We start from the raw sequence: 121,896 nt of genomic DNA, 5'->3' as shown, positions 1-121,896 counted from the left end.
CCTAATTTGCCTCCTTATCAATGAGGGGGCCGGTGCTGTGGTACAGTTGATAAAGACGCCACCTGCAGTGCTGGCATCCTATATAGGTGCCGATTTGAATCCAGGTTGCTCCACTTCTGATCCAGCTCTCAGCTATGGCCTGGGAAAACAGTGGAAGATGGCCTAAGTGCTTGGGCCCCTGCACCTGCTTGGGAGACCCGCAAGAAGCTCCTGGCGTCAGATGGGCTCTGGTTATTGCAGCCGTTTGGAGAGTGAACCAGCAGATGAAAGATCTCTCTCTCTGCCTCTTCCTCTCTTTAACGGTGTTTCAAATAAATAAGTAAATCTTTAAAAAACAAAAACAAAAACAAAAACAAAACACCCGGAATGTGGACTCGCTGCTCTCTGAGGCAGTTTTCTGCTGAAGCGCCTATGCATGTAACTTCTTTTAGTGGAACTTCTACCAAGTCCTCTGCACACAGGGAATCAGGCCGGCCTCCTGTGTGTGTGCTGAGCCGCGCCTGGTTAGAGCAGATGGAGTATGTCTATCATGGCGGCGGCGTAACCAGTCTGGTCACTTCAGATGTCTCTCCAATTAACACTCATGGCGGCGGCCAACTGCTCTGGCAGCAGAATGTGCTGGGGAGAAGATGGCGGGAAGGCCCGGGCCTGCTGCCACGCCTATTATCTAAGCCTCCCTGGCAGCAGTGTGCGCAGGAGTGGGAGGGGCCAGCCAGACTTCACAGCGTGTGGGAGGCGGGAGGAGGGTGGTAAAAATGGGAGGTGAGATGCGTGTGGGGAGATTTCTTTAGCTGTGGAGTCCTAGAAAGTTAGAAATGGAAAAGGCTCATTCATTATGAGCCCTTACTATGTACTTGGAGTGCACTTCCTGCTTCCTCCTTCCCATTGTGTCTGGCGCAGCTTGGGACACCTCTTGCTTCCCGAGTGATCTTCCTGCTTCCTGTTTTCCCGCCTCCTGAACTGTGCCCTGAGAGGGAGCCAGAGTGAAACCTCTCAAACGTAAATGTGATTGTGCTGTTTCCCTGCCTTTCAGTGTTTCTCCGTTGCCTTCGTTGCCTTCGGGAAAACTGAAGGAAACGAAACCCCCGTAGCCCGACACTCACAGGCCCCCAGAGATCTGAGGTACCTGAGCTCTCACTTCCCCTTCCCGTCCCACAACCAGCGGTCAGCAGGGAATTACTTGAACCTCCTCCAGCTCGCTGAGTCGTCTCCTTCCCTCTCGTCGCCTGGCAGAGGTGTTCCCCCGTTAAAATTCAACTGCACTGTCACCTCTTCTGGGACACCCTTCAGGAGGCCCCCTAAGTCTACTAACGACTATCAGAGCATCCGCCTCCTGGTAAGGTGACTGCCCTTCCGAGTTGCTCTCCTGCAGGTCCCGGAGATTTCAGAGGGGGTGAGAATGTGCCCATTTGCTGCTTTAGATGTCTGCTCCGGAGGTGAACTGACTTGGACCCTAGATATCTGGTACCCTGGATATTGCCAGAGCTGATTTGCCCAATGTGGCTTTTGTTCGTTTCCTGTGACCTTGGGCAAGGACAGTCACATCACTAGAGATCGGGCAGTGAGTGGTAAGTGCTACTTGGATGAATGAAGAAACCACTGCATTTTCCCGAAGTGGATACATGCCTGGAAAGAGGAAATGACTCACCTGAGCCGGCATGGAGGAAAAGGGACTCTAGGGCATGCGTTGTTTGACTCCTAGTTTGGGGGCTCCTTCTGCCACACTCGCAGGTGATTGCAATAAATCTGTTAGTGTGGTGCTCTCTCCCAGATGGGGTGTGTGTGTACAAATGAGATCCTAAGTTCAACCTGGACCTGCCACATCCCGGTGTTCTACTGAATTCCTGGGCTCGTGGGCTGGGTACTGAGAAATGGACAGCACTGTCAGGGGTGGGCAGTGGTAGAGCAAAGCCATGAAAATACACCAGGTAGCACACTGGTCTGGCAGGGGAAGGAGGTGTGTAGCGTAAAAACCAGTGATGAGGACACGCACAGACTATTTCCCCAGGTGGATGTTATCCGCTGGTCTCCTTGGCCAGGCAATGGCCAGAAGTCTCCCAAAGGCTTCAGCTCTGGAGCACGTAGAAAATCCCTGCCTGTGTTGTTCTTGGGAGAGAAGCTTTGGCTTTGAGGAGTTTTTCCTGAAAAATCAAAACAACTCCTCCCCGAGTGGGCCCAGCTTCCAGGGGCAGCCCGGGAGCTGGGCAGGCTTCCCTGAACCTGGGTGTGAGTGTGAAGGTTCTGGAGTCTCGAGGGGCATCTGAAGGTCAAGCTGTAGGCAATCCAAACCTCTGAGCCTGATTTACAGCTCGGGGCCTCGGCTTCCCTCCCACGCAGCCCACAAACCCCCCTGGTTTCCTTCTGTGCAGGCCAGCAGTCCTTGGAGCTAGGGCAGGAGATCCCAGCTGCGGCTGCTTCTGGCCTGATGTATGGATCCTTCCCAGAGAGCACAGCAGAAGGGAACACACACAAGGGTTCTTGAAAAATGTGGGCTGAGGAGCACTGGTGGAGGCGAGGTCAGAGAGCACCTGGGCTGGCCCCGAGCAGGGACATCGGCCAGCCAGGCCCTCTGCTTGACTTCCTTCCTTCCTCCCTCTTCTGTCCTATTCTCTGCCTCTCCTCCACCTTTCCTTTTCACTGCCTGCCTTATGTGGCTTCCAAACAAAACCACCTATGCAAACCCCAAATATTCCAGGAGATTGTGGGCAGGGGTTTCTGATCTCGCTTTCTGAGCTTCACGCTTCCCTGACCCCCAGGGACCTGCAAGGCCCCTCCTTTTAACGGACCCCCGGGATTCCAGACAGCATTTTAGACACCTCTGCTGAGCTCCAGTGCCCTCAGTGCACACATGCATTGGCTTCGGCCCAGAGATGCGATGGGATTTCTGAAAAATCAAACGGGGAACCTGGAAAGAGTTGGGGCTCCTCTGAGATTCCCCTGGTTCTCTGCTGTGTAGGTAAAGGTACAGCCTCTCCCTAGGATCCACAGTGGGTAAATTTATTTGAAGTAAGGAAATGTCAGTTAGAATTCAATAATCCCTGGGTTAGTAGCTCCAGGAAATTGGCCTCAGGTCAGCCTAGCTGTGTGGCCCTAGCACTGTGACTTCTCTCTCTACTCCTGGAACCCTGGCCTTACCCTATTCCCCCATTGTCTAAGACCCTGTGTTATGTCCACTCTTCTTGCCAATATCCTTGATTTTCTTATGTCATCCACCTAGCAGGGCCTGCTCTTCCCCTGAGCCTGTGTGTGGGACCACGTACCTCCTCCTAGGTCCTCTGACCCCAGTCCCTACCTGCATCCCTCTGCCATTGCTCTCCACCATGCTGAGCATGTCTGCCTGCCACCCAGGCTCCTACCGGAGATTCCTGACTTCACAACTGGCCTGGAAGCCTTTTCCCATTGTCTCAACTTGTGTGCCCAAGGCTGAGCCTCTGGTATTCTTTAGGCGCAGCTGGGAGGAGATGATTATGTTTAAAAGTTCTAGCTGCCCTAAACCCCACTTCTACAACCAAATACCACTGCCTGTGAGCTCCTGGATTTCATGTTAGAAAAATTTGACAGGAGAGCTCAGAAGCAGATACCCGTGAGTTGATTGCCAGGGATTCCCACATCATTTCCAAGGGCACTGCATGAACCACACATTCTCTGTGAATCAACTCTGCCCCAGTTTGTGCCCAGAATCCCCCGAGGCACCTTGGACTCTGAGGTCTAAAATTTTGTGGCTGTTTCTTTTTCTTGCCCAACTTCATAGCCTTTACTCTGCTGAGGGGCAGATCCAGCCCTTTTATAGCCTCAGGAAGCCCTTCCATGGTCTGTACTTGTCTGCTCGGGCTGTGTCCTGCTGCCTCTTTGCAATACTTGTACTGTAGACATCTTTGGGAAGCCCACATCATGTGTTGGAGTGCCTGGATTCAAGTCACAGCTCAGTTTTCCATTCCAGATTGCTGCTAATGCAAACCTTGGGAAACAGTAGTGGAGACTTGGATTGAGTTCAGTACCCCTGGCTTCAGTCTGGCCCAGCCCATCCCTGGCCTAGCGGTCACACAGAGTGAGCCTGCAGATGGAAGATCTCACTCATTCGCTCTCCTTCCCTCACCCACCAGAATACTGATCCCAGGCCACTGCCAGAGACCGGAGAAGTCAACTTGGTTCCCCCCTGACAAAGGCTAGCACGAGTATCACAGGGCTGTTTGACTTCAACTCAGTGCTGTGAACACTCCCAAGAACAGTTGGCCCTCCAGGCTTACTTTCTGAATCTGACTCTGCAGGTTAGGGCTGGGGAGAAAGCACAGGTTTCCCAGAGTCAGCATGACTGTTCCCTGGGGCTTGGGGAAGGGCCTGGAGAACAGTGCACGTGCCTGTCTCAGTTTGCTTTTATAGATTACATCTAAATGATGCGTTCTATTCTAGAGCAATGTGCTGGATTGGAACAACTAGGGCAGGAGGCATGAAGCCAGACTTCTTTCCCCAAAGCTGCTGAGTTAGCTGCTTTAGGACTCCAAGTTCCAGACCAGAGAGAACAACCAATTTCTCCTTTTTCCAACTCAATGTATGTTAATAAGTTTTTCAAAACATACACAGCCTAAATATTTCCCACAACATTTTTTTTTAAGATTTATTTTATTTAATTGAAAGGCAGAGTTAGAGTCTTCCATCCATTGGTTCACTCCCCAAATGGCTGTAATGGCCAGGGCTGAGCTACGCCAAAGCCAGGAGCTAGGAGCTTCCTCCAGGTCTCCAGTGTGGGTACAGGGGCCAAGTATTGGGCCATTTTCTGTTGCTTTCCTGGGCGCATTAGCAGGGAGCTGGATCAGAAGTGGAACAGCCAGGATTTGAAAAGGTACCAATATGGGATGCTGGCATAGTAGGCAGTGGCTTTACCTGCTGTGCCACAATGCTGGCCTCAGTATTTCCTAAAACTGTTTTTCACCTAAAGGCTCATCTAATTTTCAAACTCCACCAGGTTGGCAAGGCAGGATCTTGTCCTCCTCTTAAAGGGTAGCAATCTGTGACCCAGAGAAATTCAGGGACCCAGAGCCAAGTAGCAGCAGAGGCAGGCCCATGGTGTACACCTATTCCCTTCCACCTAGGATTCTTTGTCTCTCTTTCACTTCAAACTTCAGCACTGATTTCCAGCTTCTGCTTAAGTTGCATCATTTCCAGTCAGACACATTCAGCATCAGCATTCAGCATCAGTGACTAGGCTGGTCAGAAGTTACACCCGGAGGCAGTGTCTCTCTCCCTCAGAGCAGCTGAGCTGCCCAGGGCCTGGGAGGCTGGAGACACAGTTGGACAGGAGCATGTGGGGCATAGTTTGTTCCCAGCACACTCTGGGAACAGGTTCAGGAGAGAATGGATAGGGAGAGGACCTAGGAAACAACACAGAAAGAAATAGTGTTGAGCAAGTGAAAGAGGAGTGGGATTCCCTGCCAGTACATGTCAGTTTGTTTTTTCTATTTTTGTTCTAGGCTACAGGAAGGAGAACGGAAGGGAGAGCTCTTACCAGAGGCTTTTGGGTCGTTGCTTGTGCAACTCGTACCACAAGTTATAAAGAATATGAACAGACTGATTGGTAAGACCTATTTAATGTCTGAGTTTTCATTAAAGTGATACATCCACAGGGTTAGAACTGGTGCAGACATGCTTATCTTTGTGTTTTCCGTAGGATAATGTTCCAGTTTCAGGTAGGGAAGGCACCGTTTTCAGAGAGAAAGCCTGTGGCAACACTTTAAGTTGGATTATGTTGACTCCATCCTAAAGACAAATTCTCCAGAAGGCATGGAACAAAGGTGACAATTTCCAGATTCATGTCCTTCCTGTTACAACCATTACTGCTCTAGTTTTTATTGTGATTGTCTCTATGAGTCTAAATAGTGTGCTTATAAATGTAATCATTTCTTGTCTTACTTTACTCAACAGTAAGTATCTACTGAGCACCTGCTATGGGTGAAGCTCTGTTCTAGCCAATGGGGAGCTTATTTTATTAATCGGTGCCCTGCTAAGATAAGGATTTAGTTCACGTAAAACAGCACCTCCTTTGAGTACAGTTATACCCCTAATTTCAGTTTGGAAGACAAGACTTAAAGGAATAAGGTAGTTCACTGGGCAGGATGAAGGTGAAAGAGGAAGAGAGGATTAAAGGACTAGGACATTAGTTATTTCTTGAAAGTAGAGGACTTGGAAAAACATTGAAAGTAAGTTTCTGGCCTGTGCCGCGGCTCACTAGGCTAATCCTCCGCCTAGCGGCGCTGGCACACCGGGTTCTAATCCCGGTCGGGGTGCTGGATTCTGTCCCGGTTGCCCCTCTTCCAGGCCAGCTCTCTGCTGTGGCCAGGGAGTGCAGTGGAGGATGGCCCAAGTGCTTGGGCCCTGCACCCCATGGGAGACCAGGAAAAGTACCTGGCTCCTGCCATCGGATCAGCGCAGTGTGCCGGCTGCAGTGCGGCCATTGGAGGGTGAACCAATGGCAAAGGAAGACCTTTCTCTCTGTCTCTCTCTCTCACTGTCCACTCTGCCTGTCCAAAAAAAAAAAAAAAAAAAAAAAAGTAAGTTTCTGAAATGTCATTAGAAACCTAGACATTGGAACACTGTAAAGTGATGAGACTGAGGACTGCTGAGTGTGCTTGACTGGGTGTGGTTGGGTGGTAAAGGTAAAGATTTATACACAGGTCTCCTATAAGGAAGGACTCCTGGAAATTGGAAAGGAAGCTGCTCATCTGGAATGCATACTCTCGGGAAGTTATTTGACAGCTGCTATGGTTTGGAGGTGGTTTGTCCCCCAACAGTCCATTTGTGAAAGATTGGTCCTGAGTGTTAAAATGTTAAAAAAGGTGGTGGGACCTTTAAGAAGTAGGATCTGGAGGAAGAGCACTGGGGATGCTGCCCTCAGAAGGAATTAAGGCGGTTACCACTGGGCGCTCAGTGAGCTCTTGAGACAGGATTGTCATAAAGAGGAAGACTGGCCCCTCTCCCCACTCTGGCTTTCTATCTCACCATGTGATTTTATTCTCTTACACCTACTTCTAGCTGATGCCAGCTGCCTTGTGAAAAAGCCAAGGGGGTCCTCACCAGAACCTAGCGAATGCCAGTGCCTTGAGCCTCAAAAACTATGAGAGAAATATACCTCTTTTCTTTACAAATTACCCAGCCTCGAGTATTTTGTAACAGCAGTGGAAAATGGACAAAAAAACCTGACTGCCTGGGAGTAGACAACCAAGACAGAAAGGGACCTGGGTTTCAGACCCAAGTTTAGCACTTAATAATTTTGTCTTTTTACCTGTCTGCATTTCAGCTCTCTCATTGATACATTAGCAATGAGTCCAGCTTTTCTGTGTTAATATGAAGGTGAAATCATGTACTGATAATCCAACTGCAAATAGGCATACAGTGAATTATTAGGGAGCAAGTGCAAAGAATGCCTGAATGAGATTCTATAAATACAGTTTCATTGTGCATTATTAATTTTCCTTTCTAAAAATCAATGACTTCTGCCACTAATTTGGCATTGTAATAATTCTTATTCATACTCTGGATAATAGGAGGAATCACAATCATGCTGTCTGGTGGGAAGACAGCATGAAAGAGGTCTGGAAGACAGCATAAATAAATCTCCAGAAGCTTAAGGATGAATTTTGTCTTTGATACTCAGAGTTGGATGATTTGTTCTGTGCTGCACTTAGAAAAAGCTTACTGGATGGTGGGCTTTCATGCTAATGCATCATCACAAAATAATTTCCCTGTTTTGTGTAAGTAGCTCAATTCAAGTAAACCAAAATGTATTAAAAGCTTCCTCTTGCCAGGAACAGTGTTGATGAAAGACTGTTCATGGATGAATGTGACCTTCACTCTGCCAGTTAGCAACTCAATGGTAGAACAGGAGAAAACACAGTTGAATCAAGATGATCACAGGCCAGTTTTGACATAGATGTATGATTGTGCGCAATGGAAAATACAAAGAAGAAAATATTTGTTCTAAGTGGGGGTACCTAGGACATTCATGTCAGGAAGGTGTAGTTTAAACTGAATCTTAAAAACTTGTTAGGACTTTGACAGAATTAGAGGGTGAGGGGTTCGACCAAACAGCGGAGGACTGGGAGAGTTTTTGAAGAGCAGAGGTTTGAAGTTTGGTGGAAGTGAGTAATGTAGAAGTGATCTGGAGTCATACAAGGGTGGAGGACCCTGAAACCCAGCTGAGGTTTGATTTAGTTCTGTGGACAACAGTGCCTTTGGAGCTGCTAACATAGATCAGACCAGAGTCAGGCTTTTGGGATAAATGTACGTCATTCACAAACCAATGTAGACATGCTTTCCTTTCCTGCTCCACAATGGGATGGTTCTGGGGAGGAAGAGAAAGCAAAGTCTTCTGGGACAGATGTCACTGACTCCTCCAGAAATCACTCTTGACTTTGTTTTGTAAGTATCCAATCACTTGTTCCTTTCCCCAGTCACCCAATCAGTGAGATCCAATAAATCATTATGAATTCCAGCTTTAGTAATAAATATTCTTCAGTTTACATATGATATTCAAAAAATCACAAATAACCATGCTATATGTATGAATTTCTCGAAGGTAGTTTTGATGGGAAAATAGCATTCCATCAACTAGCTTGTCAGAAGCTGAATCTTTACAAATGACAGGAAAGTATTGTTGCAATATTTAAAAAAATAATTAGAATATATATTTTCTTGCAAGCCACTCCATATTAATAAGGGGAAGAAAGTCCATGTACCCACTCTGAGTATACAGATGAAAGTACCTCTTTATTGTGGGTAGCAGGGTAGCACAATGGGTAAGCTCAGTCCTTTGGTGTCAGACTGGGTTAAATTTGCCTTTTGTGAGGGTGGTGATAGTGTTTGGCTTAGCAGTTAAGTTGCCCCATGGAATGCCCATTCTCATATCAGAGTGACTGCTTCTGATTTAGCTTTCTGCAAATACACATCCTGGGAGGCAGCAGATAATAGCTCAGTTAGTCGGGTCCCTGCTACCCATGTAGGAGACCTAGATGGAGTTTTGGGTTACTGGCTTTATCCTGGTCCTGCCCTTGCTATTGCAGGCATCTGGGGAGTGAACCAGCAGATGGAAATGCATGCGCGTGCTCTCTCTCTTTCTCTCTCTCTTTGTTTCTACCTCTCTGCCTTTCAAATAAAATAAATTAACTTTTAAAAAATCCTGGTTTGTCCCTATGACTTATAAGTCTTCAGGTAAGCAGTCTCATTGAGCTTTAGCTAATCCACCTGTAATGTGGGGATGGAAACAATATTCTATCAGAGTTGTTACAAAGACTAAATGAGTCAAAATAAGAAAGCTGTTAGGGGCTGGTGCTGTGGCGCAGTGGGTTAAAGCCCTGGCCTGAAGCACCGGCATCCCATATTGGCGCTGGTTCAAGTCCCGGCTTCTCTACTTCCAATCCAGCTCTCTGCTATGGCCTGGGAAAGCAGTAGAAGGTGGCCTAAGTCCTTGGGCCCGTGCACCCACGTGGGAGACCTGGAAGAAGCTCCTGGCTTTAGATCAGCATAGCTCCGGCCATCGTGGCCATCTGGGGAGTGAACCAGCAGATGGAAGACCTCTCTCTCTGTCTCTAAAAGCTGTTTAACAATAGCTGCTATATTATAAATGCTTGCAAGCAAGGGAGGAACCTAAGTGTGTTTTGGGGCTTATATAGTTTCACCTAATTTAATATTGATAATTCTTTTTGTAGTTTGTTGTTATTAAGCAAATTATATTGATAAGGAAATTTTGTGTAGTTAGGTGACCTTGTTGGGGATCACCCAGTCAGGAAGTGGCCCCCTGAGACTGGCACCCAGGTTGATATGGCTCTAACCAAGTTCCCACCCAGCTTAATGAATTCCCTACATTAGGCATATTGCAAGCAAGACTGGTTGATCAAGTTTTTCTGATCAGTTTGGCTATGTCTTATTATGGATTGTGATGGGTGAGAATACATTTTCTATTTTATTTTCTCTAATATAAACAGTGTAGGCAGTTTTTACAGATTAGACAGACTCGTGCTCCATAGATGAGATGCATTGTCAGCTCCATTGCAGAACCAGAGACAGAGGTAAAGCAGCCCGCAGAGTTCTGAGGGAAAATGGAGCAGCAATTGAAGTTTAAAATCCACCTGTCACATTCAGTCAGTGAATGATTGCAATCTCTTACACGTGGAGAACTCACCTGTCACAAAATCCTTCCCCATATATACACATTAACTACTTCTCATAACATCTTGAGATTACTCAGGCAAGGACTAGCCCCTGGGCTTAACACCTGAAACTGAGGTCTAAGGAAATCAAGAGACCTGAGCAGGTTTTGAAATTGTGCATTTTCTCATCCAATGTTGCTGCCTCCTATGGTAAGAGAAGGAATATCAACATTAAAGAGAGTAAATCACTTTGGAATTGAGGTGAAAGTATTGAGGCCGGCGCCGTGGCTCACTAGGCTAATCCTCCACCTAGCGGCACCGGCATACCAGGTTCTAGTCCCGGTCGGGGCACCGGATTCTGTCCCGGTTGCCCCTCTTCCAGGCCAGCTCTCTGCTGTGGCCCGGGAGTGCAGTGGAGGATGGCCCAAGTGCTTGGGCCCTGCACCCCGTGGGAGACCAGAAGAAGCACCTGGCTCCTGCCATCGGATCAGCGCAGTGTGCCGGCCGTGGTGGCCATTGGAGGGTGAACCAACAGCAAAAGGAAGACCTTTCTCTCTGTCTCTCTCTCTCACTGTCCACTCTGCCTGTCAAAAAATAAAAAAAAAAGAAAATATTGAGCAGATGTCTGAGGTTGTGCAGGATGCTATGATGGTATTCTAAGGCTGTTGGCCTTGCAGTAATACTTTGGTTTCTATAGAAAGGCTCAAGCTAAATACTTTAGGGTATTAAAAAGAGCAAAAGATTCATCTTGATTGTTAGCCAGTAGAACAGGATCCACCTTCCTCCAGACATAGTTAAGTTCCCGAAGTGGATCAGAGTGTGAGTCAGGGAAAAAATCACATTGCTTTTGACATCAGACCACTTTTTTATCTGTGTGCTTCTTTGATTGATTCAAGTGGGAAGTAATTCTGGCAACTTCTGACCCCAGACTTTGAAAGCAGTTAATTTAAAAGATTCATTCTTGGTGTATCTGTAAAGGGCCAGTTCTACAACCATAAGTTTCCTGAAGGAAGCAGTTGGTTAAGTTCTCATCCTGCCTTTGTTTTTCCCTTTTTTAAAAAGATTATTTATTGGGGCTGGTGCTATGGTGCAGTGGATTAGAGCCCAGAGCCTGCAGTGCTGGCATCCTGTTTGGGTGTGGGTTTGAGTCCTGGCTGCTGCACTTCCTATCCAGCTCCTTGCTAATGTGCCTAGGAAAGCAGCAGAGGATGGCCCAAGTCCTTGGGCCTCTGAACCCATGTGGGAGACCCAGAAGCTGCTCCTGGCTTCAGATTAATCGGCTCAGCTCCGGCCAGTGTGACCATTTGGGGAGTGAACCAGCAGATGGAAGACCTCTCTGTCTGTCTCTACCTCTCTCTGTAACTCTATCAAATACATAAGTTTTTAAAAAAAGAGTTACAAAGAGAGGGAGAGACAGAAAGAAAAGTATTCCATCTGCTGGTTCACTCCCCAAATGGCCACACTGGCTGGAGCTGAGACAATCTGAAGCCAGGAGCCAGGAGCTTCCTCTGGATCCCCTATGTGGGTGCAGGGGCCCAAGCACTTGGGCCATCCTCCACTACCTTCCCAGATATAAGCAGAGAGCCAGATTGGAAGAAGAATAGTCGGGACATGAACTGGTGTCCACATGAGATGCTGGTGCCGCAGGCAGAGGCTTAGCCTATTAAGGCACAGTGCTGACTCCTATTTTTCCTTTTCAAAGACAACTCTGAGAGTATGTCTACAGCCCTGCAGCCTCATCCCTTCCCATTCCTAACTCTAGATGATTTGTCAGAAACAATGTTCTCTCCGTTGACTGTCATGGCTGGCTAATCCTGTGGCACCCTTCACCTAGGGGAGAATTTTCACACCAGTCTGATACTTGGGTGGGTTTTCTCATCACTTAAGTTTAGAATCATTTAGGGGTATAAATCTGTCAGTCAAAGCTAAAACTTTGTTTTAGTAGAATCTCGCTATATTGAATGGGATATTTCCCCCCAAATCTACCTTATTCTTAATGGAGACACAAGGTTCAAAGTGGCCAAAGAGTTCTTAGTTTTGACTTCTAGGAGTGTGGAGAGGGAGAAAGTTGAGGGAAGGTAAGCTCAGGATTCATGTGCTGCTTTGAAAGACACAGCAGAAGGAGAGAGAGTCAAGAAAACCCTTAAGGTTAGAGAGGTGGTTTTTCAGGATCTAAGAGGAGAACCTACATTTTTGACAATGATCCAATGACATGAATAACATGATTCTGCCAGCCAATGTCCAGAAAAGGAGGCCAGTATTGCGTCTTATTGGCCTAGAGGATTCTGGGACCATGATCTGTAGCTTAGGATGCATCACTGCACTAAAGCAAAAGGTGGGAGTGTGTCCTAGCATGTTCTCAGGACTCTGAAGTGGCTCACTAACTCCAGCTGCCCACTGGGTGCAAATACCACCTAAATCCACATCTTAGTACTGTATCCCGCTTTCTGCTGGAGAGTTCTCCCAAATGGCTCTTGAACACAGGTATCCATTCAAACTATCTTACTTTCATGCCCAAATCTCTCTCCTCTGGCTATGTTTGCAATATCTGCTTACCAGTCACCTCTTTCACCCACCCTCCCAGGTAGAACTGATGGTTGTTGCTGAATTCTCTGTATTTGCTTATTTTATACAATTCTATCCACCCATTCTACAGCCAAAACGTCTTTGATCTTTTCATTCCTACACAGTTTCCCCATCTGATCCTTCATTGCATTTTGCATGGACCACTTTAGCAGCCTCTCAGTAATGTCTCTCCCATCTCTCTTTCCACCCATTAACTCTTTACTGAGATTTTTGAGCCACTTTTCTGAGGCTCAGCTCTGGTGATTGTAATTCTCTTCTTCAAAAGCCATGGCTGGCTCCTCTGCTATTCCTTAGCATCTCACTCATGGCAAACACTGATGTGCTGCTCATCACCATTTCTATTCTTATCTGGTTTTCTCTTTGCTTCTGATTATATTAAGCTATCCCCCTGGAATTCTCTTCTCCTATATTCAAAATCTTTTTTCAAGGGACTGTTCAAGTCCTGCTTCTTTTGGCAAGAGTTATACATTTATTCAATAAACAACTTAGAAATATTTACTATGCACCCCTAGGTATAGGCACTATAGTAGGTATTGGTGAGCCAGCCATGAACAAGACAAATGTTGTCATTCAGAGTGTATTGGAGGAGTATACTTGAAACAAATATTAATTTGAGTGTCCAGCAGTGTGTGCTTATGTGATAACAAGATGAGATGGAGTTCTCTTTGTAACATGTATTACAAATGCCCCAAGACAATCTTCATTCCTTTTCTGTAGGTCTTTGTGGAGACCAAGGTACCTTTTACCAAACATCCAGCAGAGATTACAGGAACACACATTCAACTCCCTCCTCTTTTCCCCTAAATCCTTAGGCATAAACCATCCCCCCGGGATAGCAGACTCTCTGCCAGTTTTGAGTTGTTTGACCATGTTCTAGTCTGAGCTAATTTTGTAAGTCAAATTGCTTAAGAGTGAATATGAAATCTTTGACTGAAGCCCAAATGTATAAATACCCATCACATTTCCTTCCTCCCCAATTTTGCAATCATCCAAAAAAGCTGTTCATGTTGTCCAGCATAATTAGTTATTTATACATCCTCATGTGGTCCATTGTTCAGAATTAAATTGTCTGGTATACAGAATTTCTCTTGCAAGGCTTGTTTTGCCATTTTACTGCTTTTTGGAAGCTGTTTGTAAATATGTCCTTGTGGAACCTTTCAGGATCCATCTGAGCACATCCAGGATTATGGGGGGAAAAAGCCAGTCCATGTAAGCAAACATGCCCTCTGAGGTCTCACATCATCCCCTGCCTCCTAGCACAAGGGTTGCCAAACTGTTCGTTCTTCCCTTGGAGACCCAAGGGAAACAAAATGAAGACAAACACAGTCATGGAAAGGTAGAAGTGGAAATCATCTTAGAGACCTAGTCACTAGATTCTAGGGGCTCCATTTTGCTCAAGAGGAAGCTGGTCCTCAGAAAAGGGAAATGAAAGGGATTGGCCCACAGCCTCTTGTGGGCTAGTGCAGAGCCAGACCCAAACCTCTTCAGCTGATGCCATGCTTTTTCTCCCAACCCACTGACTGTCCTGGTACAGGACTGACCTCCAGTCATGGCTGGACTTCCTATATTTGTCCTTGAACATATGGTACCAGACAATTACACTCTAGACACTCGTATCTGTATTTTATATCTCTTTAGTCTCCTCCAAAATGGCTTGGCAATGAGCTGTTGTTGATGAGTGCTGCCCATCATGCACTGGTTCTTCATTCTTTTCTGTACTTCTTCTGTGGTCAGAGATCCCTGATGATCATCCAATTTTGTATAAAATGAGACTTGTTTCTCAGTGAGGGTCTGAAGTACTCTGCGTATTGAGAGATAGCTGTAAGTTGTCTATGTATGGTTTTTCTTGATGTATGTTCCATGTGCACATGAAAAGGATGAATATTTTGCATTGAGCAACTATAAATGTCAATTAGATCACATGGTTGATGATGCTTTTCTTTGTCCTTGTTGGTTTTCCATCCGTGAATTTTAGATTGTGGAATCTGTAATATCACCTTTGATTGTTCAGAGTCTTCAGGTTTTCTTTCCATGTGATAATAAAGATCCCGATTCTCATCTTAGAACAGGACTTTCTGACCAGCTGGGTTAAGGGTCAGTAGATGAGAATTTCTGGAATAGTTGATTGGTCAGATGGTGTGATTTGAAGAATCTTAAAGTTCTCCTCCCAACAACGCATATGGGCTGTCATATGGAAACCTACTACAAAGGTCGTATATGAATTCTCATTGGAATAAGACTTCTTGTTTTACTTTTGAAATATCACATCAGCTAGTCAACATCATAACAATTTTTTTCTTTTTTTTAAACTTTTATTTAATGAATATAAATTTCCAAAGTACAGCTTATGGATTACAATGGCTCCCCCTCCCATAATTTCCCTCCCACCCGCAACCCTCCCCTTTCTTGCTCCTTCTCCCCTTCCATTCACATCGAGATTCATTTTAATTTCTCTTATATACAGAAGATCAGTTTAGTATATATTAAGTAAAGATTTCAAAGGTTTGCACCCACATAGAAACACAAAGTGAAAAATACTGTTTGAGTACTAGTTATAGCATTAAATCATAATGTACAGCACATTAAGGGCCGAGATCCTACATGAGGAGTAAGTGCACAGTGACTCCTGTTGTTGACTTAACAATTTGACACTCTTGTTTATGGCATCAGTAATCTCCCTAGGCTCCAGTCATGAGTTGCCAAGGCTATGGAAGCCTTTTGAGTTCACCGACTCTTATCATATTTAGACAAGGTCATAGTCAAAGTAGAAGTTCTTTCCTCCCTTCAAAGAAAGGTACCTCCTTCTTTGATGACCCGTTCTTTCCACTGGGATCTCACTCACAGAGATCTTTCATTTAGGTCATTTTTTTTTTAATTGTCTTGGCTTTCCATGCCTAAAATACTCTCATGGGCTTTTCAGCCGGATCCGAATGCCCTAAGGGCTGATTCTGAGGCCAGAGTGCTGTTTAGGACATGTGCCATTCTGAGTCTGCTATGTATCCCACTTCCCATGTTGGATTGTTCTCTCCCTTTTTTGTTCTATCGGTTAGTATTTTCAGTCTTGTTTATGTGATCCCTTTGATTCTTAGTCCTATGATTATGATCAATTGTGAACAGAAATTGATCACTGGAACTAGTGAGATGGCATTGGTACATGCCACCTTGATGGGATTGAATTGGAATCCCCTGGTGTGTTTCTAACTCTGCCATTTGGGGCAAGTCAGCTTGAGCATGTCCCAAATTGTACATCCCTTGCCTCTCTTATTCCCACTCTTATATTTAACAGGGATCACTTTTCAGTTAAGTTTCAACACTTAAGAATAACTGTGTATTAATTACAGAATTAAACCAATAGTATTAAGTGGAACAGACAAAAAAAAATACTAAGAGGGATAACGTATTAAGTTTTTCATCAACAGTCAGGACAAGGGCTGATCAACTCACCGTTTCTCTTACTGTCCAATTCACTTTAACAGGTTTCCTTTTTGGTGCTCAGTTAGTTGTCGCCGATCAGGGAGAACATATGATATTTGTCCCTTTGGGACTGGCTTATTTCACTCAGCATAATGTTTTCCAGATTCCTGCATTTTGTTGCAAATGACCGGATTTCATTATTTTGACTGCTGTATAGTATTCTATAGAGTACATGTCCCATACTTTCTTTATCCAGTCTACTGTTGATGGGCATTTGGGTTGATTCCAGGTCTTAGCTATTGTGAATTGAGCTGCAATAAATATTAAGGTGCAGACCGTTTTTTTGTTTCCCAATTTAATTTCCTTTGGGTAAATTCCAAGCAGTGGGATGGCTGGGTTGAATGGTAGGGTTATATTCAGGTTTCTGAGGAATCTCCAGACTGACTTCCATGGTGGCTTTACCAGTTTGCATTCCCACCAACAGTGGGTTAGTGTCCCTTTTCCCCCACATCCTCACCAGCATCTGTTGTTGGTAGATTTCTGAATGTGAGCCATTCTCACTGGGGTAAAGTGAAACCTCATTGTGGTTTTGACTTGCATTTCCCTGATTGCTAGTGATTCTGAACATTTTTTCATGTGCCTGTTGGCCATTTGGATTTCCTCTTTTGAAAAATGTCTATTGAGGTCCTTTTCCCATTTCTTAAGTGGGTTGTTTGTTTTGTTGTTGTGGAGTTTCTTGATCTCTTTGTAGACTTTGGTTATTAATCCTTTATCTGTAGCATAGTTTGCAAATATTTTTTCCATTCTGTCGGATGCATCTTCACTCTCCTGACTGTTTCTTTTGCAGTACAGAAACTTCTCAATTTGATGCAATCCCAATAGTTAATTTTGGCTTTGACTGCCTGTGCCTCGGTTCTTTTCCAAGAAGTCTTTGCTTGTGTCAATGTCTTGTAGGATTTCTTTGATGTTCTCTAATAATTTGAATGCATTGGGTCATAGATTTAGATCATTAATCCATAAATCCTACCTGGTCTGGGTGGATGATCTTTCTGATGTGTTGTTGTATTCTATTGGCCAGAATTTTATTGAGGATTTTTGCGTCTATGTTCTTCAGGGATATTGGTCTATAATTTTCTTTCAATGCTGCATCTTTCTCTGGCTTAGGGATTAAGGTGATGCTGGCTTCATAGAAAGAATTTGGGAGGATTCCATCTTTTTCAATTGTTCTGAATAGTTTGAGAAGAAATGGAGTTAGTTCTTCCTAAATGTCTGGTAGAATTCAGCAGTGAATCCATCTGGCCCTGGGCTTTTCTTTGTTGGGAGGGCCTTTATTACTGTTTAAATTTCTTTCTTCGTTATGGGTCTATTTAGGTTTTCTATGTCTTCCTGGTTCAGTTTAGGTAGATCGCATGTGTCTAGGAATCTGTCCATTTCTGATAGATTTCCCTGTTTGCTGGCATACAAGTCCTTGTAGTAATTTCTGATGATTCTTTTTATTTCTGTGGTGTCTGTTGTTACATTTCCTTTTTCACCTCTGATTTTATTGATTTGGGCCTTTTCTTTTTTTAGTTAGTTGAGCCAATTGTGTGTCAATTTTATTCATTTTTTCAAAAAACCAGCTCTTCACTTGGCTGATTTTTTGTAATTTTTTTCAGATTCAATCCTGTTGATTTCTTCTCTGATTTTAATTATTTCTCTTCTCCTACTAGATTTGGGTCTGGTTTGCTGTAGGTTTTCTAGATCCTTGAGATGCACTGAAAGCTCATTTATTTGGTGCCTTTCCAATCTCTTGATGTAGGCACCTATTGCTATAAACTTTCCTCTCAAAACTGCTTTTGCCGTATCCCATAAGTTTTGATATGTTGTGTTGTTATCGTCATTTACTTCCAGAAAGTTTTTGATTTTTCTTTTGATTTCTTCTATGACCCAGTGAACACCAGGAGCATGTTGTTCAGTCTCCATTTGTTTGTGTATGCTCTAGGGATTCCTGAGTTGCTAATTTCCAGCAGCATTCCATTGTGGTCTGAGAAGCTGCATGGTATGATTCTAATTCTTTTAAATTAAATTTGCTGAGACTTGCTTTATGGCCTAGTATGTGGTCAATCCTAGAGAAGGTTCCATGCACTGCTGAGAAGAATGTAAAATCTTTAGCTGTAGGATATAAAGTTCTGTAGATATCTGTTAGATCCATTTGGGCAATAGTGTCTATTAAATCTGCTGTTTCTTTGTTGATCTTCTGTCTGGATGATCTATTTCTGAGAGTGGAGTGTTGAAGTCCCCCAGTACTATTGTATTGGAATCTAAGTCTCCCTTTAAGTCCCTTAGCATATCTTTTAAACAAACCGGTGCCCTGTAATTAGGCGTATATACATTTATAATAGTTACATCTTCCTGTTGAATTGAACCCTTAATCATTATATTGTGCCCCTCTTTGTCTCAACAGTTTTTGTGTTAAAGTTTATTTTGTCTGATATTAATATGGCTACACCTGCTTTTTTTTGGTTTCTGTTGGCATGGAATATCTTTTTCCAGCCTTTCACTTTCAGTCTGTATGCATCTATGTTGGAAAGATGTGTTTCTTGTAAGCAGCAAATAGATGGGTTTTGTTCCTTAATCCATTCAGCCAGTCTGTGCCTTTTAACTTTAGAGTTCAGTCCATTAACGTTCAATGTGACTATTGATAGGTAGTGACTTTGCCCTGCCATTTTCCCAAAGATATTTTCTAGTATATGCTTTGAGCTTCCTATGCTCTTTTACTGGTAGGTTTTCTTCCTTTACCTTCTTTCATATTGATGGACATGTTTCTGAGTGTAACACATCTTTTGCAGGGCTGGACGAGTGGCAACAAATTCTTTCAATTTCTGTTTGCTATGAAAGGTCTTTATTTCACCTTCATTCACAAATGAGAGCTTTGAACATCATTACATTTAAAACTCATTATCTTCCTATGTTACTCATAAAAGTCCTCAGATTATCTATAGTAACCACATATTAATAAAATTTATTGGATTTTAAATCTATTTACTACCTTATATTTTAAATTATTAAATATGTAACCATACAAAAAAGATATAACAGATGTCATGTACTCACCATCAGAATTAACAGATGCTAACATTTTGCCATATTTGCTTCAGATTTCTTTTTTTCTTAAAAGAAATTAAACATAACACACATAGTTAAAGCCTTCCATTTCTTCTTCCTCACTCCTTTCCCTCCCACCTTCTACAGAGGAAACTACCTTGAATTTGGTGGCTATTATCGCCATGAATTTATTTATTTATTTAAAGATTTACTTATTTATTTGAAAGGTAGAGTTACAGAGAGGCAGAGGCAGAGAGAAAGAGAGAGAGGTCTTCCATCCACTGGTTTACTCCCCAGGAGGCCGCAATGGCTGGAGATGCACCTGTCTGAAGCCAGGAGTCAGGAACTTCTTCCAGGTCTCCCATGCTGGTGCAGGGGCTTATGGACTTGTGCCATCTTCTACTGCTTTTTAGGCCAGAGCAGAGAGCTGGATCAAAAGTGGAGCAGCCAGGACACAAACTGGCATCATATGGGATGCCAGCACTGCAGGTGGTGGCTTTACCTGCTGCGCCACAGCACTGGCCTTGCCATGAATTTATTTTTAAAGATTTACTTACTTTACTTGAAGGGCAGAGTCACACACACACACACACACACACACACAGTTCTTCCATCTTCTGTTTCATTGTCCAAATGGTTGGCAAGAGCTAGGGTGGCCAGGTTGAAGTTAGGAGCCGGAAACTCCATCCCGGTCTCCACTTGAGTGTTAGGGGCCCAAATACTTGGGCCACCCTTTACTGCCTTCCAGGTGCATTAGAAGGGAGGGAGCTTTATATGAAGCTTATAGTAGCTGGGACTTGAACCAGGCACTCTGATGCAGGCATTCCAAGTGTATGTATCCACAAGCAATTTTTAATAGAAAACTTTTATTTAATAAATATGAATTTTGAAAGTACAACTTTTGGATTATTGTGGTTTTTCCTCCCATAACCACCCTCCCACCCGCAAACCATCCCATCTCCTACTCCCTCTCCCATCCCATTCTTCATTAAGATTCATTTTTAATTATCTTTATATACAGAAGATCAACTCTATACTAAGTAAAGATTTTAACAGTTTGCACCCACACATACACACAAAGTATAATGTACTGTTTGAAGACTATTTTTACCATTAATTCTCATAGTACAACACATTAAGGACAGAGGACTTACATAGGGAGCAAGTGCACAGTGACTCCTGTTGTTGATTTAACAATTGACACTCTTATTGATGATATCAGTAATCACCCTAGGATCTTGTCATGAGCTGCCAAGGCTATGGAAGCCTCTTGAGTTCACAAACTCTGGCCTTATTTAGACAAAGTGGAAGCTCTCTCCTCCCTTCAGAGAAAAGTACCTCCTTCTTGTATCCACAAGCAATTTATGGCCATGATTATTTCATGATACTCATTAGTTTTTATCATCAGAGGGGAAAAAAAGTTTCATCTGTCAGGTTCAGAAGCCCTAGGCCCATTGTAGTATCTATTCTGTCCTGCTATATTTTGCTTTAATTCTGGTTTTTATATATTTTTTTCTGTTGATCTAACTATGCTGCTTTATTTTCTCCTAGCTAAAGTCTGTGCTGTTTTTTTGGTTTTGTTTTGTTTTTTTTTTTTTTTTTTTTTTTTTTGGCCAGAAATAGTAGCTCAGGCCCTGCTTCTATGAGTTGGTCTATCAGAAGCTGTGTACTGCCAGTCGTAGGCATTGCCCACCCCAAATCCCTATACTCTCGTCCCTAGTTAGGACAGCCCATTAGGCTCCTGTATCTAGGTCTGTTATGGATGCAGCTGCTCTTGTCAAACCTGACTGTTGAGTTCAGCTTTCTGGTACCAGTAGGTAGGTTCAATTCCCATCCTACCTTACCTGCTTAGATCTTCCTTGTTTGAAACTCAACCTCTTGAGAGGACACAGCATAGGAAAAGCTGAGATTTGGAGGGTGGAGTTGGAGTGTGATAATGATGATTGGTTGTAGCTAACATTCTTCAGTGATGTGATCAAAATGATACATCAAATTAATACATTCAAATGTGTTTTTCAAAATGATAGCTGCTGTTTATGGAATACTTATTGAATGTTACATGCTGAGCTGGACACTTTATATACCATTTATTAAACCATATTTGATAGATGAGAAAGCTGTGGCATACAGAAGCAGAATGAAAAAAAAAAACCATGGGATTTAAAATATGACAGACCTGTGTTCAAATTCTGGCTCTACCACTTGTAACTTACACTGCCTTGATCAAGTTTCTTGACTTTCTTCAATCTAGCCCTAGGTAAGGGCTCAATGGTGGCTGTTATTGTACAGAGGCTCTGAGTTCTTTCCCAAGGCCGCTCAGCTAAGTATACAGTGAAACTGAGATTCAAATCCAAGCCTTCCCTTAAAGCGACCCTCTTTTCAGGGAAATATGAATTCTTCATTAAAGGAGATATGATGTATGGAAAGAACACTGAACTGGAGGCTAGAACTCTTGGGTCCTGCTCTCCATTACTGATGCGCTGGATGGTCTTGGATAAGAGATTTTGTCTTCAAAATTTACTGCTTTATAATATGGAGAGTCCTGGTATAGGACTGATCTCTAGACGTGTCTGGGCTTCCTATATTTGTCCTTGAACATATTGTACCAGACAACTATGTTGTAGACACTTATAGTTCTTTGGTCTCCTTCAAACCAGATAACCTTTAGGCCGGCGCCGTGGTTCAATAGGCTAATCCTCCGCCTTGCGGGTGCTGGCACACCGGGTTCTAGTCCCAGCCGGGGCGCCAGATTCTGTCCTGGTTGCCCCTCTTCCAGGCCAGCTCTCTGCTATGGCCCATGAGTGCAGTGGAGGATGGCCCAAGTCCTTGGGCCCTGCACCCCATGGGAGACCAGGAGAAGCACTTGGCTCCTGCCTTCGGATCAGTGCGGTGCTCCGGTCGCAGCGCGCTAGCCATGGCGGCCATTGGAGGGTGAACCAACGGCAAAAGGAAGACCTTTCTCTCTGTCTCTCTCTCTCTCACTGTCCACTGTGCCTGTCAAAAAAAAAAAAAGAAATAATCTCAAGGTCCACAAACTAGGGGTTCAAAAGACGGTGGTATGGCCATACAATGGAGCATAATAAAGCCATTAAGATGATGTCATAGACCAGACATTAACGTCTTCAGGGTGTAGTTAAATGAAAAAGTGAAAACAAAACAAGACACATAAATACTACAACTCCATTTTAAACTGTATGTTCAGTTCTATGTATGCAGGGTAAGAGCTATGCAAATAGTATTCCTGGTTGTCTCTGGAGTAGTGGCTGTCCATGATTGCAATCTTGCTCCTAGGGAGTGTTTCAAAAAATATGAAGACTTTTTAAAAATATTATTCTAAATGGTGGGAGGGTGGGGATTGTGGCTTACCATGGGTAGCAGCCAAGGACACTGCTAAACATCCTACCATGAGCAGGACTGGTCTTCATGACAAAGAGTTGTCTCCCTCAAAATGTCAGTAATGTCAAAAATCCCTACTCTGGGTGATGGGTTTATGCAAGACTTTAAAAGTTTTGTGGGTTTTTTTTTTTTTTTTTTGGATTGTTTGTTTTCTATTTCTACAATGAGCTCATGGATCTTGTCAGTGTTTTTTTTTTTGTTTTTTTTTTTTTTTTTTTTTAAGGTACACTGAGTTCTTCTGGAAATGATCAGAGCAAATGCTTCCTTGTGATAACTCACGTGAAAGTACTTAACAAGCCGGCGCCGCGGCTCACTAGGCTAATCCTCCGCCTTGCGGTGCCAGCACACCGGGTTCTAGTCCCCGTCGGGGTGCCGGATTCTGTCCCGGTTTCCCCTCTTCCAGGCCAGCTCTCTGCTATGGCCAGGGAGTGCAGTGGAGGATGGCCCAAATCCTTGGGCCCTGCACCTGCGTGGGAGACCAGGAGAAGCACCTGGCTCCTGCCTTCGGATCAGCGCAGTGCGCCGACTGCGGCAGCCATTGGAGGGTGAACCAACGGCAAAAGGAAGACCTTTCTCTCTGTCTCTCTCTCTCTCACTGTCTACTCTGCCTGTCAAAAATAAAAAAATAAAAAATAAAAAAAAATAAACAAACCAGATAACCTTTAGGTTCTGTTTGTTCCAGTCCAGCACTCTTCTGTTCAAGAAACATAGCACCAAATTGCTTCCCCAATGAAATAAAGCAAATGACACTGAATCTTTAAAGAAGGCCAGGATAAGACAGTGGGCAAAGCTTCTATCAGCTGTTTGTCCCAAATCCTCTGTAACTGAAACCAGTTGGCCTTTTTTTTTTTTTTTTCTTGCTTTCCAATTTGAGCTGGCAAGGATCCTCCTGGTCAGAGGACTTCAGAAGACAATAGAACTGGTTGCCTAAACCCATAGACTTCTTGAGCAAGTTTCTTTGCTTCTCTCTTCACTCACACGCTCTTGAGCCTTGGCAGCCTCGCTGTCTCATTCTCACTCTTTCTTTCCTTCATTCTTCTTCTCCTCCTCCTCCTTCTCCTCTTTTCTCTTCTTCCTTTTCCTCTCTCTGCAACTTCTTTGAGAAAAGCAGGACTGACATCAGAAGATGGGTAATCAAAAAACTTAAGTAATAGAGTGTCTAGGAGGGATTTTATTCCTTCTTCACAATTCATTTTTTTTCCTTTCTCCCCAGTTCTTATTTTATTTTCTAAAAATACATACATGAGGGATCACAAAAAAGTCCTGTGCTCCTGTTTAGTGAATTTTAGACTTCATCACACTGGTGCCACCTGCTTGCTGACACTGAAGGTAACAAAGTGCTTCTTGGAAGATCCTCTGACACCTCTGACTTGTGGGCCACGCTGGTGGTCCTTTTGGCCTTGCTGGTGGTCCTTTTGGCCTTGGGATCAATGGAACATTCGCTAGTTTATGTGGTCTGTGTTAAACCCATGCCATTTGCCAGTCACTGTGGTAAGCCCTAGAGCTACATAAGGAAGGAAAGTTTCCTCTTTCCATCTCTCAGGAAGCTCACAGGCCAATGTAAAGGAGGAATCATGAAAGTAAGTAACAATCGGGACTGGCGCCGTGGTGCACTAGGTTAATTCTGTGCCTCCAGTGCCAGCATCGCATATGGGCACTGGGTTCTAGTCCTGGTTGCTCCTCTTCCAGTCCAGCTCTCTGCTGTGGCCCAGGGGGGCAGTGGAGAATGGCCCAAGTGCTTGGGCCCCTGCATCCGCATGGGAGACCAGGAGGAGGCACCTGGCTCCTGGCTTTGGATTGGCATAGTTCCGGCCATTGCAACCATTTGGGGAGTGAACCAACGGAAGGAAGACCTTTCTCTCTCTCTCTCTCTCTCTAACTCTATCTGTCAAATAAATAAATAAGTAAAATAAAATAAAAGTAACAATTATGGGGTCTGAGAGGTGCTTTGAGCAAGCTATGCAACACCTTCACTTCAGCTCTGCCCTCAGAAACATTCCTCCACAGTCTCTGCATTTCTAAAACATGAGGTTCTTCAACTTGACCATGAATCATCATCTTGAGACCGTCTGGAGACTGTGCTCAGCTCATCTGCCTTCCAGTTCATCAGTGGGAACACATGGCCCTCCTGGGCATGGCCTGGCTTCTGGAGACAGCTGGCCTCTTTGCTTAGCTTCTCATTTGGCTTTTTCAGGCTACGTCTGTCTGTTTTCTGGTGGTAGTGGTGGGGTGATGGTGAGGAGGTGGGCTACATTCCCTGAATACTTCAAACTTCAAATTCTCTGAACACTCCTTTTCCAATGCTGTGTTTTGGGCCTTTGCTCTTGCTGACTTCTTTACTAGGAATTTCTCTTACCTCTATCTCCATATGTCCAAATCTTGCCAATCCTTCCAGGCTCTGTTCATGTTCCTTTCCCCTCCTTGCAGCCTTTCTTGACCTCTTTTTCCCACTTCAGGGTATCTGCTTGCCCTTCTAGAAAGGCAACTGATCAGAGTGCTCATTAACTTCTGTCTGTTGTTAGTTGTGTGTCTGTCCTAAGTCCTTACTTACTTATGCCCAACCTGAAGGCATGGGTGTTATTTACCTATGTATCAAAAAAGGCCTGGTGCAGTTAACACAAATATATGTTGAATCTGTGCCCCAGTAATAAAGTTAATAATAATGGACATGAACCATCTTATATAGCTCTACAAAAGGTGTTCATAAATTCTTTCCAATTCAACCCTTAGAACAGTGATATGTTAGAGGAGCTGTTATAAACCCATTTTACAGATGAGGAAATACTATTTATTGACTGAGTGTCAACTCTTTGCTAGGTATTGTGCTAGGAAGGTTCTATATATGACATTGTGCAGACCTCATATGGTTCTAATAAAACACTAGCCGTCTGTACTGACAGCACACAGTCTGTGCTAGGCACTATGTTTAGCCCCTTGATCTATTAACTGATTTAATTCACACAACAATTTAATTCACACAACAACTATATAGACACATATATTATATATGTCTATATGTCTATATATGTCACATATATATGTCTATAATATAGACATTCTTATTTTATATATGAAGAAATCCAGGCATATGAAGCTTTGAACACTCACTGAAGTCATGTAACTGGATTCAGATTCCAAATTAAGTAGCCCAGTTGTAGAAACAGCCATTCACACGCATGCATTCCCCTCCTTTCCTGACCTATCACAGCCAGCAGTGCTCAGAACTGCCTCTAGGAGGTGTAATTGTACCCACTGGACACATGACACAACAAAGGCCTAGAGAGATTCAGTACCTTATCAATATTGTACAACTGGTCAGTGTGGAATCTGGGAAAGTAGGTATAGATCTGCCTGTCATCTCTCCCACTCATCTGTGCCAGCAGAGAAACCTGGCAGTGGCTAGCCTAGGTAAATTCAGCTGTCTATAGTTGTCTGGAGGTTTGTGATTCTTGAACATTTCTGTGCATTTGCTGTGTTCAGTTTGTGGGACTGGACCCTGTGTACGCTGAGTAGGGTAGGGATTCATGAAGACTAACATACGGTCCTTGTCTCTAAGAGGTAAATGAAAAATCATCACGTCTCTTCCCTTTGCTTCCTTTGTCAGCACCTTCCTTGGTGCTGCCTCTTAATCTCCCATGATAAAGATCTGGAGGTGACAGGAATAGCCCAGGGAGACCCAGGCCAAGAGGTAAGGCCCAAGTGGTCAACCATGGTGAGAGGCTGACGTAGGTCCTGCTGGAGAGTGGGACCAGCCTAGTTATATGAAGACAGACGAAGTGATTGGGCTTCCCACTCTGGGCAAGTATGGGAGCCAGTCTTGGGAGAGGTGGCCTCTGACCTCTAGGCAGAGGAGGCCAGTCACGAGGGTGGCTTACACCCAGGTCACTTGTAGCCCTCCTCTGACTAAGAGGATTCCTGCTCCCCCTTGCAGATTAAAGCACATGTGCTCCACGCAGCCTGGGATGGCTTTGGCTCCTGACCTGGCCACTCATCAGCAGATGATTGTGAGCAAGTCACTTCCTCCCTGTTAGACTCCATTGCTACAGGGGCGCTGGAGAAATGAGCATAGGACTTTTCACTTTGCTTGTGCCGTCTGGATTCGGTCATCAAGTTCCTGAAAACACTTGGCAAACTGTGAGCACTAGGTGCGTGTGAGATGCTGACAGGAAGAAAAGTCTAAATTTGGCCCCCTCTATAGTTCCTCATAACAGAATTGTGCTGACATAGGACACAAAAGATTTGATGCTAACATAATTGCCAAGAAAAATGGGCACAGTTTCCATGCTGTGCAACTATTATCCCCATGATTGAGAATCAGCCGGCATGAGCAGGTTTTCCGGTGTGGGTAAGGGAGTAGGGAGGGGTAGGTGCTAAACCAGGAAAGGAGGGGAATGCTCATCTGTCATACAGATCCACGCCTAGAGTCACTGGCACTGAAGTGAGACTTGTTTCAGGTGACCCTTCGATAAGGCAAAGGAGAGGAGGTCTCTTGGGCTGGACTGTGCTGATTCACCTCCGTGCTCTGTGCCACACCCCAGTGCCACATCCCAGCCTCAGTTTCTCCACCTGTAAAACGAGATACCATTTGTCCGCCGGTTGAAAAGATCGAGGCTCTTCCCATCCATTAGATATGCATGAGATTTCTAAGGCCGGAGATGACTGGGGTAGGAAACAAGCTGTCGCCTCAGTCCTGGTCCCCGGACTGGAGGCCTCTTAACCCAGTTCTGGAATGCAGCACTGGGCGCTGGCGGGAGGGAGTGAGAGGATTCGTGTGCGTCAGTAAGTGTGCGTGCTTCTAAATGAATCACTTGGTATCTAGCAGGGCAGCACCTGCTCCTCAGTCTCCAACGGCAGCGCGAGCAACAAGATCATTCAAAAGCGGCCGCTTTCCATTCACGTCTATTATTAGAGCGCAGGCTGCAGCGGTGCTGGAGCTGCAGGCGGAGGCTGGGAGGTGGGGGTGGGAAGGGGGAGAGGGGGCGGACTCGGGGCGGGGCCGAAACTCCCTGGCCCCGCCCCCCGCCTCCCAGGGCGGGAGTCGCCTGCGTGCTCCTGTCCACCCCACACCCACCCTCTATCCCTGCTGTGTCTTGGGCTTGGCTCTGCTCACTGCAGGATTCCTGGACGACGGGCCCTCCGAACCCTCACTTGGGATGGCTCTGGTGCAGTCAGTAAGCACCTTTAGTGCTGTGCCTCCAGCAGGGCAGCTATATTTAGAGTGGCAACCCTCCCCGCCCCGCAGGCCCGGGCCCCGCCCTCTGCTCGCCCGCTCGCTCCGCCCCGCTCCAGCCGCCCCTCCCAGCCACCTCTCCCTCTTTGTCGCATTACATAGTAATCTGAGATGCATTGGATGAGCTCCAGGGAACAGAATGTACTTGGCAGAGACACGGGGCTTGATGTCTGCAAAATGTCGGAAACGCAGCCAAGAGCTGCTAACTGGGTCATTAACCTCCAAAAGCAAAGCGAAGACTGTAGGCCCGCTCTGCCTCCCTTCATCTCGCCAATAAAAGTGCCTCAGTGTGAGGGAAGAAAAAGCCCAAGGTTGGCGGCTTTGATTTCTAGGCACCAAAGGCAGGCCCATTCCTTCCTCCCGGCCGGGCCCCAGCCCCTCCGCGCCACCCCTGCGCCGCATCACGGTTTACAAGTGGCCTTTGAAGGCCCAGCAGCCCCACAGGGCCACACTGGCACCTCTGTAAAGACGTGACCTGACAGCCTGGCCTGCCCTACACACGGCCTTGGGCCTGCTTCCCTGGGTCTGAGGAGAGAGGGGTGGGGGGAGCCGGGGTGTAGGGAGGATGGGTCACCTGCCAAAGGAGAGGATCTTAGCCATCCCTAGCCTCACTCCTTCACCCTCTCCTCCTCCTCTTCCTTCTCCTCCTCCTCCACTACCTCCTCCTCCCATCACCCCTCCCCTCTACCCTCTTTCTGTCTTCTGCGCCTTCTGAGAGTAGCCTGGGAGGTTAGTGCATAAATACATGGCCCGACTCCAGGAGACTTCAGTTGAGTGGCAGCTCTGTCACTCACGAGGTGACCTTGGGTGAGTCACTCACTTCTCTGCTCTTTAATTCCCTGATTTCTTAATTGTTCACCCTAATAACACCTTCCTGACCTACCACAAGACACAGTGAGATCCCAAGGGGAAAGTCTCTGACTGCTTGACCCTTACCCCTCTGAGAGTCTCATGGTCTGAGTTCCTCTGACCTTGTGTGAACTCCTGGAAAATACGAATAATAATGGGCTCACCAGGGAGCTTCAAAGATTTGAATAGTTGCCAGGGGCTAGCCCCTCAAATCCACCCCCAACAAGTTTTCCAACCCTGTTGGATTGCCTAACAGTCACTTCCCCTAATGTTCAAATCCTCTTCTGCAGTGGCTGGAGAAAGTGCTTGGTGCGGAAGCCAAAAGAGGTAGTTCAGTTCCTCAAATGAGACTCCCCTACTAGTTGGAGGGGAAACAGCCAGCCAGTGAGACCTGCAGCAGCCTCTGAGATGTGGCTCTGGGGGAGTCTCAACAGAGGCCCAGGACAGGGGAAACTGATCTGTGCAGCTACACTTAGGAAAGCACGGCAGTATCTGGAAAACTGGAGCCAAGACCAGCCTGGCATCAGGAGCCATCTCTCTGTGTTGTTAGTACGCTTCCCACTGTAGATACATCAGATGGCCTCTTCCCTTCTCACTGTGGAGGTAGGGGATGTCTTTTTAAAAAATCTTTAAAAATCATTTGGATGCAGTGGATTCCATTTGACCCCTCACTGTCACACACAGACACCCTTTGCTACCTGCAAAACTTAGTTCACATGCCTACTCCCATACCAAGATGTGATCTCTTTCTCCTTTAACTTTTTCTAAGGCTTTTCCATAATGGCTCAAAATAACCAGGCAGCCTTGTATCCGCCATATCTATGCTTGAGCAGTAGAGGGCTGGAGACTTTTTGTTGTTGATCTCAACCCTGATGGCTAGATGACAGAACATCCTGATTTGCTATCATAGTTTATGCCTTTTGTCCTGGTTTAAGTAATTATGAGTAGCTCCCTCATTTACCTTGAAGTAGTCTGCTTTGGGTGATAAACTGTGTGGTTACCTTACTGAAGGTCTCCTCTCCAAGAACCAGACACATTAGTAGGGGCTCAGTAAATGTAGTGAACTGCTTTGAAGAACAATGAAGAGCAGCTTCTCATCTGATTCCACAGGGCTCTAGGCCCTAACCTTCTAACCCACCTTGTGGAGACATGCTACCACTTCCCTGAGGAAGGACTGCACAAGGACCTATTGCCACTTTCCTTTTTGACAAGGCTTTCCAGGATTTCAAAATGCTCTGACTCAACAAGAAGTTGCTTACCACAACCCTTCCCTTTCTTCTCAATCCTGAAACACTGGATGTTGAAAATAGTATCAAACATCAGAGATGGTTAGAACCTGGATTGTGGGATGGAGGTCACTTCCAGCCTCAACTGGATGTTTTTTGGCCTTGCCTCATTTCCTTGGCAGTCCAAGTCTTCCAAATTACTTTCATTTACGTAGTTGTGTTATGGGGTAGGTATAATTTGGGAAGCTCACAGCTCTTTTATTATAAAATATGTAGTTAGCATTCTAGGTTCTGTTCAAAGAGGCTAGGAATTACAAGCTCCCTTATTACCCTTGCATGTTATAATAAAAAGTACTGAAACATAAGCCTGTTAAAGTATTCGTTGACTTTTTAACAAAGATATTGAACATTTGGAAATAACAACAGGCAAGATGACTGGCGTGGTGATGGAGTACCAGCTTCAGGGTCTGGAAGCCTGGGTCATCTTCTCCTCTGACTCACTGCTTGCTAGAGAATGAATCATGTGCCCTTTCTCAGCATTGGGTCTCACTTCCTTCATCTCCCCTATAAAATGGGTGTATTTGCCATTTTTGCCACACAGGAGTGGGCGGAGGCTTTAAGAGTCCTCACTAATTACAAGGAAATATTAAAAGCAAAAATAAACGGTAAGAATGTTTTCAACTGACTGGAGAGGCACACACGGAGGGGCGGTAAGGCTATTTTATGATGGTGCTCTAGTTTCTAGACACCCTGGTTCACTGAGCCCTGCCTCTCAGAAACTGAAAGTGGGCATGAGAGCCTGTTTCAAGACAGAGGTGGCAATGAGTCTAGTCTGACAAAGGGGAAGCAAAACTCTTAGGAGATACTGCTTGGCAATCAAGACAGGGAACATGGAAACAGGAATCAAAGATAAACAAGGCTGTTCCATTGAGGTCTTCAGTGCCAGCTTGGAATGCTCAGGCTCCCATAAGGGCCATGGGAGATCAATGGGCAGAAACATGGCGCCAGTAGCATAATGTTTCAGTGAGATCCATGTGTTTAATGGAGGACAGAAACAAGTTAGGGTCCATCAACCCTAGGCAAATGGTTGGTCCCTCTGTCTAAGCTTCAGTTTCCATGTCAAATAGATGGTTTAGGTCTGGAGTAGCCTTAAGAAGCTGTGATTCTATAGTAAAGACAGGAAGAAATTGCTTGCGTGTGTGTGTTTAGAGGAAGGGATGTGAATGAGATACATCCTTTGTTAGATGGAAAGCCAAGCCCAGCAATCTTTATCCACAGGGAGGAATCCTGACCAGACAGCAAATCTTAGGCAGGTCTGAAGGACTCCTAGGTATCCAGAGCACAAAAATCTTTCTTTAGGCTACAGCATAACACATCTGAACTTGAAGATACGGCCAGTGTCTTCTGTCTGGACTTTTTCTGTAATCTACTTCCTGGGAGCTGAGACAGCTGATATTGGGGTTCATGCTAACCAGCTGTTCCTCCAGATGTTTCAGATCTGCCCTATCCTATGTTAGATTATTAGACATCTTCAGCTAACTTGAATCACATGGTTTGGAAGCCTTAAAACACTGCCTTGGATGTACAACTTGGTAGACTATCTTTGACATTTCCTAAGGTTGACTCCAAGACTGGCATGCAGAAGGATCTTTATCGTAATAGTGCTATCAGGCCATTGTGAGCATTTGGGGAGTTACCTAGTGGATGACAGCTTTCTCTGTCTCTGTCTTTCAAATAAATAAAAATTAAAAACAATTTTTGGAACAGGTCTTCAAAGAAGGAGGTACCTTTCTCTGAAGGGAGGAGAGAACCTCCACTTTGACTATGACCTTGTCTAAACAAGATAAGAGTCGGAGAACTCAAGGGGCTTCCATAGCCTTGGAAACTCATGACTGGAGCATAGGGAGATTACTGATGCCATAGACAGGAGTGTCAATTGGTAAAGTCAACAACAGGAGTCACTGTGCACTTACTCCTCATGTAGGATCTCTGTCTTAATGTGCTGTGCATTGAGATTTAATGCTATAACGAGTATTCAAACAATATATTTCACTTTGTGTTTCTATGGGGGTGCAAACTGTTGAAATCTTTACTTAATGCATACTAAACTGATCCTCTGTAAAAAAAAAAAAAAAAAAAAAAAGAAAGAAATTATCAACTCCCAACTTGACTCTCACTGGGATTAAACATGACAATAGGTCTGATCTGATTTCATCATCATTAAAAAAAAATCATCTATTATTTTTCACTTTATGTTTCTGTGTGGGAGCAAACTGTTGAAATCCTTACTTAATGTATACTAAGCTGATCTTCTGTATATTAAGATAATCGAAAATGAATCTTGATGTGAATGGAAAGGGAGAGGGAGTGGGAAAGGGGAGGGTTGTGCGTGGGAGGGACGGTATGGGGGGGAAGCCATTGTAATCCATAAATCGTACTTTGGAAATTTATATTCATTAAATAAAAGTTAAAAGAAAAAAAAACAATTTTTAGCTTGCAGTGGTTTCAGTCATTTCCAGAATAATTGCATTTAAACTTTTGCTTTATAGTTGGGTTTAAAACTATTTGTGTTCTTTATTGCAAGCTTCCTCAAACATTTTTACAGTAGGTTTATGTAAATAAATGAAGATTTAATTGGACCCAAGTTGGTGTATGAAGTGAAGAAATATGAATGTTAAACTGACACCCTCCTAAGACTTCAGGTGAAGTGAAGATCCAAATTCAGAATATCATAAGAGAAAGCTCCTTCTATTGCCACTATTGACATGGTGCTCTCGTATCTGAAGTGCGGTTTTGTGTGAGAAGACTTGAAGGGATTGTGGTTATCTCTCAGTAGCATAAGGATCCAGTGATAATTGGGAGAAGAAAATCTAAATTGTGCTGGGAAGATTATATGGTAGAAACTACATTTAGTCAATAAGGACACCATAATCCAGGTTTATTCAACCAATTCTTAGGTGGTCTTGAGATCTATATCTCAACATGTCCTAAATGATAGGGAGGAGTGAATGAGTTTGGAAGATTCTTTTCGTACTCAGATCCTATTTGCCAAAAAGGCTGAGTCTACATTGCTTGACTGACCAAACTCTCCCATTCCACCATGGAATCCTCAAACCAGCTAAGGAATAGATGCCTTTACCCTTAGCCCACACAATATCCTAACTGCTGGTGACTGAAGGGTATGTGTAGTTTGGAGAGGGGTGGTGGCAGCAGGTCTCTGACATAAACACTGACCTGTGTTTGTCCCCTGACATACACTGGACCTGTATATTCACTTGAATGATGACTGAATGGTCAACTACCTTTAGCCTGCCTTACATGCATTTCCTAAGGAAAAACTAAATTCTAAGTTCAAGATGCTAGAAACTTGTAGACTCAGAATATAAAGCATGAAATGAATCTGATAGATTGTGTGTTTTAGTTCCTCATTTGATAAAGAAAGCAAACTGAAGTTTAAAGAGACTTATCCAAGGCTCCTGGCCAAAGAAAGATGTAGAGCCAAGGAGCCTTGGGGACAGGGATGGAGCCTATACCTCTATTGCTTTTTGGTTCTCGTGTGTGTGTGTGTGTGTGTGTGTTATATTTTTTATTTTGCTACAAGTTGCAGTTCAGTGTCTAAATTGCAATGAATAAATCTTTTGCTTGGCGACCCAGTTGCTAAGCTTTGATGACATCATTCTTGGACTCAAAAATCTTAGTGGATTTCTGTTACCCATTCATAGTACAAGATTCATTTTGTGTCATTATTTTGGCTCTGTCCATGTGTTCAAGTGATGACCATCACTTTTAAAAGCATTTATGAATTTCATTATGAATGCTGGTAGGCAGCAGTAGATGGGTAGTTTTGTTGAACATTTGGCTAGCTTTGACACACACTTACCTTGGTGAAACTTTTCCTCATTTCTCAGACTTCAGTGACTCTTCTGTGCAATTGCCTGGATGTCATATTTCTTAACTCATTTCCTGTTTTTTTGAGGATTAGGTAATCATTTTTTTTCTTCATAATGGAAAGAAAAATAGAACTGGAAAATGGGGTATTCCAAGTTTTACCAGAGTATGAGCAGTATTTTATAAGGCAAGACAAAGAGATCAATGAACTATCTTTTAGGTCAGCACAGAAGGACTCAGACAATATCAACCCAGCAATTTGGTGAAGGGGGCTGAGATTGGCCTCCCAGTTTCTCAGTGCATCCTCAATTCTGCTCCAAGAGCACCCTCTGCTGGACTTCAGTAGGACCCAATTTCCTCAACCATCTTGGAAATGTGGCCAACTGGAACTCTGGAAAGATGGAAAGGAAGACTGGGGCTCCTTTTGAGCGATGGGTTCCCACTCTAGGAAATTTTGAGTTACCTCTACTTAAATACCAGCCCTCACTGTGGTGCAGTGAGTAAAACCACCACCTGTGGTGTCGGCATTCCATATGGGAACTGGCTATTCCACTGCCGAGACAGCTCTCTGCTATGGCCTAGGAAAGCAGTGTAAGATGGCCTGAGTCCTTGGGCCCCTGCACACACATGGGAGATCCCAAAGAAGCCCCCAGCTCCTGGGCTCCTGTCCTGGCTTTGGATCGGCCCAGCTCTGGCCGTTGTGGCCATTTGGGGAGAGAACCAGTGGATGGAAGACCTCTTTTTCTCTCAATTTCACTCTCTCTGCCCCTGCCTCTGTAACTCCACCATTCAAATAAATAAATAAATACCAGCCCTAAATAAAATGAATCTAGTCCATGAGGTCCTCTCACTTCTTCATTCTTATTCACTCTCTTTCAATTTTTTTTGGTAACTTTAACCCAAAAGATCATCATGTGATGAATAAATGAGACTTAAAGAACAGAACTATAGTTCTATAAGATAGATATAAGATAGGAAGTTTATGTTCTTCTCAAGGCTTACTTGCAAGGTTATAAAGAGTAATTTCTTAGAATAACTCAGTTTCTAACTTCAGATTGTATTACTCCTTTGTTTAAAAAACTATCAACCATTCATTGCCTACTAAATTAAGTCAGCATTCTTTGCTTAGCATTCAAGATATATTTGTAAATTCATAATACATTATTTTGTTTGCATTTCATTTATCAAAGGTAATAGTATGCTTATTTTAAATAAGAACTTTACCCTGATTCACTTTGTATGAAATGAAAATGTATTGAAATTTTTAAAAAGTCTATTTAAATATCAAGGTCATGTTTCACATTAAAAATAAGGCTCAGCAAACAATCTGTTTATAATTTCTAAGAGAAGACTGTGTATAAATAATTAGCTTTTTGAAAAGAGGCAATAATTGATTTAGCATTTATATTAGCTCTAGCATATTCTCTAGGAGGTAGATTATGTCAAACTTACTTTATATAACAATTTAGGGGGAACTGATAATTTTTGGGAATATATTTTATTGAATAAACATAATGATATGGTAACTACAACCATTATGCCAAAGAATTGAAGAGCACAGCTGGGTAAACCTTAGAGATGGCATCATCTTATAACTCAGATGGTAAAATGAGACCTTGAAAGAATAATTTTCCCAAAGGTTCATGGTCCATAATTCATGGAGATTGAATTGGAATTTGAGTTATCTAATTCTCAATTCAGACCTCTTACCACTACCTAACTATACTTTTGGCTAAATGCCTTTGCTACAGTGGCACGAAAACGGACAAAGGGTAAGAGATTCTTGAAGTGCCATAAAACGCTACTTCCTAAATCCCCACAAAGTTAAAGGAATTTCCTAATACAGACATTGTCCTGTTCTCCTGGATCCTTAAGAGGCTGAGAATTGGGGCATTCAGATCCTTTCCCTGTGCTGACCCTTCATGCTGTGTACACATGGGCTGGCCAGATGTTAGAGAAATAAAATAAACATTTGCAGCTGTTATCAGGGCAGGGTGGAGCTCATGAGGTTCCCAAGTTTTGATCCAGTGCAACAGAACATATTTGATTTTTATTGCTGCCAAGGAGTTTACTAGTTTCAGATTCCTCTACAAAGTCTGAACTTTGCCATTTGATGTTGAAGCATGCACTGAGAGATGCCAAGGGACTTTGAGTTAACTTGATACCATCACCACAACAGTACAGGTGACTAAAGCAGCTACTGCTTTGTTAAAAACTCTGCAGGCCACCCTCCTCATCTTCTGTTCCCAGTCCTTTATGGAAGTCCATGGTTTTCCCTAATGAGTAGAGGCCTGGAGGGGCGCCATGTGATAGATGAAGTGCCTTAGTGAGAAGAACATGGGTTTTGGATGTTATGTAAGTCCTAGTTTTACTGGCTGTGGTTAGGTATGCTGAATTCTTGTTATCCTTGCCTATTTGTTGAGCTGTTTATTGAAAGATGGAATCTAATCCCAGATTCCTATTTTATTTATACAGAAACTGGGACATGAACTGACACTTATCCGAAGAATACATGTGTTCCCCAAAAGATAATAGTGGGTGATTAATAGTTTCCATGGACATATAACAATAAAAGAGAAATAAATTACATTTGAAGGATCTAGGTTAGATATAAGGAATTTCCTTGGAAGAAGGGGTTGTGAAACTACTGTTTCTTAGAAAACTTTGAAAATATAATGGAGTCTTGCATGTTGAAAGAGTTTAAATGTGGCACTACTTGCCAAACAGAAGACCTCTCAAATTTCTTCCCATTAAAAAAAAAAAAAAAAAATCCAAGACTTGAGTTTCTTCTTGCAAAGGGAGTTACGTAGAAAGTCTGACCCCTAGTGGTCACCATCATCTGTGTGTTGGACCAAAGGGGGAAAAACAAAAGAAACTGTAGACAACCAAGGCTTTGTTTTTGAAATTGGAAGCAAATCTTAGAAGTTCCCTAGTCAAATTCTCAGATTTTATAAACAAAGGAACTTAGACTAAGTGACTAGAGATGCTTCCCCAACATTATCAACTGTGTGGCAAACCTTGCATTAGAGCTCAGGGCTCTTTGTTGATGCTATGAGTTCAAGAGGCAATCCCTTCATCTTACAGTCCTGCCTGGAATCAGCCTTTTGTTGACACAGATAGTAGACAGAACTCAGCTTCTAGGATACAGAGATTTGGTTCTCCTTGTCTCCTTCTCTTGTGCTGAGGATCACTGGATTGTTCAGTAGGTAGCCGTAGCCCCACAAAACTGAAGTCCTCCAGTTCCTTCGTAAACCATTCTGACTGATGCTGACAGGGTGCTAAGTGCTCGTGCCCACAGGCTGCTCTTACCTTTCCTCATGCCTGTCTTTTCCCAAGAGTTGACTTGGATGCATATGAAGGATCAGCAGGCTTTTCCCCAAACCTGTTCATGTAGTTGCATTCATTAATGCAATCATATCATTTAAACATCATGCAAAAAGTGTGAGTGGAAATAAAGAGGCTTTTATTTTTTCAATAAAAATTGAATTAGTTTCTTTGGTGAGGTTCAAGGAAGTTGGGTTTCTTGGGTCCCTGCTACCCATGTGGGAGACCTGGAAGAAGTTCCTGCCAGGTTTTTTTTTTTTTTTTTTTTTTTGACAGGCAGAGTGGACAGTGAGAGAGAGAGACAGAGAGAAAGGTCTTCCTTTGCCGTTGGTTCACCCTCCAATGGCCGCCGCAGCCGGTGTGCTGCGGCCGGCGCACCGCGCTGATCCGAAGCCAGGAGCCAGGTATTTATCCTGGTCTCCCATGGGGTACAGGGCCCAAGGACTTGGGCCATCCTCCACTGCACTCCCTGGCCACAGCAGAGAGCTGGCCTGGAAGAGGGGCAACCGGGACAGAATCCGGCGCCCTGACCAGGACTAGAACCCGGTGTGCCGGCGCCGCAAGGCGGAGGATTAGCCTAGTGAGCCACGGTGCCGGCCCTCCTGCCAGTTTTAAAAGTTTTTTTTCTACTGAAACAAAACATAAGCGAAAAGCAAAATAAAAACACCTGAAACTGGAACTAATAGAAGATGCCTTATTGGATACTTGGTTATTCAAGAAAAATAAGATAGAACTCTGGAGGTAGAAAATGCATGCTTAAAAAAAGATACTGATTCTGCTAATTGGAAGGTTAAAAAATATAAATGTGATTCTTAGCTTTTTTTTAAAAAAGGATTTATTTATTATTTGAAAGAAATGCAGATAGAAGGAGAGACAGAGAGAGATGTTCCATTTGCTGGTTCACTTCCCAGATGGCTGAAATCAGGTTGCAAGAGCTTCTTCCAGGTCTCCCACATGGGTAGTAGGGACCCAAGCACTTGGGCCATCTTCTGCTGCTTTTCTCAGGCCACTAGCAGGGAGCTGAATTGGAAGTAGAGCAGCTGGGACTCGAACTGGTACCCATATAGGATGCCCAGCATTCAGATGGTAGCTTTACCCACCATGCCACAACACTGGCCCTAGTGATCCCCAGCTTTAACTACATTGCTGGTTAGGTGGTAGTGAACTGTAATGGGTGAGAATGTTTTTTGATTATTAAGAATCAGATATCCAAATGAGGTCGGGGAGAATTGGTTCATTTAATGGCTCCTGATTTCCAATCTCTTGAGGGTTTCCTGTTAGGTCTCTTTTCATTCTTGTAAGTCTATTTTTTGCAAGTAATTCTCATAGGCCCTTTCTCCCTTTACAGTCAGTGAGAATTGTCTTAGAGCCAGGCAATAAGAATGCAGCTTTCATTGCCTATGTTAAATCAATGTTTGTTCACCTTAGCAGACCAGTCACATCCACTCGATATCTTAAGATTGCAACAATAAGGGGCCATATGCAGTTACTATCGATAATACACCCTCATTTTTCAAAATGTAAGAGCTGCAAACATGGACACACTCTGTCCTAGTCTCGTGTTCTAGATAGTACGTTATATAGAAACAATATGATTATACAAAGATGTTCTTGACAGCATTATATATAATAGAAAATACACTAAAAACTACTAAAATATTTAGCAACAGGGTAACCATTTGTGCTATTTTTTTGTAGAATATCATTTGGTAGTGATTGATGTTTGTTTAGTCATGAAAATGATAATTTTAAATTTTAGCAATAAGGAAAAGTATTTATGATATATTACGTGAAGAATGAAAAATAAAAACTGTTTGTAACCTCATGGTTACAAACATAGAAAGTGAATTGAGTGCTTGAAATTGATACTGGGGAAAATTCGCAGTTTTTATCTTTTGCCCTTATTCATTCCATGTTTAATGCATTAAATGATTATAAGTTTCAGTATTTTTACAATGATACACCAGTTTTTCAACCTTGGTATTCTGGGAGGCCTTGGAGTGAATAGGATTTGACTTAAAGTTGCCTAGACTCACAGAATCACACCAACCACAGGTGAGTTGATTATTATGGATGGATTTGGGTGAAAAGTGCCTTTGAGGTTAAGATGAGTTATTTCACTTATCAGCAATTTGACCTTGAATAACTCACTTACACTACCCTTTGGTTTCTTCTCCTGTAAAATATCATAATAAAAACATCTATTCCTGAGGTTTGTTTTGAGGCATAAATGATTGAAGTATAGTACATGGCATAGAGTAAGACTTCAAGAAATTTTCATTATTCATATCATGGATGTTAGTGATTGAATCAAGGTGAGAATTCAGGATTTCTGACTTCCTAACAAGCCTAATTCTATCACACACATCAGCGATCTTTCATCTTCATCCAGCTAGAATTATTTGCTTTGGTGAATATTCGGTTTTTAAAATGTGCTATTCTAATAATGCTGAGAATATTGTGACTCCAAATACTTACCTGTCAGACTTCCAACAGCAATGGATTACATAGTAAAACCATTAGAGATATCATAATCAGAGACCAAATGAGCATATCTTACATATGACAGAAAGGGGCTCACATCCTACTTGAGTTCTTGTTATACACTTGCTTTTGTGAGCCTCACTTGTCTTTCTTGGATAAATAGGGATAATCCTTCTTGAGCAGATGTGATATGAGTTGTTGCATGTAAAGTTTAATTCAAAGTAGTGATTTTGTTATTTATTTTGTATATTTATTTTCAAACACACAACACTTTCTATGTGGCAGACACTATTCCAAAGGCTTTGCAAAAATTAATTCTTTGAATGGACTCGACATGGCAATCTGATCAGGAAAGTTGTTAATATCCTTGCTTCACTCGAGGAGGTCCAGTAAGGTTGAGTAACTTGCCTAACCTCATAGAGCTAGCAGTAATGAAATGCGGGCACTGGTCAAGATTTGGGGAAGAGCTGGCAAGTGAAGGAGCTGAGGTTTCAACCCACACAGACTGGCTATAAAGTCCATGCCCAGTCCATCTCCTGCTTTCCTTAAGTGCTTTGGCCTAAAAGTAAAGAAACATAGATTCTAAAGTGTGTTTTCTTTCCTTGCAGGGTTTAATTTGATTCAGTTTGATCCATTCCAATCCTATGTGGTTCAGTCCAATCCAATTCAGTTGAATTTTTCTCAGCCCAAGAAATATTTTTTGAGTCTTTAGTTTTTGCTACTAGCCACCCTAACTCCACACTGAACTAACACTGAGAAGTAGGACCCAAGAAACATGGGTTTTGATGGGAATAGGTAAGTCACAGATAAAAATGATGGTAAAATATGGAGTGAATAATAAAGTCTCAAGAAAATGTCAACTCTGGAACTGTAAGGGTGAGAACAGGGTGCTTTGTGAAGTATCTACTGTCTGTTGCTTATTGATGAGAAATTGACTGTCTAGGAGGGCAGATGGATTTCCTAGAACCACAGAGTCTGGGTATGAGAATAGTAGAACATGGCTACTCTGGACCACTGAAAATCATATAGCTTCAGACTGCCTTTGTGACTTCAATATTGAGACCATTGTCTCTGCCTAATTCTAGCCAATGTGATCAAGCCCTCAGCTGACATTTTAAGCTAGGGTGAAGCCACTTCAGTGGCCTGGTGTGTGACTCCTTGTTCTGTCACTAGAATTACAAGGAAGATATTTTTATTGGTTTGAGATTTTCTATCTTTTGACCATGAAAAGAGCCTACATAAAGACTCTTCATGAGTCTGGCTTATAGTGCATCACACATAGCAAGCACTGTACTAAAGCTTTGTGATCTGACCACATTCCCTCTGAGAGATATATTGAAACGGACTCATGTGTGACAATCATTGATCTCTTTTAGGGAGCTCTGTCTTCCTGTTGTAAGATGAAAAGTGGAACAAACCAGGATAAGCATCCAAGATCATGCTCCTGCTTGTCCAGTGGTCACACTGTATGGAATTTGAGTTTTCCTCATGGGTAAACCGTTCCCTTACACAACAGCTTTGACGTTATACTATTAAAAAAGCTTGCATATTAAAATCTGAGGCATGTGTAAGTACCTGATAATTAACTGCTGTCTATTTAACCAGACAGCTCCAGCAAGTTAATTTGATGTCTGTTATGAGACTTAATAATTGTCAGTGATTTTTAAAAACAATTTACTGGTATAATCATTAACTACTCCTAGATTATCTTGTCAAATTGATAATTAAATGCCTCAAAAATTCATTACTGAGTCAGTATATTAATAGGAATGTAATTAAGTAATGTTTGCTTATGTAATCTAGAGTTTATTACCTGTACACTTATTTATCTTTTCTACACTTATTAAATTTTCCTAGGGGCCTCTTCAGAATCAATAGAAAACCAAGAGTCAATAAATGTCTTATTAGATCCAAATACGTAACTTAATTGAGAGGCTGTGAAATAAATATGGATTCCCTATATATGTGGAGAGGAAGGAGGGATTATTTCTACTTCACATAGGATTCTCATTTGGGAAAGCAACGTACCTTCTCTTCTTCTTAATTTTCTCCTGCATCTCTTCTTTCTTTCCCTCTCACCCACCTGGTATTTCTTTTTCTCCCTTTCTTCTTCATTCCCTGCCTTGCTTTGTTTTGCTTCTTTTCTTCCTTTCAGCACACATTTGGATATCAGCAACATGCCTGTCATTGTGTAAGACACTGAGGATGTATAAGGAATGGTTCTGGTCTAGTGTAGTGAAGAAAGACCTCTGAAGAATTGCAGAGGAACAGGCTCAGTGCTATGCTTTAGGTATGTGCAAAGTGCTGAGCAGAACACAGAGGAAGGGACACCTCACTAAATCTGTTTTGGGGTAGGTTTCTCAAAGGACGTAATGTCTGTAAGAATTTGCCAGGAAGAAAAAGTCTTAGAGTGTTATCCCAGGTAGAGGGAGGAGTGTGTACAACAACCTGGAGCTGGGGAAAAACATCTAAACTGCTGAATGTCAAGGTCAGTGCCATGTTTTTTAAAAAGCAACCTGGATGGATGAAGTAGGCATTTCAATAACTCTCATTTTATAGTTGTGATGTCCAGTGGCTTTCCCTGATAGCCTTGATTCTCACGGGAACTGTTCAAGTTGCAGTCTGCCAGGCCCTACAGTTCCCCATCTGCTTCATCCTGATGATCACCCACATCCAATGCCCAGCTTTTTACCAGTTGCATGAAATTTCTGCCCTATTGTCACTGTAAAGATGTTTTCACAGTTGTCAGATCTCATAGTCAAATTAGGTGCCTGATAAATAAGATCACAACATTGGCCTCCTAAAGCGAGGAATACATATTCACTGTACTTATCCCTAGAAACCTTCCAAGGTACCCAGGAGCAACAGAAATGAAGTTCAAGGATGTTTAGTTGTATGAACACACATGAATAAAATTTAGAAGAGAACAGGTCTTAAATGAACGACTTCATTGGTTTTCTATCTTCCATATAGAATCCACTCACCATCCTTCCTAACCACTGAGACACAAACGAGTCAGTTGTAATAATTTTTGTCCCTTACCAAGTGCCAATCACCATAAAAGTCACTGCCTGCCTGAAGTTGCCCCAGGCTAGCTGGCTGGGTGCCTCTTGGTGAAGGAGGGAGAGAACATGCAAATAAAAAATGCCTTCTGGTATTTTTAACTGTATTGGCTATAGTCAGCAGATAGAAATGTATGCAAAGTCTCTGAAGACTCTTTTTCATGATGCTTGGAAATCAATTTCATATCCCTATGCTATTCTTAATCTTGGCCTCATGGAAGAATGTGCTTGGAGGGCCCCCTTGCCTTAGGAATTAAGTAGTGTGTTTCTGATATCGATGTGTTCTGCCTGTGCCAAGCACCTTCTGTGATATGAAGTGTGACCAGCAATGTTTTAAAATAACCAAAATGATTACATTAGAAGATCACATTAGACAAGGTCAGAGACCATCAAAGTCAATGGCTAAGTAATTCCAAGACTACAAAGTTCTCTAAATTCCTAGCTTGAAAGTGCTTAGATGTAAGTAACAAAAACCACTACTAGAAATACAAAGTAGCTTTACTTAAGACACACACGTTTGTGATAAGCAGAACTTCAGAAGGCTACTCTGAGATCTCTTATGAAACACGTGCAGGCTTGGCCAGAGAGGTCATTCAGTCTGTCGAAGCTTTGGCACGAGAAGCTAGGTGACATGTTGTTAAGGCTGGATATTAGTGACGCCTGGGCTTGAGTCTGCCACTTTCCAAGTAAGTGACTTGGAATTAGTAGTCTTTTTTCCCAGGGCCTCAGTCTCCTCATGTGTAAAAGGGAACTAATATTCCCAGGCCCACCCATCTGACATGGCTGCTGGGAGGATCAAATGAGACCACGGATTTAAAATACCTTGTAAACAGATCATAAAGTCTTATATAAGTGTGAGGGCTAGTATTATGATTATATCTAAAGAGCTGTAAATATTTCAGAGGAAAATATTCAAGTGTTCAAGGCATGTGGTTGGAGTTAAGTGCTGCCACACACATTAGATTCTGGCTCCCAGGTACTAATCAACAGACTTGCAGATTTCTATTCTCTGAGAGAGGGTGTTCTTCTCAGGGGCTTCCCCACCAATTATCTGTTGCCCTGTCTGCATTCTTGTTTAGTCTGAAAGCTCCCTGAGAGCAAGGGCCGGGCTATGGTGACAAAATAACACAGTGTTCCAACATGTGGGACTCAGGGAAGAGGGAGCCTGGACCAGTCCTTGTCTCTGGCTCTGCCTCTTTTGTACTGTTCAGCCTTAGGCAAATTACTGAAGCTCTTGCATCTTAGGTTTCTCATCTGTGATGTGAAGATACTAAATATGTCTATCTCATAGTGATGTGAACAAGGTTAATGAGTTAGTTGATGTCAAATCTGGAATATAGAAAGTACTCAAGGAATACTAAGCACTTGTTATTCTTGCTATGCTGCGACTGTTCCTTTTATGTCTCCAGTGCCTAGAACAATGCTTAGCATTTAATATTTACTAATAAATAAATGATATAAAGGAAAGTTCCTATGCCGGCAGATACTCATATGGAGAGTAATGGATCCTAAAGCTAAAAAATGGAAAAGGATTGAATTATGCTGTTTGGGATTGTCAACATTTTGTGTATTTCAGTGTTTTATCTTTATGAAAAACAAGAGTGCTTCTGCCACACTGGTAATTTGCAATATTGGTATAATACTTTAGACTTTAGAGAGTTTTCTTTAAAGGTTTATTTTGTTTGAAAGGCAGAGTGACAGAGAGGGGGTGGGTTGACAGAAAGACAACAGGAAGTGGATGGATAGATCTTCCATCTGCTGGTTCACTCCCCAAATGGCTGTGGCAGTTGAGGCTGGACCAGAAGCCAGGAGCTCCATCCAGGTCTCTCACATGGTTGGCAGGGTCTCAAATACTTGGGCCATTGTCCACTGCCTTTCCAAGCACATTAGCAAGGAGCTGGATCAGAAATGGTACAGCCAGATCACCAGATGGCATTCCAATATGGGACCTGGCGTCACAAGTGGCAGCATGACACATTGTGCACAACACTGGCCCTTACAGAGAATTTTTAAAGACAAATTATCATTAGATTTCCATGTAATCATTCCCTTGTAGGGGAAGGTATTATTATACTACCCACTTCATAGATACAGAAATTAAGCTTCAGACAGGGGAGTTAACTTGCTCCAAGTCACATGTCTGATAGAGGTGTTGCCACCAGAACTCCTATTTTATATCGGCTCATTATTCTTTCCTCCTTCTGGGAACAGACACAAGGTTGAGCCACCCCTGGATCTGTAGTCACTTGTAGTGGCATTGGAGGGAATTCTGTAGAAGGGCCAGTTTGTCTTCCTGATTGCCACAACCTAGATTTCCTGGTTTCTTAGCCTATTAAGAATCTCTCACCTATGTTCCTAAATCTGTACATATGAATCACTGGAAATTTATTTACCTTAAATAAATAAAAAAGTCAAGAGAAAAAAAAGAATCTCTCACCTAAGAATTTAGTGAAGCCCTTGGGAAACTTCTTGTCCCCTCAGCCTGTGTCCCCAAACTTCCTCAGCATACGAGACACACTTCACCAACATGTGATGGGGTTTTCCCTTGGAAAGCTAAGTTGAGACAACCAGATTGTGCTCTGAATATGGAAACCAGAAGCCTTGGAGATTTTTTAACTTTGGACATTTAGGCAAACTAGACATGGAAGGGTAATTATATCATTGCTCAACTTCATAGAGCCCCCTGATTGCCTGCAGAGAAAAATCACTTCTCTCAATAATTCTGAACTCCCTGCTAATTTCCTCTGAGGAGTTGCCCTCAAATTGCAAAACCAGGATGGCTCTCTACTCCCTGACCTTTTCTCCAGTCCTAGCCTTGTGCGCCTCTCTGCAGCTTTGTATGTCTCTGACAGTCTTTCTTTGGTGCCTCTTGAGACCCAACGTTACTCTGGATCTCCTATACCACCAGCCTGGCCTTTCTTTCAAAGCCTCTTCCTTCAGCTCTCTGAAAGTCTTTTCTGCTTTATAAGTTTGGACATTTCCCTACTGGTGGTCTTCCATATTTTCTCTCTCTCTCTCTCTCTATCTCTATCTCTATCTCTATCTCTATCTCTATCTCTATCTCTATCTCTATCTCTATCTCTCTCCTCTTGTCTGCTTTGGTGCCAGCTTTTATGCTAGGCACTGGCTATATAAAGTGGAATGAAACTCTGTCTGATCTCCCAGAACAAAGACTGCTAGGGTTAGTGAACTGCTGGGCTTTGATTGGAGCGGTTGGGACTTGAGTGGAGGGAGAAGAATAGTAAGGGAGAGAGCAGAAAAGGGCACTGTGAAAGGGCTGTCCTAGAAGACAAGCAGGTTCTCCTTCTGTCAGCTCTGCTTTTGTCTATGTTGGTTTCTCTACTAGGCATCCCCTTCCTTTGCTATCTCTTAGCAGCTATAGATTTATGTACTACCAGTTTAATAACCTTTATCAAACATTTTCTCCCCCAAGGAAGTTTGGCAAAAATTCCAGAATTAACTCTTCTTGGACAGAAATGGGTATGTGTCTGTCTATAACTTGTCACTGATGCCATTGAGGTTATATATGTAGCTTAGTCCAACCTGAGTCTACCCCACAGCTGGAGCTTAGAAGAGTATATCTAACTTGTCATCAGTTGCGTGGGTTGATAATGGGAAGGGTGATTCACTAAGGGATAGGTGAGGTGCTGCTGCCAGAATATAAGAAAGTAGTTGCTGGAAAGGCCAAAACTATCACACCTTATCAACAGCCTTATCAGCCCAATGAAAGCCTTGCTATCCCAAAAGGGCAAACACCCTGTTTGGCTGCGCCATGCTGAGCACCTCGGGAAGTGACTATGACGTGTCATGACCTGAGTCCTGTGAGTCACGACAATGCACTCAACAAGAATCTAAAATAAGTCCAGTTCTGGAAAGCTTTAAAACAGGGATATTCATAGGGAATATATTGGAAGTCCAACCAACGTTTAATTGCCTTGATGTTGTTGATTTCCAACTGGCCTAAAGTTTTCTTATACTGGCATTGGTAAGCATGAGAGCAAGAGGAACAGAGAATGTTCTGAAACCGTATTTTTAAACAAAGTCTTTTGAAATAAAACATTCATTCACTTGAATACCTGTCTAAAAGCGGGAAGGCCTCTGAAGGGTTCACCCCAGGACATGCTCAGCGCTATGGAGCCAGGCTGCCGGGAGCAGGAAAGGGCAGAGCCACAGCCACAGGAGTGCATTGTCTCCTGCCAGCTGGGGCCGCTCCCTCCACTCCCAGCCTTCAGGCAGCAGGGCCTCCTGCTTTTGCTCTGTTTTCTGGGGGGGCCCAGTCATCCCCCAGTCCTGAGTGGTAGCAGCAGGCTAGTCAGTTGGCAGTCACTGGACAAAATCTAACAAGGGACTGAAGTGATGCCAGAGATGGCCCCTGAGTTTGTGCTGCTCTTTTAGGGAAAATAGATGAGTCTGAGGGAGCCACGGGTCTTTGTCCTTCTATTTACCACTTCCACCAGGATCAAGTCTCCTTGGAGACAGCATTTTTATCTTACCATGAGCACAACTCTGATTGGGGAGCAGACACCAAGACACTTTAACTTTCATTGTAATAGAACATCTCCACTGGCCACAAACCCAAGAAGGCCATGGTGACCCCTTAGAGGCACACGTGGCAGTTTCTGGGAGCTTATGAACTACTTCCTGAGGGAGGTTTTATTTGTGTTAGACCTTGAAGGTCGTTCATTGAAATAGTACAAGTTACCCTGGTAGATGAGCAAAGGATACTGGCATAGTCACAAGAAGGGCTCAAGCTGCATGCACTGATGTCTGTATGCTTTCTGGTGGATACTGTCTATATGTTTTATCTCTCACCCAGAACTCGATTAAATTTAGTTCACACAAACTGCTAATTAACCTGGCTACCTACACAGATGTAAGAGACCAAAACCAGCTATTGCAGAAGGGGCTGCCTGAGGCAAGCCCAATGAAAATGGAGAGAAATACAAGGCCTGATGGCTGGATAAGATGAGAGGATACGGAAAACAAAACTCTATCACAAATCCTCAGTAACTAAAAGTGTCATAATGATCTGGATGATGTATGGAGTCAAGTGTTCCTTTAAACTTAGAGCCTTCTCAAATGTCATCATATAGTTCAATGAAGATATGGCAACCTATAGTACCACCCCCCCAAAGGCTAAATTATATCTTTTTTTTTTGAAATTTATGCATAGTTTATCCACAATATACATTTAAAAAATTCATATAAGATGAAAAAATTTCATATATTTCATATAATATATAGATTTAGGAGCATAGTATTATTAGATTATATTCTTTATAGTTTGTTTTAGGAAATAAACAAATGCATAATTGATTCAGAATGAGTATATCCCAACTGAGTTACAGTAAAATTTGTATTAAAACCATAAACCGTTAGTATTTGGAATGTTGTGCCCTAGAGTAGGACTAATCTGGTTTGACTTTAAACAAGCGGGAATATCCTGTGGGTCATTTAGATCACACACCCATCTTCCAGTCTGCTTCTCAGCTCTATTCCTCCTAAGGTTTCTTTTCCTTCCTCCTTTTCTGTGGCTTTCAGCACCTCCTTCCTCAGTCTCATAGCTCTGAGCTGCTGATGGCATTTGCAATACAGCTGTGCCAGGCATGGGGCAAAACCCCCAGGAAGGGCTAGGGACTTGGGCATCTGTCTTGGCTTTCTAGCTAGAGCTGGACATTTTAGAAAAGCCATATCCCTTTTCTGACTCTGCTTTCTCAGTTGAAAAATGAGCATAATATTCATGGAGCTGTCGTGAAAACCGAAGATGTGAATGGAAGTGAGCATGCTTGGAAAACTGAGCTGTATTTCCATTCTCAGTCTACATGTGGTCTCCCCTACTTTCATTTGCATTGGCATCAGTCTCTTTCACTTGCTTTTTAATTTACTTGAGGCCATACTCAAGTTGTTTCTGTTGTATATCTCTGGAGAAAGGCCATCCCAAAGGGCTCTGTGGGTCACCCCCTTGGTATAACCCAGGGCAAGGACAGTGTGTGTACAGCCGATGATGTGACTAGGATCCTCTTAGGTTGTGTGACGCAGGGGCTCTGAGCAAAGTGCTTAGCATGCTGCTGTCTCTGTACACAAGAGGACTTCAAAACGTTCATGGGAAAAATAGAATTTTTAAGATTTTATTTTAAAAAATTTGAAATTTGTGCAGTTTTTTCATAATATGCATTTCCATGAACCTTTAGAAGACTTCTTCATGCATGAATTTCAAATTATTTTTTGCACCAAAATAAACTTTTTATTTCCATTTCCTATGAATTTTTTTTATGAACTATTGTATTTAAACCTTACTGGCTCTATTTTTCATCCTTTGTCCTGGGCGTGAAATATTGAATACTGTCCCTGTTGTCTGTTGTTTAGCTCCAGGCCCAGGTTTCAGGTTTCAGTTTCCCATTTTGTCTTTCACTGGATTGCCCTGGTAATACCCTTGGGGAACTCCTCCCTGCCATAGAGGTCTTCCAGCAAGAGGGGCTTGGGTTTAGCAAGGGTTGCAAAGTATAAATAAACAAACATTGGGCAAACCTGATATTTAAGGCTTTGGTGATTTATTTCCAAATCCTTTGAAAGTAGGGACATCTCATTAGCCAGGTTTGAAAGTGGAAGCTGAGCAGAGGGGAATTAGAACATATTTCCTTGCACTCCCTATACCTGTTCCAAACAGAAATTTCAGAGCATCTGTAGATTGCTGTAATCCAACTGTTTATTTCTTGATAGGTTGCATGCTACATACTGGGACTAATCATACCTACTTACCAGGGTTGTTGAAGAGTGAAATAAGATGCCCCATGTATGCATCCTGTCTAGGAGCTTGGCTCTTATTAGGTGCTCACAAAAAGGACAGGTGATTCTGAAACCCCTGTTCCTAGGAGCCTACTGCTCCTGCTCTCTGGCAATGCTTCTCATCATTAGATGGCTCTGAGACAGAATTTCCTACATTTTATTTTTAAAAAAAGATTTAAAAAATTTATTTATTTGAAAGGCAGACTTACAGAAAGAGAGAGAAACACACAGAGATTTTCCATCTACTGGTTTACTCCCCAAATGGCTACATCAGCCAGGGCTGGACTAGGCCAAAACCAGGAACTTCATCTGGGTCTCCCATGTGGGTACAGGGACACAAAGACTTGGGCCATCTGCTGCTGCCTTCCCAGGAGCATTAGCAGGGAGCTGGATCAGAAGTGGAGCAGCTGGGACTTGATTCGATGCCTGTATGTGAAGGCAGCATTGCAGATGGTGGCTTAATCCATTACACTACAACTCTGGCCCCAGAACTTTCTATGTTACAATGAGAAACAAATCCATGAGACCCCTGGGCAAGGGTGAGGTGCCTGTTCATTTCCCTGGGCTCCCCACTCAGTCCCCTGGTGAAAACAGACAGCAGAAGGCCGCTGTGGTCAGAGGGCTGAGGAGCCAGACAAGGCTCTGTGGTTACGCACTTATTTATTTCCTTATTTATTACTTTTGCAGCTAACGTTTTTACAATCATGTTATTTTGTGGTTTATTTACAAAGTGCATTGTGAGCCAAGTTTGCTTCAAATGTGCTCTGAGTTGGAAAAGAGTTGCAGAGGGGAGCCAGGGAGAGAAGAGGGGAGGGCAGGAGAGCAGTTTCAAAAACATTATATAATTGACATATCTGTTAAGACTCCTTTCTTGGTAATTAGACTACTCAAGGTGGGTGGAGAAATGGAAACTGAGAAACCATCAGAGGCCACATGGAACAGCTTGGCTGAAGGCAGCCTCAGTCGTGAATGCAAAAGGGCTAGCCCTGCACTTAGGAGAGAGAAACTGGGAGGAAGTTTCACTCAAGGCCCCCAAGCTCCCAAACAGTATCTGTTGAAAGATTTTGGAAGAGAGCAGAGGTTGGATAGGGACAGAGAAGTGATGGATAGGACCACGTGTTGTGGCACAATTGTTCAAGTCACTGCCTGTGATGCAGACATCACCTGATAGAGTTTCGGTTCAAATCCCTGCTGCTCTGCTTCCAATTCAGCTCCCTCTAATGTACCTAGGAAGGCAGTGGAAGATGGCCCAAATGCTTGGGTTCCTGCCACATACATGGGAGACCTGGATGGAGCTCCAGACTCCTGGGTTCAACCTGATCCAGCCCCAGCCTTTGCAGCCATTTCTGGAGTGAACCAGTAGATGGAAGATTTTATCTCCCTCTCTCTGCCTTTCAAATAAAGAAATAAATCTTTAAAAGGTATGGGTCATGAATTCATACTATTATGATTAGAAAGTTTATTACAAATTAGTTTTTGAGGATTTTAACAAAACAGATGAGGAACCCTAGTTTTCAGAGACTGGCAGAAATGAGTGCCCAGACAAGCTCTGCTGGAGCTGCTTTCTGTTTCCTCTGTGGTCTTCTTTCTCATCCCTATGGGCAACGGTGGATACCCGAGAAGTTTCCTCTCCTGCGTGCCTAGGATTTGAGGCCTGCTGTTGGTGAAGTCCACTTTGACTATGTTCGGGTTTGTTCTTGTATTATTCCATCTGGTGGCTCCCCAAACCACTTTCCTTTTTTACTCTCCTTGTAAATATTTGCATAAGAAGATTCTTGCAACTGCAGGATCCTATATTGGTGGATTGGCACAGAGCAAAGAGTCTTGATGTTGTTTTATTCCTTTTACGAACAATTTGGTTAAGTGGATTCCCTCCCAGCTCATTAAAAAATCCTTTCATTTTAATAACATCGTCAGAAACTAAATAGCATCAGAGGGAAAAATAAGTTTGCAGTATACAGGCTGGAGTGGCAATCTCTGAGCCACTTGGTAGCTGTTGTAACTAGTGAGCTAGTTAATGACTGGAATGCAGCATGCATTTAAAGGCCTCAAATCCCTAGACAAGTCTAGGATCTACGGTACTTTCTGGGTCAGCTGGGTGGTTAAGAGATCAGATAACTGGATCAGGAGATCAAGACTCAGTTCCCAAACGTCAGACCCCAGCTCATCTTGTCTTGTTCCTTTAAGCTGTGTTTGTTTGCTTTTTCTTCTCTACCTCCCTCCTGGACAAGTTCATCCTTGCCCAGAGCTTTAAATGATGCCTCTCCGCAGGCAACAGTGAAACCTCTCTGTTCAGCTTTGCCCTCTCTTCTGAGCCCCAGTTCTGTATTTCCAGCTCTCCTAGATCTTTTAAATCAGACTATCATCACAACTCTTACTCAGCAGGACCAAACCAACCCCTTCTCTTAGAACTGGTTTCACTCTGCTCCTCTCAGTGTAGCTGTCCACCTCCATCCAAACCAGGATCAATCTCCCAGACACTTAATTCCTGAATCTGTCACCTTTGACCTCTCCCTCCATCTTGCCTCATGCATAATCTGTAACATAGTGCTGTGGATTTTTAAAAAAGCTTTTTATTTATTTGAAATGCAGGCAGTAATACAGGCCGAAAAGAGGGAGGTCTGCTGTCCATTGGTTTACTCCCCAAATGACTATGACAGGTGAGGCTGGGTCAAGTTGAAGTTTGCATCTAAGAACTCAACCCAAGTCTTCCACATGGGTGACAGGGATACAACTATTTAAGCCATCACCTACTGCCTCTTGGGGTGCACATTAGCAGGAAGCTGCAGTTCAGAGTAGAGCCAGGACTTGAACTCAGACACTCTGATATGAGATGCAGGTGCCCCAAGCAGTGTCTTAACTGCTAGGCCAAATGCACATCCCATGTACTATTGATTTTTACACCTCCTGATGACTTGCAGGGGGACATCTTTGTTTTCACCCCGGGCTTCATTACACCATATGCATTTATTTACCCATATGCTCATTCATTCAATACACATGTTGATTCAATCATTTCTACATGCTGTTCACATAGCAAGTGCTATGGATGCAGAAGTGGAGAAGTCAATAAAAAAAATTGCACCTGCTCTAATAGAGGAAGATGTTCATAAAAAATTAGTTATCAAACAGCATGCTTAGTGTGACCATAGTGTAAGTCACAGGTTTCTTTCTTTCTTCCAATTCAGGATGATGTTACCACATTCACTTGTCTGATTATGTCACTTTTCTTCTCAAATGCCATCAGTGCCTCTCACTATTTCCTACTTAGGTTATCCATACGTTCATTTATTCTGTATTACTCATCATATATTTTTGTGTCTTTCCTTTGCACCTTGGGCTCTATTGTCTCCATGACCTTCTAACATGGCATCTGCTTTCTGCTGTGCTCTCCTCTCTTCTCATGTCACTATCCCCAGCCTTTGCCACTTGCCTAATTAAAAAGACATTTTGACTAGTACAGATGCCAACACTTCTGAGAGATCCTCCAGCCTTTACAGGAGCCTTTTGTAGCATGCCCACCAGCTTCTCCATCCCACCCAGTAGGTAATTGTTCACTCTTCATCTCCCTAGGACAGCATCACAGCATTTGGAAATGTTTCCTCTGGCTGTGAGATCTTGGTCCAGTGACACCAGCCTTGACCTAAGCATGGTGTGAGCAGCAAGTGTTCCTTGAGTGAAATCCTCTGTTTTCCCTACCACAGTGTTTGACTTGGTGGCCCTATCTGGTCCTTGTTTGCCCTTGCCTGGTCTAAGCTGCTATTAACTTGGCCTCCTTGGGTTCTATTGGATTGTATGAGATTTAGAGTCTGCAGAAGAGAGTCTGCATAGAACCGTTGATTATGCGACTTAGAATAAAAGGGCAGAACATTATAAGACACGACTGCAGCACCTTCATAAGGAGTATTACATTCTCTGGCTCTTCTTCCTCTTTGTCCAATTTGCAGGTGGAAAAGACAAGGTTTAAAGAACTGTGTCTTGTACACAATTGGAAAAGGTGAATGGGATATTAGAAATCATGTTATGAATACAAATTTCTATCGCACGACTGGAATGAAAATTGGTTCCTGGTGTGATGTTTTGTCCCATTAGTTTTGATTAACTTCAGATTTAGTACCCTCTCACCCCACCCTTTTTCAAAAAAAACACCAAAACCCCAGCATTCCTGTGAATGCTGAGTGTCCACTGTAGAATCATTGTGCAGCTTCTGTGAGCAACCCAGAGCTATTGAGCAATACCTGGCTGCAGCTGGACCGAAGATGGGTCTGAGTTCTGAGAAAGACTGCACACGCTCCCTGTTGGAAAGACAGACATCATTTCGGGAAATATTCAATAAAATGTTTTTGAGACACAGAGTCCCATTCATGGCAGGGGGAAGGGATGGGAGAGGACTGTTTTGTCTCGTAAGACTTGGCTCAGCCTGGAAGGTTGCTATTTAATGCAATCCAGAACTGATTATTTTGTTGATCGTGTTTCAAAACTCTTGCCCTTTAAACAAGTTCCCGAGTAAATTGAGTGCAATTGTGGGACGTTTAACTTTTTTTTTTAAAGTCTTATTATATTTTGTGATTTGAGGGAGAGGATGACAGGAGAGGGTGAATGGAAACCTGCCCGAGGACCAAAAAATCAAAGAGGGTGGGGAGGAGGATGAATACAGCAAAGAAAGACTAAAACTCTGGGTCGGAAACTCTTGCTGAATGAGTCATCCCACAGAACAAATAAAAACTCGCTCATCACCCGGTCTCCCTTCTCTGCACTGAGAGAGGCAAACAGTGGGGCCCTGGAAAAACATCAGCAGCTTCTTGTAGCATCTGTAGGTGGGGAAGGTTTCCAAGCCACAGAGAGGGCTGTGAACGCAGTTACCGGGGCTCCAGGCTTTCTCAGCCAACTAGGAAGGTCCTCCAAATTGGCCTTGGAAAAACATACTTACTGAAGGAACACATATTGTAAGCTCTCCCTGTGTGTTTGGGTTCAGAGCTTTTTTTTTTTTTTTTTTTTTTTTAAAGAAACGAATACATTGCTTTCCAGTTTTCCATGAAAAGAGTCTGAATGTTCTGAGAGTTGCAGAGATGGACTCCTTAGGGTGGGGTTTGTAAGGCTGTAGAGAGGCCTGAAGCTTTGTCCCTCCTTAGTGAACCAAGGTCATCCACATAGTACAATCCTCTTCACACGAACAAGCCCAAGGGGGAAAGCATTCTTGCCACTCCTTTCAGTGAAGATTGCAATTAGCATTTTTATGAAGAACATAAACTCTCTGTGTATCAAAGATTCACTTTTATTACTCTGAAACTGGCTCGAATAAGCATCCCGCAAATGTTTGGCTTGTTCCCTTTCAGGAGGAGGCCAATTAAAACACGGGCTGCCTAACTGCCAGGCCCTACCCACCCTTCCGTGGGGCAGCAACAATACTGGCGAGGTAGCGTCGGCGCCCTCCAAAGTGGCTTTTCAGTTATTGGGCACCTGGAAGGAAAAATAATGATTTCTTGGCTCTCATCACAAAAACAAACACACAAAAAGACAAGGCAGGAAACAAAAACAAAAACAACTCAAGGATTATTTTACTTAATCTCTCCTCATTCCAGTTGTGAACTGCTTGGTTCAGACAGATGATGATTTAACTTGCCACCTATTGTGCCAGCTATTCTCCCGTCCCTGGAACCCCCGGACTCATGGGAAAGGAGCAGTGTCCCATGACCATGGCACCAGGGTGCTTTTACAAGCTGTGATTACCTTCTGGAAGGCAGCCCTAGCTGGTGGGCTCCTCCCTGGAGCAGAGACTCCCAACTGTACCATCCTCTGTGGCTCCCAACTCACCACGCCGTTTGATGTAGTTTCTTCAGGTATTGTTTGATATGAGCAGTCCTTTTCCTATCAGAGGAGGAGTTTCTATAGTGGCACAGGGCAGAAAGAGGCAAGCACAGTGTCTGGCTGCTTTTGGAGCCAGGGGCCACAGGCCAGGATTTACCTCACTTATTTGGTTCTCCTTGTCAGCCAAATGAGTCTTGCAAAAATATTTAGTCTCCATACCCACAATAAACAATCTTGCTCAAGTTCAAGACTCAATTTCCCTTTCACTGGAGGTGGCAGCACGTACCCATACATAGATGATGCTCCATAAATGTTTCCTGAATGAAGGAATTAATATGCTAGGGTGTTGGGAGAGAGAACCTTCTGCCAACTGACTTTCGATACAATTTAAAAGTATTTTCCTAGTGTGCCTCTATCTGTTTCCATCCACTTTCCTGATGTGATGAAATTCATTCTTCAGATTGCTGTACTTCTATTACCTCTTACAATGAGTCTTCCAGATTTCAGACAGAGAAATGGAGTGATTTAATATGAAAACAGTTAATGGCAATACTTGGAGATGTAACAATGTTGATTCTTTTGGCTGCAAATGGTAGAGTACAAAAATAATTCAAACAACTGAGTTTTATTAATAAAACAAGATGTCCAGAGGTTAGCTGTTCTGGGGTTGGTTCAGTAACTCATCTGTGTCAAAAGTAAAGATCAGTGTCCCTGAAAATTTCTTTTTCTTTCCCTTGTAGTTTCAAGACCGCTAATACAGTTGCAACTATCTTTTTAGAGTAATGTGTAAAGCAAGCAAAGACTTTTTTTCAAAAAATTTTTTATTTATTTGAGAGGTAGAACTACAGACAGTGAGAGGGAGAAACAGAGAGAAAGGTCTTCCTTCTGATGGTTCACTCCCCAGATGGTCGCAATGGCTGGAGCTGTGCTGATCCGAAGCCAGGAGCCAGGAGCTTCTTCCTGATCTCCCATGCAGGTGCAGGGGCCTAAGCATTTGAGCCATCTTCTGCTACTTTCCCAGGCCATAGCAGAGAGCTGGGTTGGAAGAGGAGCAGCTGGGACTCGAACTGGCTCCCATATGGGATGCTGGCATTGAAGGTGGAGGATTAACCTACTGCGCCATGGTGCCGGCCACGCAAAGACCTTTTTTTTTTTTTTTTTTTTTTTTTTTTTTTTAATAGAACTAAAAGATTTTCCCTCATATCTCATTTTCCATAGGTTGGTTGTATGTGGGATAAAAGCACGTTGCCACAACTGACTACACCTGTTGCATTTGTTTGCTAGGACTGCCGAACAACCCCAGACTTAAATGACAGGATGAGTCTGCATGGCGGCAGTGTAATATCATGATAAAGGCAGGGCTTTCTTCTTCTGACCTCTCTCTCCTTGGCTTATAGATGACTGTGTTCTCCCTGGTGTCTTCTCGTGGCCTTTTCTCTTGGTGTGTCTGTGCCTGATCTCACCTTCCTGTAACAGCACCAGTCCTATTGATTTCGGGTCCATCCTGGTGACTTCATTTAAATTTGATTGCCTTTTAAAGACTCTATATCCAAATAAGGTCGTATTCTGAGATAACAGGTATTAGGACTTCAACATGAATTCTGCAAGGGACACAATTTAGGCCATAATACCCACCATAATTGCTCATTGGGAATGGGCATTTTATGCTCTGGCCACATTAGGGCTTGGTTAATCAAATAGAAGAAGCAGTTGCTGTCATGTTTATTAATATTGTGTTGGAAGGCTTGCTGAGATATCCTGTTTCCCAATGTGATCCGTTCTGAAGAGGTCAATATTAGAAATTACTCAGAGAAAACAAATGACAGGATAACTGAGCACCTCTGTCTTCAGACATGTTCTTGGTACACAATCAGCCATATCCAATGGGAGCATACATATACATACAGACATACACATATATGTTTTCTTTCTTTTTAAAAAAGATTTATTTATTTATTTATTTGAAAGAGTTACAGGGTAGAGGGGAAGAAGCAGAGAGAGAGAGAGAGAGAGAGAGATAGTCTATATGCTGGTTCACTACCCAGATGGCTGTAATGGCCAAAGCTAGGGCAATCTGAAGCCAGGAGCCAGGAGTTTCTTCTGAGTCTCCCATGTGGGTGCAAGGGCCCAAGATCTTGGGCCATCTTTTGCTGCTTTCCCAGGTGCATTAGCAGGAAGCTAGATCAGAAGTAGAGCAGCTGGGACTCAAACTAGTGCCCAAATGGGATGCTGGTATCAGAGGCAGTGGCTTTACTTGCTAAAAGTTCTTCATACTTTCTTATTGGAAAACTAATACTTAGAAGTCATGGGCTGGGGCCAGTGCTATGGCGCAGTGGGTTAAAGCCCTGGCCTGCGGGTGCAGGGGCCCAAGCTTGGGCTACCTTCTGCTGCTTTCCTAGGCCATAGCAGAGAGCTGGATTGCAAGAGGATCAGCCGGGACTAGAACTGGTGCCCATATGGGATGCTGGTGCTTCAGGCTAGGGCTTTAACCTGCTGCTTCACAGTGCCGGCCCCTCCTCAGCCACTTTGATCATCAGTGAAACAGACTATGCATGCACCTCTCTCAAGATTACTGGGGAAGGGGGTAAACTGCAATGGCACTGCGTATACTAAGAGCAGAACTGGCTGGTGCTCCACAGAGGGAGTCCAGGATCACAGGAGAGTGTGAGCTGCAGCTATGAACAGAAAGCTGAGGAGATTGTCTCAGTTTTCACAGGGCACTGAAAGGGTGATGGAAGTGAGGGTGCATTGGACTCAATCTTATCTACACTTTAAGGGGAGGGTGATTCTAGATGTTATCTAGGCTACATATTTGTTGGAACATCACTACTTTTTAGAAGTAACAGTTTTACCTTACATTATGAGTGTTTTGGAAAAAAAATGTTTCTCTAAATTATTCTGTACTTTCCTAATCAGCTTTTATCATATTTGTGTATAAATATGACTATTAAAAGTAGTTTTAATAGAAAAACTGCATTCACTTTAACATTTTATTCATTTAAAATTTTAATTGTGAAGTAATTTTAAGTTGTCATGCAGTTATACAAAGTACTTCAGAGAGAAGCCAACTACCCTTTGTGCAGTTTCTGCCTATAGTAACATTTTATGAAACTATAGTACAATATTACAACCAGGATATTAACTTTGATGCGCCTGTGATACAGAATATTTCACCACCACGGGGATCCCTTGTGTTGCCCTTTTAGACATCCACAGTTTCTCCAGCAACCTTTTCTCTGTTTATATAATTTTGTCACTTTTAAGGTGTCTTTTAGTTGGAATCATTACCTTAAATGGAATATAACCTTTTGGGATTGGCTGGTTTTCATTCAGTATAAATTCCTGGCAACCCATCCAGGTTGTTGCCTATATCAACAGCTTTCCCCATCAGTTGTGTAATATCTCATGGTATGGATGTACCACAGTTTGCTTAAATATTTACCTATTGAAAGACATCTGGGGGCCAGCGCCGCGGCTCAATAGGCTAATCCTCCACCTAGTGGCGCCGGCACACCAGGTTCTAGTCCCAGTCGGGGCGCCGGATTCTTTTCCGGTTGCCCCTCTTCCAGGCCAGCTCTCTGCTGTGGCCAGGGAGTGCAGTGGAGGATGGCCCAGGTGCTTGGGCCCTGCACCCCATGGGAGACCAGGAGAAGCACCTAGCTCCTGCCTTCGGATCAGCGCAGTGCGCTGGCCACAGCGCGCCAGCCGTGGCGGCCATTGGAGGGTGAACCAACGGCAAAAGGAAGACCTTTCTCTCTGTCTCTTTCTCTCACTATCCACTCTGCCTGTCAAAAAAAAAAAAAAAAAAAAAGACATCTGGGTTATTTCTAGTTATGGGATGTTGCTGTGGATTCATTCTGAGAGGAGGAGCGTGGTGGGGGCAAGAGGCACGGAGTCATCACACAGACACCGGGAGTTGGGTGAAAGCAGGCCAGAGGTGAGCAGCCTTCAGACTTGTTTATTTCAGTTGGTACAGCAGCTTATATAGCTCAGGCAGCCAATCCTGTCAAGGGGCGGTTTATGCCCTATCCAATCACAGCCTGTTGCCAGGCAGCTTTGTTGCCAGGTAGTTTCCGAAGCCATTCCTGAGTAACTGACACTCGCTTGCCAGCGGCCATATTGGCATGGCCTTCTCATTCCATCATGATGGGATATTACAAATAATGATGGTTGAATTACATCCCCCTAAAATTCCCATGTTGAAGTCTTAACCCCTCGGTACCTCAGAATGTGACCCAATTTGGAGATAGGGTCTTTGTAAAGTAATCATCAAGTGAAAAGTGAAGTCATTAGGGTGGGCCCTAATCCAATAGGGCTGGTGTCCTGAAGAAAGGTTAAATTTGAAGATTGGCTTGCTCACAGGGAGAGCACCATGTGAACATGAAGTCAGAGCTTGTGGTAATGCTTCTACAAGCAAATGTGCACCACTGAGAGTACATCACTAGAAGTACAGTGAGAGGCATGGAGATCCACTCTCACAACCCTCGGAGGATGGCAACCCTGCTGAAATCTTAATCATGGTCTTCCAGCTTCCAAAACTATGAGTCAATAAGTTTCTGCTAAGTCACTCAGTTTGTGAGATACTTTGTTAATGGCAGCACTAGCAAACTAAATGGGACTGCAGATACTTGTGTAGAGATATTTGTATGAGAACGAGTCTTCATTTCTTTGGTATTAATGCCCAGGGGTGGGTCTTAAGTCATTGCATGTTCAGTTGTTGTTTCTTAAGTAACCACACTGTTGTCCAGAACAGCTCTACTGTTTTAAATTCCCTGGGTAATGTGTGAATGATTCAGTTTCTCAACATCTTTACTAACATTTGATGCTGCCACTAAGTTTTATTTTAGAAACACTAACAGGTGTGTAGTGATATTAATTTGCATCTTTCTTTTTTGACTTTTTTATTACTATAAAGAGAACTGATTTCATGTATTTCAAAGATCCAATTCTGATAACCATAATTCCTATCTCTCTCAACCCCCCTTTCCTTTCTTTTTTTCTTTATTTTTTGTAATAACATACTATGAATTTACTTAATAATCACAAGATTACTGTACCACTAACCATAATGTTGAATAAGTAAAAAGTAGAAGACCACTGTTCCACAGGAATATAGACAAGGGCTATGAATACAATCAAATCATAATAACATGTCAGTTTAGTTCTTATACCTTGTGGGTTTTTTTTGTGTTCTATATTAACTATCACATATCAGAGAAATGTATGATATTTGTCTTTTGTGGACTGGCTTAATTAATTAAACATAATGGTCTCCAGTTGCATCAATTTTGTTGCAAAAGACAGGATTTCATTTTTTTATGGCTGAGTAGTATTCCATCATGGATATATACCACATTTTCTTTATTCAGTCATCAGTTGATGGGCATCTTGGTTGATTCCACATTTGTGCTATTGTGAATTGAGCTGCTATAAACATGGGGGTACAGATAACTCTTTCATATGCTGATTACATTTTAAAAAAGATTTATCTATTTGAAAATCAGAGTTACATAGAGGAGAGGCAGAGAGAAAGAGAGAGGTCTTCCATCCACTGGTTCACTCCACAGTTGGCTGCAATGACCTTAGCTGTGCCAGTTTGAAGCCAGGAGCCAGGAGCTTCTTCGTGGTCTCCCACACAGGTGCAGGGGCCCAAGGACTTGGGCCATCATCTACTGCTTTCTCAAGCCATAGCAGAGAGCTGGATCAGAAGTGGAGCAGCTGGGACTCCAACTGGTGCCCATATGGGATGCTAGCACTGCAGGTGGCAGCTTTACCTGCTATACCACAGCACTGGCCCCACTGATTACATTTTGTTTGGGTAAATTCCAAGGAGTGGAATGGCTGGGTCATATGGTAGATTCATTTTCAGCTTTCTGAGGATTCTGCATACTGTCTTCCATAATGGTTGTACTAGTTTGCATTCCCACTAACAGTGTATTAGGGTACCTTTTCCTACACGTCCTCAGCAATATTTATTATTTTTTGATTTTGTATGTTACCCGTTCTAACTGGGGTGAGGTACAACCTCATTGTGGTTTTGATTTACATTTTCCTTATGGATAGTGATCCTGAATATTTTTCCATGTGTCTGTTGGCCATTTGTATTTCATCCTTTGAAAATACCTGTTCATGTATTTTGCCATTTCTTAACTGGATTGTTTGTTTTGTTGTTGCTGAGTTTCTTGAGTTCCTTATATATTGTGGATATTAATTCTTTTCCATATGCATGGTGTGCAAATATTTTCTCCCCTTCTGTTGGTTGCTCCTTCACTTTTTAAAGTGGTTTTTTTTTTTTTTTTGCTCTACAGAAGCTTTTTTAGTTTAATGTAATTCTGTTTGTCTATTTTGCGTTATTGCCTGTACTTCTGGAGTCTTTTCCAATAAGTCTTTGTGGTAGGCATTTAGCTTAGCAGTTAGAAACTGCTTGGGACAATGACATTTCATATTGAGGTACCTGTGTTCAAGTCCCAACTCTTCTGATTCCAGCTTTCTGTTACTGTGTACTCTGGGAGGCAGTACACCATGGAGTAGTTGGGTCCCTGCTACCAACATGGGAGACAGGATTAAATTTTTAGCTCCTGGTTTCACCTGACGCAGCCCTGGTAACTGTGAACATTTGGAGACTGAACTGGTAGATGGGAGATCTCTGTCTTTCTGACTCTTATATAGAAAAAATGAAAAATGGGGGCCCTGCATTATGGCATAGTTGGTAAAGCCCCCACCAACATCCCATATGTGTACCAGTTTGGCTGCTCTACTTCTGATCCATTTCCCTGCTAATGCACCTGGGAAAGCAGCAGAAGATGGAACACGTGCTTGGGACCCTGTACCCACATAGGAGACTCAGAACAGGCTCCTGGCTTCTGGCTTCTGGCTTTGACCTGGTCCAGCCCTGGCTGTAGTAGCCTTTTGGGAAATGAACCAGCTGCTGGAGCATCTCTCTATTTCTCCCTCTCTCTCTGTAATTCATCCTTTCAAGTAAATAAATACATCTTTTATAAATGAATAAATAGAAGTTTAAAAGAAGACAAAATTGGGGCCAATGTCGTGGTACAGCGGGTTAAGCTGCTGCCTGAGATACTGGCACCCCATATTGGAATGCCAGTTTGGATCATGGCTGCTATACTTATGACTGAGGTGCCTCTTACTGAGGCAGCAGTTGATGGCCTCAGTGCCTGTGTCCCTGCTTCTCATGTGGGAGACCTGAATGGAGTTCATGACTTTGGCTTCAGGCTGACCCAGACCTGGCTGTGATGGCCATTTCGGGGAGCCAAACAGCAGATGGAAAACTCTCTCTCTGCTTTTCAAATCAATCAATAAATAATAAATAAATATATTAAAAATTAAATATTTTGTAGGGAAATAATTTCTCTCATGTAAAACCTTGGGGTTTGCTATATTATTTCACAGGGGCTTCAAACAATCCTCTGCTTCATTCTCATTCACCCCCTCTCTTTTTATGTCTCTCTACCGAACATTCCCTGATTCTTGGCTGTTGGAGATACTTTCTATTCAATCAACCTTGAATATCTCTACCTGGAACTAGTTAGACTTCTGCTTGTAGCAGCCCCTGTTAGAACAAGAAAATGGAGTTATTCTAAATAACATAGAAATAATTGAGGTTAATATAGAAGTGAAGATTCCTTGGGCTGGAGCCAGCATTGTGGCATAGTGTGTGAAGCTGCTGCCTGCCACACCAGCATCCCATATGGGCACCGTTTTGTATGCTGGATACTCCACTTCCAATACAGCTCTCTGCTAATATGCCTGGGAAAAGCAGCAGCAGATGATCTAGGTGTTTGAGCCCATGCCACCCACATGGGAGAACCAGATGAAGCTCCTGGCTCCTGGTTTTGGATTGGCCCTGCTCAGGCCACTGCAGCCATTTGGGGAGTAAACCACAGATGCAAGATTCTCTCTCTCTGGCTATCTCCATCTCTCCCTCTGTCTCTGTAACTCTGCTTTTCAAATAAACAAACAAATCTTTTTTTTTTAATATTTAAGAGAAAGAGAGAGAGAAGGATCTTCCCATCCACTGGTTCACTCCCCAAATGGCTACAATGGCCTGAGCTGGGCTGATCTGAAGTCAGAAGACAGGAGATTCTTCTAGGTCTCCCATGTATGTGTAGGGGCCCAAGTACTTGGGTTATCTTCTGCTGCTTTCATAGTTACATTAGCAGGGAGCTGATTGGGAAGTGGAGCAACCAGGACTTGAACCAGAGCCCATATGGGATGCCAGCATAGCAGAGGCTTAACCTCTACACCATTGCTCTGGCCCCAACAAATCTTTAAAAAAAAAAAAAAGTACCTTGGGGAGGAAATATCAGAAATACTACATCCAAAATATCATAAAAACAACTTAATTCTTATAATGAGTAATCATAAAATTTATTAGGAAACTGCTGTAATTCTTAAGATTCAGAGAAAAATCTCAACCAGTTATGTTGGTTAGCTACGTAACTTGCTTCTAGCCACTTATGTGGCTACCTTAATCTCCCAAATCATTTCTGCCTTACAAAATTTCATGTGAGTTTCTCTTATTGATGGAATCTAACCTGGAACCATTCACCAAACGGGATTCTGGGAAGTCTCATTAAGGTTTTCTGGTTGGTACAAGTTTTCTTGATCGGTGAGTGTTGTTTATAATATGAAAGCTAATAGGCAGGAAAACATATGTTAGCTGAGATAATATGAGTTTTGGAAAATTACCCAAATAGAAATATATTGTAAATTCTATCTCTGAATTCAGCATAGAAATAATTGATTCTTCTTTTTCTAACAGAATGTTGAATATGTTTTTGTTATGATTATCACTTTTCCCAATGGATTCACCCTAATGTACCACCTATTTTCTTACCTATATCTTTGATTCCTTTTGGAAAATCTTCCATTCCAACCAGTATTTTTAGCTAGGGCTACCATGAATTTGCCATAATTTGGATCCCCTGCTTAAACAGACCTTATTGATTGATAGAAGAAATATTATTCAAGTTGGACAAATTAGAGGGTCTCACACTGCCACTGAAAACAGTTTGGTGGTCTAGATGTGGAAACTTGATTAGAGTGGGGAATCAAATCTTTCCAGGCCTCATTGAAATTTAATTGAGAAAGAGAGGTAGCTTTTCTCTTCTGATGGACAATTTAAGAATTCTTGGCAGTAGTGTTTCCTGTTGTTTGGAAAAAGTCCATTTGAATGAGAGGAAAAGAACTTGATACATAGAGGGAGGAAAAATTAAAAGAGAGAAAAGAGAGGGGGTGTGGTTATATTTAAGTCCCTTAATCTAGTTGTTTCCAAGTCTACTTAATCCCTTATCTTCTCAAGGGTTACTTTCTCAACTCCTGATTTGTTTATGCCAATCAATTACCATTCTCATTCTCTTTTCTCTCTCTCACTGCTTCCCTCCCACCTGTCTCTTTTTCTCAATCAGAACAACTCAAATTTTGTCACTTAGAAACACACCTTATTGGTATATATTTAATTTATTACACTGAAATGAAATAAACCACTTCTTTGAGAAAGCAGTCATTAAGCCTGATCAAAAACATAACCTGCATATTTCCCAGCGAGATCTTCCACAACCAAGGTTTATGCTTTGTGTCTGAGTGCTATTGTTTTATGTTGTGAACACTATGTATGTACTTTTATAAAGCTCATTCAATATAGGTCTCCTAACAATGTGGTACTTTTGTTCATATTTCAACATGAAAACAAATGAGAACTTCAGAGAAGTTAAGTGTTGCCTCAAATGTCATAGGAAGACCGAGTTTGAATTCATGGTTTTAGCTTTCCCATAAAGTACTTTCTGTGGAGTAGGAAAAGGTACCTGCCTTTGGTCGTAGCCTGAACCAGGATACACAGCTTAGTGTGCAAAGCAGGTCCTTGATTTCAGAATTTACTTAACTTCACAAAATGACTGTTTTTGTGTAATGAAAAACCTTGGCAACTTATTGAACACCTGGCAGAATTAATATCTTCAAGTGGATTTGAACTTTGTTTAGTGATTTATTTTTTCATTCAGCTAGGTGGCTTCAATTCTTTATGCTACATACAAAGCAAACGAATACCAGATCAGTTAAGTTGAACTAGGTTATGCTGTGGTAACAAACAACACAAAAATCTTATTTTATATACCAAAAAGTATTCTTATGATCAAATTTCATTTAGTACTCATTTAAATTTTGCTAAAAGTCTAGATGTGTCTTCAGGATTACTGTACCCCAAGTAGTGACTCAGTAGCTTAGGTTGCTTATATGTTATGGTACCTCTGTATAGACCCAGGCTTCTACAGTTCCTATGGCAGCAGAAGAGCTAAACTAGAGATTCATGCATCTGTGATTAAATGTTTCCACTCACATTTCACAGTCACATCAAGTCACATGGCCAGGCCCAACTTCAAGAAGAAGAGTGCAATGCTACATGCACGCAAAAATTGAGAATACCTAGATATTGGTGAACAATACCAATGGTTACCATAAGTGCCCCAAAGTCCAGATGGATTGTAACTATTCAGTTGGAGATATGATTAAAACAGCTAATTGTGGGGCCAGCGCTGTGGCGCAGTAGGTTAATCCTCCGCTTGCGGCATTGGCATCCCATATGGGCGCTGGTTCTGGTCCCGGTTGCTCCTCTTCCAATCCAGCTCTCTGCTATGGCCTGTGAAAGTAGTAGAGGATGGCCCAAGTGCTTTGGCCCCAGCACCCATATGGGAGACCAGGAGGAAGCACCTGGCTCCTGACTTGGGATCGGCGCAGCTCTGGCCATTGTGGCCATCTGGGGAATGAACCAACAGAAGGAAGACCTTTCTCTCAGTTTCTCCCTCTCACTGTCTGTAACTATACCTGTCAAATAAAACAAACAAACAAAAAAACCCAAAAAAACAAAACCAAAACAAAAACCCAGCTAAGTGTGATGTCCCTATAGTCTCAACCCAGAACACATGTGTCAGTAATAAGGAAGTTACTTTCTCTGTTCTCTCTGTTCTCTCTTTTCCCCCTCTTTTCTGTCTCTTGTGTTTTGCTATGAATGTTACTTTATATTTTCCCCTGTATTGTAGATAAGCTACTTGTTTTTTATATAATATTTCCTCTGAGTGAGATGCCTAGTGTTGAAACTAAAAGCAGAATACTTTTTATGCAGCTGCTGTGAACCTCAAGTGAAATAATGACTGCAAAGGGGCTGCGTATAACTTAATAGATTTGGCAAATATTTTAAGGTGCTAGTATTGTTGTTTGCCCTTTTGAATTTGTACTAGGAGAATCACTGGATGATTTTTCAGCTGAAAGCTGATTGAATGACTCTTCAGAGGGCATAACCCACCATTTCCACATAATCTAAAGCTTCTCTTAGCAATGGAATCTCATAGCATTTATCCAATGGAAGATCTAGTTAAATGTGACAGGGTGGAATAGGCCTGGGGTAGGAGGTGAGGGTAATCAGGACAATCAGTGATAAGAATGTGGCTCAGATGGAAAAATAAGGCAGCTATAGTGTAAATGTGAGCCTGCTGAGGTCTGTTCTGTGATTCTCTTTAATAACGGAGTTGAGATGTGTTAATGAGCATGACACGGGGCACAGAGCCATCAAGTGAATTAGTCATAGCTTGATTCTTTTATGTGCCTTGTCTAATGGCAAACATTACCCAGCAATCACAGCAGCAGCACTCTCAGATGGAGCAGGAGGTGTGGAAGGGAGTAATGAGGCTGCCTAAAAACTGTTTTACAGAGCCCTGCACCAATTCACAACAGATAATAGAACTCAGAGCCAGACAGATAATAGAAGCGACAGCCATTTATTGCTAAGAGACTGTCTGAATATTTGTGCATAAAACAGCCCACTCCAAGTTCTTTAATCACATTTCCTGAGAAAGAGTGGCAAAAAGCAAAGCCACGTGGCCGGCTACTTCCATTAGTGTGCTCTAAATGAGTATAGAGAGGAGGAATGAGTAGATATGAAGAAAAAGAATACTGACAGAGACTGCAGATCAGAAACAGCTCTGGCTGTTTCAATTCAGCAAATTGGGACATCTTCTCCTTGTGACTAGGACAGCATATTGGAAAAGCAGTTCATCCTGGAGTTATTCGATATTCAGAAAGATTGAAAATAGCTCATAATTTTTCTTTGACTCCTGAATGAGTGGATGCCTACCTGGATCTCATTCTCTTACTTCATGCCTAGATTTTGGGCACCGTTGTTAGTATTTTGTATAGTGAATGAGGATATATATTTGATAAAGGCCCAGGGTTTGGAGTGCATAGTTTTCCATACATTTTTAGTGAGATCAGTAATCTTGTCTTTTGCCAAAAATTCCCCAAAAGTATCCAAAAGGAAATCTTGTCGTATCACAAGGTGCTTACTCAAGTAATATGAAATTTAGCAACCTTGTTTCTTGTATTTTTCCCACTCTATCTGGCAGTCATGTGTTCCATTATGGTGCCACGTTTTAAGGGGACATTAACCAGATGAGGTACATTCAAAATGATATCTCCAAAATGTCACAGGAGTATACCATATTATTTAAAATGGTTAAAGATTTGGAGAATTTAGCACGGAGCAGAGGGGAGGTGGGATAGGAAGTGAGCTTGACAGTAGTATTCAAATAACTGCTTACTATACCTCTTGTGACAGGAGTTAGATATGTTCCATTGGATTTGGGGAGTAGAAAAATATGGATAGACCCAAATGACCATTGGCTGACTTATGCCAGATTACTAGTGAATGATTTGTCAATGGTTTGAACTTTTCAGGAATTGGTTGGACTGTCCAGAGAAGTGAACTTCCAGTCAAGTGGGTATATTCAAGTAGAAGCCAATGTCAGGGATGGGGTAGGGAAAAGTTAAGCTAGAGAATTGTCCTAATTGATGTGACGTCCACTTGAAGCCAGAATGTTTGTGATGTAATTCTTAATATTCGTCTCCTCTCAGAGACTCTTTCTGAAAAGTATTTTATTTAATTTATTTAAAAGGTAGAGAGATAGATATTTCCCATTTGCTAGTTTATTCCACAGGTGACTGTGATAACTGAGTTAGGCCAGGTGAAAGCTGAGAGCAGGGAGCTCAATTCAGGTCTTCCATGTGAGTGTTAGGGTCCCCACTATTTGAACCGTCACCACTGCCTCCCAGGATATGCATTAGCTGGCAGGTGGAATCAGGAGTGGAGCTAGGACTCAAACCCAGGGACTTTATGGGATGTAGATATCCCAAGGAACATCTTGACCATTAAGTCAAATACCAACTGCTTATGAGGAGGTACCTGATACATTGTAAACAGGAGCCCAAGAGATGAACAAGGATGGAAAAATGGGAACTTTAAAGGCAATGATTAAAATATCTTTTCTTATCTTCTGAAGTCAGAAAGCTTTCACTGTTCACATTATTATGGCTATAAAGCAAGATTAATTGTTGAGTCAAAAAATAAAACATGACTCCTTGAGTTTTTGTAGTCTTTTGTTTTCCCTGTAGATAATAGGTGGTCTATTTTTTCTTTTTATTTTTTTTTATTTTTATTTTTTTAATTTTTTTTGATAGGCAGAGTGGACAGTGAGAGAGAGAGACAGAGAGAGAAAGGTCTTCCTTTGCCGTTGGTCCACCCTCCAATGGCCGCCGCTGCAGCCGGCGCACCGCGCTGATCCGATGGCAGGAGCCAGGATCCAGGTGCTTTTCCTGGTCTCCCATGGGGTGCAGGGCCCAAGCACTTGGGCCATCCTCCACTGCACTCCCTGGCCATAGCAGAGAGCTGGCCTGGAAGAGGGGCAACCGGGACAGAATCCGGCGCCCCGACCGGGACTAGAACCCGGTGTGCCAGCGCCGCAAGGTGGAGGATTAGCCTATTGAGCCACGGCGCCGGCTCTATTTTTTCATTTTAAATACATACAAGTATAACTAATTAATTGCCAAATCCTCTGAGAGTTTTATAAAATACTCTGCACTATCATTTTGTACACAGTCAATGTACTAGGTCATGCCTAATGTTTAGCTTTGTCCATCTTTCTCTGTTTCTCTTTTACAAATGGAGCCCAATATTTGTTCAAAAATTCATTTTCTAAACTTTCTTGTAGTAAATATTGTCCATAAGGCAGTATAACCAAGAAGAGGTAAGCAAATGTCTACTGGGGATGTGGGGGAAGTTTCTTTCCTATTAATGACAATGTTGTCTCCTCCACCGCCACCACTTTTTCTCTTCCTTTTTCTACTTCTCTTTTTCTTCCTTCCCCTCTTTGCCTACTTTCTTGCTAGCTGAATATAATGATTTTAGATGAAGTCTCAAGGAGCCTTTATTTATTTGTTTATTTTTTACTTTAGAGGGAGGAGAGAGAGAGAGAGAGAGAGAGAGAGACTGCCTGCCTGCCTGCCTGCCTGCCTGCCATCTGCTAGTTTACTCTCCAGTTTCCCACAATGGCTGGGGCCGGGCCAAGTGAAAGCCAGGATCCAGGATCACAATTTAGGTCTCCAGTGTGGAGAACAAGAACACAATTACTTGAGCCATTACCTGCTACCTCCAAGGGTTGGCATTAGCAGGAAACTGAGTCAGGATCCAGAATTGGGTCTCTAATCTAGATACTTTAAAGTAGGATGTAGATATCTTAACTACTAGGCTAAATACCCACCTCTCTTGCAGACTTTATACAAAATGAAGTAATGATAAGAATAAACATATAAGAAACACAAGGTTGGAAAGAGTAGTTTTTGAAAATTCTGTTTGCCATGTTACTATGAATCTCTTTTTTAAATTTAAATTTAAATAAGTAAAAATTGATTTTTACTTTATTTGAAAGACTGAGACACACACACACACACACACACACAGAGAGAGAGAGAGAGAGAGAGAGAGAGAGAACAATAGATCCATCAATCTTCCATCCTCTGGTTCATTCCCCCAAATGACCACAACAAGCCAGTGTTGGACCAGGCTGAAGCCAGGAGCCTGGAATTCAACCCAGGTCTCCCACATGGTATCAGGGTCCCAAGTACTTGAGCCATCATGTGCTGTATCTCAAGGTGCACATTAGAAGGAAGCTGGACTGGAAGCAGAATAGCAGAACCTGAATCAGGCACTCCAATATGGGATGCAGGCATCCCAGGTGGCAAGTTAACTGCTGTGCCATATGCCTACTCCCCACCCACCTGGATCTCTTTGAGTGGCTTGTAAAACCAGTGTAGTTTTAACTTTGAATATCCACTCGAATTATTGGAAAAATTGATTTGATTCCATAACTTTGGTTTCGTTTGTTATATATTTAGTCCATGAAAACCCTAACTAATATTAATGATACCTCAAATCAGTGAATTTCTTGGTACATTATGTTGAGAGTTATGTCCAGCTATTGGGGAAAAATGAAGTGGAATGTTTAGCTAACTTTTTACACTAAAATTAATTACAAATGTACTAATAGTATTAATGTAAAGAAAATAAACCATTAATTTTAGAGAAAACACATTTTATAAAAGACAATCTTGTATTATGGAAGGCTTACCTAAGAATTTCCCAAGCTTCCAAAATAAAAAAAATCACTGTGTTTAAGCAGTATAAAATTTTCTATACAAATGTACCAATAAGACAAATAATTAATTGCCAATAAACTGGTTGTCACAGTAAATCAGAGAGCTAATCTTCTTAATATTCAGGCAAATAGTAAAGAAACAATTCTCAGACCAACAGAAAAATTGGCAAAAGAAATAATTAAAAAGAGAGAGAGAGAGAGAGTGATGTAGAAACATATCTGAAATAAGCCTGTCACAAAACAGACTAAATAAATAAATAATACGGGTAGCAAGGAAAAGGAACTTGAAAAAAGCAGATGTGAGGAAAGAAGTCAATTAAAAATTATAAATAATATCCCCAGAGAGGTAAGAGAAACTAGAACATCTTGGAAATAAGAATATTATGTTTCATACATTTAAAAACAGAACAATCAAGAACAACCAGAGAATAATGCAGAGCTTCTGGGAAATGAAAATTATGGTAATAAAAATTTCTAAAGAATAGCTGGAATATAAAATTAAGAAAACAACCAGGAAGTTAGATTCAAAACACAAAGAGTCAATAAGAGATAAAAGAAGAAAATTGAAAGACCAATCCATAAGCTCCACTATTTAACTACTAACAACTCCAGAAAGACCAGGGTAAACAGAGGACAAAAAAGTTATCTAAGCAATAATTGTTTTAAAAAATCTCCCAGAGGGATGGCCTTGTGGTGCATCAGGGTAAGTTGCTGCTTAGAAGGCTGGCAGACATCCCATATCAGAGTGCTGATTCAAGCCGTGGCTGCTCTGCTTTTGATCCAGCTTCCTGCTACTGTGCCTGGGAAGGCAGCTGATGATGACTCAAGTATTTAGGCCCCTGCCACCCACGTGGGAGACCTGGATGGAATTCTGGGCTCCTGGCTTCCATGTTGTAGTCACTTTATGGAGTGACCCAGTGGCTGGAAGTTCTTCCTCTCTCTGTTTCTCAATTTCTCTCTGTTGCTCTGCCTTCCAAATGAACAAATAAAAATTTAAAAAACTCCCAGAAATAAAGTTCTTGATTTTTCAGACTGAAAGTGTACATGTTATATCTTATAATTATGAGTGAATAAAAGACCCAGGATACCATGGAGAAATGGAAGTTTCTAAAAGCTACTTGTAGGAGAAGAAATGGCATAATGGCATATACAAAGAATCAGATCTAAATGTCCACCTATTCTTCTTTCCTACTTTATCAAACCGTTTAATCCAGAAAGGCTGTTCAAATTTATCAACTTTTTTTTTCCTGCAATTGAATTGAGAAGGTAGTCTGGCTGATAGCTCTTAGGCTATAAGCAACTTGACCACAAGAGGGACTTGGTGCTAGAGGGTAGGTGAGCTGATGTAAATTCAATTCTCATTGCTGGAAAAGGAACTCAAAGCAATAGAGATTCACTGGCCACAATTTGAAGAGGTTTTAACTCAATCACTTAGGTTCCCCCTGACCCCAGTGCTCCTTGTCTCCTCTCCACTCCACTGGCAAACATCTTGCAGATGTGGCACACAGATAGGAGAATTTCTAGGCTGGGAAGCACTGATTCTGTTTCCTTCTGTCACTTTTCTCCTGGGGCTCTCTCACTTTGCTCATACTGAGTCTAGCAGGTGGTCCTCTTGAAACACTTTTACTTTCTGTCCAATTTAGAAAATGGACCCCGGGATTTTTTAAATACATCAGACTCTGAGGGAAGCCGTAGGTAAATACAGCCAGAGACAGGAAAAGTAAAAAGTTTTGCTTATAAGCCACAGTGCAAATTTCTGATATTCTAGAATGTCCAACTGTCTCTTTTGCTACTGAGACATAGGAATTACAGTCTTAAAACCACGACAGTCTCAGGCAAACTGCACTGAGCCACTCACCCTCGGTCTTAGCAACTAGCTCACTGTCTTAGATACTCATCCTTCAACCTCAGTGAACTAGCACAATCTCTCAGGTTCTTGAAAAGCGTCATCACTCGTGTAGCTCCTGCACATGTGTCCATGGTGCATCACCAAGTCCAAAGAGGGAAGTTTCATCCATCTGCCACACCCACCTCTGTTTCTGGTTTGAGACATAGATTTCTCCTCCAATTGGCTTTACTCTGGAGATAGAGCTTTCATCTACACACCAGGATGTGATTTTTATCCTTAGGGGCAAATTAATCATATTCATTAATTCATTCATTTGTTCCCTTAGAAATGCATGAAGTTCTTACTGTGAACCAGGTGCCATTTTAAGTACTGGCAACTTGGTCAAAAAAACAATATGGGGCTGGCACTATAGTGCAGTAAGTTAAGCTGCTGTCTGCAGTGCTGGCATCCCATATGGGTGCTGGTTCGTGTCCCAGCTGCTCCACTTGTGAGCCAACTCTCTGCTAATGTACTTGGGAAAGCAGTGGAGGACAGCACAAGTGCTTGGGCCCCTGCACTGATGTTGGAGACCTGGATGAAGTTTCTGGCTCCTGGCTTTGGCCTGGCCCAGCCCTGGTCATCGCAGCAATTGGGGGAATGAACCAGTGGATGAAGACCTTTCTCTCTGTCTCTCCCTCTCTCACTGTAGCTCTTTCAAATTAATAATTTTTAAAAAAGATAATATGGTGCCATGGAATTTTTGCCCTTATTGGAGTAACCCATTAAACAAACAAATGCATCCATGTAAATATAATTTAGATGTGAATAAAATCAAATGGTGTGATGGGATAAAGAAGAATGGGGTGTATTTCAAATTGGATATTAAGAAAATACCTTTGTAAGGAGATAGAGTAAGAGCTGTTGATAGAATTATGAGGAGCCAGCCTTCTTTCCCCTTTATTTTAATTTTTATTATTTTTTAATAAACAGATTCAATGTGTTTTATAAATATAAGAATATAATGATATTCCCTTCTTCCTTCCCTCCCTTCTTCCCCCACCCTCCTTAAAGAAGGAGCCAGTCTTGAGAAGGCTTAGGAAAAGTAGTATATCAAGACCCCTAAATGGGAAAGAGTTTGGCTTGGTTGGGAAATTGTAGATGGTCAGGAAGGCTGGAAGGGACGGAAAAGGTATAATTTTATTCCATGATGGACCAGAGAATTCTAGGGTTTTATAAGTCCTGGTAAAGAATTTTGGTTGACACTAAATGGTTTTGAGGAGGAGAGTGTTGTGGACTGAATTATGGCAAAAATATGAATCTGCCTGGCTACAGTGTGGGAAAGCACTGAAGAAGCCAATGTGAAGGTAGTGGGGCCAGTAAGAGAAGGGGTGTGGTTGCTCAGGTGAATCTAAGAGCCAGTTTGTTCTAGGGTGGGAGCGTGGAAAGGGAAGTATGTTAGGTTGGGACATATTTTGAAGGTGAAGATAACTGGATTTGCTGTTGGATGCATTGGGGTGAGGCAAAGAGAAGATGCTTCCTGGACTTGTGGTGTGAGTTAAGGGGCTATTGGGGTCTGAACACTGTACTCAGAGATCATAGCATTCATGGCATTCCAATGATAAGAGTTAAAAAAAAGGCCATTCTGAAGTGAGCAAAACATTCCCTATGGAATTAAATGTTTCTCCATCACAATACAGCCAGTGTGCAGAATGGTTACGAATGGTGGCTTTGGAGCTACATTGCTTTACTTTGTATTCCCACAGAGCCAGGTCTATCTAACTTCTGTGCTCCTGTTTTCTCAAGGAGCATTGCAGTAATACATACTTGGAGGATTTTGAGAGGATTAAATGAACTAACACATGCAAAGTACTTAGAAAAAAATCTGTCAAGAACTGATAGCTATTATATTCAATAGTTTTAATGGCTGTATGAATATGTTAGGAATAATTTGGGAGACACACATTATTACTCCAAGTTATTCCTCTTTTCTTGAATATTTAGATTATTTCTGATAGTATGTATTGGCTATAGTTCTTTAATGAAAATCTTTCACATACTTTTTTTTTTTTTTACTTATCATGTTCAATTTAGGATAAATTTCTACAGGTTAAATTTCCTGGGTCAAATAATCTGAAAGATGTAAAACTTAAAGCCTTTGCTTCATATCTCCAAAGGTTATACCAATTTACAATTCCATTAACTGAGTATTTCCTTACATTTCAACTAAATGTGGGTGCTATCATAAAAAAGGAAAGTGACACACTTACCAATTTGATATCAAAATGTTATTGCTAATGAAATTGATTAAAAGGTATTCAGTAGACTAGACTGAATATTTTCTGTAAAAATTATCCATCAGCCGTTTTTTCTTTTCTCAGATTTATTTTTTTATTTGAAAGGCAGAGTGACAAAGATAGGAAGATACAAAGAAGAGATAGCTTGCATCTGCTGGTTCAATCTCCAAATGCGATAACAGCCAAGGTTAGGTCAGGCTGAAGCAAGAGCCTGGAACTCCATCCAGATTTCTTACATTGGTGACAGGAACATAAATACTTGAGCCATGATCCCCTGCCTTCCAGGTACATTAGCAGGAAGTTGGATCAGAAGTGCAGAGTAGTTGGGACATTTTTCTCTTAGAATATTTGATTTTTTTCTTTATAATAACGATTTACCTGCTACATATGTTCATTCTAATTTAGTGTATTGGATCATTGTTGGATTTATTGTGTACACCATTTACTACATTGCATCTGCCTTCCTCTTCCTGATATTATGAGAGAGAAAATACTCTCTCCTGCTGGTTCACTCCCCAGTTGTCAGTAACAAAGCCGGAAGCTGAGAATGCAGTCCAGGATCCCATGTTGGTAGCAGGAACCCAGTTCCTTGAGCCACCAACACAACCTCCTAGGGCCTGCATTTGCAAGAAGGTGGAGTCAGAAGCTGGAACCTGGTGTTGAATCTGGGGGTGCTCTGATATGGAGACATCTTAACTGCTGGACTAAACACCACTCTCAATTATATTTTAGAGGGCTAATTAAACCAGGATTTATTTAAGTATGTGATATAAGTTTATTTTCTAAGATTTATTTATTTGAAAGGCAGAGTAACAGATAGGGAGAGATTAGGGGAAGGAGGGGGAGTGGAGGGAGGAGAGAGAGAGGGAGAGGGAGAGAGGGAAAGAAAGAGAGAGAGGGAGAGAGAGAGATCTTCTATCAGCTGGTTCACTCCTCAGATGGCTACAATGGCCATGGCTGGGGCAGCCTGAAGCCAGGGAACTGGAACTCCATCTGGGTTTCAAGTGGGTGGCAGGGGCCCAGGTACTTGGGCCATCTTCTGCTTATTTCCCAGGCACATTAGCAGAGAGCGGAATTGGAAGTGGAGCAGCTGGGACTCCAAATGGAATTCATATGAAATGCTGGTATCACAAGTGGTAGCTTAACCCACTGTACCACAATACCAGTCCTGTGGTATAAGTTTAATATCTATGTTTTTATTTTTCAAAATATTTAAACAGTTGTTCCATATCCTTTATTTAAATCTTGAAATTTTTTCTTCTCTAATTTAAAATGATTGCCCTAAAAACTTAGCAAGATACACATGGAAATTTGCATGTAAGTGTGCAGATGGATGAATTTTAAACTTTTTTTTATTTAAGGTAATCAAATTTTATGTATTTCATATATACAGGTTTAGGTACATAGTGATTTTTTTTACCCTCCCCTCCCTCCTGCCTAGACTCCCACATTTCTTCCTCCTTCCTCTCTTTTTCCCTCTCTCAATTTTTACAATAATCTACTTTCAGTTTACTTTGTACTCCTAAGATTAACCCTACACTAAGTAAAGAGTTCAACAAATAGTAAAAAAAAAAAAAATAGTCCTCAACAGTAAAGACAATGGCTGTAAATAATCTTTGAATCTCAAAATATCAATTTCACTCCTATGCATTACATTTTTGGTAATCTTTTAGTTACCACAGTTCAAGGAAAACATATGGTATTTGTCTTTTTGGTACTGGCTTATTTCCCTAAGCATAATGGTTTCCAGTTGCATCCATTTTGTTGCAAAATATAGGATTTCATTTTTTTACCAGTTTGCATTTCTACCAACAGTGCATTTAGGTACCTTTTCCCTCACATCCTTGCCAGCATTTGTTGTTTGTTGATTTCTGTATGAAAGCCATTCTAACCGGGGTGAGGTGAAACCTCATTGTGGTTTTGACTTGCATTTCCCTGATTGCTAGTGATTCTGAACATTTTTTCATGTGCCTGTTGGCCATTTGAATTTCCTCTTTTGAAAAATGTCTGTTGAGGTCCTTGACCCATCTCTTAAGTGGGTTGTTAGTTTTGTTATTGTGGAGTTTCTTGATCTCTTTGTAGATTCTGGTTATTAATCCTTTATCAAATGCATAGTTTGTAAATAATTTCTCCCATTCTATTGGTTGCCTCTTCACTTTTCTGACTGTTTCTTTTGCAGTACAAAAACTTCTCAATTTGATGTAATCCCAATAGTTCATTTTGGCTTTGACTGCCTGTGCCTTGGTTCTTTTCCAAGAAGTCTTTGCTTGTGTCAATGTCTTGTAGGATTTCTTTGATGTTCTCTAATAATTTGATGGTATTGGGTCATAGATTTAAGTCTTTAATCCATGTTGAGTGGGTTTTTGTGTAAGGTGTAAGGTAGGGGTCTTGTTTCATGCTTCAGCACATGGAAATCCAGTTTTCCCAGCACCATTTGTTGAATAGACTGTCCTTGCTCCAGGAAATGCTTTTAGATCCTTGATCAAATATAAGTTGGCTGTAGATGTTTAGACTGATTTCTGGTGTTTCTATTCTATTCCATTGGTCTATGCATCTGTTTCTGTACGAGTACCATGCTGTTTTGATAACAACTGCCCTGTAGTATGTCCTGAAATCTGGTATTGTGATGCCTCTGGCTTTGTTTTTGTTGTCCAAGATTGCTTTAGCTATGAGATCTCCTGTGCCTCCATATGAATTTCAGCATCATTTTTTCCAGATCTGAGAAGAAGGTCTTCGGTATTTTGATTGGTATCGCATTGAATCTATAAATTGCTTTTGGGAGAATGGACATTTTGATGATATTGATTCTTCCAATCCATGAGCATGGAAGATTTTTCCATTTTTCGGTATCCTCTTCTATTTCTTTCTTTAAGATTTTGTAATTCTCATTGTAGAGATCTTTAACATCCTTGGTTAAGTTTATTCCAAGGTATTTGATTGTTTTTGTAGCTATTATGAATGCGATTGATCTTAGAAGTTCTTTCTTAGCCGTGGCATTGCCTGTATATACAAAGACTGTTGATTTTATATCCTGCTACTTTTCCAAACTCTTCTATGAGTTCCAATAGTCTCCTAGTGGAGTTCTTTGGATCCCCTAAATAAAGAAACATACTGTCTGCAAAGAGGGATAGTTTGACTTCTTCCTTCTCAATTTGTATCCCTTTAATTTCTTTTTCTTGCCTAATAGCTCTGGCTAAATCTTCCATAACTATATTGAATAGCAATGGTGAAAGTGGGCATCCCTGTCTGGTACCAGATCTCAGTGGAAATGCTTCCAACTTTTCCCCATTCAATAGGATGCTGACCGTGGGTTTTTCAAAAATTGCTTTGATTGTGTTGAGGAATGTTTTTCTAAACCCATTTTGCTCAGAGTTTTCATTATGGAAGTTATTGTATTTTATCAAATGCTTTCTCTGCATCTGTTGATATAATCATAGGGTTTTTCTTCTGCGGTTTGTTAATGTGGTGTATCACATTTTGATTTGTGAATGTTGACCCATTCCTGCCCACCAGGGATAAATCCCACTTGGTCTGGATGGATGATCTTTCTGATATGTTGTTGAATTCTATTGGCCAGAATTTTACTGAGGATTTTTGCATCTATATTCATCAGGGAAATTGTTCTGTAATTCTCTTTCTCTGCTACATCTTTTTCAGGTTTAAGAATTAAGGTGATGCTGGCTTCATAGAAAGAATTTTGGTGGATTCCCTCTCTTTCAATTGTTTTGAATAATTTGAGAAGAATTGGAGTTAGTTCTTCTTTAAATATCTGGTAGAATTAAGCAGTGAATCTATCTGGTATTTCTAGATTTTTTTTTTCTCTTTTAATTTCTTCTATGACTCACTGTTCATTCAGGAGCATGTTGTTTAGTCTCCATTGTTTGCATATGCTCTAGGGATTCCTGAGCTGCTAATTTCCAGCTGCATTCCATTGTGTTCCAAGAAGAGTGCAACACATCTTTAAGCATCTTTTATAGGGCTCGATGGGTGGTGACAAATCCTTTCAATTTCTGTGTGCTATGGAATATCTTTATTTCACCTTCATTCAGAAGTGAGAGCTTTGCAGGGTATAGTATTCTGGGTTGACAGTTTTACTTTTCTCTTAAGACTTGGACTATATCTTGCCATTCTCTCCTAGCATGTAGGGTTTTTGATGACAGGTCTGCTGTGAGTTGAATTGGAGATCTTCTCTGGCATTTCTCTCGTGCATGTTTTATTGTGGTAAGTTTTATTAAAATGTGTTTGTGGTGAAGATCTTTTCTGGTCATGTCTGTTAGGAGTTCTGTGTGTTTCCTGTACTTGGATGTCCCTTTCTTTGTCCAAATTAGAGAATTTTTATGATATTATTTCACTAAAAAAGCCTTCTAATCCTTTCTTTCTTTCCATGCCTTCAGGAACTCCTGCATTTTGGGTCATTTGATAGTTTCCTGTAGACTCCCAACAGTGTTTCACAGTTTTCTAATTTCCTCTTTTTTTTTGTTTCACTCTATATTTTCCTGTGATTTGTCTTCTAAGTCAGATATTCTTTCTTCTGCTTGACCGTTTTTGTTGTTAAGGCTTTCCATTGTATTTTATTTATTCTGTTGAATTCTTCATTTCATTTTGATTTCTCTTTAAGATCTCAATTTCATGGAAGCAGTTTGCTTTCATATCCTGTATGGATTTCAGTAGTTTGTACATTTGCTTCTGATTACTTTGTGTAATATTATGATAAATTTTTCAATTCCATGTCTTGCACTTCTTCCATATTATCATCTTCACTATCTAGCACTGAAGTGTGATGTTCTTTTGAGGGTATCATGTTGTCTTCCTTATTCTTATTTCTTGAATTGGTGCATTTGTTATTTAGCATATATGAAGATACTTTTTGGCTTGTTTATTTATTTATTTTTTGCTCTTGTTGCTTTTATCTTGGTAGTATGTCTCTGTCGATAAGTGGAGTGTCTGCTTTCAGTGATTAACTGGAGGCTTGCAGTGGAGCTCTGTTCAGTTTTCCAGAATAAAGGGTATATATAAGGTTACACCCCCAGGTTTGGCTCAGTGAATCTTTTTTTTTTCTTTCTTAAATCATTACAGGAGTTTATTCTGCTTAGTTGAGTTTCTCTCCTCAAAGGAGACCAGTGCGTGAGTGCTAGCCCCAGTTGCATAATATTTGTCTGCTTTGTCACAAGGACCACACAAAGGATCTGTGCAGTCCTCAGTGTAAGTTCAGATTCCCCAGCAATGTCCCTCACCAGGTAACCAGGAAAACTGAGCAAGTGGTGTCTCTTACAGGGACTGCCCAAAGTCCCAGCCACTGTGTGAGTTCTCCCACACAGCCTCAGTTTTTTCCACAGTCCTGGCACAAATGCCTTCCACAGTCATGAGCTCCCCACCAGAGTCAGGAGTCTCCACTTGGCTGGTTGCTGGGCACAGGCACTAGCTGGCACAGCTGTTACATATGTCCAAAATGGTGCCCGCTGTATTGGCATGTTACAAGATGCCATTGTAAAGTGATCAGGAAGAAAGAAACATGTCACTCCTATTTTTTTTTTTCCTCTTCTAGTTTGACAGGTACACTATCCCTCAACAAGACTCCAAGCTGGGCTCCCTCTAGGCTCTTTCTGCAGCGTTGTCACCAATGGCTTGGGCTGCTGTGATCTGGTCTCACCTCACTTTCCAATGCTGGTACATGGGCTCTTGGCTGCTGGAGTCCTGTTTTGGGCATTCATGCCCTCCACGTGGATTCACTGTGTCCCTCTAAATTGCAAAGAGTTTCCTCTGCCATTTTATCCCTAACTTCCCTGAGACTACACTCTCTCCACTTTTTTAAAACTGTCTACTACTAGACTAGAGCAACAAGCTCCCTCCCTACTCTGCCATCTTGGGACTCCTCTGCTTTGCCATTGCACTCTTATAGACTAATCTGAGAAGTCCTTCTATGTTCCTTCTACTTACCCAGATGCTACACGTTAAAGACCTTTCACATATGCCAAAGTGAACCCATGACTCAATATTTATATCCAGTTCTTCCTTCAAGTTGTCTTTCCTAAAGTGTTCCTTGTGGGTACCTATCACTCTTTGCACACTTTCTGACATCTCTCCTCTGGGGAGCAGGCAAGGGTTATACAATTGGGCTGAGGATCCAGGAATGAATCTTACCACATGAATCTTGCCCCTGATTAAATTTGCTCACATTTATTCCAAGTAAAATTTTTTGAAAATAAATATTATAAGTGAGCCCCACAGAGAGTTGATGCTGCCAAAACAGAGAGCCAAATGGAGACATTGCTCTTTGGATGAATCTGAGTACCAAGTTTTAAGTTCAATAGTTTTGCTGCTTTTTCTAGAAATAGTAATACATTTATGTGGTTCAAAAATCCAAACAATTTTAACAGACATAAACTGAAAATCTGGCTCCCACTCTTGTCCCTATTCACTGTGTTTCTCTTGATCATGTTTATGTTTCTAGTGTTTATTTTGGAATTTCCAAGCAAATATAAATGAATATTCTTATTTCTCCCCAATGTCACACAATGGATTCTTAGGGAAGAAATCAGTAGTGCTCACCAACTCATTCTTTCTTCTCTCGAGGAAAGCTACTGGGTGCAGATCTGACAAGAAGCAAACAGATTATAAACCTGCAAAGTTTTCCAGTGCAGTTTACTATAAAAAAGGTCATGATCCAGAATTGAACATCATATTCTTTTTTCTCCAGGTCCTCCTGTTTGTACTACATGAAGTTGGCTATAAAATTTGGATTGTGCCAATAGAATGCAACCATAATACTCTAATGTTGCAACAGAGGGTGGTAGACAAAGAAGAATCACCCAGAGAGTGAGCCAGTGGCCATGGAGACAAATGGGCAGGAGACTTCTTTCAAGAGCAGCAATTGCATCTGTCATGTGATCCTTCCCTCAACCTTTGAGTAGGAGGCCATAAAATGCCTTTTCACTGGGATTGAGGAATTAACATGGACCAATCTCCTCTGCATGTCTCCTCTTCTTCCTTTTCTAAATGGATTTTTCTCTTCTGGTAATTCTTCCTCAATCCATCATTATACACTGCATGTAGTTTTTAGGTCACTAGACTGTAAGGAAATACACCTAGACTGGATAGAATTGACTCAGGTATTTTTTTTTTTTTTTTTTGACAGGCAGAGTGGACAGTGAGAGAGAGAGACAGAGAGAAAGGTCTTCCTTTGCCGTTGGTTCACCCTCCAATGGCCGCCGCGGCCGGCGCACCGTGCTGATCCGATGGCAGGAGCCAGGAGCCAGGTGCTTTTCCTGGTCTCCCATGGGGTGCAGGGCCCAAGCACTTGGGCCATCCTCCACTGCACTCCCTGGCCACAGCAGAGAGCTGGCCTGGAAGAGGGGCAACTGGGACAGAATCCGGAGCCCCAACCGGGACTAGAACCCGGTGTGCCGGCGCCACTGGGTGGAGGATTAGCCTAGTGAGCTGTGGCGCCGGCCGACTCAGGTATTTTTGAGTTTTGTATACTGACTGCCTAGGACTTTATATTGTTCTCTCCAATTGTCTGCAAAAAGAGTGAACCAGAAGTTTGGTGACAGCCCTGTGGTGTGTACTGCTAGTGCCTTTTTTTTTTTTTTTTTTTTTTGACAGGCAGAGTTAGAGAGAGAGAGACAGAGATAAAGGTCTTCCTTCCGTTGGTTCACCCCGCAAATGGCCACTACAGCCGGCACGCTGTGCTGATCCGAAGCCAGGAGCCAGGTGCTTCCTCCTGGTCTCCCATGTGGGTGCAGGGCCCAAGCACTTGGGCCATCTTCCACCGCCTTCCCAGGCCACAGCAGACAGCTGGACTGGAAGAGGAGCAACCGGGACAGAATCCGGCATCCTGACCGGGACTAGAACCCGGGATGCCAGCACTGCAGGTGGAGGATTAGCCAAGTGAGCCGCAGTGCCGGCCATGCTAGTGCTTTTTAACACTGATTTATCTTCATCTTTCTCCTTATACAACTAAATGATGTTTTTCAAGTCTCCTTTGTTTTTAAAAGTGATCACATGACTATGTTCTGACCAAAGAAAATAAGAACAGGGATGATGTGCCCACTTCCAGGCCTGGCCCATGCAATCCTCCTCATGTGATCCCTTCTCTGTTGGCATTTGCCCTCTGCCTAAAAGCAGAGGATTCCAAGGATTTTGGAGCCAATACCACCTACCACACTTTACAGTCAGTTTCAGAATTTTACGTATGTTCTTACTCATCAGAGCAGAAGCTGCTTGAACTCATAGACTGTTTTGTGCTCCTCTCATCACCTCAGTACCCATTAAAGCATGATGCATAATGGCTGTTCAGTATATCTTAATTAACTGATTCACTGCTTTCCTAGTGGAGCAGATAAAAGGCAGTTGGGGAGCTTGAATGACTTATCTCCAAATCAGGCTCTCGGGCTGTACTTTCGGCCCTCCTCATAGGTCTCCAGGGGTGTTTTTGGGGTACCTTCCAAGAAAAAGTTTTAATCAGGAGAAAGTCATCATTTTTACTGATGACTCATCTGAAGTTAAGCTCTGATATGTTAAGAAAATCCTGTGGAGAGCCTTGATTGTTGATTTTTAAATGTTAATAGTCCCATAAGGAAGATAAATCACTGGGGGTTATGTTCATTTATTTATTTTTTAAAAATATTTAGTTATTTATTTTAGAGGCAGAGTTACAGAAAGAAAGGGGGAGATAGGGAGAGATAGCTAGCTAGCTAGCTAGCTTTCATCTACTGGTTCACTCACCAAACAGCAGTAATGGCTGGGGCTGAGTCAGGCTGAAGCCAGGAGCTTCATTTGGGTCTCCCATGTGGGTGACAACGGCTCAAGTACTTGGGCCATCTCCACTGCTATCCCAGACACATTAGCAGGTGGCTAGATTGGAAGTGGAGCCACTGGGACTCAAACCAACGTGTAAATGGGATACTGGTGCTACAGGCAGCAGATTAACCTACTGGTCCACAAGTAGGCCCTCTGTATTCATTTATTTAAAGTAGTTAACAAAAGTGTTTCTCGTCATGTACACTTAGCCAAAGAGATTCACTTTGAGTTTACAGGAAAATTCTCTTTATGTATTATCTTTTGTAGAATGAGTCACCTAATTTTCTTTTATCTTTGGGGAATTTTCATTATTTTTAAAAGGTTTATGTTACAAGGAACTTTTAAATATAGGACTGCATTACCAATCATTAACTAATTCATTGAATTTATTCAGCATTAACTGAGCACCTATTAAAGACATTATACCAAAGACATGAAGCATGTTATACTGAATGGAAGTATGTGTGAAATGAAAAGAATCTTGATCAATAAAAATGACAATAGAGTGGGGGTACTTCAAAAGTTTGAAGAAAATGGGATTTTTCCTTTGGTGGAAATATGTACAAACACATTATTATGCACATTTTCCAAGAAGTTCTTTCATCTCAATGGTGGCAATGGTGGCTGCCATAACTGAGCACATATTAATGCCTGAGACATTAGTCATATTATCTTTAATTATTAAGGTCATTGGAAAATAAAGTTTTTATTGATATTCATTTTTTATAGTTAAGAGATTGAAGGGCTTACCCAAGATTACAATGCTACCACATGAATTTGAATATAGCTTTCTCTGAATCCATGTGTAGCTTTTCCCCCAACTAGCCACATTTTTATGCCATCATAGGATCTGGGCTGTCTCTTAGCACTTGGCGGGTCTCTGTTTTCTCATCTTAACATCCAGATGGTGACCATTCATGTCTTTACCCTTCTCCCAGGTGGATGCTGTAATCCAAGAGCCTAGTAGATGTGAAAGAGAATGTATAGAACATGTAATTTAATAACTAATGTGAAAAATGGTAAGTGATGCAATACAGGTAGAGCAGGAGCTGAGAATGGCCAGAGGAAGCATCGCAAGGAGAGGCAGCACCCTGTGATCAGTAGTTTGTGAGTTTGCCTTCATATTCACATCATCTGAAGATCTTTTAAAATTCCTGACGCACAGGCCACACCAGACCAATTAAATTGGAATCCTACAGGGACCTGACTGGAAATCTGTGGTTATCAAAGTATTACAGCTGATTCCAATGTGCAGCCAGGGTTGAGAATCATTAATATAGTGGAAATCATGCAGGCTCAGGTTTCTGGAATATAGTTCAGAACCAAAGTTTTAACTAAGTAGGGAATGTTTCAGTAATAAATTAATTAATTGTATATACGTTTTTTCTTTTTTCAATGATAAATTAATTAATTTTATATACCTTTTTTCTTTCTAAAGAAAGAATATTTACTGTCTGCCATGGGCTGGGAGAATTCCTGGGAGACTCTAATGGCATTTAAAAATGATTTGTTTGGCCGGCGCCACGGCTCACTAGGCTAATCCTCCACCCAGTGGCGCCGGCACACCGGGTTCTAGTCCCGGTCAGGGCGCCGGATTCTGTCCCGGTTGCCCCTCTTCCAGGCCAGCTCTCTGCTGTGGCCAGGGAGTGCAGTGGAGGATGGTCCAAGTGCTTGGGCCCTGCACCCCATGGGAGACCAGGAGAAGCACCTGGCTCCTGCCATCGGATCAGCACAGTGCACCGGCCGCAGCGCACCAGCCGTGGCGGCCATTGGAGGGTGAACCAATGGCAAAGGAAGACCTTTCTCTCTGTCTCTCTCTCTCTCACTGTCCACTGTGTCTGTCAAAAAATAAAAAAAAAAAGATTTATTTATTTGAAAGGCAGAGTTACAGAGAGAGAGAAGGAGACAGATATGATCCACCTGCTGGTTCATTCCCCAAATGGCCACAATGGCTGGAACTGGACTGATCTGAAGCCAGGAGCCAGGAGCTTCTTCCAGGCCTCTCACTTGGGTGCAGGGGCTTAAATACTTGGGCCATCCTCTGCTGCTTTCCCAGAAACATTTTCAGAGAGCTGGATTGGAAGTGGAGCAGCTGGACTGGAACTGGCACCCATATGTGATGCTGGTGCCGTAGGTGGACCTTTACTCGCTACACCACAGCACCAGCACCAGCATTTTTAATTTAGGTTTACTCTTTGCTGTAAGACACAGTTCTTGCTCCATGTACTACAAATTGTATAGTTTATGGACCCTGGGAGGCATAAAATGGGTAAGGAAAAGGGAAAATACATCGGGCCCATCCATTTGGAAAGCAGTATGTTCCAAGTAACACATAACAAAATATTAGGTCCGTTTGAATAAAGTCCATAAGCAATATCATAACAAAATATCAGGTCTGTTTGAATAAAGTCCATGAACAATATTTTATATTGCTTCTCAGCCCAAGGAGGCATGAGCATCTCAGCACTTGATCTTACTTCTCTACGACCTCCTCACTTTTTCTGGATTGGCAGCAAATGTGTCAGCAGAGGTAGTTAACAGAGGGAGTGGGAATAAACTTGGGCATTGTTATTTGGCTTTGTGCTGTGGATTTGCATTCAGTACCATAGGACTAGTTATCTAGTTATTTACTGCAGCCCAGAGTAGCATAAGTGAATCAGTGTCTTACATTCTGGTTAGTGATTGACAGACTGGTCTAGCCTTTTTTTTTTTTTTTTTTTTTTTTTTTTTTTTTTTTTTTTTGACAGGCAGAGTGGACAGTGAGAGAGAGAGACAGAGAGAAAGGTCTTCCTTTGCCATTGGTTCACCCTCCAATGGCCGCCACGGCTGGTGCGCTGCAGCCGGCGCACTGCACTGATCCGAAGGCAGGAGCCAGGTGCTTCTCCTGGTCTCCCATGGGGTGCAGGGCCCCAGTACTTGGGCCATCCTCCACTGCACTCCCTGGCCACAGCAGAGAGCTGGCCTGGAAGAGGGGCAACTGGGACAGAATCCGGTATCCCGACCATGTGCCGGCGCCGCAAGGCAGAGGATTAGCCTAGTGAGCCGCGGCACCGGCCTGGTCCAGCCTTTTATGGCCCACAGACTAGCCACCAAGAGTACAGAGTCCAAGTTTTGGGTGTTCTCAGAAGACATGATCAAATCCAACTATATTCATTGTGGTTGTGGTAGGAGTGTTGAGCACTTGACCCTGTTAACTCACTAGCTCCTACTATTATGGTTCATTTATTTGACTTGTCCAAGGGAAGAGACGTTGTCCTAGTGAGTGTGTATGATACTTAAGGGGAGAGGGATGCTGGACCAAAGAGTAGTGCAAGAAAAATGCTAAATAGTGAAGGCAGATCTATTGAGACCCTATAAGGAGGAAACTGGGAGACTGGATACCTTTCAGTGAGATTTTCTTAATGTTTCCCCTAACTGTAAAAGTAATACCTGATCATCACAGGAAATTTGGAAATATAAAGGAATGTTAAAAGAAAGTCACACTAAAATCATCCTCTAATCTTTCTATTTAATTAATTTTTTAAAACTGAGAGGCAGAGAGACATGGAGAGAAAGGGAGACAGAGTGTTTCCATCTGTTGCCCCATTCCCCAAATGCCTGTTATGGTTCTGTGCTGGTGGCCAGAGCTAGAAACCAGGAACTTCGTCCAGATCTTCCACATGAGACCCAACTACATGAGCCAGCACCTGCTGCCTCCCAGGGTCTGCAGTAGCAGGATCTTGGAATCAGGAAGGGAGCTGGGACTCAAACCCAGGCATCCTGATGTAGGATATAGATATCTCAACCGGCAGCTTAACAAGTAGGCCAAATGCCTTCTTACCCTCCTATTAATACATTCTGGCCCTTCATTTCTACTCATTCAGTAATGCAAGGTTCTTTGACAACAAAAATAAATTTAATATTTCTAATGTTTCCCTGAAGTGTTATCTTAACTAGAAGTCCAAGACCAATGTGCAATCATGGTGTTCTGTGGTGAGGGCTCTTTTTCTGGCTTGCGAACTGCTGCCTCCTCATTGTGCCCTCATGTGGCCTATCCTTTGTGCTCAGAGAGAGCGAGAGCTAGAGTGAGAGTGAGAGTGAGAGTGAGAGTGAGAACGAGAGAGAGAGAGAGAGAGGTAATAGGGATCCACCTTATGACTTAACCTTTAATAACTTAAAGCACTTTAATAACCCTATATTCAGGCACCCTTGCATTGAGGGTTAGGATTGTGACTTGAATTTTGGGGCACACAATTCAATTCGTATTAGGGAACATGTTATTTTTGCACATTGGAGGGCAATTGAGGTTTATGCTAACCTGGTATTGAAGAGGTTTTTCTATACCATGTGGATGAGATCATGGAGATAAAATCAAATCCCATGTTTTGGGAATGACTGGTAGGATATAAGCTTAGCTGGAGCCTAAGTTTTATGGAAAGAGACATTGAGTATTTGATTCTAAGATTTTATTTTTATTTATTTTTTATTTTTTGACAGGCAGAGTGGACAGTGAGAGAGAGAGACAGAGAGAAAGGTCTTCCTTTGCCATTGGTTCACCCTCCAATGGCCGCCACGGCCGGCGCGCTGCGGCCGGCGCACTGCGGCCGGTGCACCGTGCTGATCTGATGGCAGGAGCCAGGTGCTTCTCCTGGTCTCCCATGGGGTGCAGGGCCCAAGGACTTGGGCCATCCTCCACTGCACTCCCTGGCCACAGCAGAGAGCTGGACTGGAAGAGGGGCAACCGGGACAGAATCCGGCATCCTGACCGGGACTAGAACCCGGTGTGCCGGCACCGCAAGGCGGAGGATTAGCCTAGTGAGCCGTGGCGCCGGCCTGATTGTAAGATTTTAATAAATTTGAAAGAGACCATGCACTCCCTCTGCCATTCAGTAGTTCACTCCTCAAAAACACGCAATGACCACAGCTTTTCCATTCTAGAGCAAGGAGCCAAGAATGTAATCCAGGTCTCCCATGTGAATGAGAGGAATTGCTTTAGCCATCACCACTGCCTCCCAGGGTATGCACTGGCAGAAGTTGGTGTCAGGAAACAGAACTAAGAAGTGAACCTGGATGTGCCAACGTGAGACGAAGGTATGTTAACCATTAGGCTAAATACCTGTTCTTAAAGGAAGGTATGATTTAGGAAAGTACATTGAAAAGAGAGGTTAGGACAAAGCTGTGGAGTTCTGGATGGTAGGATGACAATGTACCACTTGGTTTTTAGGATGGGTAAGAGATGCTGATCATTTTGAGTTAGGAATGAGTTGTGCCCACAGTATACCTTAGAAAAATCCTGTTGGCAAAGGATGGATTGTGTGGTGAGGGGTCAGGTGAGGGGCAGGGTAGCCAGTTAGGAGGCCACTGGAATAATGATGGATACTCTGGTGGCAGCATGGTGTGGTGGTCAGGAGCACAGACTTCAAAACCAGGCTATCTGGGTTTAAACTTGACTTGCATCACTTATTTAGCTGACTAGATTTAGGAAAACTATTTCTCTGGGTTTGGATTCTTTATAAGTAATATTGGATGATGAAAGTGTTAGGAGTATTAGATGAATCAATCTGTTTGGTACTCAGAAACATACCTGTCATGCTGTGCCATGCAACTCTTCACTTACATGAAGGTACTTCAAAAAATTCATGGAAAGATGGAGTTTAAAAAATAAGTTCATTCTGGCATAAAAATTATAAATCCATACATAGTTTCTTCATAATATGAATTTTCCATAAACTTTTTGTACTTGTCTCATAGGCATGAATTTCAAGAAATTTCCAAAATAAACATCTCAATTCCATTTTCCATGAACTTTTTGAAGTACCCTTGTATAGTGACGATTGGAAAGTACTAGAGAAAAATCCCAAATCAACACTTTCTTTTTTCTTAATCAACTTCATAATATGTTCTTTACTGAATGACTCCTAATAATTCCTTACATTGCTCATTGTGTGAAGATGGGAAGAGTGACGAAAGGTTGGATAATCAAGCCATCTCAGATGACCAGGAATGTCATTGAACAGCTTTTCTCTATATTTATATCTCAGGCCTACTTTTGTAAACAATTAGATTTCCTCTCAGCCTACCCCACTCTGCCTCCCCTAACCTTGCCAAAATAAACCAAAATACCCCACTAGTATTCAGAATGCCTATAAGCAATCAATAAATCCTTTGTGTCTAAGGGATGCAGCTGTTCTAAAAGTTTGCATCTGGACTAAGTAAGATATGTAAATAGAAAGCCAGAACTATGCTAAAAAGCTCATTTTTTCTGCATTCACTTGAACCAGACTGTGATGAACCAAAACACTCTAAAATCTGCACAGGAATATAAACATACTCATGGAGCATGCAAGACAAGCCCACGGGGCAATATTTTTGTGATTAAAAACATTGTCAGGTGGAAGTTCTTTACTAGGTTTTCAAAGGCATACAGAATCATATTTTTATGTATCCAATGCAATGTTCTGTGCTGCTTGGTAGATGGTATTTGGACTCCGTTTGAGTTAGTCTGTGTTTTGGATGAATTATGTAAAATCCCTAAATCATATGTTTTGTAAACATAAGAAAAGAAGTGATTCCAATGGATGGGAAAAGTTGTTCCAAATTGGGAAAATGGAAAATCAGAGCCAGATGGAAATGCGTTGGAAGGCTTAAAAGTGCTATCATTGTGAACAGTGAGCTTGCATCCTTTCTCAAGTCTTGAAGTGAAAGACCTTATTTGTGATTCCTGAGAATTGAAGTAGGTATCTTTTTTGGGGGAGTGGTTCATTCATTCATTCATTCATTACTTCACCAAGTATTTCTTATTGTTGTGAACTTACTGTGTGCTAGGTGCTGGGGTTTCCCAGGGATCTCATTTTCTAGCAATAGAAGGAGCTGTATACAGTTTAACCATATGACTTTACAAATGGAGAAACTGAGGTCACATTCCAGTAAATCATAAAATCAGGGCTAGGTTAGAACTGGGTTTCCAGTTCTCTGGCCTCATTCCCACACCCTATTTGCCTCCTAACACTGGTGTTTGAAGTAGACTCTTGGGCATTCATTATATTGCTCATTGTGTGAAGATGAGAAGAGTGACGAAAGGTTGGATAATCAAACCATCTCAGATGACCAGGAGTGTCATTGAACAGCTCTTCTCACAGGAAGGAGAGTCACTTCTTGCTGCCTGTGGCATAGTCTGATTATTTATGCTTTCCTTGGTAGTGAGCGGGGAGAAGAATTATGATTATGTTTCTGTAATATCTGAGATCTTCATCTATTATGGCAAATGGCTAAGAAAGCAAAGGACTTTGAGTATGAAGAGACTTAGATTCTAATTGCTCTAGCATTTGCAAGCTGTTTATAATTACCTATCCCCTTCTTGATAAACTTAGGTCTTTTATAAATCTGGAAGTTGGGTGTGTTAATACTTCTTACTAGAGTGAGGGGGAGGTCAGGGTCTGAGTACATTGTTTGAAGCTCACTAAATGGCAGTAAGCATGATGATGTGTTTGTGTAAACAGTGAAGTGCCAAACAAATGGCAGTAATTTGTTATTATCGGATGCTATTGGTACAAAATAGCTCTTACCCTCAGGGAACCCCAATCCAGCAGTGAGGGAGACAAATTCATAAAAAGCTATTCTAACAGAGGATTCTGATAAGCATTTCATGAAAGCACTAAGTAATTTGGAATAGAGGAATAAGGGAAAGTAACTTTATTCCTGTCCTCAATCATGCTCTGTTTCCTCTTGAAGATGGAATTGAACAAGTGTTTTCAACAAAAAAGAAAGTGAGTTAGTGGATTGGATGTGAGAATTTGTTTTAGGTGAAGTGAACAGTTTGGTAAGAGTTTCAATGAAAATTGAGTCATTTTTTTCTACTTTGCAATTGTTAATATGATAATTCCCACTATATTGTGCTAAGGGATCCAGAAAAAATACCTTTTCATTGAAATTTAAATTGATTCGAGGAAAAAAAATTAGAATGTGAAATGTGACTTCCAGAGCTGAAAACAGGCAGCTGTGAACGTGGTTCATTTAGAGGCACAATGTTTTATGCTGCTGCTGCTTCTGATAAAAAGAGCAGGGCCTAAACAATATAGAAAGTCGATGTTATAAAACATTCCATGTGAACTCACATCAATAGAGATGAATAGGGCTTTAACATAATTAATGCCAACCTGTCTCTGTGCTGTCATTTATTGTAGAATAGACAAAAGCAATTCAATAGGCTTTTCTGAGCAAACCCACACAGTCTTAATTAACGAGTTAATGATTTTAGGAACATCAACAAAAAGGTGGTGTAATGGGCTTCACAAACAATTTGAAAGCTGGATTCCAAACTTGAGGAAGATGCTTTGTATAACTAGGTCAGGAGGTGGAAATGATAGGTGTTTCTTCTCTTTTTTTAAAAAGAAGTCTTTTTTTCAACTTATTTAATAAATATAAATTTCCAAAGTACAACTTTTGAATCACAGCAGCTTTTCTCCCAAAACTTCCCTCCTATCCGCAACGATCCCATCTCCTACTCCCTCTCCAATCCCATTCTTTATCAAGATTCATTTTCAATTATCTTTATATACAGTATATTAACTTAGTATATACTAAGTAAAGATTTCAATAGACTGCACCCACACAGACACACAAAGTATAGAGTACTGTTTGAGTAGTAGTTTTACCATTAATTCGCATAGTACAACACATTAAGGACAGAGGTCCTATATGGGGAGTTAGGTGCACAGAGACACCCGTTGTTGATTTAACAATTAACACTCTTATTTATGATGTCAGTAATCACCCAAGGCTCTTGTCATGAGTTGCCAAGGCTATGGAAGCCTTTTGAGTTTGCCAACTCCATTCTTATTTAGACAAGGTCATGGTCAAAGTGGAGGTTCTCTCCTCCCTTCAGAGAAAGGTACTTCCTTCTTTGAAGGCCCGTTCTTTCTACTGGGATCTCACTCGCAGAGATCTTTCATTTAGGTCATTTTTTTTTTCTTTGCCAGAGTGTCTTGGCTTTTCATGCCTAAAATACTCTCATGGGCTCTTCAGTCAGATCCGAATGCCTTAAGGACTGATTCTGGGGCCAGAGTGCTGTGTAGGACATCTGCCATTCTATGAGTCTGCTGTGTATCCCGCTTCCCATGTTGGATCGTTCTCTCCTTTGTAATTCTATCAGTTAGTATCAGCAGACACTAGTCTTGTTTATGTGATCCCTATGACTCTTAATCCTATCTTTTTGATCATTATGAACTGAAACTGATCACTTGGACTAGTGAGATGGCATTGGTACATGCCACCTTGATGGGATTGAATTGGAATCCCCTGGCATGTTTCTAATTCTACCTTTGGGTTAAGTCCCAGTGAGCATGTGCTGAACTGTACATCTCCTCCTTCTCTTATTCCCACTCTTATATTTAACAGAGATAACTTTTCAGTTAAATTTAAACACCTAAGAATAATTGTGTGTTAATTAAAGAGTTCAACCAATAGTGTTAAGTAAAAAAAAAAAAAAGAATAAAATAGTAAGTTGTTCCTCAACAGTCAGGACAAGGGCTGATCAAGACATTGTTTCTCATAGTGTCCATTTCACTTCAACAGGTTTCCTTTTAGGTGCTCAGTTAGTTGTCACCAATCAGGGAGAACATATGATATTTGTCTCTTTGGGACTGACTGATTTCACTTAGCATGATGTTTTCCAGATTCCTCCATTTTATTGCAAATGACCAAATTTCATTGTTTTTGACTGCTGTATAGTATTCTATAGAGTACATATCCCATAATTTCTTTATCCAGTCTACTGTTGATGGGCATTTGGGTTGATTCCAGGTCTTAGCTATTGTGAATTGAGCTGCAATAAACATTGAGGTGCAGACAGCTCTTTTATTTGCCAATTTAATTTCCTTTGGGTAAATTCCAAGCAGTGGGATGGCTGGGTTGAATGGTAGGGTTATATTCAGGTTTCTGAGGAATCTCTAGACTGACTTCCATAGTGGCTTTACCAGTTTGCATTCCCACCAACAGTGGGTTAGTGTCCCTTTTTCTCCACATCTTCACCAGCATCTGTTGTTGGTAGATTTCTGAAAGTGAGCCATTCTAACCGGGGTGAGGTGAAACCTCATTGTGGTTTTGACTTGCATTTCCCTGATTGCTAGTGATTCTGAACATTTTTTCATGTGCCTGTTGGCCATTTGAATTTCCTCTTTTGAAAAATGTCTGTTGAGGTCCTTGACCCATCTCTTAAGTGGGTTGTTAGTTTTGTTATTGTGGAGTTTCTTGATCTCTTTGTAGATTCTGGTTATTAATCCTTTATCAAATGCATAGTTTGTAAATAATTTCTCCCATTCTATTGGTTGCCTCTTCACTTTTCTGACTGTTTCTTTTGCAGTACAAAAACTTCTCAATTTGATGTAATCCCAATAGTTCATTTTGGCTTTGACTGCCTGTGCCTTGGTTCTTTTCCAAGAAGTCTTTGCTTGTGTCAATGTCTTGTAGGATTTCTTTGATGTTCTCTAATAATTTGATGGTATTGGGTCATAGATTTAAGTCTTTAATCCATGTTGAGTGGGTTTTTGTGTAAGGTGTAAGGTAGGGGTCTTGTTTCATGCTTCAGCACATGGAAATCCAGTTTTCCCAGCACCATTTGTTGAATAGACTGTCCTTGCTCCAGGAAATGCTTTTAGATCCTTGATCAAATATAAGTTGGCTGTAGATGTTTGGACTGATTTCTGGTGTTTCTATTCTGTTCCATTGGTCTATGCATCTGTTTCTGTACCAGTACCATGCTGTTTTGATAACAACTGCCCTGTAGTATGTCCTGAAATCTGGTATTGTGATGCATCTGGCTTTGTTTTTGTTGTCCAAGATTGCTTTAGCTATGAGATCTCCTGTGCCTCCATATGAATTTCAGCATCATTTTTTCAGATCTGAGAAGAATGTCTTTGGTATTTTGATTGGTATCGCACTGAATCTATAAATTGCTTTTGGGAGAATGGACATTTTGATGATATTGATTCTTCCAATCCATGAGCATGGAAGATTTTTCCATTTTTCGGTATCCTCTTCTATTTCTTTCTTTAAGATTTTGTAATTCTCATTGTAGAGATCTTTAACATCCTTGGTTAAGTTTATTCCAAGGTATTTGATTGTTTTTGTAGCTATTATGAATGCGATTGATCTTAGAAGTTCTTTCTTAGCCGTGGCATTGCCTGTATATACAAAGACTGTTGATTTTATATCCTGCTACTTTTCCAAACTCTTCTATGAGTTCCAATAGTCTCCTAGTGGAGTTCTTTGGATCCCCTAAATAAAGAAACATACTGTCTGCAAAGAGGGATAGTTTGACTTCTTCCTTCTCAATTTGTATCCCTTTAATTTCTTTTTCTTGCCTAATAGCTCTGGCTAAATCTTCCATAACTATATTGAATAGCAATGGTGAAAGTGGGCATCCCTGTCTGGTACCAGATCTCAGTGGAAATGCTTCCAACTTTTCCCCATTCAATAGGATGCTGACCGTGGGTTTTTCAAAAATTGCTTTGATTGTGTTGAGGAATGTTTTTCTAAACCCATTTTGCTCAGAGTTTTCATTATGGAAGTTATTGTATTTTATCAAATGCTTTCTCTGCATCTGTTGATATAATCATAGGGTTTTTCTTCTGCGGTTTGTTAATGTGGTGTATCACATTTTGATTTGTGAATGTTGACCCATTCCTGCCCACCAGGGATAAATCCCACTTGGCCTGGGTGGATGATCTTTCTGATATGTCGTTGCATTTTATTGTCTAGAATTTTTGAGGATTTTTGCATCTATGTTCTTCAGGGTTATTGGTTTGTTATTGTCTTTCAATTCTGCATCTTTTTCAGGCTTAGGGATTAAGGTGATGCTGGCTTCATAGAAAGAATTTGGGAAGATTCCCTCACTTTCAATTGTTCTGCATAGTTTGAGAAGAATTGGAGTTATTTCTTCTTTAAATATCTGGTAGAATTCAGCAGTGAATCCATCTGGTCTTGGGCTTTTCTTTGTTGGGAGGACCTTTATTACTGTTTCAATTTCTCTCTCAGTTATGGGTCTGTTTAGGTTTTCTGTGTCTTCCTGGTTCAATCTAGGTAGGTTGTATGTGTCCAAGAATCTATCCACTTCTCTAGATTTCCCTGCTTGCTGGCATACAACTCTTTGTAGTAATCTGTTGACTCTTTTTATTTCTGTGGTGTCTGTTGTTACATTCCCTTTTTCCCCTCTGATTTTATTGATATGGGTCTTTCCTCTTCTTTTTTTAGTTAGTTGGGGCAATGGTGTTTCAATTTTGTTTATTTTTTCAAAAAAACAGCTCTTTGTTTTGCTGACCTTTTGTAATTTTTTTAAATTCAATTCTGAATTGAATTATTTTCTAATCTGAATCATTTCTCTTCTCCTACTAGATTTGGGTCTGGTTTGCTGCAGTTTTTCTAGATTCTTTAGTTGCATGGATAGCTCATTTATTTGTTGCCTTTCCAATTTCAGGATGTAGGCCCCTATTGCTATAAACTTTCCTCTTAACACTGCCTTTGCCGTATCCCATAAGTTTTGATATGTTGTGTTGTTATCGTCATTAACTTCCATCTTTTGATTTCTTCTATGACCCACTGTTCATTCAGGAGCATGTTGTTCAGTCTCCATTTGTTTGTGTATGCTCTAGGGATTCCTGAGTTGCTAATTTCCAGCATCATTCCATTGTGGTCTGAGAAGATGTATGGTATGATTTTGATTCTTTTGAATTTACTGAGTCTTGCTTTATGGCCTAATGTGGTCAGTCCTATAGTTGGTTCCATGTACTGCTGAGAAGAATGTGAATTCTTCAAGTGTAGGACGAAGAGTTCTGTAGAAATCTATTAGATCTCTTTGGTCTATAGTTTCGATTAAATCTGCTGTGTCCTTGTTGATCTGTCTATTGCCTTTCCCAGCATGTAGAAGAAATCAGCAAGGTAGGGGGATGGGCAGTGGCAGGGGAGATAAAATGTATATGAAATTACTTGTATAAGGAAAAGATACAGACATTGATTTACCTGCTAAATATAGCAATTTTAAATAATTTTATTAATATAAATAGAACAGACTTTGTATATTTCATAGGTACAATTCTAAGAAGATAACAGTACTTCCCTTCCTCCTCACTCCCTCCCTCACTCCCCTCCTTCCTTCCTTTCTTTTTCTAAGTTTCCCAAAAATGTAATTTCAATCTACTCTATAATCACAGGCTTAAAGCTGCACTAACCATAATATTCCACAAGTAAAAAGTAAAGAGACCACAGTTCCACAATAGTGTAAACAAGGGCTGAATACAACAATCAAATCACAAAATGTCTGTTTCATTCCTATACATTTTTGTGTATTCTATACTAGCTTCCATATATCAGAGAATTTAAATGTGGGTGCAAGTCTTACTAATTTAAGAGTAACATCAGGATATTAAAAATAGAAGGCATACTTTCCAAGAAATCAGAAGAAACTTTTATCTACCCTATGAAAGATACATTAGGAAGGAACAAAGGAAATGGACCCTTTTAAGTAGGAAACAAAGCATGTTAGTAGAAATAAAATCTAGGGAGTGGGTAATTATAAAAATTATAAGTGTAGGCCGGCGCCGTGGCTCAATAGGCTAATCCTCCACCTTGCGGCGCCGGCACACCGGGTTCTAGTCCCGGTCAGGGCGCCAGATTCTGTCCCGGTTGCCCCTCTTCCAGGCCAGCTCTCTGCTATGGCCAGGGAGTGCAGTGGAGGATGGCCCAGGTGCTTGGGCCCTGCACCCCATGGGAGACCAGGAAAAGCACCTGGATCCTGGCTCCTGCCATCGGATCAGCGCGGTGCGCCGGCTGCAGCGGCGGCCATTGGAGGGTGAACCAACGGCAAAGGAAGACCTTTCTCTCTCTGTCTCTCTCTCTCACTGTCCACTCTGCCTGTCAAAAAAAAAATATATATATAAGTGTATTATACTTACCAATCAATAGCAGACCATTTCAAATTAGATTGAGAAGATTCACCCCATGTTATCTACATAAACTACATTTAAACCAAAGAATGCAATAAGATTAAAATTAAACTAGTAGATGGCATACCATATAGGAGTGCCAATTTGAGTTCAGGCTGCTCTGCTTCCCATCTAGTTCCCTGTTATGGTTCCTGGGAAAGCAGTGGATGATGGCTCAATTATTTGGACCCAGGCCACCCCTGTGGGAGAGCTGGATGGAGTTCTGGGCTCCTGGCTTCGGCGTGGGCCATCCTTGGCCCTTGTTGCCCTTTGGGGTGTAAACCAGTGGATAGAAGATATCTCTCTAGCTCTCTCCCTCTCTCTTGCTCTCTTTCTCTCTCTTTCTTCCTCCCTGTCTCTATTGCTCTGCATTTCAAATAAATAGGTAAATCTTTAAACAGAATAAAAAATTAAAGATTTTCACTAAGAAATCAAAATGGCAACAGTATAATACTGTCTCAGTCAAATTAGGAAGCAGATACAATTTATGAAAAGAAGAGTAATACTACATGAGAGCAAAGGAATAAGTTTGAAACCTTTGGAAACTTTAGTAAGATACATAAGCACTTGGTAATACTGATCATAGTGATCATCGGGAAATAATATGCAAATTTGCAAAATACAGAATGAAGAAAATGATGTAACGGTGGAAGTAATGCACAGGTGGGGCCAGCAAGGTGGTGTAGTGACCTAAATCTGCACCTATGGCAATGGCATCCCTTTATGGGCACCAGTACAAGTCCCAGCTGTTTCACTTCCCATCCAGCTCTCTGCTAATGGCCTGAAAGACAGTGGAAAATGGCCCAAGTGCTTGAGCCCCTGCCACCCACATAGGAGACCCTGCTGAGACTCCTGGCTCCTGGCTTCGGCTCGAGCCAACTCCAGCTGTTGCGGCCATTTGGGGAGTGAACCAGTAGATGGAAGACCTCTCTCTCTGTCTCTCCTTCTGTCTCTCTGTAACTCTGCCTCCCAAATAAATAAATACATCTTTAAAAAGGAAGTAATGCACAGTTTAATTATAACTATAGGTATGACTGAGATCTTAAAGACAAAAACTGTCATTAATAAGATCTAGAAACTGATAGATCTTGTGAAAAATTATTACGAATAAGCAAGAGAAGAAATAGAAAATTTGAAATTGCCAAAAAAATCATATAAGAATCCAAAATAGTTATCAGAAAAGTTTCTATCTCTATACACTCCCCTCCCATACCAACTCAGCCCTATCAAATCCCAGACTCAAATGGGATATAAGTAACTTTTAAAAATAAAATAACATCAAATAAGATGTTTCTACAATTATTATATATATTATTAACATTAATATATTAATTTTATACAAATAAGTTGTTCTAGACAATGAAACAATAAAAAAGCCAAGATGACTAAATCATTTTCTGAAGCTAGGATCACATTAATTTTTAGTGAATAAAACTACTGTCTATAAGCAAAATATAGGACAATTTTATGTATAAATATAAATAAGAAAATTCTAAGAAAATCATTAGATCACGAATGACAACATCATTTTTAAAAAGATAAAACATCATGACTATGTGTGGTTATTCTCAGTAACACAAAGAAATTTTCATATAAAATCTATATAGCAGTATTAATTTACTCATATATTTAATTCAACAGAGTTAGAAAAACTACTAAATAAAATTTACAGAAGTTGCAACTGTGGTGTCTTAATTGCTAGGCCAAACATTCATTCTCCAAGTATCTTTCTTTTAAAGAAGAAACTTGATATATATTTCAACAAGACAAGAAAGGCTACATTGCCACTACTAAACCTAGGACTAGAAAACATAATTGCAATAATAAAATAAAAAACATAATAAAATGTCAATACTAGAAACAAAAAGTTTCAGGCAATATAATCCTTTATAGAAACTAATGCAATTTTCTAAACTATTTGGTACATAACTACTACAAGTAGTTGTGGATAAAGGATTATTCATTACAACCAATAGTATTTTCCTCATCAATAATAAATAAAGTATGTTGATCAGGTATAATATACTAATAAAACTTTAAGATATAAATATATTGACCTAATGTGCAATATATTTTTGGAAAACTAGCAAAATTTAGAGAAATTAGCAAAATCAAAAGGCATACAAGGAGATCTGAATAAATGTGGAGATAAACCATGTTCATGGATGGGACAATGTAACATTTGAAAGATGTCAGCTTTTCCCAAATTAAACAAAATGGAATTATAATCAAAACTCCTGTAAAAAGAAAGTGAAATAGTGGGTCTGAAATAGATTTTGAAAAGTAAAAGCTCAGCAATTAATGACAATTTTGGAAAAGAAGAGCAAGAGGGAACACATTTCCTATCCTATACTGTTCTATAACCAAAAAAGAAAACAATGTAACCTGTCACAAGAAAGAATAAATAGAACAGTGGAACAGACTAAAGAACCATAAACAGTCCCACATGGAATGAAGTATAAAATCAAGGTGACTGTTCTGTTTGCTTTGGAAAATCCTACCATGAGCTTATTTTTATTCTCAGATCTTTTCCAGTTTGGATTATAAATTATGTTGTGTTCTAATATATAATAGATAATAAATTGGTGGAGGAAAGATGTATATTTTTAACATATAGAATTGGCAAGACTGGTTTAATTTACAGAGAAAAAGGAAATTTAATAACATTTCTATTAAACATTATTATGTAAAATATGTTAATAATATAAATGTAAAGAAGAATTATAATTCAGTAAGAAAATGTGAGAAAGCACCTTGGTGTTTTGGAGTGGGAAATGGTTTCTTGAATAATACTCCCAAATTTAAAACTATGGGAAATAAGGGTTGATCTGACTATACAAAAATTGAGTTTCTGTTCAATGAAGGACATTGTAGATAAATGTAACAGATGGGGAACAGACTGGGAGAAGATAATTACAACATAAAAACTGACAAGGGATTAATATCTAGAATAATTAAGCAATTCCTGCAAATCAACAAGAGAAAGAGGAACTGGCAAAGAATATGAATGACTAGGCAGTTCTCAGAAGGGAAAGCCCAAATTACCTACATGCTCGTGAAGAGTCCCCAACATCACAAGTAATAAGAGAGATTCAAATTAAAAGCACAATGAGACTTGCTTTCTAGCCATGGAATTAGTAAAAATTAGAAAATCAGATGATGCCACCATTGGCACATTGTGATGAGAACCCACATGCACTGATGATAGGAGTGTAAACTGAAGAGCTGTTCTGGAGTGCAGTCTCTCAAGGAAGGAAGTGCATGGATAATGCACAACTAGAAATTCCTCTCCTGGACCTGCATCCTGGAGAAAAGTCTAAACTGCCATGGGTGACGGGTACAAGGGTAAAAAGAGCGTTACACTTTGAGTGGGGAGTGTTGTTGCTCTTTGGAAACATTTAGAGAGAAGCAGAGCATCGAAAAGGCAGGGCTGCCTTTCTGTAAGTGCAGTCTAGTGTTCTTTGCTGAATCTTTAGTAAGAAGAAAGCAGTGACTGTTCCTTTCCACTGCAATCTTAGAACATTATCAGGACCCAGTACACCCCATTGTCTAAAACTTTCAGTGCCTTCTTGTGAAACTATCTGGGAGATTAAATACCTAAAAGGTGTTAGGGACTTCGTGGAGCATTTAAATGAATGGACATCACCACTGGCTGAAAGCAATGCTTTAACAAAGCGGGAAAATGATAGAATATCTCTGATGTTTCAGTGACAGCCAAATAAAAGAAATACATAACATCATGGAGCGCATATACCTGCAGGCTCCTGTCAAAGTTTGGAGGCCCATTGCTCTTTCCTTCTGTGTATTGCAAGGTCACAAAGGAGCATGGCAGTGAATACACATACTGAGAACTACAGTATTTTGGCCATTTTAGCAGATCTGAAGTTTTTGTTTATTTTACTCTCTTTACTTTTTAAATTTTATTTAAGTTTTTAACAGGCTCAATACAGTTCATAGATACGGTTCTGAGAATATAATGATTTTCCTTGCAATTTTTTAGTACTTATAAGAATTCCATTTTTAAACACTGAGTGAAGACACATTTGTTTTCCTGTCATTTCTCCAAAGCCAGGAAAACAGGTCAAGCTTGTCCTAATTCTGATATCTTCCTTTCACTCCAAATATCTAGACTTTTCAAAGAATCATGTTATGTTAAAGCTGGAGGCAGCCTCCAAGTTAACTGATGGAACTCTAGTCCACTATGGAATTCTACCAACAGCTACTCCCTCGAGACACTGCTAGAACTGGGCTATGGAGCCACCACTTTGAGACACATGACCCTGTCCTCAAGAGAGTGGTGGAGGCTCTTCCTGATGGAGACTGAGACTAGAAACCTGCCTCCCATCATCCCTGGGGCCAGACTGGAGCTATTGGACCCAGCCTCCCTCCATGAATCACAGAGCTTAGAGATGGCATTCTTATCAATCTTGTCATCTCTGTGATGTCCTCATTGTGGTGAATGAGTGAGATGGATTTCAATGAGAATTAATTAGTTTTAATGAAAATTAAAGACTTTTCTCTCTTGCTAGAAACTCTTCTCCAGCCACCTCCCCAGTTATTTTAGGTATCCCCAGAGAAATACCTTATGGTTTCACAAATAAGCCTCCTCAGTCTTGGTTGCAAAAAAGTCCGTTTCCCTCATGATTCCTTCCTTCCTTCCTTCCTTCCTTCCTTCCTTCCTTCCTTCCTTTCCACAGGCAGAGTGGACAGTGAGAGAGAGAGAGACAGAGAGAAAGGTCTTTCTTTTCCATTGGTTCACCCCGCAATGGCCGCTGTGGCCGGCGCACTGCGCTAATCCAAAGCCAGGAGCCAGATGCTTCTCCTGGTCTCCCATGTGGGTGTAAGGCCCAAGGACTTGGGCCATCCTCCACTGCACTCCTGGGCCACAGCAGAAAGTTGGACTGGAAGAGGGGCAACTGGGACAGAATCTGGCACCCCGACCGGGACTAGAACCTGGGGTGCCCGCGCTGCAGGCAGAAGATTAGCCTAGTGAGCCGCAACACCGGCCATCCCTCATAATTTCATCATTGAGACTGCTGCTGGTGTTCTTCATGGATGGTACCAACAGAGTTAAAGCAAAATTTCTCTCTTCTCTGGCTCTCAAAACATTACCTCAGCCCCCTGCTTTGCTTCCTGCTGAGGTTAAGACTCTCGGCATCTATCAGAGGAATCACAAGTCTATTTTGTCCACCATTAAAAGCATGTTCTGCTGAACATGGTACCACTCCAGGTATTGGTGCTACTCCTGCTGATATCTTCCCCACTGGGAAAAGTCCCTGCCTCCCACCTTTGTGCCATGGTCTCTTATGCTGGCCCCACATGGCATGACCCCTTATTCCCAAAGCCTTAAAGAAAAATGGGTGAAAACAGACCTTTCACAATGCTCTCTTTCCTCTTGGTTTGGGCCTAAGTATTTCAGGACTGAGCTGGACGATATGTGGTCCTTAATATCCTTCTTCCTCTCTAGCTCAGAGGCAGTTTTTAGGCATTTCTGACTGGGTTAGGACAACTCTCCCTGAGACTGATTAATTTCGCAGGGGCTCCTCCATCCTGGGACACCCTTTCCACTGGTCTTCTGTATTTCCCCGGACTTGTCTCAGTTCTAGATTGAGAGCAGCTCCAGTTCAATCCAGGGCTCCTTTACGCTTTATGTGGACAGCATTGCAGCTGTAGCTATGATGGGAGAAAACAGATCCAGGGAATGCTTGAAATGCCAACCAGCTACAATCATTGTAGGACATTAATAGATACCTCTGCTTCTTCTCCCCTTCCTTTTCCAGCTTTTTACTCCTCCATAAGTTAGGGGAGTCCACGTTCCCCTAGAAATAGAAGTTTTTCACAAGATGGGTTCTTACACAGTGTGGACATGTGCTCTCTAAAGTAAGTACAAGGCCCAAGATTGTAACGAAAAGCTATTTGAGTTATCTATGTAGCGGGGAAAATATAGCATTGCAGCTAAGAATTTGAACTTTGAAATCAGAGTCTTTTGTTCAAATGCCAACTGTGTCCCTTTCTAGCTGTATTGTATTTGGGCATATTATTTAAGCACTTCCATCTGAGTTTGCTTATTTGATAAGTAACAATAGCAGTAGTACCTAATTAACAGGACTATCTAGAAGATTAAATAATGTCATGGAGTATACATTATATAAGAGATGCCATTGTTAGGGAGTACATCAAAAACACACATGGGAAGAGCAAGGGTGCACCTGACTTTGGATTTGCACTTCTAGGTGGAGAAGTAGAAGCAACCTTCCTATTCTTAGACCTTTGCTCATTGTCCACAGTTTTCTGCCAGATTGCCTGGCGATGGGGCCCTCTGGTGGTAGAATAGACTGTAAATTCATTCGGGCAACCAGAACTTGGGATTTGCTTTCAAATGGGATGAATATTTGTGGAAAAACCCAGAAGATTCTGTAATTGCCCTGCACAGAGGCCTCCAGTTCACGTGCTTGAGCCATCGCTGTTGCTGCTGGTCTGTTTACTTCCTCAGGACGTCGAATGTCAAATATAAAACCAGACACAAACCTCAAGTCTCACCTAATAATTTGGATTCTGATGTAAAAATCAACTTTCCTCCCCACTACCTTGGCGTCTGTCTGACTTGTTAATGCCAATTCAAGAAGCTTCTTTCTGAACCAATGGAATTCTCCATAAGCAAGTGTTGAAGTGAATTATCTCCTAGGTATCAAGACTGGTTAAGCCCCTCAGAAGATCTACACGTTGAAAAATTAAAATGCCCTCATCTTTGGGAATTGAAAAAACCTTAAACTCTAAATGAAGTATTAGGAAGATGGAGTTTCCTCTCTAATGGCAAGTTTGATGAATTTCTGAACTATCAGAAATAAATTTCTTTGCCAATTTTCTCTTTTGGGTTGTATTTATATCAGCATATGTGTGTATGTGTTTTTAAGATTTATTTATTTATTTGAAAGAGTTACACCCACACCCACACCCACACCCACAGAGAGAAAGAGAAAGAGAGAGAGAGAGAGAGAGGTCTTCCATCCAATGGTTCACTCCCCAAATGGCTGAAATGGCCGGAGCTGCGCCAGTCCAAAGCCAGGAGCCAAGAGCTTCTTCTGGATCTCCCACACGGGTGCAGGGGCCCAAGGACTTGAGCCATCTTCTATTGCTTTCCCAGGCCATAGCAGAGAGCTGGATGGGAAGTGGAGCAGTTGGGACTTGAATTGGTGCCCATATGCAATGCCAGCACTGCAGGCAGCGGCTTTACCTGTTATGCCATAGCACCAGCCCCCACATGAGTTATTACACTTTTGGGTCATCCAGGTCTGCTAGGTATATAGTAAGTTTTAATTCAGACATGAATAAAACTTTTAACAGTATATTCTATCCACAAAGTAGGAACTTATAGATTTCTTAGTTGTCTGTCACATCTGGAAAACTTCATACCAACCTGGGTCCTTTATGTGTTTTCAATACATTTTTAAAAAATTATTTATTTACTTTTTTTATTTAAAAGGCAAAGAGAAAGAGATAGATCCTCCAACCACTGGTTAATTCTCTAAATACCTGCAATAACTAGGGCTGGGCCAGAGTAAAGCCAGGAGCCTGGAACTCAACTTGGGTCTTCCATGTAGGTGGCAGGGACCCAAGTGCTTGAGCCATGCACTATTACCTAACATGGTGCACATTAGCAGGAAGCCGTTATCAGAAGCAGAGTAGCTGGGACTCAAAATGAAGCACTCTGATATGGGACGTGGGAGTTTTAAATGATGTCCTAACTTCAGCACAAAACCCCTGCCTAGAAACCTCTTCCTGTGTGAAGAGCAAGGAGGAAGGTGGTATCTTATGTTTATAGAAGAGAAAATAAAATCCTAGAGAGGTCATGTAAATCCCAGGATCAGCAATTGTGAGTCAGCCCTCCCACCCAGGTCTTTGGGCCATCTGACTATTTTTCTTTAGACTGTATCTCAGCTCTTGGGGCACACTTTGTGATACCGGGGAAAATGAACTCAATCATACTGTAAGAAAATTGTGATACAGAAAGCTAAATAGTTTCTTTAAGTATTTTGATAAAGCACTGTATCCGAATGTGTAATCAGCTAAGGTGGAGAGGAAACTTTTTTTGTGGATAAGAAAGCTGAAGTCCAGAGAGGGGATGTTACACATATGAGGCTGCGTGGCAGCCCACCACCAGGAGCTAGCACTGGAGTCCTGGTCTCAGCACAGACACCTACAAAGAGGAGACAGTTGAAAGAAGTGAGGGTGGGCCTGATTCCTATCACTATTTGTAAGCAGAGACATCAGCCATATAGTTCTTTCACTATTTATTCTCCAGATATGTTGTAAAGTAAAGGGGACTACTGTGGCTCATACTTGCTCTAAGGCCAAGCTAACTTCATGTGGCTTCTTAAGATCACAATTAGATGATTCTTGCTCAGAAAATAGAGAAAAAAACATATGCATAGAGTAAATCCAAACCAAGATATATGATATAAATCTGAAGCACAAAATATTGACTAGAGCATAGGGTCTAATGGTATTTTATGAAAAACAGAATTTTTTCTCTGGGGAAATAATGTGGAGGGATACAGATGAAAGGTAGAGGCTAAGAGGCCCTGTGGAGATCCTGAGACTGGGAAGTGGGGGTGTCAACGTCGCAGGGAGGCTTCCAACACTACCACTGACTTTGAAGACTTGTGTAAGACATTTCTCTTTGAGCCTCATTTCTCCACCAGAAAAATGGAAATGTTGGGCTACATATCATGCAGGCTCTTTATGGGATTTGACCTTCTGTGACATTAAGTGTTCTCTATTTTTCCTATTTTCACCCCAGGTGGAAGAACAATTTGTTGATTTACTGAGAAGCAGACTGCCACCAAAACCAGTCTTCTGAGTAACTCCGTTGAATGTTTTTGGGTGACAACTGCTTCCAGGGACTGGCTTGTATATATTGAGAGCATGCCATTCACCACCTCAATTTGGGCATTGCAATGGCACTGGAATTCTGTGACACCCACTATTTTGAATTGAAGGCCACAGTGACACTGGCATTCTGCCTGGGTTTAGTGGTTGAATCATCCTTATAACTAGTAGTTGGGTTGTGATCCAAAGGTTGCTATTGACTGAAGTCACAAGTTTCCGCAAGGATGTCATTATGAGAAGTGATTTACTACTGGAGGAGAAAGTTCGGTCTCTTAAAATGATGAGGGCTTTGAATGGCAAGTACTTTATAGCATTTGAGTTTTACTTAGTAACAGGGTTTAGACAAGGAATCTGATTTTTTTTTCATGTCTTATGTTTCAACCTAATGATCCAATATCAACTGGCTCAATTACTGGTGTGTGTTTCCCACAATGGTAAGGCAAATAGCCAGTAGATATTTGACAAACAAATGAATATTTCTGTTTCAAATCAGTTCATGTCCTCCAAGTATCAATTAGAGAGAGAGAGAAAGAGAGAGAGAGAGAGAGAGAGAGATTAATAATAACAATAATAATGAAAAATAGTAGTAGTAGAAGAAGAAGGAGAACTCAGGGGAGCAGGAGGAGGAGGAGGAAAGTGTTTAAATTAATATAAGGTAGACTGCAATCTATGGTATAAGAGAGAGACAAGTGGCACAGGAACTTCAGAGCTGGATTGATTACATGGGGAATGATTAAAAAGAAGGAATTAGAGCTGAACCCTGAAGTACAGGTATGTTTGTAATACGTAAAGGCAGCAGAGAGAAGGAAGAGGATACCCAGGTTATGAAGGGCATAAACAGACAAAGAGGAACTACTGTGTCCAAGAAAGAGCAGTGGTCTAGCATGCATGAATGGTGAAGAAATTTGAAAAAGTCAGTTGGTGATCTTTTTGCGAAGAAACTTCAGGAGGCAATCTTTGGACTTCTGTAGAAAATAGAGAACCACTGATGTTTTTGATAAGGGTATGATATTGTCAGAGTTAACTCATTTAAACTAATGACAGTGTCATATGAAAGGATCATAGTATTATATTTTATGTCAATATGTGATTTGCTTTTTTAGAGTGCAATGCTTATCCTGGGTGAAGAAAATGAATCTTTTTCTGATGATCAGAGTATTCATTAATATTCCTGGAAAATGACCAGATAAAGCTCTGCTGTCCTGGAAGAACTAATTCATCTAGTATAAGAAGAAAGATGCCCGCAGGGAGTTTATTTAACTGCTCCTTTCATTGGTTAGAATCTATTTTTAATCAGTGCTTGTATTCTATTTAAAGTATTACGCTAAGGTAAATATCCCAAATGGTAAACATTATATTTCAGTTCGAAGAACACCAAAGGATTGTCCAAACAAATTTGATTTTATTATCAGGGTTGATAAAATCTAATTGCTAACTGTACAGTAATCTATTGCAAGACTTGCAATATATTCATCTATTCCAGACCCAACACAAGTGACTTTGCAATTGCTATTCAAGCTTAGTGAAAATGAAGGACCATAAGTTGGCAAAATATACTCTTCTAAATAGTAAAATAAGAACTTATATTTTATGGCCCAATACAAGTAGAAAAACATGATATTGAAGTTAGATGTTTTGATTCAATTATGACTTTGTCAATTAGTAGTAGTAAAACTGCAATAGGTGTTTACCTTTCTCTAAAACTCACTAATCTATAGAGTAGAAAAATATCTGTACGGTGCATGGAACAGAAGCTGGTACAGAGAAACTGCTAAGTGCAGCTGTTGCAATCATTATCATTGTTATTATACATTCTTCCTAGGTCATATATACACACAGTAAAAATTATTATTTTAAAATTTTAGTTAAGGAATACAAATTTCATGCATTTCAATGTGAAAATTTAGGAACGTACTGATTCTTTCCACCCTAACTCCCTCTCACACATACTCCCACCCTGCTTCCTCCTTCCTCTCCCATTCCCATTCTTATTTTTTACAAAGATCTATTTATAGTTAACTTTATACTCATAAGATTAACCCTACACTAAGTAGAGAGTTCAACAAATAATACAAAGAAATAAAAAACAAAAACCAAAACCAAAACAAACAAAAAACTGAGGTCATTCATGATCACCAGACCAGTTCTATAAGAAATGCTTAAGAGAGTCCTATATGGTAAATAAAAGGATGATGACTACCATCATGAGAACACATGAAAGTATAAAATTCAACAGTAGAAAAGATATGAAAAGGGGAGGGGAAAGAGAAGAGAATCAAGTCCTATAAATACAGAAAACCACCAAAAAAGAGTTGACTAGAGAAGAAGAAAACATAAGGATATGCAAAATATACAGAAAAATTAACAGAGTGACAAGGGTATGTCTTTATCAATAATAATCTTGAATGTAAATGCATTAAATTCTCTAATCAAAATATATGGAGTAGTTGAGTGGAAAAAACAAGAGCCAATGTTATGATGCCCATAAGACACTCACTTTACCAGTATAAACACTCATACACTGAATGTGAAGGGTTGGATAAAGATACACCACACAAACAGGAATCAAAAGTAAACAGGGGTAGTTAATAATTGCATGAGAAAAAAATAGACTTTCATTCAAAAAGTGTAAAAAAAGACAAGGTCGCCATATAATGATAATGTATCTATTCAATAATAACAAGTGACAATTAGAAATTTATGTGCTCACAGTACTGGAACAGTTATATAAACAAACATTATTACCTCTAAAAGGGAGAGAAAGTCTCTATTAAATAACAGTGAAGAACAATCATTCAGGCAAAAATATCAACAAGGAAATGTTGAAATTAAACCATACTGTATACCAAATGGACCTAACACGCATTTCAGAATAAATCACACAAAAGCTGCAGAATACACATTCTTCTCAACAGAACATTCTCTAGGCTAGACCACAGATTAGATCTTAACAAGTTAAAAGAATGTTGAAATCATAGCCTGTATCTTCTCTGAACACAATGGAATAAAACTAAAAATGAAAAGTAAAATGAATTTTAGAAATTGTACAAACATATGGAAAAAGAGCAATATTCTCTTGATCAACCAATGGGTCAATGAAACACTCAAAAGAGAAATAAAATAAAATTCTTATAACAAAATGAAAACACAGTGCACCAAAATCTTTGGAGTATGGCAAAAGCAGTACTAGATGGACATTTATATCAGTAAATGTCTATATAAAATACTAGAAAGATTTCTAATAAATAACATAATGATGCAACTCAAGGAACTTGAAGAAACAAGAACAAATCAAGCCAAAAATTATTGGAAGGAAAGAAATAACAAAAATCAGAGCAGAAGTAAATGAAATAGATACTGAAAGTCCCAAAGATCAGTGAAATAAAAGGTGGCATTTTTGAAAAGATAAATAAAATTGACAGACTTTTTGTTAGGCTAGCTAGCCAAGATATAGAATCAACCTAAGTATCCATCAAAAGATGAATGAATAAAGAAAATATGGATATAAAGAATAGAATAGTATTCAGCCATAAATAGAATGAAATTCTGTCCTTTAAAGCCACATGGATGGAACTGGAGGACATCAGGTTAAGTGAAATAAATCAAGCACAGGAAGACGAATACATTTTTTCATGTACATCTAGAAGCTTAGAAGTTGATCTCAAAGAAATAGAGAATTGAATACTGGTTTTACCAGAACCTGGGAAGAATGTGGAGAGGGAGAGATGGAGAGAGGATGGCTGCTATGTATTGGGGTGCAGTCAGATTGGGGAAATAACTTCTAGTATTATATACTATAGAAGGATAATTATTATTGACAATAATTTTTAAAATAGGTTGTAGAGTTGTTTTTGAATATTTTCAGCACAGAAAAATGTATGTCTGAAGGGAAAGATATACCAATTATCCTTATAGATATACCCATTATCATTACATACTAAACACATGTGTTGAAATGCCACACCATTTCCTGTAAGTATGTATAATTATTTTATGTCAATGAAACATAAAAATAAAAGTCAGTAGAAAAAATATCTGATGATTAAATACATGAGGCAAGGCTAACAACTCTTTCTCTGGGAGGTATTTAGAAAAAAATTTCATGACCTGAGCTGTAGGGAACACTTATGTAGGCAATTCTTCAAGTCAAGAACACACCAGCAAAATACAGTGAAAGGAAAAAGATTCACCTCACAAATAAGGGAAAATTAGAAGAGACTGTGTAATAGAAATATCAAAATGAAGTTGTTAGGTCTTCTGTAAAAGATTTACAAATTTATTTCATTTTTTTTTTATTTTGAGAGTAAAGTTATATTCCATTATACTTTTCTGTGGTTGAAACTGCCCAAGGAAGAAAAACTATTTTCTGGCTACTATTCAGCTTTTGCAACTTTAACCCCACCCATCAACTCAGACCATCAACATCAAAAACTGCTATAAAAACACAAGGGGAGGAGGAAAAATATTGGAACTTGAGAAAACCTTGTCTGAAGCAGAAAAAGATCTCAGAATGCAGGTACCTTCATTTTTCTAATGAAGATAGAGAAAAACATTCATTATTCCAAGGCTAAATAGATTGATAAAAGGTAATATCAGAGTAAGACATTTGATGTGTTTATTATCAAGAAATACACACACATACATAATTATTTTAAATATGTATATGCATACACATATTTATTCCAACTAAACTGTATTTCAAATGAAATCTTACCTGGTGTTTGGCTATATTGATCCTCTGGGTTAAATTACATTTTTTTGTGTGTGGAAACTTAGGTCTGAAATAGGAGGTTCTTTTCCAAGGTTACCAGTTAGCCAGAGGAAATGACCTGTTGTGCTCAGTGAAATGGTATTGCTGCTTTTCTTCTAGCATTATCTCATGGTCTGTCTTTGTGAAAACCTCATGTTCCTTTCTTAGGCTGGGGTCCCCAGAATCAGATCCTGAGGAAACAATCCATCTGGAATTACGTTTCAAGTATGTGATGTGTTCTCAGTAGGGCAGTAGGGAAGTGGAACCCAGATGGAGAGGCTGCTAAGCTGGAGACCGCTGCCATGCAAGGTTCCAGAGGGTAGCTCAGGTTCTGCTTCATGGGGGAACGTGGAGGAGAGTGTAGGTAACCCCACAGAGGTGTCCCAGCCCGGATGTACGGGAGCTAGAGCCTTCACACTGCTCACCCACCGGTCTTTTGTTAAAAGCCTCTCCCCATCTCCTGGTCAGGGCCAAGAGTGGGACTGAGAGGACAGGAAGTTCCAGGTACTTCTGACTCTGCTTGTGGCAGGCAAAGAGCTTCGGGCCAACAAAGAGATGAAAGTGCTGGCTCTCAGGAATAAAATTTTTCTTGAAGCAGTTACTTATGGAACTGGTGATGAGATCCAAGTGGATGTATGTGGAGTATTGACATTGTGCCCCTTCAGCCACAGGGCTGGAAAACCACACCCTTTATGATCAGGTTCCAGCACCTCACCTGTCACTCTACTTTCCCCTCACCTCTCAGTCTCCTGCCTTTCATGGACTGTTTCTTCTGCCCTCACTGCCCTTCTTGTCCTTCTCCACTTCCTACTCTACCCCAATATCACCTCTTGTGTGAAGTCATCTCCACTGCTATATTTCCTCCCTCCACTGACTTCCAGAACACTTTATGCTTACTTCCTTTATTATATTAGTAGAGGGATGCTTGCTGTTTTTTTCTCTTTCTCCTTTATTTGTATGTGTCTCCTTCTAGGCAGAGTGCCAGGATGGATAAACAGGCTTCAGTACATGTTGAGTAAATGAATGAAAAGAACTACAAGGCTCCTTCCCTAGTGCAGTAATCTCTTTTCCATGATTGCATCATCATTTTTCTTTGGATCATTATTTATATACCGTGCCAGTTCTTCTGTTGATTTATAAGCTTCTTGAGGTTAAGAATCATGTCAGGTTCCCCAAGACAGGGCGAGCATGTCTTTTGAACATGGTAGGGTCTCAGACAAGGTTAATTGGAGTTGTTGAACCAAGCCTTCTGTTCGGACAGATGAACAGCTTGAATACATAATCCTGGGCCAGGGCAATGTTTTCAGCTTTTCTTCTTAGTCACACCTAATCCTTTGGGGCTACACAGTCTTAGGCTACTAATCAAAATGATGGCTGAACCTTTGGAAAGCATCAGTGCTATGTGCATGCTATTGAAGATGATATACAATCCCCAGTGTCTCAGAATTTTTCTCTCCCACTCATGCTCTACTCTTCCAACTGTATCTTGAGGTTTTTTTTCTCCCCTACAGGGGGATAATTTCTGAAGTGTAAGAATTAATCACGATTTCTTTTCCCTTGAAGCACTGCTAAATTAATGGCTTGACATCACATCTATCATACTTTCTCTAGGCTCTCTAAGGCCCATTAAGGTTGGGGAGTTGTTGGGAACAGACTAGAGGCTGAATAAGAAAATCTTCCTTGGGAATCAGTGAGTGAATCCAAAAATGTTTCATACAGAGGAGCATTTGGAGCCCTGGGCTTATTCCTGTTTGTGTTGCCAACACATGATGTATGCTTCAGCCACAAAGTGCTTGCTTGTGTTTGTGTTGGTACCCTATCTCTTCAGGTCTAAATCATTAAAGTGGAAAAAAAATCCCCTCTGGGCTATTACATGAGAAAGAAGGGTTTTGGATTGGAAATCATTTTGTAAACCTCTGGCAGTTTTATTTTGTCTAGACACAGGGCAATAAAAAGAAGAAAAATCATCACAGATGATAATAAGATGCCATGTTCAAGAGGATGTGCCTCCCACAGAGCCATGATTGCTTTTTTTACACATTCTGTGACTTCTTTTCTATAATCCTATAACCTTCTGCAACTTCTGCAACCACTCTTCTTTGTTTCACTAGTGGCCCAGGGGAGAAAGTGCCAACAGCTGTGGACTAATTTCTCATTGAAACAAAATAATTGAGCAAAACACCAGAAGAAAATAACCCACTGATAGGAGATATTTCCAAAGCGTGCTTCACATTTCTAAATACATGTTAATATAACAACATGTGTGTATCAGGAGGTTTTTTTTTGCAAACTTCCAAAATCTTCCTTTGCATCCTGCATTAACTTAAAGCAATTTGGGCATGGTTGTGCTAGTGAATTCTGCCTAATGAATTCTATACTCAGACCATGTGAAATGAAGAGGCCTTAGACACAGTTAGTTAGATCTCCACTCACACATCACATTCAGGAAGAGTAAGGCCCCAGAGATGCTAAGTATTATAAATGTTTGCTAACTTTAGCCCAGCATCCTGGAATCCTTCTATTAACTCCATATTTTGCTCTCCTATAAGCCAACTTTGACAAGTTTATCAATGGATTCCCTTCTATATGATCAATGAGTGTAATCCTTAGACACAGAAAGCCTCCACAACATAGTTTGACTTCAAGCAACACTGTAATAGTCAAGTAGAAAGTATAAGTGAGTTGATTTCTGTAACATGGCACAAAACACCCAATCTAACTAATAGCCTTTTATTCTTTATATCTGTAACTGTGTATCTATCCCTCTGTGGGACATACAAAGCATACCACTGCATCAATGCATTTAAAAAGATCAAGGCACTAATGGAATTAAGGCAGTCTCTGCAAATAAGGTTTCTAATGATGAAGCATGCATCATGAGATTTGTTTAAGGAAAATGATCCCTAATGGATATTTCTTAAAGCTGATATTTCCTTGGTAAAGGGGTAAGTTTTCTGTATAGGTGATTTTGCCAGGAATATGAATAACTTACAACAGCTGTATTTAAAATACATACCCACTCTTTATTGCGGAGGCTGGAGAAGAGATGGATGATTTATGTTTTTGCTGCTCAGACTGAACTGATGGAATGGACTTCAAAAAACATTAACTATAAAGCACACTCAAAAGCACTGAGAAATGCTCATTACCACTGGTTCACAAGCAAGACCTTGCAAACTCAGACTTAGTATCATTTAGACAATGTTCTTTGTGTAAGCATATCTAATTTTGCTTCTGAGTACTAGCACTGAAGTTACAGTAGTCATTAGGGTATCCCTGAGCAGATATATACCAGTTTTGGCTCTGTCATTTGTTAGCTCTGTGATCTTAGGCAAGTTATTTAATCTCTTTGCTGTAGTTTGGATATTAGTTTGGGTGTTCTCCAAGGGCCCATGTATTAAACGCTTAGTCCTAAAAGCCTTTTGTTAATCCCATCCCAGTGGCTGAAGGTAGGGCCTCTGGGAAGTGATTACTCTGTATTGGGCTACTAGAGTGAATCCCCAATGACTGAATCATGGTGGCTTTATATGGAGTGAGCATAAAGACAAAGACATTGTCACAGTCTGTTTCTCTGCGTCCTAGCTTACCATTTGATCATTCCTCTGCACATGCTATGTCACCTTCCAGCCTCACCAGATGTCTGAACCAGTGGAGTCTTTGCCGTCTTGGACTGAACCCCAAAACCATAAACCAGAATGAATATCCATTTTTTTGTGGTAACTTAACTGAGATATTTACTATAGTATCAAAATGGTGACAAATTTACTTTTCAAGCTGAAGTTTATTCATGACTAAAATATGGATAATAATATTATATAATTCACAAGAGTCTTGTAAAAATTACATGAGATAGTTCCAAGTATTTAACCCATAAGGAGTTCTCAATAACAGTAGTAATACTAACTAATATTCCTTGGCACTTTCTATGCAATAGGTACTATTCTAAGATTAATTCTAAGCATCTAGAAAAAAATCAGTGAGCTAGATATTTCTTTTATGTACATTTTATAGGTGAGGAAACTAAAGCACAGAGATGTCTAGTAATTTACTTAAAGTCATATGGCCAGTAGTTATGTGCCTGGGATTCAAACAGTCTGGCTCCAGAGGTTGTGCCCTAATGCATTAACTATAACAGTTATGATATCTTAGAACAGTAAATTAGGACAAATTAGAACATCTTTATACATGGCTTGCAGAGCAATAATTTAACATTTTTTAAAAATTTATTTGCCAGGTAGAGTTATAGACAGTGAGAGAGAGAGAGAGAGAAAGGTCTTCCTTCCATTGGTTCACTCCCCAAATGGCTGCTACAGCTGGTTCTGCACTGATCAGAAGCCAGGAGCCAGGTTCTTCTTCCTGGTCTCCCATGCGGGTGCAGGGGCCCAAGCACTTGGGCCATCCTCCACTGCCTTTCTGGGCCACAGCAGAGAGCTGGACTGGAAGAAGAGCAACTAGGACTAGAACCCGGTGCCCAGATGGGATGCCGGCACTGCAGGTGGAGGATTAACTAAGTGAGCCATGGCACGGGTACCTAATTTAACATTTCTTCACTGAGGGAGAATATTCTAACTTCAGGACGGGGAGGTAACCAGAGGAGATGGTGATGACGAGGTGGTGAGCAACATGTTTCTAGCTCAGCAACTTTGGGGAATATAAAGAGAATGAGTTGCCAGAATATGAAGTCAGAGGAACAGAATGCAGGAGATGAAGCTAGAGAAGTCCCAGGTCATGGAAATCTGTGTAATAAGGAGCCATGACAAGAAGCCAAATCTCACCCTTTAGATTGAAGAAGAGTGAAGAAGAGGTGAGAGATGGAGAGGAGAGGCTGGGTTCCAGTTATGTCATTTGAACTCTTGGATACAGCAGTGGCTGAACTTGTCTTTTAAACTTCCTAGTTATGTAAGTTAATATTTTATTAGTATATCTGTGTTGGATTTCCAGAATTCACAAGGTAAAGAATCTTGACAGGTACAGACAACTGGAAGACTCTATTGTTAGGTTATTAAAACCTGAAGGCATGACTTAGCGTAGTGGTGGTATAGACAGAGAGAAGACTATGAATTAGTGAAACTGGCTGATAGATCTAAGGAGCTGATGGAGCACTGGTAATTTCTTTTGGTGACTTCTCTCTCCTTCATTATGTGCAGCCATGGAAAGGCTATTAAAGAGCTCTGCCGTCTTTTGGCCAAGTGATAGGTCTTTGACAATTGTAGGCAAACAGACCATTTTTCCCCCTGGACATTTAATAGTATGACCCAAGGATGTTTCCTGTCCATTCGTTTAAAAGGCCAGGCTGATGGGACTCAGAGAATATTCCTGAGACTTCTGAGTTACCTGTTCAAACTAGTCCTCTTTAAGTCGGTGCATGATCCTTCCCCTTACATTAAAATCTTTTTTATTTTAGTTAATTTATTTTGTTTACAGTCAGTTATTCTAAAGGATGTTAAGATAGATCTAGGAAGTGAGATATTGCAAGTGACCAACAATGAAATATGGAATTCATTGAGTTCTGTGAAAGGTAGAGAGAGCTCTTTTTTTACTCCTTTGAGAAGGACGCAATAATTTTCATGATTTTAGAGTAACTGGTAGTTCCTGTGACCCCCAGAAAAACTCTGTAAAATAGAGAATACCAAGGTCAAATCTGTCTGAGGATGAAAATTTTGACAAGATGTCATAGACTGCTTCTTCCTGCTTATACAACTTTGTACTCTGTAAATAATGTGAAGGGCAACCAACAAAATTAGCTATGAATGTGATAAGAAGGAAATAAGCTGGTTTGACCTCAGAACTTGGTAAAAAAATATAATGGCAACATGCCTTATATCCTCCCACCAAGCTGAAAAATGAGACACAGGCTCAGAATTTCCTGACTTCAAATCTAGAAACAAAAGGAAGCACAGATAGGCCCTTTTCCCTCCAAATCAAATGAGTGCGTTGGAAACATCTGGTAAGCTGGGAGCCACTGGCCAGGGGAATTGACCTGGAAACTCTCCATTAAAAAGCAGCTAGAAGAAGTGTTCCTTCTTGCTAGGCTTGTGCATTTTTCCCCTGCCCAGAGACATTGGGGTAGGTTGGTGGGACCAACAAGAACTGAACCAAAATAAGAGTTTCAGCCTGGGAAGCTTCTATGATCCTAAGGGCCTGCTATTCTCCCTGTCTAAAGATAATATGAGGCCAGCACCGCAGCTCAGTAGGCTAATCCTCCGCCTGTGGTGCCAGCACACTGGATTCTAGTCCCAGTCGGGGTGCCGGATTCTGTCCCGGTTGCCCCTCTTCCAGTCCAGCTCTCTGCTGTGGCACTGGCTGCAGCGCGCTGGCTGCAGCGCGCTGGCCGCAGCGGCCATTGTGGGGTGAACCAACGGCAAAGGAAGACCTTTCTCAGTGTCTCTCTTTCACTGTCCACTCTGCCTGTCCAAAAAAAAAAAAAAAAAAAGATAATGTGAGAGCTGTGGAGCACTGTTTTGGGGGGAAGATCCTACTATGACAGTTGCCCAGCCTGTAAGTTCTCTTCTTTCTATGCCTTACAGACATAGGTATAAAGATGCCTGTCCAGGGAAGCCTCTCCATTCCCACAGATATGAAACTCTGCTTCTCCCATCATTGGTCCAGCCTAGGAAAAGCCTTTTACTATCTCAGGTAGCAACAGCAGGGATGACTGGGAGCCCTGAGCACCCTCACATAAACAAAACAGACCAAAAAAACTCTGCAAATGGTCTGAAAATTAAATCATCATTGAAGCCACAGCCCGATAAAGTATGCCAGCACCTACCTGCATTCTCCGTCCAGAGTTAGTAAATAAAAAGATTAAAGTGATTAGATTTTCCTAATGTAATACACAAAGCATCTGTGTACAACAGTAAACCACTAATTATACCAAGAATTAGGAAAATCACAGCTTCAATGGGAAAAGATCATCAACTGACCAGAATATTGAGAAGACTCAGATGCTGAAATTATCTGTTAAGAATTTTTTTTATTAAACAGGTAGAGTTATAGACAGTGAGAGAAAGAGAGAGAGACAGAGAGAGAGAGAGAGAAAGGTCTTCCTTCTGTTGGTTCACTCCCCAAATGGCCGCTATGGCCAGAGTGCCACACCGATCTGAAGCCAGGAGCCAGGTTCTTCTTCCTGGTCTCCCATGTGGGTGCAGGGGCCCAAGCACTTGGGCCATCCTCCACTACCCTCCCGGGCCACAACACAGAGCTGGACTGGAAGAAGAGCAACCAGGACTAGAACCCGGTGCCCATATGGGATGCCGGCACTGCAGGTGGAGGATTAACCAAGTGAGCCATTGTGCTGGCCCCTATCGGTTAAGAATTTTAAAAGAGACAAGTAAAATAATTTGTCAATTAGTTACACATTCTCTTGAAACAAATGGAAAAAAATCCCCACAGAAACCATTAACCCCGAAGCCTAAAGTCTCAAATAAGAATTAAATAGAAAATATAGAACTAAAACAATATAGTATCAGATATTAAAAATCTTCTTAAGGGAGGGAACATTTGGCTTAGCAGTTCAAATGCCCACATCCCACAGCAGAGTACTTGGGTTTGATTCCTGCCTCTTGTCCCAGACTGTAACTCCCTGATAAGTAGACCCTGGGAGCAGAGATGGTGGCTCAAGTAACTGGGTCCCTGCCAAAATTGTAAGAGATCTGGGTTATAATCCTGGCTCCTGTTCCCAGCCTTGGCCCAGTCTGGGCCACTGTAGGCTTTAGGGTAATGAACCTGCAAATGGGAGCTCCCAATTTATATCTCTTTGCCTCAAGTAAATAAGAAAAGATTTTAAGAAACACTAAGGGATAGACTCAGTAGCAGAAGGGAAATTGCAGCGAATAGAACCAGTGAACTTGAGGACACATTTACAGGATTCACCTCAGTATGGAAAAACAGATAGAAAATAAGCCAATTGTAAAAAGGAACAGAGCCTCAGAGGTCTGTAAGATGGTAATACTAGGGTCAACATTTTTGTCATCAATTCCAGATGGAGAGGAAAACAGAAAGGGATTGAAAGAATATTTGAAGAAGCAATAGGTGAGAACTTTCCATATGGCAAGATACACAGAACTACAGGCTTCACAAGCTGAGGGAACCCCAAACAGAAGAAACCTCATAAGATCCACGCCAAGACACATCATAATAAACTTCTGAAAACAACAAACAAAGAAGGAATCTTGAAAGCAACCAGAGGGAACATCAGTTTGAATGATAATAGGTTTCTCATTTAAAATCATGGAGATCAGAAGGAAGAGGCAAAATATTTTTCAAGTGCTTAAAAAAATTGTCAGCTGCAAATTTAAAAAAAAATTCAGGTATTAATAGGAAATTAGGGCATTCCCTGCTGAAGGAAAACTGGGATAATTTGTTGCTGATAGAACTATGCTTATTTGTTGGCTAAGTAATCAGTAAAAAGTACAGAAGTAGGGGTGCATACAATAGATTCTCCTTTTTGTAATGAGTTTTATAATTTGTGATTGAAACAAAAATTCTTACATCATTTGACATGAGAGCAATAATATTTAAAAGTTGAGAAAGTAAAGAACATGAATGGCAAGGAAATTTTCATGTCTTGAATGCTGACACCAGAAGCATGTAGTAAGCCACATAGGTATGCTGTAATAATCAAAGAAAAGCAAAAAAAAAAAAAAAGTATACAAGGAAATGCTCTCATAGGGCAATGTGGTGCAGTGGGTTAAGCTGCTACCTGAATGCTAGCATCCTTTATAGGTACTAGTTTGAGTCTCAGCTGCTCCACTTCCAATCCAGCTCCTAGCTAATGCACCTGAGAAAGCAGTAGAAGATGGCCCAAGTGCTTGTATCCCTGCACCCATATTGGAGATCCAGATGAAGTCCCTGGCTCCTAACTTCAGCCTGGCCTGGTCCTAGCTGTTACAGCCATTTGGGGAGTGAGCCACTGGATGGAAGATCTCTGTCTGTCCCTTTCACTCTGTAACTCTGCCTTTCAAATAAATAAAAATAAATTATTTTTAAAAATAGAAGTAACCTCAAAAATAGTGTAAATAAATAAAGATGAAGTCATAAGAAATGTTCATGGACCTTACAGGAAGATAATAAAAGAAAAATAAAGGAAAGAAACTGAAAGCAAATAGGTAAATGACAGATCAAGTATTGCCATACCAATAATTATCTTAATTGCAAATGATCCAAATATACCAATCAAAGGCAAAGAGGGTACCAAAAATGACCCAACAATACTGTTTAAAAGAAATTCTTAAAATTCAATAATATAAGTGTATTGAAAATGAAATGATGAAAGAAGGTATACTATGCGATTGGTAAGCCGAAACAAGCAGGAATGAATATACTAACGTTTAATAGACTTCAATGCAAAGATGCTTACTAAAGGAAAATTTATATAACCTAATGATAAATGGTTTAATTTACTCGAAGACATGGCTATTCTAAATATGTACATATCAGGGGCTGATGTGCAGCAGGTTTAGCCTTCCCTTTCTCCTTGCAAAGCAGTCCTCTCCTATTGGAATGTTTGAGTCCCACCTCTTCTTTTAGTCTACTTTCCTGCTAACCTGCCTGGGAAGGCAGCAGAAGATGGCCCAAGTTCTTGGGCCCCTGCTACCCATGTGTGAGACAAGGATGGAGTTCCTAGAACCAGCTTTGGTCTGGTCCAACCCCAGCCATTGTGGCTATTTGGGGAGTGAAAAGTAAATGGTACATCTCTCTCTGTCTATTTGTCTTTTTCCTTCTCTGCCTCTCTCACTGTCTCCCCCTCTCTCTGTGTTGCTCTGCCTTTCAAATAAATAAATGACTTAAAAATGTACACATCAAACACCAGAGCCTCAAAATATGAGACCAAAATTGATAGAGCTGAAAGAAGCAGATAAATCCACAATTATAATTTAGTAATTCAGTGTCCCCTCCCAGTAATGGACAGAACCCCCAGACAGAAAATCTGAAAGTATATAAAATATATGAAGTGAACAGTTAAACTACCCAATTAACATATTTAAGAACCCCCACCTAACAGAAGAATAAAATATTTTCCCAAGTACCTTGGAACACTCACCAAGATATGCCATATCCTGAGTCATAAAATAGAACTGAACAAATTTGCGAGAATTGGAATCGCACAATGGAATCAAACTAAAATAAACAAGAGAAAGTCACAAGAAAACTCCACAAACATGTGGAAACTAAGTAACACACAACTAAATACTTCACTGATCAAGAAGGAACTCTCAAAGGAAATTTAAAAATAGGCAGAACCAAATTAAATTGAAAATGTAATCTATCAAATATATAAAACATGTCAATTGTCGCTCCCCCTCTTCGTGGAGGAACGACACTAGACCCTGCCTAGGCTTCATATCCGAGTCATGGCACCATTATGTCGCTCCCCCTCTTCGTGGAGGAACGACACAGGACCCTGCGCTGTTCTTTCGTCTGCTCGGCCCTCCCTGGGTTTGCTGCTGGTTCTTCCCGGGTTGGCTACTATCCCTTCCACCTCCGTGGAAGGGCAGTTCCCCCTGGCCACATTCCCCACTTCCGCAGGGGAGCGGCACACCGCCAGCCGGCTCTCTCGGGGGCTGCACAGGTGTTCCCCTTAGATGTTCCCCCTCGATGTTCCTGGTG

General features: G+C 41.4%; 1 long non-coding RNA gene across 5 annotated transcripts; it reads left to right on the top strand.

Moving 5' to 3' along the window:
* The first annotated feature begins 358 nt into the window (after positions 1-358).
* Positions 359-107,093, top strand: LOC149127039 (uncharacterized). 5 transcript variants are annotated; one of them, XR_016232513.1, is made up of 6 exons: positions 359-1,336; positions 1,422-1,568; positions 5,469-5,572; positions 5,666-5,789; positions 88,612-88,764; positions 106,450-107,093. It is a non-coding gene; the product is annotated as an uncharacterized LOC149127039 (long non-coding RNA). The 5 variants fall into 5 exon arrangements; XR_016232510.1 differs by lacking the exon at positions 1,422-1,568 and adding an exon at positions 103,430-103,529 and having other exon boundaries at positions 364-1,336; XR_016232509.1 differs by lacking the exon at positions 1,422-1,568 and having other exon boundaries at positions 366-1,336.
* The last annotated feature ends 14,803 nt before the right edge of the window (positions 107,094-121,896 follow it).

The sequence above is a fragment of the Oryctolagus cuniculus genome, chromosome 4 (assembly GCF_051225735.1).
Source record: "Oryctolagus cuniculus isolate XC-2025 breed Fujian yellow rabbit chromosome 4, ASM5122573v1, whole genome shotgun sequence".
Taxonomy (NCBI): domain Eukaryota; kingdom Metazoa; phylum Chordata; class Mammalia; order Lagomorpha; family Leporidae; genus Oryctolagus; species Oryctolagus cuniculus.
This window is presented reverse-complemented; position numbering and strand designations above follow the sequence as displayed.